We start from the raw sequence: 121,689 nt of genomic DNA on the forward strand, positions 1-121,689 counted from the left end.
AACTTCAGTAACCCTACAAACGTCAGTACGGTTTAATGTTTTTTTCTTCATTTATAATGGAAGTGATAGCAGAGCTGTACGTTTTAAATCCCTCGGTCAGAGCATTATATATTATGCTTGGGTGGAAACTAGCGAGCTAAATCCCTGCTAATTTCAAACTCCATATAACTTCATAAATTGTGTTTTTATGAATGCCTGGACGTTAAACTGAATTGTTACACCTGGTAGAGCAGCCACACTGATCATTTTATTAAAGATGGAAGATTTAGACAGTTATTAACTCTCAGTGATGTCCCAGCGTTCCTTAAACCTTGTGACCTGAAGCAGAGTTTGGACCCAGAAACCACTAATAGAATCAGACTTAAAGACCGGATATGCTCTTAAGTGTCAAAACAGCTGTGGAAGTGTGCACCTGTGATCAACAGTTATGTTAAAATACATATTACTTTAATTAAAAAAGGAACTTTCTATTCTGTTCTGCTGTTTCTGTTTTTCAGAAGCGGTGCACTACGCAGTTTACGCTGTTGTCCCTGTGGTTTTACTAATATGTGTCCTAGTTATTATTTATAAGTACAAATGTTACAACGTGAGAGGTATGCTATAGTTTATATTTACACACATATTCAGACAAAATACTCAAATGTGCATGCAAAAAGAGCTTAAAAAATTCTTACACTGAGTTTTCAGAAACTGAAGCTGTCATGAACAGAAATACACCGAAAGCAGAAGATGTGGTAGATGCAGAAGAAGGCGAAGTAAGTCCAAAGCATGAATACACACACACACACACACACACACACACACACACACACACACACGTGTTTTATAGAGTGACACAACTTAAATTTTTTGAATGTTATATTTTATATTCTTGTCACAGTGAACACAGTAGCAAGCTGATGTTTGAATAGCTAAAACTGGAATTGGAAATTGTGTTCATTTCTTTGAAAATATGTCTGAAATCTTTAAGCAGTCTGAACTTTCGAACAAGATTATTGGTATTAAACTGAGACATCGACCAGCTAACTGGTTATTAGTCTAATTTGGTTTGGACTAATAAACTTGTTATCTCAGGGACGCCTGAGGAGAGCTTGCACAGAAGGAGTCTTTTAAACTGAAAATGACTTAGTGATCAAAATAAATGTTATAGAGTGGTGTCGACGACTGTGATGTTTAGAACAGAAAAGTGAAAATTTAACAGAAAAGCTCACTCAGCCTGTTTTATGCTTCTTTAGCATAATGTGGCAATAACTGCAAATTAATGGATTTTATAGTCGTGCTGATGTGTGGGAGTCATCCAGTTTTACAATTTGTAACTTCTGTAGTTCAGTCAATATTTGTCATATGTAAAACATCTGCATTTAAAATATTTTTATTATAATTGTTGTAATAAAAGTAGATATTATTATATGAGCCTGTGTATAACCATATACAGCAACCAGATTCTCTGCAGCGTGTGTGGTTCCTTAGTCTCTGATTATTTTCCTTGATTCTTTAGATTTATGGAAATCAAGAATTTGTGGTGACCTTCAAACAGCAAAGCGCCTTGAACCACTTTGATGATCCAGGCGGAGATGAACCAGATTACAAAAATTTTACAACTGAAGAACTATACAGCAATGAAAATTACCATAAAGCTAACAAAAGATAAATATGCACATGTACTTAAACTGTGGGTCTTAAGTGAATACAGATTATCCTGTTTGATTCATCTTTAACACAACATTCACATCAATGTACCGCTGTTGCTCAACATTTTCACTGTCTTGTGATCCAGACTTCTTTATTATTGTTTACACAAAAAAATACTTTGTGCATATTTATTGATTAAAAAATAGAATTAAATGTTTGTTTGTTTTTTGTTATTTTCTTATATTTTTTTCATATATATATAAAATTGATTTAAATAACCAAGTAAGAATAGTGTTGTTGTTTTTGTCCCCCCCGACACACACACACAAACTCCTTTGCCTTATGAAACAATAAAATACAGAGTGTGAACATATTTCAACATGACATGTAGTGTAATGTGACATGTATATTTAGTGATTTGGGTCAGTTTTAGACTTTCAGGTGTGCTTTTAGTTAGTCCCCTTTTTGTGTTGGATTATGTGCCAGGCTGATAAGTTGATAATAAATCTGTCACGTTAAGGTGATCGCACTCTACTATGTGACTGCATGAATGAGGAAATACAGACAGCTGCTTCAGGTGAAGCAGGAGGGCAGGAGTCATAGAGAGTCAAGAGTCTGTTACCCCAATAACTGAATCAGAGTTATTGAAATAACAGATTCTTTCTGTAATTGAAAACCCTCATCTCTGGGTTAACAAACTCAGAATTTGCACTACATTGTCTTTCTAAAACAGCTCTCTGGTCACCGATTCAAACCGGACTACCTGTTTCTAATTTCCAGTAAACTGAAAGTTAGTTTACTGAAAGTAAGAGTTGAAAAAAGGAAAACACTCCTTTCAGTGTCACTCGTTATCTCACACTGAGCCCTCTGCTGGAGATGTTTCAGTGTAACACTGAATTCTGCTGGAGTTTTTCAAATAAATATGTTGGACAAACGATGAGAATGCATCCACTACTAATGGGTATTAATACATTTATAAATGCAGGGTTGTAAATCTTTAGTTTATATGTTACTTGATTTTTTATTTTTGTGTCATCAAATATTTGACTTTAACAAGCTTTTCATAATAACTAATGACCTGACAGGATTGTGTGTGTGTGTGTGTGTGTGTGCTTTCCCCTTGGTCTTTGTTAGTTTGTCTGCGTGTCATCATTCTTATTTGTCCAGCTTTTTTTTTTTGCATATTTGTTTTTCCCTTCTGTTCTGCTTGTTCCAGATTTTTGTTTTTCTTGCACTTTAGTTGAACATTTTCTTGATCTGCACAGAGAGAACAATGATTTAAAAATGCATTCTTATGATTCTGTAGGGAGTGTCTTCAGGATAAGGTCATCTGATTGTTGGAGTTTTCTCTTTATTATAGTATTTATTGAAAATTTAAATGTAATTAAGAAATTATCAAACAAAAAGAGATCTCAGGTTTCTGTACTACATGTCAGAACAAAATCCAAAGTGTCATTAAAGGATAAAAGTGGTGGGTATGTTGTAACAGTGGTAGTAATAAATTAAAAGCAATGTTGAGTCTGTTTTTTTCAGCATCTACATCAATGTTCAAATAAGCCACTATGATAATTTTATCTCAACTAAACGCTAAAGCACATTAAAGTCTGCAGATATAAATTCTCTCTGTCATGGCTCTCACCATGGTTTTCTAAAACCTTAAAAATTTCTTTCTAACCCTTTCCAGACTTATGGATGTCAGTTACTGTGTTTCTAACTGTTTCATTAGAATGAAAATTAAAATTCCATTAAAGTCAACAGAATTAAAGGGACTTCACATCTGCGGTGATCTATACATTTACTCTCATGTTTATTACTTACTGTTCATAAAAATATCTGCTCTGCTTTTAAAACATTGTGAAAAAACTAAATTATATTTTTAAATATTGCACAAAAATGTAGCAGCAGATTTTATTTTTTATATTTACTTTTATATTAATGAATGAGTAATAATAATAACATCTAAAACTCCCATGGGTCATGTTTCTGCTCTGAAAGATTGAACTTACAATTCTTTGAGTACAGTTTCCTAAATATACTTAAATACTTTTACTCACCCTTTTACTACAAAACTTTTAATTATATGCTGTGCTGTTTATGCAAAGCTTCTAAAAACGTCTTTCACCACTAGATGGCATGTTTCAGCTATTTTATAAATATAAAAAAACCAATGTTTTTATTGGAAGGGCCATCTAAGAATGGGCCATCCCCTCTGTGGTTATAGTTAAGCTATGACTTGGGTTTCACATTGCTATGACATGAAATAGCCCGTAATTCTTGCATAATTTTTTTCAGTACTGAAAATATTTTTCCCTCTGATCTCCATATCTTCATTCTATGGATGCTGGAAATTAGTTTTTTCTTTATTCAGTTTAAATAAATCGGCAAAATTCAATTTTACATAGAAAGTGAGCAATTCATGAAGACAAAAGTTGAAATTAAAAAATTGACTTTCACTGAAAATGTATATAAATTCCCCTCTTGCCTCTGCAGATGGTCTATCCTGCAAACTTGAATCCTCTACTAGAGGCCTGGGAGCTTGAGTGTCCTGCGCAATTATCTTTGTCCTGGAACTGCACTCTTCTAGACAAAGATCTCTTATGTTGTTCCTGGGATCTGCTGGAGCCACTCACCTCGCTTGGGGGTAACTGCACCGAGTGCTTTAATTACCACTGTGAACACTGTTAACTTCACCCACCACATGTTCTCGAGCACAGGATCTTAGCTTGTCCATTCTCCACCACCCTAGGTGGTGTCCAAGCTAAGATCCTGTGGGACTCCCAGATACAGTTGGACAATATGGTGGCGACTAACTAACCGAATATAGTGGTGGTAGACAAGTAGAAGAAGACGTCCGTAGTGATAGATGTAGAGATATTGAATGATAGCAACATCAGGTAGAAGGAACACGAAAAGAAGTACTTGAGAAGTACTAAGGGATTAGAGAAGAGCTGGAAATGATGTGGAGGGTGAAGGTAACAGTGGTCCCAGTTGTAATCGGAGCACTAGGTGCAGTGACTCCCAAGCTAGGCAAGTGGCTCCAGCAGATCCCAGGAATAACATCCAAGATCTCTGTCCACAAGACCACAGTCCTTGGAACAGCTAAGATACTGCGCAGGACCCTCCAGCTCCCAGGCCTCTGGTAGAGGACCCGAGCTTAAAGGATAGACTGCCCACAGGTGTGAAATCAGCTGGATAGCATAGTGGTGACACTACACGCTTTCAGGTCGGTTCGATTCCCGACCACTGCATCTGTATTCATTAGGGGGTATAGGCTATAATAGGGTGCTAACAGAGAAACTGTGGTACTGCATGAGGAAATCAGGAGTGGCAGAGACGTATGTGCACATGGTTGAAGACGTGTGAGGACAGTGAAACAGTGGTGGGGTTTGCAGTAGCAGTGACATTGGGAGTGGGATCACATTAGCGGTTGGCTCTGAGCCCCGTCTTGTTTGCAATGGTGATGAACAGGATGACAGATGAGGTCAGGCAGGAATATCTGTGGACTAAGATGTTTGCAGATGACTTTGTGATCTGTAATGAAAGCAGGGAGCCAACGGAAGACAGTCTGCAAAAGTCAAGGCAGGCTCCCGAAAAAAGACAAATGAAAGACAGTCGAAGCAAAACAGGATGTGTGTGAAAACAAGAGTGAGAGAGTTGTAACAGTGGAGCTGCAAGGACCAGAGGTAGTGTGGGTAGATGAATTTAAATACCTGCAATCAACCATCCAAAGCAAAGGACAGTCCACAGGAGAGGTGACGGGGAGAGTTCAGACAGGGTCGAGTTGGGGGACATGAATGTTAGTGATATGATACATGCAAACAACTATAGACAACATGTAAATGCCAGTGCAGTTTCTCACTTTTCACAGCATTACAATATCATTAAAGCAACAACACATTTACCACTATACTAGCACCATATCTGTGTTCTGTGATCTGACATTTGATAAACAATAACGAAACTGCCTAGCATTCACACTTAGCATTTCAGCTCGGCTTTCAATACCATCATCCCAGACATTCTTATAACCTAGCTGGTAAACTTGGACTTCTCCCCCCCGCCACATGTGCATGGATCAAAAACTTTCTCACAAGCCGTTCACAATCAGTCAAGGTTGTGATCATCCACCCTGTCAATCAGCACTGGCTCACCTCAGAGATGTGTGCTGACTCCACTCCTATACACCATCTGCAGTGACTGCACCCCCTCGCATCCCTGCAACACCATCATCAAATTTGAAAAAGGTTCAGATCCATCAGGTGCAAAACCAATAGACTAAAAACAGCTTCTTCGTGTGGGCTGTCAGAACTCTTAATGCAAACTAAGAGTGTGAACAGACTTCTTCCATACAATCAAATACAACACTGCTATTGATTAACAATGTTGCTGCCATCCCATGTGCCATTTCTGTCTTTCCTTGTTCTGTGCAATATTTTGGTCTTTGTGCAGTCTTCTTGTCTCAGTGGAATTACCATTCCCATCCGAAATGACCATAGCCCCCCACCCTTATTCATTTATTATATTATATAACTGCCCTTCTATACAGCCCCACAATGTTACTGTTTCAATGTTTCTACATATACATCATGTATATAGTTTACTCACATACATGTATGTATATACACATATTTATTGCTTTTTCTTTTTTTATATTGTTTGCTTTACTTTTGCACCTTTGTGGTCCTGCTATCCAATTTCACTGTGCAAGAAACTGCACAAAGTTTTAAGTTCTAAGATGTACCCAAAATAAGAGTTCTGCTAACTGCAACACATTTGCTGCTAACTGCAACACATTTGCTGCCAACTGCGACACATTTCCTGCAAATTGCAACACATTTTGCATTTATGCTTGACTTTATGCTATGCTTCCTCTGGAACTCTGCCATATTATAATCACTCTTTTATATATTCTGCTGCGTTTTGTAGCTTTTTTTATCTTGTATTTTGCCTATTTGTTAGATTATCTAGGTTTATCTGGAAATGCAAAAAATTCAGACTTGACAGTAAAATTCAAATAAGTTATGGAACACCTTGTCTTTGTAGTTTCTGGTACTGATGGGTCAACTTAGGTTTGTCAGAAAGATGCTATGAGTCAAGCCTATGATTTGACCAGGTCAAAGTTTGATCAGATTTTCAGAGAGCCAAGGCAATTATAAAAGACCACCTCCACCCTAACCACCACCTCTTCAACATCCTGCCCTCTGGAAAAAGGTTCAGATCCATCAGGTGCAAAACCAATAGACTAAAAAACAGCTTCTTCATGTGGGCTGTCAGAACTCTTAATGCAAACTAAGACTATGTTCACACTACAAGTCTAAAAATAAATAAATAAATAATAATAATAATAGATTATATTTATATAGCGCTTTTCGAGACCCTCAAAGCACTTTACAATGCTTAATGCTTGATCAAATCTGATTTTTTTGTCTGCTCTTTCACACTACAAATAAAATGTGACAGCAAACGCGCTAGTGTGAACGCTCAAAGAGGCCCGCATGCGCAAAAGAAGACGTCACACACAACGCGCTCGGTTTAGACCCAGACCAAACAGTAATGTTTGACTGATGGCCCTTAATATAAAGACTTGTTTCGGACTTTACGTTTCCCAATTTTGCTTTAAGTTATAAAGTTATTTTGTTATTTACATATGGCCTAATAATTATACTTATTGCTGTTTTAGAGAGGAGCGGTGCTTCAAAGGATAGTTGCAGATTTCTGTCAGAATCTGCAGATTATACAGTACAAATAAAATGTTCACGTTTCTCCAACGTTGTCTTCCCAACAGTTTCACTAACATCTACACTGGATGGCTTTACTTTTGCACCTTTGTGGTCCTGCTACCCAATTTTGCTGTGCAAGAAAGTGCACAATGCCAATAAAAGTTCTAAATTTTAACCCTCCTGCCATCCTTTAAAAAACTCACACCCATCACCCTAGGGACCATTCTCAGCCACGCCATAAAAAGACCATATATCCATATTTTATTCTACTTTAAATTAGCCAACCTTGTAAAACTACTTCTCCCTGAAATATTCATGTAAAGTTTTAATTATATTTTCGTTGTTTTAACCCTTCAAATCCCAGTGTTATTACATGAGCGCCCTGTGTTATAAGCCCCAAAAACCAAAAAACGAAACTAAATATTTCCACAAAAAACCAGTTGAAGTAATATGTGATTGTCATTATAAGTAGGCCTTTAGATGGACCAAAGATTGGCACCAACATACATTTTGACCTGCCATTATTTTTTTTGCATTTTTTTTGCAATTTAAAAATTAAAACTTCAAGGCCCTGAGTCTTCATTGACATCCAAGAAAAGAAGAAAAAATAAAATCATATGATGATAATTTGGGGTTGAAAAATAGCGTTTATAATGGAAGTCAATGGGCAGAAAATGGTCCCCAGGGTGATGGGTGTGGGGATTTCTGCTGCTCAGCCATTTTAGGCTGATTTAAGGAATTCACACTGGAATATTAACATTGACAGGTAAAAACTATCCTGTGGCAAGTTTGGCTATATTCCACTGAACACAGTGGAAATGGCAGCCATTTAACACATAGCAGTGGCACAAAAAGGTCCCAAGAAGGCAGGAAGGTTAAGTTCTAAGATGTACCCAAAATAAGGCTACGTCCACACTAATTCGTTTCTGTTTGAAAACACATAGATTTCTCTCCGTTTTGGCCTCCCGTCCACACTGAGACGCCGTTTTCCTCAAGGAAAAACGCAACGTTTTGAAAACAGTCCCGAAAACGCATACATTTCAAAACGATGACGCATTTTAGTCATGTGATGTAGTCATGTGACCAATTAAACAAAGATAGCGGAGTGCATTATACAGTAGTTGTTTTGATTGCTCTCAATTTTGACATACCTAAAAAAGATTAATATCAGTTTGTACATGCTCCAGATAGTTTTTCTTCCAATTTTTAAACTCTCACTTGCTTTTGCGCATGCGCAGTACTGAACGTAAGCGTTTTTGGCTCTTTCAATGTGGACGCACAACTCTGTGAAAACGACTGAAAACACTAGTGTGGATGCGGAGCGTTTTCAGACAAAAACGCTGTTTCCAAATCTACGTTCACATGTACCCAGGTATTTTTGAAAACGCAGATTTTTCTATGCGTTTGCACCTTTCGTCCACACGTAAACTGCGTTTTCAGTCACTGAAAACAGAGATTTTTAAAAACGCCTGCCAGGGTGGATATTTGATCACTGATGTGTTTAAATGCTTACATATACACACACAGTTACTGTCCCTTCACACAGGACTCCTTTCTGCTCCTATGCGCCTATGTTTACGCTTTCCCACCCAGGCTTCTAGACTTCTGATTGGCCAACATTTCTACACGGTTAGGAATATATCGCCACCTGTTGCTTTGGCATGTTCCTAGCAGCGTTTTCCTTCATTTTTGCGTTTACATGTGGACGGGATTTTTTTCAAAAACAAAACGGAAAATCTCCTTTTTCAAAAATACCCGTGTACGTGTGGACACCGAACGCGATAGAGGCGGCCAGAGCGTCAGGTTTACATGTAAAGTCAATGGAAAGGCGCGATGACCCGCGATTGCGGCTCCCGCGAAAATTCGGAAGCAGATTTGCGTCGCAAAAATATGGCAAGCCATTAGTGCCAAAATTCGCCACTTTCCTAACCCGTTTGGTTAAGAAATGGCGTAAAAAACGCCGTTTAATTTTTCAAAACGCCGAAAAAAACGGCGTTCTGTTCCGACAAACGCCGCTTTTTCCGCCGCTCGGATGGCGCCCTGAACGCACCATCCGAGTGACGTAAAAAGCGGCGTTCAAAGACAGACGGAAACGCCGTTTTTTACGCTACTCGGCACAAAACGCCGTTTTTATGCATCTTTGAACGGCGTTTTTTACGGCGTTCTCTGCCAGCTGTAACGGCGTTTAAAACGGCGTTTTATTGAAATTATGCAGGGCACGCCCCATGGTTCCCTCATCCAATTACTTTCAACTCATTTCACCCAATCAAAGAAGAGGAAGTGCAGACCACACTAATGCATCACCGATTCACCTTGCTGCTAAGTGATTGCCTATTCAGTACCAGTGCTTGTCACAGTATTCACTTGTATTATAATCCCACTATGCATTTTGATGTGTTTAAGGCATGATCGAGCAAACAAACGACAGAATACTTTTTCTGAAACCTTAACTGTGTTACCTGTTATGGCAGCTAACAGGTAATGAGCAGAGCTAGCTCTGCTCATTTCTGAGCTTCTTTCTTATTTTCCTCTTTACTTCTCTTAACCTTTAACTTATGTTTTAGCAATCAGATCCTGCCATCTTGCATTACCGCTTCGTGCTAGTTATGTTGACTTTTCTCTTCTTTTGTCTCCACTTTTTTCACCCGTGTTTGGACACTCGGCGCATGGCTCCTTTGTTTACATTAGGGATCAGCTGTTAGCGCTGCGCCCTGCAGCTGCGCTACCGGCAGACAGACCCTACATCCCCAGTGAGGGAAGAAACGGGGGTGATGTCTCCCGAGGACACCTCACACACCATCTCTCCTTCCTGTAATCACTTTAAATGTGAGATCGCTCCCTGATATGATTGAGGAGCTAATGACGCTAACCCGGTCACAGTGGCAGTATCCCGGCACTGCCCGGTACTCCCTCTGTGAGTAGGCTGCCCGGCTTCCAGCTGCTGCGGGCGGACAAGACGAGAGACAGCGGTGAGAGGAAAGGAGGGGGGCTGGCAGTGTTTGTTAAAGACGGTTGTGGTATCTCTGGGCACATCGCTGTGAAAGAACAACTCTGCAACACAGACATTGCGCTATTAGCCGTTAGCATCCGTGGAGGTAGCCTGTGACTCTCTGTGGTCCGCAGACTGCAAACGCAATCTCCGAGAGCTCTTCTTCTAATATCAGGGGACTTTAATCATGTCTCGCTGGACTCCACACTGCCCACCTTCACCCAGTATGTGACCTGCCCCCACCGTAGGCAATAAAACATTGTACTTAATGTATGCCAATGAAAAAGTGGCATACAGTTCATCACCTCCCCCTCCCCCAGGGAAGATCCGATCGTAACCGAGTGCGTCTTGTCCCTGTGTGTGCAGCCCTTACTGTGCAGGGAGCCACTAATCACCCACGCAGTGCAGAGATGGTCCGCGGAGGGCATATAAATAAATAATAAAAGCAAGTAAATGACAGTATGCTCTTTCTGAAACAAACGGAGACCTTAACTTTTATCAAAATACCGTTTTACTCAGTTTAAAGTAATACCACTTTTTTCTTTTCGAAATAAGTGGAGACATTAACTTTGATCAAAATTCTTTCCCCCGCCATCTCCCTCCTAAGTGGTTAAACTGTCACACTGCTAGACTGCAACTGCACTCTTTGGTATCAACTTCTGTAATCCTGTAATTTCTGTGTAAAAGAATTAGATTGTGTATTATATTGTTAGTTTATACACCTGTGTGCGTGTGTATTTATGTATGTCCATACACATATATGGATTGTGTTTTACTTTTTTGTGCTTGAAAGACGCCCTCAAATGGAACCAAATTCCTTGTATGTGTTTGCGCATATACTTTTCCAATAAATGCGATTCTGATTGAGATATTTCCCTCTGTATGGCACACACGAGTAAATTAAGTAGAAAAAATGTCATGTGTATAGCCTCTTTTAAAATTGTTTTTAGGCTTGTAGAGATGACAGTAGGCAAGCAGACAAGTTTCCTGAGGTTGGGCTGAATGAACCTATAACACAGAGATAAACCTAAACAAGCAGAAGGAACTTTAGCTAAATATATTTTCATGTACAGCCAAATGACTGTAATAAAGTAGGTAAGCCGTGACCATAGAAAAAGCAAAGCAATCACTGGATATACTGTCCAAATTGCTACACACTTTTTAAGCATCGTTCACCAACAAACTGAGTCTAACAAATCATTTTCTTTACTTTGGTAATTACAGTTATTGCCTTATGTATAAAATATAATTTTAATACCAGTGTTCATTATCTTGACGTGATTCTTTTTTTTTTTTACAAAAAAGCTTTACAGCCTCTTACATAATTCTACCACAATTACATAATTGATTTTTAACCAGGTTATAGTGAAAGGCCAGGTGTCAATCTCAGAGTTAACGCCGGAGCTTAAAGTCAGTTTGTTAAAACTGCTTTGTTCTCGAAACCAGTAAAATTAATTCGTAACTTTTAATTCTGAGTTGAGATTGATTCTTCAGTTCTTGGTTTGAGAACAGATGAGGGTAAATTCATTTAACCTTTTACCTTGACTTAAGCACATAATTGTACTACATAGCCCTCGTCAATGGAACCCAATACCAGTATTTGACAGTAACAGGTAAGCCTCAAATTTAATTTTTAAATAGACAAGACACCATGAGAACTGACATTACAATATTTTATTTTACAAAAGTCAGTGTCTTTTAGTTCAAAGTTTGTCTGGCATCTCTTGTACATCTTGAAAATAAAAAACAAAAACCACTCTATGCAGTGTACTATAATTGAACATAAACAACAATATTTCAAAAGAATATTTCTAGATGAATTGTCATTTGAACTATTTCCTGGAAACTTTCTGAACACCACTTATTTTGCATAGCTTGATGCATGAATACCCTAGTTGTCTTAACTGGACTATAAATATAACTATATACACAATGAACAGTCATTTGTAAAAACACTTTTAAAATGTAAAATCTTTAAGAAGCCTGAGTGCCAGGAGCAATCCCCTTTAAGAACATTTACAATAAGAACTTCATCCCAAAAGCCCACATGTTTTAACCACAGCTTCCCAGCATCAGTTCATGTATGCAGCTACACCTTTCCAAATCCCAGGGATCCTTTTAAGGCATCATTCATAAGATCTTTGAATTGATCTTCATCTGCAACACCTCTTGGGAGATACAGGGATAAGCTGCACGTTGATGTGTACGGGATACGCCGCATCCCTGACTCCTGATCGTAGAAGTCGATGTTGCAGGACTGTGGGAACCCCAGTGGTGGAAGTAAGTCAGCCCCAGTTATAAAGACGAGGAGCTCTTCAAATGTGTGGTCCACCTCTCGCTCTGTTAAAATACATACAAGTGTTAAATAAGGTGCAATGTGTAGATTTATAATCAGTTACACTGACTGCATAGTAGAACAGTTGCGTTAATGACTATTTTGGAGTCAAAAACAGGTTGTTAGGCAAAACAATTATTGCAAAGCATTGCATTAAAAATAAAAAATAAAAATTACTCAAAGCAATCCTGCCCTGCTAAGACAGGAAATTAATTTTGTCCTCCGAGTCAGACCTATATGTCAAGGACTGTTTATGCAATGTGTATTTTTTTTTTTAAAGAAGTTATTCATTCTGTCCTTGCAAGAGTACATTGGCTTTCTAGTGATGTCACATTTGCGTGGGTGTTGTCATTGCACCACTCGATTACTCTAAGACACTAATATACAGGAGGTTTCGTTATAGTCAACGTAATACCTGAAGGTTCTAGTTAGGCAGTGCATCTAATTAACAAATGACCTTTGTCTCAAAGGGAGACAAGTTTCAAATTGTGTTATTCTATCTTAAACACTGCAAAAACACTGGGGGTGATCGTGGCTCAAGAGTCTTGAGTCTTGTAATCGGAAGGTTGCCGGTTCGAGCCCCGGCTCGGACAGTCTCGGTCGTTGTGTCCTTGGGCGAGACACTTCACCCGTTGCCTACTGGTGGTGGTCAGAGGGCCCGGTGGCGCCAGTGCCCGGCAGCCTCACCTCTGTCAGTGTGGCTGTGGCTACAATGTAGCTGCCATCACCAGTGTGTGAATGTGTGGATGACTGCTTTAGTAAAGCGCTATACAAATACAGGCCATTTACCATTTACTTAATTCTCAGATGTGCTAATACAATTGAATCATAAATTTTACCATATTTTAAATACAAGTATGTAATATAACTATTTAATATTTTAGTGTTAGAAGTTTTCGGTCATGTAATAAAATTAATGTTTTACCAGAAATCACAATGAAAATCAAATTACATCCTATCAGTCTAAACAAGCAAGATCTGGTAGAGATGACAGAGGATAAAAGAAATAATCTTCCAAAAATATTTGTTGTAGGTGGTTTCCTTTCAAATACCTCACCTAAAAAGGTAAAATAATCAAAAACTTCCTCATATGCTCTAAGAAGGGGTGGATTTTGCAAAGTTCTAAGGTTTTATTGCACCCAAGTGTTGTTTCGATTTAGTTGTCTGTATTTTGTATTGTGGACACTGTATTTAACATGAAATGCCTGAAGCAATTCAAACAGAAACAAGACATGTGTTGTATTCTATGTACTCACCCTGAATGGCCATAAGCCACCATTCCCACTGAAAGATGGTTGCTTCCTCTTCTTCACGTCTGTTACTTCCAGCTGGACTCCATCCAATGGTGAAGAGATCCTGGAAGCTGTTCCTTGTAAGTTTATTTCCTGCATTTGTAAATACAGGAAGGAACTGCTTCCAGCATCTCTTCACCATTTGCCAGAACCGACCACATGAGTCCATACCGGCAACAAACTGCTGAATCATGCTGGCAACCCTGTTGACCACAGATTGTACTCTCAATTCATACAACATAGCAAAATTGTGAAACAAAACAAAAAGTTTTGTCAATTTAAACACCACCTTAACTGCAATACAGATATAAACTCAGCAGATTGATGATTTGTTTAAGTGTTAACTATTAGGGGGGAACACAATGGGAAGACGAGCACTGACCAGGAAAGTACTTTGTAATTTTCTAACAAATTCTCACCTGTGAAACGCAAAATGAGATACAATCTCGCCCCTTATCCTCTTAACATCAAGTAGTGTGGCAGTGTAGATGTCAGGGATACCACAGCCTGCAATCCAGTCCCCAAGGTGACTTTTCAAGTCTGCCAGGTCTTCTGGGGTGCTGCAGCTGGAAACCTTGAAAATTAGGCACCTCCATAAATACATACGTTTAAAGCATTCACTAAGTGTACTTACATTTTGAGACGTTCCACTGATGAGTTAAGCTATGCATTGTGTTTCACTGAATTTAATTACACCTCAGCATGCACACAGTTTTACCTTTTCTATGTTCTGTTTGACGTCTTCGTCCATGAAGACCTCTACATCGAAGTCATCAAGAGATGTCTTCTGGCCACACATCATACAGAACAGGTGTCTGTTGATACACCGTGGCCCTGGCCCATTGTGTGCTATCGACCAAGCAATCAGTTTACCAGCCGTATAAAACTTGTTGCTTGACAGCAACTGCTGGCTATAGCTGAACAACAGACTGCCAGGCTTCCCCTCAAAAATCCCTAGGGAATTCTGAGTTTCGACCATAAGTAATCTGCAGGAAAAGATAGTAAAAAATAAAAAAAAAATTGAGTCAAATTGTGATTTCATCTTTGCAACAAAAAAAAAAACAAAAAAAAACACATTCATGCATTCTATTATTGTGTGGGAGAGATGGGAATGGGTTACCGAAAAAATTCCCGCCTTGGGCCTCCATAATCATCGGCCATTTCACCAACAAATTCAATATTTGGCAATTTATGCCAGGCAAAATATGACTTGGAAAGTGCCATGCAGGCACTATGTAGGATTTTCCTACGTCGGGCTATTATTGCACAATAATTGCTGGTGTCAAGATGCGTTTCCTGGAAATCTTTCATCACAGTCGCAAGGTCCATCTCGTCCTGAAGAGGGGGGGGGGGGGGGGGGGGGGGGGGGAAGAGAGAGAAGGGTCATGACTACATGAAACACATACACAGCAGTTCTGGCAGTGTTGTTCATGAGACATACATGCGAGTCATTTTGTTCAGGGGAAGCCAGGACAGCCTCATCCAGGTCTGATACTTCTGACTCTGCAGAGTCGATGTAAAACTCTTCCCTAAACAGAACAAATGCATTTGATTTTTTTAATATCATGTATACATACTGAAATGGAATGACTCATCTGATAAAAGAATCTGATTTCACATTATTTGGTCCTTGATTGCATCTGTTGGAGCCATTTGGATTTAAACAAATTTCAAAATATTAAAATATAAAGTTTGTTGTTAGTTTACTTCCATTTCTGGGTTAATCATTTTTTTATTTGTAGGTTAATGCTCACTTCATTGTTTTGTTGTTTATCTTATCAAGTCAGCCAGGAAGAATTTCAGGGCTATTTTTGATAACTTAAGAGACTGGTATAAGACCAGCATGCACTGAGATGGGCCTTTTGTTTTGTTTGTTTTTTAATTTGAGAGACAAGCAGCATGAAGGAACAAAAATGGATCTTGTTATTGGTTGCCAAAATGGATCAATAAACTATAAAATGCAACTTTCAAGTTTTGACAGTGCAGTTTTCCTGCGCACAAAAGATTATCACAGGCCAGCAGTGTCTTCTTTTCCTTTTTTTGTGAAACATAAGGAACTGCCCATTTACTGGGAATAGTTTGGGTGATTTGTAGTTCCAAGTGTCTGAATGGTCAGGCTGACTAAAGTGTTATCGATGCATTTTCAGCAATTAAAAATACCTATATCATGACATCAACAAATCTGAAAAACATGAAAAAGCAAAACAGAAACCGAATGAGGCAATTAAACCATTGGTCTATATTCAGAGCACATAAATGTTATCAGTTCAATACATGCAACCTTTCAAATTTTAATATTCGCTGGTCTCACCCCGTATATTGTACTTATTGAGTGTCTATTTACCTATAGTGTGTGCTTTATAAGTTCCAGTTTACACTTAAGTTTTGGCATGTTATTCAACAACTACCACTTGCCTGTTAACCTCTGGTTCCTGGAGACCATGCCTACTAGAATGAGCTGTATGTGTCATGGTCTACGGTGGGTGGCTGGAGTTTCCATTAGGCTCCTGAACTGACCTGGGATCCGCCCCTGGGCAGGGCCAACTCCAGCTCCTGCACACCTGGAGCCTATTGCAGGCTATCAAGCCAGAGGGATTTAAACCACACATCGATGTTCACTCACTGCCAGTTCGTCATCAACCCATGTTGGTAACAGGTCTTGTGTTTCAAGTTCTCGCTGTGCTTCATCTTACTAACTAAGACTCTTTTGTGCTACAGTCGCTGTACCCACCCTGGCTCACTCCACCTCCGGACTCGGAATACCTAGTGATCATTTTGGAAATCACTCTGTGCCTCACCTGCCTGCCCTCCTGCCATCACACTCCATCTGGAGCCCCGGATCTCAGGTCAGCCTTTCCACGCCACTCAGCCTCCCCTGGATCTTCATCATCCCCCTCTCAAACACTCCAGGTCCCTAACTGCAAAGTAAGAATTGCTGCTCTTATACTGGCCACTTCTGAGCTGCCTTCACTACCTGCCTAACTTCTATATCCTCTCCCCTCAGTGTGACTGTTCCCCACTCAGCTCCGTTCCACTTCTCAGGCCTCGTTCCCTCGCCCTAGCCACGTTCCCCTGGGCACGCCACACCAAGGCTCCACGTCTCGTCATTTTCTGTCTTTGCCACGTTTCCCTTTTTTTTGTTCCCCTTGCACTTAACCGTAATAAACTATTAAATCATCTACCGTCTCCGCTCTGGGTTCCTGCACCTGGGTCCTATTCAGTACCGGCCATCCGTCGCCGTGACAGTATGGTTTTCATGCAGACCACTGCAAAGGAATAGCAGAAATATTTCATAGCAGGAAGAGGACCCCAATGCAGATATTTATTGATCTAGACTACACAAAATGATCCAAGTTATAATAATGATATAATTAGTTTGTACCAAACTAGTTTTTACCAAAAAAAATAAATGAAATTGTGCAATAGTTTAAGATTAAAATTCCAACTCATAAACAAACAGAGTGCCATTTACCTGATAACCTCTGGCTCCTGTACATTGTGCCTGCTATGGTCAGGTGTCTCGGTGTCATGCAGCACACTGCAATATGGTAAATATTGTTGATGAGAGGGTGTAATGCATTTACAGTGCTACAGTCCAAAGGCAGTTGTCAAAGACTTACATTGCCATCTCAGACTGCACAACTTCTCCACCAGTTGAGTCCTCATTGGCCTCTGTAATCTAAAACACCAGATTATTAAAATATAAAAGAAATGGAACAACAAATGACAAACAAGAACAGAGGACAACGCGCCAACTGGCAGGGAAACACACAAGGCTTAAATACATACTGAGGTGATTAGGGAATGTGAAACAGGAGGAGAGCACAGCTGGGACTCATCAGACATGACGAGGCAAAACTCAACACATTGACATAGTACACAGACTTTCAAAGTAAAACAGGAAACTGAACAGACGTGGACTAACCTAGGGGATACGGTGACAGAACAAGAGACACACTGACAGAGACGACTGTATACTAACAGAACACAGAACCACGACCTAAGAAGGAGAACACAAGAAATGCCCAGGACCTAGGAAGTTAGGAATACTAGCGACAGAAATCAAACCCAAGAGAATCAAAACACATCATGAAATCAAAGCTAACTAATACAAACAGAAAAACACCGAGTCCACAGACTCAGGACCGTGACACTTTGGGTAGGTAGAACTTAGGATAACTGAGGGGGAAAAAAATAAATAAATAAATAAAGGTTAAGGACATTAACAAAAAACAATGAAAAAGCCAGAACCCAGGAAACTAAGATTACAAGAACAAAATGACCCTAACATACTGTTAGACCACAGTTGAAGCTTGCTCTACTGCATTTCTGTTATTAACAGTGAATCAATTGGCGGGGCATTATTTAAGCATAGCCATCTGGCATAGTGATCAGATGAATGTCTCAAATCCTTTGGGGAAAATCACAGCATTTATTATTCTGAGCAGTAACATGTTAAAGATGTCTTATACAATACTAGGGTGACTGGAGCGCCACTGAGTTACAGTAATAGTGACAATTATGCCATATCAGCCACCCGAGTGGAACATTTGAATACCTTTGGACGGATATAAAGATTGGAGCGACCCAGTAGGTTTCTTGCTCTAATTTCTTGGGGCGTCTCCTCTTCAAGAGGAAGAATGAGCCGCTGTCCATTCACTTTGCATAGATCGAACTGCAAGGGTATGTCTGCAATATTGTCCCGTAGTGCCTGCCTGAATTCAGCTGCATTTAGGTTTACAGGAACGACCACACGAGTAGCAGGAGTGGCATCTGTAATCAAATTTAAACCAAATTAGCTTTCCCTAAAAACGGAAAAGGGTAAATTGTCACATTGTAGTGTCTCAACATCAACTTATTGGTGCAAGGAAATAAAGATTACAAAGGTGCTAAAAATCTAATGCCAAATTCTACAATTTGTAAACAACTGACACCATGATGTAATTCTCATTTTTCAAACCCATCACTCCAAATAATTAATATTAATATAAATATTGATTACCCCTATGAGATCGGTAGTGTGTCAGTGTGGGATTCCTTAGTACTGACACCTTAAACGTTAACTGGCGATGTCTGGTTCTCCCGCCTCTTGGTCTGCGCACTGGCCCACCTCCGTGCTGTTGGCGGAAAACTCCAAAGCTATCATTAGACCATGAGATAATTTTAGTGAAACTAATCACACAGAGACACCCCCCCCCCCCCCCAAGAAAAAAAAGAAAAGAAAAAAAAACCACCCAACACACTCAGAGTAAGGAATGAGTGTTCAATCGGTGTTTATTGCATGCATTTTTCGATTGTCTCGCAAATTAAATGCTCCCTGAAAATATGGGATATGCTACATTTATAAACTAAAATCTTTATGCATAAATGCACATAACAGGGATTAAAATGACTGTCATTTGAAGTCGTCAATCTAGGATAGACATTTATGATTACAGAATTTGTTGTTGAATTGTAACAGATAATTAGTAAACGAGCCATTTATTATTTAAAAATGTAAAAGTTATTTCCTTTTGCAAAAACAAAAAAGGCGCAAAGCTAAAAGCTTGCCAATAGAGTAACCACCACCAAAGCATTTCACCTTTGTAGAAGAGATGTCCCCTCTTCACTGTCATCTTGATTCAGTAGCCGGTTAAATTGGGCATTCATTCTGTCTCTGATATCAGTGACTCTCCGTCGAAATGCAGCGCTCCGTTCGGACATGACTGTTCCCAAAAAGTCCGCCAAAAGGCTGGGCAGAAATATATATATAGCATCCCTAAAATTCAAAGTACGGCGGGAGAAGGTACATTGTTTATGATTGGATAAGCAAGACTGAAGGTTGTGTTTTTTTTTTAATCCACCCCTTACCACAACCTGTGATCAGAATTTGTGTTAACCAATCACAGTCAACCTCATATTTGTGTTGTCTCAATCAAGCTATGTGCGACAAACTACATACAGATGAATGCATGCGAAATCTCTGCGCCAACAAAAAACACCGTAAGTACCCTAGTTAATCTCAATTATTGTTCGTCTTTGCTAACTAAAAGCTAAGCGATGATTCAAAAACATTGCTTTGTCCTTTTAAGCACATGTTATATGTTAGCTTTGTATTGTAGTAAGCGAAAAAAAAGTCATGCTGAGAACCTTCACAGACAAGTCATGCTAACCTTTGTCCGTTAGGAATGTTGCCAACATGCCATTTTAGGTGAGGCATGTTAATAAGGTCTTTAATATGGTACTCCGTTTAGCCACTTTATATTATTTAAAATACGGTTTTATATCACTTGTTACATTAGCCGGATTAGGCTACACGGTACTGCACTGCCATCCCAGATAGCAAGACGACATTGAATTGATGTTGATTTTTTTTCTATAAAGTACCGGAGAAAGTAGATTGAATGTTCTTTTGTTATCACTGATTTATGGTCTAGTTACAGTTCACTAGCTATGTCGACGTGCAATTTAGGTATATCTGACCGGTAAATTAAAGCAGCGATCACCTGGACTGTTCCGTATCACCCCTCTCACAGTGGTACATCCCTCCAGGTAACCATTCACAAGTCTTGTACAGTAGAGCGGGAATTAATCTCAGCGGAATTGAGAGGAGAAAGTGGATGCAAGCTGCCGTTAAACTTGACTGAAGAAGAAGAAGAGAGGAGAAAGTAAAGAAATGAATAAAGAACAGTCAGTATATGCAGAAAATAAATAATAAAGTTAAAAGACAGCATGGTCTTCATGAACCCAGGGTACAATACAAAAATGTCGTTTTATTTAAGTGAGCAAAACAATGTAGACCATGTTCATTTTGGTAATTAGTTGGAAAAAAAAAACTAATGACAGCATTTAAAATAAACAAAGATGAATAACATGGATGGGAACATTTGACAATGGAATCGGAACATTATCAAAAATGATTTTTCAGATATGCTGAGTAGAAGATGCGGAGATTCAAATTTTTAACTTGGGTGTGTGTTTGAAATATGAAAATATTGGTTGACATCGTTGACATACTGCTATTAAAGATAGGAATATGTATGAAACGTAGATTCAAAAGCTCTATTAACAGAACTATAACCTGTTAGAATGTGACATTTATTTCAGATGCATTCTGTAACTGTTCACAGTCCCAATACTTAGTGATGACAGAGTGTTTCCAAAAGTGCTCAGTCACAATTTTCAGAAGACTAACATGAAATTTTTTGATTTATTTAAATATATAAACCTGTTGAAAGCAATAATTTAAATTTTTGTCTTTGTAGAATCACAGTACAAAGTATGGCCTGGAGGATTTTCATCTCAAGGTGCAAGAACATTCATAATGACTGTACATGGCGGCTGCTGATGGACGATGTTGGGCCAGATGTGCTACAGTTAGCGTTAAGGAGGTATGATGAAAGCATGATGGAAAACATTTAACATTTTAACTTGCATAAAATGTTTAAGGGGAATATGGCCTGAAAATATAACATGAATTAAGAAGTAATTTTTTGATGTCTTTGAGGTTGGAGACAATGCAGAGAAGCCTTCGGTGGGCAAGAGGAAGACTGATCAGTGTAACTGCAGCAGATCAACTTCTGCGTGACTTGGCTGAATTGATTCAGGAGGTCGAACTGTCTACTCAGCATGGCCAACAAGGTAAGCACATATTGTGTCGATTCCTTGACTGATCAAAAGTGTGAAATAAATTATGACTCTGTCTTAACCTATTTTCCAAATACACCAAACGCTTATATATTTTCAGGCTCTTTTGGATACCAGGCACCAGTGGTTTTCAACAGAGGTAGAGGCAGATCCCTTTACCTTATCACTCGGGAACAGCTTTCATTCCTGAAGTCATGTGGATTCACTGCACCTCAGATGGCTGATATTTTGAATGTTTCACTTCGTACAATTCGAAGACGTCTGCGGTCAGTGACTTTTGAAACCAGTGTGACTTTCAGTTCTTTTGTGACACACACCCACTGTTTATTCAAATTAAATGGTATTGTGAAATTGTAAAAATTAGTATATTTGAATGTGCACTAACTAGTCAAGTAATGATGTGTGTTGTTATGGCAGTGATAAAATACTCGTGTTCTTTTTGTCTGATTTCAGACAGTATAATTTCACCCGTGCATCAATGTATGCGGAACTGACTGACAGTGCGCTGGATGAACATGTGCAGGACATTGTCGCTGGCAATGAACAAATTGGTCCTGAGGCTGTCAGAGCCTCCCTGCAAGTACGTGGACTACGTGTACAGCGAAGGAGGGTTCGAGCAAGCATGCTACGGATAAATCCTGGAGCAGCTGCCATAAGAGCAGTTTTGCGGAGACCAGAACGAAGAACATATCAGGTTGCAGGTCCAAACTCATTGTGGCACATTGATGGAAATCACAAGCTGATAAGGTAACCAAGCACACTGATTTGTTGAACACCTATTTTGACCAAAGTGAAATTCAGCATTACATCAAATATAACTGTTGAACAGTAAGGCACATCCAATAGAGCCAGGCCCTGTGATGGGCAGTCCTCTAACACAACTGGTTATGTTTAAAGGGGAAAATGAGAGAACACAGACATCGCAAGCAACGTACAGACAAACTTGACATGCAATAGTGCCATGTAAATCAATTAAGAGTGTGTGTTTCCATTGTTTCAATAACAAAGCAGAAATAAGATTTTTCTTCTTATGGACCACTGTTTTAGGTGGAGGATAGTCATTCATGGGGCTATTGATGGATACAGTCGTCTTGTGGTCTTCCTTCATGCCTCAAACAACAACCGTAGCAGTACTGTTTTATCAAGTTTCATCAGAGCCGTGGTATCCTATGGTGTACCCTCGAGGGTCCGGACAGACAGAGGAGGGGAAAACAATGCTGTCTGCCTGATGATGAACATTTTCAGAGGCTTTGATCGTGGAAGTGCCCTAAGAGGAAGGAGTACCCATAATCAGAGAATTGAGAGGCTCTGGGGTGATCTGTGGCGAGGAATGACCAATGTGTACTGTGATTTATTTCACCACCTGGAGGAGGAAGGCATCATTGACATTGACAATGAAATGCACCTTTGGGCTCTCCATTACATCTATCTCCCAAGGATCAATAGAGATTTGAAAGACTTCACTCAACAGTGGAACAATCATGGCTTGCGGACAGAGAGACACTTGAGCCCATTACAGATTTTTGTCCGAGGCAGCCTCCAGCAACAGGGCCGAGCCTCAACTGCCATGCAGGACATCTTTCAGACCAGAGCAGCTGCTGCTGATGGGACTATTGGTGGGACAGCTGATGGTGGTGTGACAGCCACTGAGAGTGAGACGACTGCTGCTCAGGGCTCAGGTGCAGATTCTGGTGGTGGTGCTGCTGCTCATGGTACAGATGAGCTGGGATTGCTGGTCGACTGGCCTGAGAGGATTACTGTGCCAGACATTGAATTTACTCTGGACGGAATGGTGATGGAGCAAGTGGTAGAACTGTTTAATCCACTAAGTGGCACCAGAGGGAGTCATGGTATTGAGCTCATCACTGGCTTAATATACTTTCTGGACTCCACATATCACTGAGACAGTTCAATTAATGACTGAAACATAATAGCAGCAAGTGGAAAGACTTCAAAATATCTAGGTGACTGGATACATATAATGTGAAAAGTTATGATACGTGTTTACTATGTACCATTGAGTAGTGGTGTAAATGCTGTTAAAATGTTCTGTGTGGATTTCATGATGTAGATGACTGATTTATAATAAGTTACATAATATCATGAATATATATATAGTTTGTGTTGAAATGTCTTTATTTGAAATGTACATGTGTAAGAGCTAGTGTCTCGTGAGAATACCCTTAACGAGAGTACACGAGACTTTGCATGGACTGCGAGGGAGCAGATGTCTCTCATGAAGCGATTTTAAGTTAAAAGTTTACTAAAAGAAAAAGCAACACAAGGACTTAAGGACCTCTTTTCAGGACAAGCAGCCAACGAGGTATTTGTCATTTGAGAAATGTTGTTATTTGTGTTTGGACTTAATATGTGTACTCTAAAGTTGCTAATTGATTTGTACTGTTCGCTTGTGACCAGTTCTCATGGTGTATCGGCGTACTGGTGATGGTGAAGCCAAGGAGAGAAGGCCCAAGTAATAAACGCCCGTTTCAAAGAACCGACCTGTGTCTGTGTTGTTGTGAATTCTGTCATGGAAATCAGTGCATTTCCTGAAAGAAATCTCTCCTTCCGGGTCATCCGTGGATCGAGTTTCCTTCGAGATGTGGGCAGCGATAAGCAGAGTTTTGTATAAGATTAATTATTCAAAGTAAGCTCAGGTATGCCGTTCAGCGGGTTAGTTACAGCGCCGGGAGTAGCCTGGGAGAACAAAATGATACAGAGACTGCTTCAGGTTGCTTTCCCAAAATCAACTCAAAGTTTATTCTTCTGTGCAGGGTTTTTATAGGCAGAAGGGTAAAAGTGTGTCAACAAGTTTCAAGTTACAAGTTACAACCATATAAGGAAGTTCCCCCTAGCTCTGAAAGGGGCCTTCTATAATCTCAACATACAGGTCCATTAAACACTAGACAGTTAGAATCCTTTAGTGATATAAGTTTGCACATGGTAGAATACTGCATGTAGTTATTTGCATTAGGAAATTTTTAACCATATATACCTAAAGGCACATAATCAATGGTGTGTGATCTTTAGCAGGCTGCAAACTTGATGTGCACTCGAGGAATGCACTGTCCCACTATACCACAGCAGGATCAACGCAGCTATGTCTGTTCCAGTTTAAGTGCCTTCTTTACATATAGATGAACTGTTGGATTTTCCAGACCAGCAGGCCAAAGGAAGTTGCCCGTGGGGTCGCAGCAAGAGGAGATGAAGTTCAAACAAAGGGCATTGCAGAAACAGGGTCCTTTGTATAATATCATCAAAAAAGGTATTCAGTACATGCTCCCAAAATACTAAAATATCTAACATTTCCTGTATCCTTTGGGGCAACAGACCTGAGTCACACTTTTAGAGAAGTACCTGGTGAGGTGGATTGAGAGGAATATCCATGATGCATGGCAGTTTGTTCACTCACTTCCTCTCCACCACAGCTTCCGAAGTGCAGCCAATCACAGAGCTTGCTCTCCTGATCCAAGAAGAACACATCAAAGTGCGCTGCACAAGCTTGCTCACAAAAAATAGCCTGCCCATACACTGCTTGTGTACAGCTTCTGTTTTGATCTTCCAGTTCAGCAAATGTATATATGTGGGTGTCCAGGTATTTGTGCTCCTCCACCACATCATATCAGTGGGTTCAGTATCTTATACTTTTGTCAAGATAATGCACACTGCAGCCGACAGTTATCAGAAAGAAGCCATTACCAAGTTACATGGATTCTTTTTTTTTTTTTATAACTTCATGTCATATAAACTAGTTATGTTATGTGCAACACTGTCATGTGCCACTCTGGTTTTATGTTTCAAATTCGTGTAAGACATCCACAGTACTCTGATGACATTGACAAGGACATCTCCAGTTTACGTGGGAAACTATTATTTCAGGTTCTTGAGATTACTTATTTACGTCAATTTTGAGAAAACGTACATACAGGTCTGATTCAAAACTGTATATCTATTTTTTTAATGCATGTTGAAAGGGCAAAAATATTCCTGAGATACTGTTAACATTATTAAATTTGAAGGCTATTATACAGTGGTATTACTTTAAACTGAGTAAAACGGTATTTTGATAAAAGTTAAGGTCTCCGTTTGTTTCAGAAAGAGCATACTGTCATTTACTTGCTTTTATTATTTATTTATATGCCCTCCGCGGACCATCTCTGCACTGCGTGGGTGATTAGTGGCTCCCTGCACAGTAAGGGCTGCACACACAGGGACAAGACGCACTCGGTTACGATCGGATCTTCCCTGGGGGAGGGGGAGGTGATGAACTGTATGCCACTTTTTCATTGGCATACATTAAGTACAATGTTTTATTGCCTACGGTGGGGGCAGGTCACATACTGGGTGAAGGTGGGCAGTGTGGAGTCCAGCGAGACATGATTAAAGTCCCCTGGTATTAGAAGAAGAGCTCTCGGAGATTGCGTTTGCAGTCTGCGGACCACAGAGAGTCACAGGCTACCTCCACGGATGCTAACGGCTAATAGCGCAATGTCTGTGTTGCAGAGTTGTTCTTTCACAGCGATGTGCCCAGAGATACCACAACCGTCTTTAACAAACACTGCCAGCCCCCCTCCTTTCCTCTCACCGCTGTCTCTCGTCTTGTCCGCCCGCAGCAGCTGGAAGCCGGGCAGCCTACTCACAGAGGGAGTACCGGGCAGTGCCGGGATACTGCCACTGTGACCGGGTTAGCGTCATTAGCTCCTCAATCATATCAGGGAGCGATCTCACATTTAAAGTGATTACAGGAAGGAGAGATGGTGTGTGAGGTGTCCTCGGGAGACATCACCCCCGTTTCTTCCCTCACTGGGGATGTAGGGTCTGTCTGCCGGTAGCGCAGCTGCAGGGCGCAGCGCTAACAGCTGATCCCTAATGTAAACAAAGGAGCCATGCGCCGAGTGTCCAAACACGGGTGAAAAAAGTGGAGACAAAAGAAGAGAAAAGTCAACATAACTAGCACGAAGCGGTAATGCAAGATGGCAGGATCTGATTGCTAAAACATAAGTTAAAGGTTAAGAGAAGTAAAGAGGAAAATAAGAAAGAAGCTCAGAAATGAGCAGAGCTAGCTCTGCTCATTACCTGTTAGCTGCCATAACAGGTAACACAGTTAAGGTTTCAGAAAAAGTATTCTGTCGTTTGTTTGCTCGATCATGCCTTAAACACATCAAAATGCATAGTGGGATTATAATACAAGTGAATACTGTGACAAGCACTGGTACTGAATAGGCAATCACTTAGCAGCAAGGTGAATCGGTGATGCATTAGTGTGGTCTGCACTTCCTCTTCTTTGATTGGGTGAAATGAGTTGAAAGTAATTGGATGAGGGAACCATGGGGCGTGCCCTGCATAATTTCAATAAAACGCCGTTTTAAACGCCGTTACAGCTGGCAGAGAACGCCGTAAAAAACGCCGTTCAAAGATGCATAAAAACGGCGTTTTGTGCCGAGTAGCGTAAAAAACGGCGTTTCCGTCTGTCTTTGAACGCCGCTTTTTACGTCACTCGGATGGTGCGTTCAGGGCGCCATCCGAGCGGCGGAAAAAGCGGCGTTTGTCGGAACAGAACGCCGTTTTTTTCGGCGTTTTGAAAAATTAAACGGCGTTTTTTACGCCATTTCTTAACCAAACGGGTTAGGAAAGTGGCGAATTTTGGCACTAATGGCTTGCCATACTTTCCATTGACTTTACATGTAAACCTGACGCTCCGCCTGCCTCTATCGCGTTCGGTGTGAACACAAGAGTCCTGAGAGCAAAATGTGTTGCTGCTATCAGAAAGATGCTATGAGTCAGGCCTATGATTTGACCAAGTCAAGGTTTGATCAGATTTCCAGATAAGCACAGTGTGAGTGCAGGTCAGCAGGGAAGTGGTTATTTTCATGCTCAGGTGTGAAATAAGGTAGCAGGACATAGTGTGAGTACGGCCTTAAAGTCATATACTGTTACACACAATTTGGAGAATGATCCTGCAGATATATAACATGTTTATCTTGTGTGTCTCATTAATTGAAATCCTGCAGCTAGGATAGCTAGGAAACAACTATTATAATACAGGTTAAAGGCATCCAGCTCATTTGGGGGAAGACAGAGACATTCCCAGCCAGTCAAGATATAATGTCTCCAGTGAATCTTGGGTGTGCTCTGGGGCCTCCATCCTGTAGGACAAGCCCAAAACAATTTGCCTAGAAGGCGTCCTTTAGGCATCCTAACCACATGCCCCAAATACCTCATCTAATAAGGCATGGAGGAGCAGTGGCTGTTCTCCAAATCCCTCTCAAATGAGCAAACTCCTCACCCTTTCTCTAAAGGAGAGCCCATCCACCCTTTAAAGAAAACTAATCTGCATTCCTTGTGTCTAAAACACATACAAAAGTAGATTGAACATAAATTGAACATAAATTGGCAGCTTTGCTTTTACATTCAACTATCTGGTTACCACAACAGATATGTACAATGTCTGCCCTCCTCTTTCTATCTCACGCTCCTCCTCCGCTTGGGCCAGTAACTCGCCCCTGACTCAGAAAGAGCACTCCACCCTTTTCCAGCAAAAATATGTAATCTCCATCTTGGAAGTTCTGATTCTCATTCCTGCTTCACGCTGCTCCAGTGCAAGGAGGTCATGACCTAATGAATCCAACAGAAGCACATCATCTACAGAAAGCAAAGATGAAATCCTGAGGCCACCTCTGTGAATCACCACCTTATAACATCGGAGGGGTTTGTGATTATAAGAGATGTGTTGTCTCTCAATATGCTCAAGGTAGGTTCTCCCAAGGCAAACCGGTCCTGGGCAAAAGACCAGACAAATTCTGACAACCCCTATGACAACAACACACACAAAAAACAAATCAAAGGTCCATTTCATTTCCATTTCCCTGACTCCTGGCATTTGGCCTGCATTCCTGTCATGGCTGGTGATGACCACAGCCTGTCATTAAGCAATTTGGTTTCTAGCAGGTTGGACCCCAGAAAACAGTTTTTCCCTCTGTTGTTACAAGCCGACCCTGCTGCTGTCTTGTTGTTATCTTGTTGCTGTTTTGTCGACTTGTATTGTTTGGTTATTCTTTGTGGTTTACATTGTCTTGTGCTGCCTTGTTTCGTGTTAACTTTTTGTTTTATTTTAATCGTGCCGCAGGTGTGTGTGTGTGTGTGTGTGTGTGTGTGTGTGTGTGTGTGTGTGTGCGTGCATGCTTGTGTGTGTGTGTGTGTGTGTGTGTGTGCGTGCACTCCTTTTTTTGTTTTTGTTTTTTGTATATTATTTACAGAGTTGTTACTTGTTCCTTATTGCTTCATTTATATGTTTATTTTGCTCTGTCTTGTGAATAATGAGCCTGTGTGCCTTTGTAACTGTTAAAACATTTGCACATATTTCCTGAAGTGTAACTCCACCCCTGGTGGTGTAATCAGTACCATTTAGTTAGAAAATATATGTGTCAGTGTAAAAAATAGCAAGAAAATAAAATACTATATTAAATTTACCAACTAAATTACTAGGAACTCTTTTTAGTTTAAACATCAGAATGATGGGTACGCTCAATTCATCATAAAAAAAAACAATTTCTTCAGTACCAGCCTAATAAATTTTAATGACCTTAAAGATATAATTTCTATATTGAAAATACAAATATGCAAAATTAACCCTTTAAAGCCGGTCGGAGTGGACACGCTCCATTTTGCGTAACTATTTTTAAATCCCAGTAGCACTGCAACCACGTAAGCTAGCGCAATAATTTTTTTTGCATATGAAACCGGAGGAGTTGTACTTACATCTTATGCCATCAGCTTGTCCTCGGTCACAGTTTCCTTCCACATATAGCTTTGCAAAAACTGCATAAAAAGCACTTGCAGCAACAAAAACATAATATTCCAGAAACACGCTTTGCCGATCCGATCAGCTGTTTGTAACACTTCCTACGTCCATCAGCGTGAACTGTCGCATGTCCGCCATGACCTGCCCGAAACCGGAAGTGACGTAATTTTGCGGAAATGTAGTTTTTTACGATTGGGGCCTTATGAGCCTACACTTGTGTTTTTAAAAGTTATGTTTGAGTTTATGATTTTCTGTGTTGTTTCTGGGATGCTTACGACTCATATTGCACTGCTGGAAATAGTTTATTTTGATGCATATGCTGTTATTTTGCATATTTGCACTATAATATTTATTTTCGTTTTTCCTGCAGTGTATGAAAATTGGTGTATTTCAAAAATAAAACTATGAAGACACTTAAAATAAATTTCTTGTGGTGGGAAACTAGTTTGTCCAACTTTTTTGTATTTACAGTTTTGAGGGATAAGCCTCTTAAATTTCTCTAACTAGAAATATATGTTAAAAAAACAAAAACGATTTTCAATATTTTTGTAGTTTATTGCACTTTTTTGCAATTTATGTAATTACAATGCACCTAATGCAGACATATTATTAAAGTTTGGGCTATAATGGTTGTATTGATGTATAGCAACTTGAAATGCTCCCAAAAATGGCTCCACAGCATGTAAAAATATAATATAAGCTCTGGCGAACTTGGTTCTATGGTAGGTCTTAAAGGGTTAAATGAATTGTGATCTAAATGCAGAAGTAAAAGGCTTAAACATTACCTAGATGTGAATATACAAATTGTGGGCGTCACATTTTCAGTTTATTTCCTGTCAAATTTCTACTTCTACGAAGCAAAGCAAAGATGTGGAGCCTTCAAAACCTGCTGTTTACCATCTGTAGTAAGTTGTTTTAATGACTAAATAAGTAAATAGATGAAGATTAAAGGTAAATCTAGATTAAACGTATAACTATTTATTTGCAGTGCCACACCTTTTGTTGATTTTGGTATTTTCATTAGTAATAGCAATGCTAGTATGAGTGCTGAAATGACAAAATAAATGAAATATTTTTTATACTGTCTTTTCTTTACAGTTGCTCTGAGATGTGTGCCCAGTGCAGAAGAGGTGATCCATGTGACTGGATATGTGGGGAGAGAGGTTAACGTTTCCTGCTCCTATGATGAGGGTTACGAGTCTTATGAGAAGTATCTGTGTAAGAACGATTGTGGCAGCGATGATGATGTTCTTATTAAAACATCTGAATCACGGAAAAACAAATACAGGATCAGTGATGAGAAAACAGCACGAATCGTCACAGCAACCATCTATGATCTTCGTTCTGTGGATGCTGGGAAATACTGGTGTGGCGTGAGCAGAACTGGAATAGATAGCTACACCGAAGTCGAGCTGAAATTAGTCCAAGGTAAATAAACCTTTCCCAATATTGAATTATATGTTGAATTGAGGTAAAATCATATGTATAAACCCGTTGTTATTGTATAGGTTACAATGTAACAACAGACAAAAACATAACTGATAAAACATTACTTAAATTAAATGCTATAAATATGACCTGCACCTCAGTTTTAGCCATTATAAATGTTTCAGTTTAGTTCAGGTTTTCTTAAGATCCATTACATATAATTTTGTTACAGCAAGCTAAATAAATAAAACGTCATATCTCTATTCTATGACTGTAGCGTGTCTTCTAATGCTGTTGATCTTTTTGACAGACAGCTGCTGTAACAGTGTGACAAAAATTGAAAGTTATGCAGGATATTCAGTGTCCTTCAGTTGTCCGTATCAGTCCCAGTACCAGAACAACCTGAAGTACATCTGCAGAGGAACACGGCCCTCCATGTGTCTGCAACAGGCGCTAATCACCTCTAAAAAAAAAAAAATTGGACGATTCAGTATGTTAACACAATTCACAACAAAGATTAGCAGTTTGACCCAAAGTGATTCAGGGCGTTACCTTTGTGGTATCCAAAGAAACTCTGACCTGCATCTTTTCTATGCTTTTGAGCTGAAAGTTAAAGGTGAGCATTCATAGTAACGTCTCATTATATCAGCTGACAGAAAACACTGCTTTCTGTAAAATTAATACATTTGTCTTTTTGACAGACCGCTGCTGTGATACTGTGACCAATATTGAAAGTTATGAGGGATACTCTGAGTCCATCAATTGTCCTTATGAGAATCAGTACCAGAACAGCCTGAAGTACATCTGCAGAGGAAACCAGCCCTCCACATGTCTGCAGGATGCACTAATCACCTCTAACAACACAGAAAATGGTCACTTCAGACTTAATGATGTAAAAATGTCAAGAATATTCACAGTGACAATTAGCAGCTTGACTCAAAGTGATTCAGGGCATTACCTTTGTGGTGTTCAAACAAACTCTGACCATGATGTTTTCTCTGCTGTTGAGCTAAGAGTCAAAGGTGAGAGGTCATAGTAATATCTCATTATACCAACCAGAGGAAAACAGCTTCTGCTAAAAGACTCTTTAAAAAAGTTGAATATTTTATGAGTCTTTAATAGTTTTTCTCTTTCATTCTGACAGTGTGGTGCTGTGTCACATCAACTGAAATAACAGGTACTGTGGGACAGCCACTAACTCTGCAGTGCCCTTATCCTTCACAACATCGGGATAACAGGAAGTTCCTCTGTAAGGGAGACTACCGCAACAGCTGCAGAGACATGGTGACGAGTAAAAGCAGATTCGCACTACAAGGCGGTATTTATTCCAACTCTTTCTCAGTGACGATCACAAAGTTAGAAGAAGAAGATGCTGGGACATACTGGTGTGGGTCAGACTCACAGTGGAGAGTTGGAAACTACACCAAGATTCAGCTGTCAGTCGGTGAGATGAACACATTTAAATTAAGGAAAAATGGACAGAGCTATGAGTTACTACTATTTAAGCATAACTACAGCTGGTGATTCAGTTATTTCTAGTGTGATAGAATTATAACAACTCTGCCTTCATAGTGTTTCACACAAAGCACATAATATATGCCAAACAGAACTAGAGGCCAGTTTTTTGTGGGGGTTTTTTTTTTTACATCTTCTTTACTGGCTGGTTTTTCTACATTAATTAAGTAATTAATTAATTAACAGTTTAATTTCAGTTGTGTGAATAATTTAAGATTCTTGGGGTATCAGTCAGGACCCTCTGCACTAGTCATTCTACTAAAATGTGATTCTTGTGTTAAAATAAAGTTTCTAAGAGAACTAAGAGGGTTTTTTTTTCCTCCAACAGTCTTTCTGCAGCATACCAGCACTGTACCTTCTACAGTAAAAACTCCTGGAAAAACTGTACCTTCTACAGTAAAAACTCCTGGAAAAACTGTACCTTCTACAGTAGAAAGTCTTGTAAAAACTTCTACAATGAAAACTCTTGGAAAAGCTCAAACACAAACTCCTGGTCAACCTGTTAAAGGTACAGTATATACAATATGTGTTTTTCATTTCATTAATGTTGTGAGGTCAAGTATGTTATCACTCCATAAGCTTTGGTTACTTTTGTTTTTTCATGGCTACAGTTACAGTAAGTCCCTTGGGGGTGAATGTACGTCACACCAAAATGACCCTAAGTGCAAAAACAGCTATGGTTGTGTGCACCAGTAGTCAACAGCTGCAACTATTAATAAAATATAATCTAAACCCACAGTTCTGCTAAGTGTCTTTAAGAAAACCATAAAAAGGAAGTTTGTATTTTTACTGCATTCTGCTTTTCAGATTCAGCACTTTATGTTCCTTTCACCGTTCCCCTTGTGCTGCTGCTATTGATGGGCATCTTTGTGGTTGTAGTTTACAAGTGGAAACATTACAAAGTAAAAGGTATATTTTACATTCATACACATGCAGAAAGTCATCCACTCAAATGTGCATGCGAAAAGAGTATAACCGTGTTTTCTGCTGTGTGTTTTCAGAAGATGAAGCCCCTGTGGACAGAAATGCACCCAAGGCAGAAGGTTTAGAGGAAGTGATTGGTGCAATGGAAAATGATGTAAGAAAACTAAAGTACAAATTGTGTCATATCTATAACATGTCTCACCATAAACTTACAGGATAAAACGAATTGATTCTTAGTTGTGTTTAATACAATACAGTGCAAAAGTCTCGAGTCATTTTGTTTAAAAAGGCCCAGACTTGTAATTTTTTAAAATTGCCCTTAAGCCACAGTTCTCCGGGAATTCTGAAGGTCTTTCAGAGTTATTCATTGGGTGTGTTTTTTTTTTCCATTCAGTTTCAGTCCGGTCCTTGTGTCTGACGTATTCTAACTCAAGATGTTTGGTTCTGAAGCAAAGTATTGAACAGAGGCATTGATAACTGTCAGTCCATTTTGTTTATGGGTTTTCTCTCTAACCTCATTATTCTTGAGAGCATTATATCTCAGAGATCCCTGGAGGAAATTACCTACAGAATCTTAGCTAAATGCTCCCAAAACCGTTCAACAACCACCAAACACAGTCAAGACAGCAAAAGATGTAAACACAAAGCACGGATTGTTCAACATACACAGATATGCTGTTAAGTGCTGAAAGCAGACATCTCAAAGATTCCGAAACTGTAACTGCCCAACCAAAATTCACTGAAGCAGCAGCAAAAGACCAAAACTACACTTCACATTTGGAAAAACATTGTAATGAATTCCCTGTAACTTTTGGTATGTTTCTTCAACCACGATAGAATCGCACTTGCTGCAGAGCTCTCTGTGTAGTTCGAGAACAGTTTCCCATCAAAAGTCTCTATTTTGTGCCTTTTCCCTTGCTTATTACATACCAATCTACTGTTATGTACAATGTTGTCGGTTGCGGATTTTTAATTATTTTAATTAAATGACCTCTGACAAAGCCTTATTTCTGCTATTCAATGCTGAAGAAATTAAAACTTTCACAGATTAGGCCAAATTCTGCCAAACTACAAAACCTTCAGCTATGTCCCTAATAAAACCTCTGTAACTCTGATATTGCTGAGGTGAAGCAGAGCAATCTTTGCCCAGGTAATGTCCATATATTGATTTGTGGGTTCCTTCAGTTTTTAATCTACTGCAGCATATTTTTAGCGGGTTATATGCTATAGAAGACCAGGCCAGGAAAAACTTCTGTATAGTTTTTACCTTTCTTTTGATACCAAGATTGTTTACAGAGTTTGTATTTGCAGAGAAATGGTCAATTCACCATTGGAATGTGATTTTTAAACAGGAACCTCAGAAACATCCCTGGGGCTTAACAGACTAACTCAAGAATAAAAAACTCTAATTATGTGAATAGTCAACCAAAATAATGGAAAAACCTTTAAAATTAAAGACAAATTAAAATCAGTGAGCACTGACATATCATATGCCATAAAACTTTTCTAACCATTTCTCAATACCGTAAATCAAGAACAAGTGAAACCACTTTTAGTCAGTCATTTAAACTTATTTAAATCAGTGACTGCAACACTGGGTAGTGACTGAAAGAATGACATCACAAGTAAATGTGGTGGAAAATGAAGTCTTGCAGCCTTCTCCTTTAGAGGTATGTGCGGAGTTCAGTAATTCGAGTTGGGCTCGGAGCAATCCTGCTACACCTCAACAATGAAAAATGTCTGGCACCATGCAACTTATTTGCACTAATTTCAATTCAGTTTATTATAAAACAAAATCACAAAAGTAGTCACACCTCAAGGCACTTGAGTAAATGTAAGTTGAGATTTATAAGCTTGCCTGTGTGTGTGTAATCATGAGCGTATAGCCATTGTTATACTCATTGGTGGAAACTTGCATTAAAAAGGCAACTTTAGTTTGAATGCAGGAAAATACTTTTTAAAATCTTTGCTTCATAATAGATTCCAAAATACATAACTAACATTGCGTGTGTTAATTGGTGTCTGAATAGATTTATGGAAACCAAGAAGTTGTGATGTACTCGAAGAAGCAGACCTCCAAACAACAGAGTGCCTGTGCCCAATATGAAGATGAAGAACAAGACTATGAAAACTTCACAATATCTGAAGACATCTACTGTAATGAAAATTTCCACAAAGCCAATAGAAAATAAACAGTCTAAGGAGTTTGGAAAGAAACATGTCTGGACTTTAGAGAATTCCACCAATTGCTCTTAGAACTGAAGACGCTTCTCGGATGAGAGATAAAACATGTTCAAGAAACTTCCAGATGCTTTTCTTTCCAGCTCCTTAGACTGCGAAGACCTGGATGAACCTTCACAGACATAAAATAAACAGAGTGTTAATTTGAGGTCAAACCGTTGGTCTTACCTGTATAGAGATTAATCTACTTGATTGATCATTAACAGTTACACAACAAATCTTAACATACAGTGATCCAGCCGTCTTATTTTCTCAGTGAAACTTTGTTGTGTTTTCTGTTTTATTATCACTTCTTACTCTTTTGCTATTAGCTTTAACTTTTATTGCTTAGTGTTAACAGCAATCTGCAGTCTTTTCATGAAATTGAACTCAAATGCAAACGACTAACACAAGTGCAAAGTAAATAAATAAGCAAAGCAAAATGAATTCCAATGTTGGACCATTTAGTAATACATTTTATAGCACAGTCATTTTTAAATCTTTTGTTTATTTTTGCCCTATTTTAATGTAAATTGCTACATTGTCAGAGTCCTTCAGTTCCAGATATTTGGGCAGAAATCGAGCAGTGAAATGTTATGTTTACTAATTGCAATTTTCATGTAATTTTTTTTTCTGTTTGTTGCAACTGAAAATTACCAGGTGCAGTGCTTTTATTTCATTAACATGGTAATGCTGTATTTAGCTTAAATTTATAATAACATTATTATATTTTTATTATTATTGTACATTTATTATTACTTCATATCATTAGTTGACATAAATTAGCCTTTTGCCTTAGTAAACAAGAGCATAGCACTATATTCCCGAGATATGTAAAGTAAAAATAAAATACACTGAAAGAAAAGGAACAGAAAAATCCACAAAACTCTTGACCTGATCAGTTACTCAAACTAATCCAACCTTTTCAGATTTGTAGAGAATTTGTTGCTGCTTGACTAACATCATGAACTTTATTTTTTTCCACCTCCTCTGAAGAAAATTAAACATTTTTTTTCAAAAGTTACACTTTCAGTGTCACTTGTTAATGTGTCACTGTGAGCACTGTGCTGGTGCTGTTTTATCACTTCAAATACCCTCTTCTCTTGGATATTAGCATATATCACTGGTGAGACTGCTTAAATCTATTTGTGAGTGAAGAAGTAATCTCTGAATTTGTGGAAATGTTGACACAAGTTGTTGTAGCATTCAGTCCTTCACTCTGACAAGTTATCAGCCAACATTAACGAGTTTGCTCAGCATACTACATCCCAAAACTGCAAGGTTGCAGCTCACAGTCACACCTACCTGCTAATCACAGAGTAAAAAATGTTTAATTTTACTCAACAGACCTTGAGTACAGACGTCTTGTACTAGTTGTGCTACATAGCAAAATGTGCTGAAGAGGTCTGTTTTGAAAGAAACAGCTGATGAATTGTCAAAAAAAAAGTCTGAAAAAATATGTAGAAAAGTTACCAAAAGTTACTTTCTGTGTGGAGTTTGAATGCTGTTTCCAACCTTGTATGGGTTCTCTCTGGATTCTTCCCACAGTTCAAAGACACGCTATGGTTTACCCTGCCCTTTGGCCTATGACATCTAGGATACATTCCAGACCCTGAACTGGATAAGAAAATGGATGGATGGATTTTTTCCCCCTAGTTATTTAAAGACTATGGCACTACATGGTGAGGAGCTAATGAGCTTTAAACTATGTAAACTGGCAAACTCTGATAACACTAACAATAATGAACCTGATCCTGGCTAGATATAGTTCAGCTCATTTCAACACACAGCTTGAGCTCTTGAACCAGTCTCTAGGAGAGGGCCTGAATTCTGTTCAAATCTGGAGTTGCCCTTTGTGAGAGGCGGCAGGCAACAGCTGACAGTTCAGAATACCCAGACCTCTTGAATTTACTTTGTGTGGGGACTCTGTCATCTTACAAGGAGACATTAACTCTCACATGAACAATTAAGAAAACCTGGAGGGGCATGAAAGAGACAGACTCCCTGATCTAAACCTGAGCAGTGTGCTGTTATTGGACTTCTGTGCAATAAATAAAAGTTAGCTGAAACCATATTTTTCCTATAACTAATTTCATGCTGAAAACATAAGAGTGTCCACAAGTGCATGTGGAACGAGTAAAACCTAGGCTGCAAGTCGACCTGAATTTACAAAACTTTGGAATACAAGGTATGTTTTTTGTTTTTTCACAGAGAGTTTTACAGACAAGAAGCTTGCCTTAAAAAATAAATGCACTGAAAAGGAGACAAATGGAAGTGAGTAGAGGCAAGAGAGAACGCGTGAATGATAATGAGACAGGTGTAATGGTCACTTTTAAGACTGTTTTCTGAATATTAACAAACCAGGAAATTAATGAACTGAGAACACAGCACAATAATCTTCAAACACAAATGTTTCTCAGATATACAAAATTAATTTCATGCAATGTAGCTGTTTCACTTTTTTTAACAGTGATGTTTATGTAAAACGTTTGAATACTTCCTCTACCATAAGAGGATATGTGTCAGCTGTTTCAAAAATGACTGCTACTTACTTTTAGGGAAAGCCCAAGTAAGAATGCTCTACCTCCTCTGTGTTAAAGGTCGAATTCCACCCCTCCTTTCAAACTCCTGTGGCAAGAAGGGACTCCTATTGTGTGCATAATATTGTGTGCAACGCAAAGATGTGGAGCCTTCAAAACCTGCTTTTCATCCTCTGCAGTAAGTCCTTTAAATGAGTAAATATATAAAGATTAACAACAGATGTAGTTTGAATGGTACATTTTACTTTTTTAGTATTGAGGAGCTGTATGACACACCCGGTATTGTTCTTGGTAATGTCTTTATACAACAATAGCATTGCTATCACGACAGCTGACATGACAAAATTTAAATTATTTTTTTGTTTTCACATTATCTTTCTAGTTTCTCTGAGATGTGCGACCAGTGCAGTAGGGGTGCTCAATGTCACTGGATATCTGAGAAGAGAGGTTAACATTTCCTGCTCTTATGATCCGGGTTATGAATCATATGAGAAGTACCTCTGTAAGAACAGTTGTGGCAGGGGTGATGTTCTTATTACAACAACAAACCCAGTGAAATATAAATACATGATACATGATGACAAAATAGCACGAATCTTCACAACGACCATCTCTGATCTTCGTTCCATGGATGCCGGGAAATACTGGTGTGGAGTGAAAAGATTTTTGAAAGATGTCTACACTGAAGTCGAGCTGAAACTAGTAAAAGGTAAACAAAAACTTGGTCAAATTCTGTTGCACACTGAAAGCGAGTTACAGGGATTCAGGAGTTACAGTTAAAGATAAGGAATTCATAGATAGTTTCTGTTTGTTCAGCATTATCTGTTTCTCTGCTGTAAAATTTAAACCACTATATGAGCATCAAATGATGGAAAGCAGTCACAAGTTTAGAAATATAAACTTCCGCATTGAGTTGAATATAAAATCCTTAAGTTTTATATACAGCTGTTTGTGTAACATGTCTTCTGATGCTTTTACCCCTGTTGACAGACCGCTGCTGTGATACTATGACCAAAATTCTGAATTATCAGGGATATTCAGAATCCATTAGTTGTCCGTATGAGCGTCAGTACCAGAACAGCCTGAAGTACATCTGCAGAGGAAACCGGCCCTCCACATGTCTTCAGCAGGCACTAATCACCTCTTACAACAAGGAAAATGGACGATTCAGACTTGATGATGATAAAATGTTAAAAGAATTTACAGTGAACATCACCAGTTTGAGCCAAGAGGATTCAGGGTATTACCTTTGTGGTGTCCAAAGAAACTTTGACTTGGATGTTTTCTCTGCAGTTCTGTTGGAAGTTGAGGGTGAGCAGTCAAAGCTTCTGTGCATTTAATTACATCAGTTGAATATTTGATAATTCTGAAATAATCTTTTTCTTTCATTTATACAGAGTTCTGCTGTGTCAAATCAACTAAACTAAATGGTACTGTGGGGCAGCCACTAACTTTGCAGTGTCCTTATTCTCCACAACACCGGGATAACAGGAAGTTCCTCTGTAAGGGAGATCAGCACAACAGCTGCATGGACATGACCAATCAAAGCAGGTTCACTGTCCATGATAATGTTTCTTCCAGCTCTTTCTTGGTGATGATTGCAGAGCTGGAAGCAGCTGACGCTGGGACATACTGGTGTGGGTCAGATTCACAGTGGAAAATTGGAAACTACACCAAGATGGAGCTATCGGGTGAGTTGGACACTTTTATATGGGATAATGTAATGAATAGATTTGTATGCTATGTTCTTACTTGAGATCAGTTCAGTTGTCGAACCACAAACTTACCGCTGCTGGTAAATCACTCTGAAATAATAATTGTTGGAACAGGTATTCACTGCCACTTGTGAATTAAATTCTTTGCATGTAAATTCAAAATCAGTGCTAAGAACTCAGCAACCATGCATGCAAGAAGTCATCTGTTTGCAGATTCACACAGTTGCAGGTAACTCTGCTTTTGAAGCTGAATCCTGGCTTCTCCAATCAGCTAGCTTTATATAGTTTGAAGAGTGGAGGCCAAAGTATGAGGGATCCTAGTGTGAATGGTCACTTTCAAAGTAGTGATGCCACAGACTCTGTGATGTACTGATTAAGGTTACTGTTCTAAACCCTATGGCAACAACATAAGCGCTGTTTTAAACCATATTTGTTTACAATTACAGAAAATTAGTTTTGCTGAATTAACTATTAACACTTATATTGTTTGCTCTTTAGCAGTCAATTCCTATTCCATATGTTCAAAATTGTAAGTCATTTTTGCTAGTCGTTCATGTCTTTATACAATGAAAAGGCTATCATTGCACTTTTTTTGCCTTTTAATAGCCTTATTTCTTCGTCATTTATAAACTCTCATAACATCTTGAGTACAATCGACAGCTACATTAAATTCACAAGATCACACAAGATTTCAAACTGCAGGAAAATCACTGGAGTTATGAAAGACAGAAAACTACACACACACCACGTGTATGCTATCGCTATGTATTATGGTTTAACCTGTCAAGGACAATAGTGTACAGAAAATTCTGCATCAAGCCTTGTAATTCATAGCTTTCCTACTTTTGTTAAGCCTCAATTGACAGCTTGTGGCATGATGGTTAGTGCTGTTGCCTCAAGCAAGAAGGTTCTGGGTTCAAATCCACAATCTTGCTAGTGTGCAGTTGGTTCCCACTGGGTATTCTGGTTTCCTCCCACAGTTAAAAGTCATGCAGTTATTAGAGATAGATTAATTGGTGATTCTAAATAATCCATAAGCGTGAATGTGAGTGCAAATGATTGTTTGTCTCCATGTGATAGACTAGCAAACTCTCCAGAGTTTACCCTGCCTCTTACCCTATCACTTCCAGGTTATGGCCCAGCCCCCCTGCAATCCAGATAAAGGAAGATAGAAGTTGTTGTAAACCCATTAAATTTTTATGTTAACCAGACTCTAGACTTTGTTGAACATTATGTAATATGAAGACAACATGTAGTATTTAAGTGACCAAGTGAAAATTAATGAATGGGGTGAAAGTTATTGAATAGTGTTGGAATAAAGTGACAAAATTGTGAAAGATTAAAAAATTCCAAGAGCTCAACTTACTTCATCTAAACATGTGTCAGTCATGTTTTATCAACACAATATGCACAGGTTTATTGAATATGAATAAGTTGTGTTGAAAACTGTGTCAACTTTGAGGGTCATATCACTGTGTACTGTACACTTCCTGTACACTTCTCTTTGCTACAGTATCAGGAAAACAATTGTGAAGGACTTTTTGGCACCATGAAATCTAGAACAAAACCTTTGATCTCAGCATCTAGGAGTATAGCAAGGAACCAAAGACGGTATTTCTGGTTGCGTTGCAACAGTAGTGCTGATCTAGACAGTGGTTGTGCCTTTTTCCTATATTTTAATTTTTAGTTCGATTCAGTTGACTGGAACAACAGTTTGGGATTCTTGTAGGATTCAAAATATCCCTTCAGTCGTGCCATGTTGGCATCAACATCATAGGCTGAAACATAGAACAGAGCAATCCCACAGATGTGTGAGTTGCCGTGGTCATTTTTTTTAATTGTTGAAATAAAGTTGCTTTCTCCTACAGTTTTTCTGCAGCACACTCTGGGAACTCTGGAAACAAATAACCCAGGTAAAGCTAAAGATACAGTATATGTGTCTGTTAGTTAGCTGCTAAATGCTATGACAACAGTAATAGCAAAATAAGTACATTTCCACAATATAATTAGGGTTAACATGTGGTTTTGAGTGCATGCTGGGCCTAATTCAAGCTAATGTGAAAAAAAAAATTCTAATTCAAATTAAAAATCAAATGGATGTGTGCATCAATGCAACACTTAAGTTAAAATACACATAACTTTTAATAAAAAGATAACGAAACCATTATGTAAACTAAGCCCACAGTTCTGCTGTTATGCCTGTGAAAATTGAATGCTTTGGAAAATGCTTGCTTTAAAAATGCTTTTACAGTGTTCTGTTTTATTTTTTTTTCCAGCACTCTATGTGGTTTACATTGTAACCCCTGTGCTCCTACTGATGTGTGTCCTGTTTATTCTTTATAAGTACAGACGTTCCACAGTTAAAGGTATCATTTACATTCATATACACAGAGAGATCCTTACATTCAAATATGGAAAAGCACGCAAAAAAGTGTAACCAAATCTAATGCTCTGTTTTTAGGTGATGAAGCCACAAGCAGAAATACCCAAAATAAGCTATAGAGCTCAGAGGAAGCGATGGGGGCAGCAGAAAGTGGAGTAAGAGAAGTTTAAAGCCTTAATAGAGTTTTGTTTCTTTAATACACTTAATTATAAATATAGGGCATAAAATAAATGACAGATTTTTATTTTTAGTTGCATTTAATATGTAAAATGTATTTGTAATGTAGCACAACTGGAATTTCATGAAGTCTCCCATTTGGAGTCATTGCCCATACATTTTTATTTTTGATGCTGAGAAAATAGCAAAGTGATGTATGAATGTTGATGAAGTCCACACTATAGCATGGGTTCAGTCTCGTTCTGTGACAGTGGGCAAACAGCTGAAAGTCACAAAGGTCAGTATAATTGCAATTGGAAACTTGAATTATGTATTCAAGAAAATAACTTATGTACAAGAGAAGTGCTTCCCTGGCCTTGTTTAAGTTCTATGTGGGTTTCTGACATTAATTGTTGATGAATGAGTATATCATAGTGCAGTCTTTTATTGTGACACATAGGGGAGGCTATCGGCCAGCAGCCTGCACTTACACTAGAGAACCATGGATACATAATTTATGTGCTGCTGTTTTGATAATTTCAGTCTTTGTGTTTTAGATTCTGTATTTAAAGAAGTATCAACTGTTTGTACTTTCTTCAGTTTTCTTTAAATATATTACAATTCTGGAGAGACATACGTGTATCTTCCCTCAGTAGTGGAGGTATACACTTGTATGCAATGACATACAATGACAAACATTCTACACTGGCTGTAGTGCTACAATAAAACATTCAAAAATGTTTCCATGAAATCCCAAGTGTCTGTAATACATGTCACTCATAGTTCTGTTTATTGTGTTGTTGTTGTTTTTAATGGAACTCAAGAAGCTGAGATGACTGGTAGCCACTATGAGGATATCGGTGGAGATGAAGTATCTATCAAAACTTTACTAGAAAAAAAAATCTACCGTGATACAAAATTTCAGCAGAAGACTGTTTTGTTTTTTGCTTGATTTTCATAACAAAATCTGCTGTTTTTATAAAATTGTAGAAAAACCAGAATATAAATTATCAACATGAGTGTAAAGAGAATTAATAAGCAAAGCAAAAAAAAGTGCATGGAATTAATTTTAAGTTTAACAGTAGAATTATTTTTGTTTAGCTTAGTATTATATTTTACTGATGCATTCAAAGAAAAAAGAAAGAAAATAAAACACATGTCCACAAAACTGTTTAACTGGTCAGTTTTTCAAAGCACCTCCAGCCCGTTGCAGACGGACATCCTTCAGAGGAGCCAGGAAATTAAACTTCCTTCCTTAGCTTTCAATGTCACTGCTATTGTGTAGCAGTGAATACAGTTATTGTGGTGGAGTATTTAAATAAGTGTATTGGAAAAGAATCCTGTTACTCATGAACTGTTATCAGATTCTCTTCATGTGTGTTAATTTTAAAAGCTAACTTTATAAAATTAATAATAATAACTCCCATTTTAGAGATAGAACATAAATTGCTATTTAGAGAGTAAGTTGTTTAAAATAGTAGGTTTGATTTTCCTGACTAACTATCATGGACTTTCCAGATGACAGAAATATGTGTGTGTGTGTGTGTGTGTGTGTGTGTGTGTGTGTGTGTGTGTGTGTGTGTGTGTGTGTGTGTGTGTGTGCAGTCTCCTGGAGAAGCGGGGTAAAGGTAGCTAAGGTAGTGTGTCAGAGAGGAGGATGCTGGAAAAAAAACTCCTCAGCTTCGGGGACAGTCCATCTCACCGTCTCACCTCATGCATTAATTTTATTCACTGTGTCACTTTCTGCCTATTTGCACTGTGATAGCTTAGTTGGTGTAAAGTGAATCCTGTGACTTTATTTTTAATTGCACTGACTATATAAAAGGCACACCAATTTCCTTTTGGATTAAAAAAGTTCTAATCAAATATTTGATTTACTCTGCTTCTTAAGTGTGTGAATTCAATAGTTTTACAATACATTTGATAAGGATTATGAGAAGTACCTTGAGAGAAATACCTGTGTAAGAATCACTGTGGCAGTGATTATGATTTTATTATAACAGCAAATCTAGTGAAAAACAAATATGCAATTCATCATAACATAACAGTGTCTTCAAAACTCCCACCCCTGATCTTCATTCTACCGATGCTTAGAAATACTGGTGTGGGGTGACCAGAGCTTTGAAAACTATCTACACTGAAATAAAGCTGAAATTGGTACCAGGTAAATAAAAGCAAACTGAAATTCAATTGTACATTGAAAGTGAGTAAAATGAGAAAATACATATGTTGGTTCAGTTGGCTGGAGTGTGATCAGAAGAAAATGACATATTCATTGTTTAACACTAAGAACAGAACAGAATAGGAGCTAAAATGTACTAGAGAAGCGAAATCAGTTGTTGGTCTCTGTTGACCTTCTTGCATAAGGTTATTTGTGTTGTTGCTTATGTTACACACACTGTTCTATGTGATGTCTTCAAATGTCCACTGTGTTTATGAATTAGGAAGAAACAGAACTTGATGCATTGAACTACAATTATCATCATATTCATGTTATTCTTTGAATACACAGATACGCATATCTTTGAATAACAAAACAGCTTGTAAATGGGGGAAATTCTTTGCACATTTGGGTAATGTGCAAAGATCATTGGGATTATTAATGGGAATCATGAGAGTTGCATCATGACAAAGAATGTCTCTCTGTAAACATGTTTACTAACTGAATAGGAGAGCGACCATGCTGCTGTTGACCTGTGACATTACTCTGAACAGAATGCAAGATTTCATGTTTATACAGTAAAGTTAATAACTTCATTAAAACTGTGAAATTATTTTTCAGTTTCGCAAGAAAACCGATGTGTGAGACAGAGTGAGAGGTGTGTGAATCTCTGACTCTGGGTGTGATGGCAGCCCTAACTTCAAACAACACACATGTTAGACAGATGGAGACCCTCAGTTTCAAGAAGTGTGAACCTAAATTTCTATGTGAGGCTGTATCTTGTATGTGCTTATATTTCCCTATTTAGTTATGGTTATTGTTAAATAGTGTATAATTTGATAGTTTCTTATTTGTAATGCCTCATGTTTAGTTTACTTCCCCTCCTGATTCACCGTCTAAAATTACTGTTATCTTCTTGTGTCCACTTTCCCTAGTGACCTTGACCTGCTTGTCCTTTGTCTTTGTTTTCCCAGTGTTATTAATGTCCTCTCTGTGTTTCCAGCCAGTTTTAGATCCTGTTTACTCTTCTGTTTATGGATTTTTTTACCACCCAAAATGAAGGCTCATTTGCATTAGATTTCCATGTGTCTGTATTTGGGTTCTAAACTCTGCAGTGTACATTAGCATTTTATGTAATCAATATCACTCTAGAAACAGAACTGACTGATTCCAGAGACATATGAGTTTGACCATTTAAAGAGTAGCAGTGGGTTTAGCATGTGATAGCTGTTGGTTTGTCGCAAACTGCCTCAGGCTGAAGGTGTTTAAGTATTCCATAGATTTAGTCACATAGGCAAGAGGCAATTTTCCACAGCCTTTAACTCTAAACCATAATGGTATCCAAATAGAAGAAATGTGGGATGAATTACAAAAAAAGGACAACTGTTACTGTATGAGAAAAATGATATAGGCAAAATGACAAATCACTCAAAAACATCCTCTGAAAAATAACAGGGTTTGTCATATAAACAACATAACATCTCAACAAACAGAACAGCAAGTCAACACAAAGCAAAGGGACCCTGGGGTGTAGAGCCTTACGCATATGTATATGTGGAAGACAAAGTGCCAGAGAGGAAAAAAAGAGGAAAAAAGAGAAAAGAAGACAAAAAGAAAACAGAGGGGGAAAAAAAGCTGAAAAAAGATTGACAGAGTAAGAAAGAGCGAGAGCCCTCCTGAACCCTCACTTATGTTGACTGAGGTTCCTTGTACCTTTCCTCCTCCATGAAGTACAACCCATGAATCACATAACTTTCTGGGCATTCTACACAGACCTTATCCACCTTAGTTACAGTCATCTTTGACAGGTTTATGACCAAGGTTATGCCAGCCTTACATACGTGTGTAGGATGTAATTAATTCTACTTGACAAGTTTTTATTAAAAATGGCTTACAACGCCAAAATAAACCATAAATCTAACTAGTTAGGCATTTTTACAACTTTGAACATTTTGTGGTGTCAATTTTATTATTATAAATTATGGCTCTTTTGAGACATAATTTATAACAGTGCCAGTGCTATTAACAGTGCCATTTATTGTGTGTCTTGTGCATTTGTCTTGTCTTCCTCCTCTCACCCCAACCAGTCGCAGTAGGTGGCTGCCTGAATCTGGTTCTACAGAAGGTTTGTTCCTGTTAAAAGGAAGGTTTTCCTTCCTACTATCTGCAAGTGCTTACTCATAGTCTCAGTCTGTCTGCTCTTCCTGGACTACAGCTTGACATTCAACACCATAATGCAGGGGTGTCAAACTCAAATACACAGTGGGCCAAAATTCAAAACTGGAACAAAGTCGCGGGCTAACATTAATATTTATTGAAATATATTTATTCCTCCAGATATAAGAATGAATCTTTTCTTATGAACTCAAACACGTTTTGCTGAAAAACTGAATATGGAACAAGCAAAGCTTAATACTAAACAATATATATATTAGCTGTATAATACCAGTAGGCCAGCTCTAATAGTAATTTGGTATGGCTTCGCGGGCCAAATGTAATTAGGCTGCGGGCCAAATTTGGCCCACGGGCCAGAGTTTGACACCTATGCCATAATGCCAAACTGGACCACCCTCAGATTCTCCCTGTGAAATTCTCCTGGATCAAAGACTTGCTCACCAACTGGCATCAATCAGTCCGATTCAGTGTGCTCTCCTACTCCCTGTGTGTTTGGCACGCAGGGGCCACAACTGAGAACAGGAAGGCACCAGGGGTGGCTGCCCTCTGCCACCCCTGGAGGCCATCACCAACTCCTCCTGTCTCAGGAAAACCAGGACCATCACAGGTGACCCCTTGCAACCTGCATACCACCTGTTTGACCCCCTGCCCTCTGGTTGGAGCTTCAGGTAAATCAGGTCCTACACCTCCAGCTTCTTTGTGCAGCACGCATATGTCAACCAGCATGCAGCCTGTTTCAGTTGCTCCTGCTTTTTTCTTCATACTTTAACTTTTATTAATTTTTGTCTCTGTCTTTTACTTAGCAATAGAGTGGTAGTTTGTTTTAATAGCTTTCTCTTTAAAAAGGGATTCCTGCTGTCTACTATTTATTTTTTATTCCGGCAGGTGTGGAACACACACACAATTTCATTGTACATGTGCAATGACAATACAGGGCTATTCTATTCTATTCTATTCTATTCTATTCTATTCTATTCTATTCTATTCTATGCTATTATGGAAAGCTTGTGAAAACTTCTTTAACCACTAGATGGCATATGTCAGCTATTTCAGAAACCCATCTAAGAATGCTCCATCTGTGTTGATGGTCCAGCTCTACCCCTCCCTTCACATTATTATGGCATTAAATAACGCCTATTGTTCCCATCATTTTTTTTAAACCTGAGAAAATTTCCTGTCAAGACTCTATTTGGACAAACTAAAGCAAAGATGAGGAGACTTCAAAACCTGCTGTTCACCTTTTGCAGTAAGTTGTTTAAACTGGTAAATAACTAAAATATAAAGATCAAAGGCTGATGTAGACCAAGTAGTACATCTATCTCTTCTAGTAATTTAGAAGAACAGTAGGCCAAATGCTTTTTCAGTCTTGGTAATTTCGTTATACAGCATTAACATTGTTAGTATGAAATCTTGCATGATGACCACAAAGAAAATACACACACAAAAACGTTTCACATTCTTTTTCCAGTTGCTCTGAGGTGTGTGACCAGTGCAGTAGGGGTGATCCATGTAACTGGATATGTGGGGAGTGCGGTTAAAGTTTCCTGCTCCTATGATCAGGGTTACGAGTCTTATGAGAAGTACCTGTGTAAGAATGACTGTGGCAGCAATGATGATGTTCTTATTACAACATCAAATCCAGTGACAAGCAAATACAGGATCCATGATGACAAAACAGCACGAATCTTCACAACGAGCATCTCTGACCTTCGTTCTGTGGATACTGGGAAATACTGGTGTGGCGTGAGCAGAACTGGAAAAGATATTTACACTGAAGTCGAGCTGAAATTAGTAAAAGGTAAATAAAGACTTCTTTTGCACACTGAAAGTGAGTTACAGTTAAAGATAAGGAATTCATAGATAGTATCTGTTTGTTCAGCATTATCTGTTTCTCTGCTGTAAAATTTAAACTACTATATGAGCATCAAATGATGGAAAGCAGTCACAAGTTTAGAAATATAAACTTGAGCTCAATATGAAATCCTTAAGTTATATATACAGCTGTTTAATGGGTGTAACATGTCTTCTGATGCTTTTACCCCTGTTGACAGACCACTGCTGTGATACTGTGACCAAAATTCTGAATTATCAGGGATATTCAGAATCCATTAGTTGTCCGTATGAGCATCAGTACCAGAACAGCCTGAAGTACATCTGCAGAGGAAACCGGCCCTCCACATGTCTTCAGCAGGCATTAATCACCTCTGACAACAAGGAAAATGGACGATTCAGACTTGATGATGATAAAATGTTAAAAAAATTTACAGTGAACATCACCAGTTTGAGCCAAGAGGATTCAGGGTATTACCTTTGTGGTGTCCGAAGAAACTTTGCCCATAATGTTTTCTCTGCAGTTCTGTTGGAAGTTGAGGGTGAGCAGTCAAAGCTACAGTGTATTTAATTACATCCGTTGAATATCTGATGATTCTGAAATAACCTTTTTCTTTCATTCATACAGAGTTCTGCTGTGTCAAATCAACTAAAATAAATGGTACTGTGGGACATCCACTAACTTTGCAGTGTCCTTATCCTTCACCACACCGGGATAACAGGAAGTTCCTCTGCAAAGGAGACCAGCACAACAGCTGCACAGATATGCTGAAGAATCAAAGCAGATTCACACTACAAGATGCTTCTTCCAGCACTTTCATTGTGATAATCTCAAAGCTGGAGGCAGCTGATGCTGGGACATACTGGTGTGGATCAGACTCACAGTGGAGAGTTGGAAACTACACCAAGATTCAGTTGTCAGGTATGTTATACACTTTTGTACACACTATGATAATACAATAAATATATTTGTAGGATATGTGTTTGTTTGAGCTCCATTATGGAAATAGAGAGTAGGTGATCATTCAATTGTCTGAGGTTTGATCTAATAAAAACGGTTAGTCCAGTGCTCCCCACCCAAAGAATAAAATAAATAAATAAACAAAAACAAAAAAACAACAACAACTGAGCCTTACTACTGCTGGTAAATCACTACCAAAACTTTTTGCTGCCTCAGGACTGCGCTCTTCTGGACAGAGATCTCCGATGTTATTCCCGGGATCTGCTGGAGCCACTCGCCTAGCTTGGGAGTCACCACACCTAGGGCTCCGATTACCACGGGGACCACCGTTACCTTCACCCTCCACATCCTCTCGAGCTCTTCTCTGAGCCCTTTGTATTTCTCCAGCTTCTCGTGTTCCTTCTTCCTGATATTGCTGTCATTCGGGACCGCTACATCAATCACTACGGCCGTCTTCTTCTGTTTGTCTACCACCACTATGTCCGGTTGGTTAGCCACCACCATTTTGTCCATCTGTATCTGGAAGTCCCACAGGATCTTAGCTCGGTCATTCTCCACCACCCTTGGGGGCATCATTCGTTGTCTCATCCTGGACTGTGGTGCTGACACTCACCAGTCCCCGGCCCCCTTCCTTCCGCTTAGCGTACAGCCTCAGGGTGCTGGACTTGGGGTGAAACCCTCCATGCATGGTAAGGAGCTTTCTTGTCTTTATGTCAGTGGCTTCTATCTCCTCCTTTGGCCAGCCTATTACCCCAGCAGGGTACCTGATCACAGGCAGGGCGTACGTGTTGATGGCCCGGATCTTGTTCTTACCATTCAGCTGACTCCTCAGGACTTGCCTGACCCTCTGCAGGTACTTGGTGGTTGCAGCTTTTCTAGCGGCCTCTTCATGGTTCCCATTCGCCTGCGGGATCCCCAGGTACTTGTAACTGTCCTCTATGTCTGCAATGTTGCCTTCTGGTAGTTCAATCTCCTCAGTTCTGACTACCTTCCCTCTCTTTGTTACCATCCGACTACACTTCTCCAGTCCGAACGACATTCCAATGTCATTGCTGTATATCCTGGTAGTGTGGATCAGTGAATCGATGTCTCGTTCACTCTTGACATACAGCTTGATGTCATCCATGTACAGGAAGTGGCTGACAACTGCTCCGTTCCGTAGTCGGTATCCGTAGCCAGTCTTGTTAATGATCTCACTGAGGGGGTTCAGGCCTATGCAGAACAGCAGTGGGGACAGAGCATCTCCTTGGTAGATCCCGCACTTGATGGTGACTTGTGCTATGGGCTTGGAGTTGGCCTCTAGTGTTGTGCGCCACATCCCCATTGAGTTCCTGATGAAGGCTCTTAGGGTCCCATTGATCTTGTACAATTCTAGGCATTCCAGTATCCAGCTGTGGGGCATTGAGTCATAGGCCTTCTTGTAATCAATCCAGGCAGTGCACAGGTTGGTCAGTCTGGTCTTGCAGTCTCGGCTGACTGTTCTGTCTACCAGTAGCTGGTGTTTTGCGCCTCTGGTATTCTTGCCAATTCCTTTCTGTGCCCCGCCCATGTATTGACCCATGTGCCTGTTCATCTTAGCCGATATGATGCCTGACAGGAGCTTCCATGTGGTACTGAGGCAGGTTATTGGTCGGTAGTTGGAGGGGACCGGTCCCTTCTTGGGGTCCTTGGGGATCAGGACCGTCCGACCTTCGGTTAGCCATTCCGGGTGTCTCTCGTTAACTAGCAGCTGGTTCATTTGTGCTGCCAGACGCTCATGGAGTGCAGTCAGCTTCTTTAGCCAGTAGGTGTGAACCATGTCGGGCCCTGGTGCTGTCCAACTCTTCATACTGGAGACCCTTTCTTGGATATCTGCCACTGTGATGGTTACTGGACCCTGTTCAGGGAGGTCGCTATGGTCTGCCCTCAGATCCACTAGCCACTGGGTTGCGTCCTTCTCCCATATGCTCTTCCAGTATTGCTCCGTCTCCAGCCTTGGTGGTGCTGTTCTCTTATTATTATTGTTCCCTTGCCACTGAGAGTACACCTTTGCTGGTTCTGTGGAGAACAGCTGGTTTATTCTCCTGCCTTCTATCTCTCTGGTGTACCTCCTCAAGCGGCTGGCCAAGGCTGTGAGTCTTATGCACCTTCTTTGTCGCACCTTTCTGCAACTCCATTAGTTGGCTAACCTCCCTCCGTGCTACTTTGATCTTGCTTTCTAGCCTCCTTCTCCATGGAGGGTACGGCCCCTTGTGGCTGTTCAACTTGTAGCCAAGCATCTCACTGATCACTGCTGCCGTATTGTAGATCAGCTTGTTAGTGTCGGTAATCGTGGTTGTAGGTATTGTCCGTAGTGCTGCATTAACATCATCTAGCAGACCTTCTGAGGGTACTTCACGTAATCTTGGTAACCGGCTGTGGGGGATCCAGGTTTTAAGCTTGGCCATGATCCTATTTTTCAGGTCAGTTCCTCTGGCACTCAACGATCCTTCTCCTATCGCACTTGGGGCTATGTACCCACTCTCGGGTGGGGGTGATGATATCTCCCCCCCTGACCTGGCGTCCTGACTCCTCCTGTCGCAAAACAGTTGTCAAGCTCTAAAAAGTACTGAAATAGTTCAGCTGATGCCATTTTGTAAAGGCAGAGAATTCAGAAACACATCATCTCTAAAAATGAGGTTCATACATTCTATAAATTCAAGTTTCATTCTATATATTCAAGTTTCACTCTATATATTCAAGTTTCATTCTATATATACAAGTTTCATTCTATATATTCAACAGATCATTCTATATATTCAAGTTTCATTCTATATATTCAACAGATCATTCTATATATTCAAGTTTCATTCTATATATTCAAGTTTCATTCTATATATTCAAGTTTCATTCTATATATTCAAGTTTCATTCTATATATTCAACAGATCATTCTATATATTCAAGTTTCATTCTATATATTCAAGTTTCATTCTATATATTCAAGTTTCATTCTATATATTCAAAAGATCATTCTATATATTCAAGTTTCATTCTATATATTCAAGTTTCATTCTATATATTCAAAAGATCATTCTATATATTCAAGTTTCATTCTATATATTCAAGTTTCATTCTATATATTCAACAGATCATTCTATATATTCAAGTTTCATTCTATATATTCAACAGATCATTCTATATATTCAAGTTTCATTGTATATATTCAAGTTTCATTGTATATATTCAAGTTTCATTCTATATATTCAAAAGATCATTGTATATATTCAAGTTTCATTGTATATATTCAAGTTTCATTCTATATATTCAAGTTTCATTGTATATATTCAAGTTTCATTCTATATATTCAAAAGATCATTCTATATATTCAAGTTTCATTCTATATATTCAAGTTTCATTCTATATATTCAACAGATCATTCTATATATTCAAGTTTCATTCTATATATTCAACAGATCATTCTATATATTCAAGTTTCATTGTATATATTCAAGTTTCATTGTATATATTCAAGTTTCATTCTATATATTCAAAAGATCATTGTATATATTCAAGTTTCATTGTATATATTCAAGTTTCATTCTATATATGCAGAAGATCATTCTATATATTCAGACTTTGGTTGGAATATATATATATAATATTTTCCTAAAGGGCATTCCATTATATATACTTTGTTAGAGTGTCAGTTTAGGACATTTGGATTGAAAAATAGAGCAGTGAAAAGTAAAAGGGCCATAATACACAGATATGTGTAATGTGTAAACAGCCAAGCACTCGCCTTTGACGGATATCCTTCAGAGAAGCCAAGAAAATCAATTTCCTTCCCTTACCTGCAGTATTGCTGGATAGTCTGTCACAGTGAGCCCCCTGCTGGTGATGTATTAGTGTAACATTGATTATAAGAGTAGGACTAGAAGGTTATCCACATTGTGGTTATTTCCTAACAAACTGTCAGTCACAGGTTGTAAATAAATGAGTGCTCAGAGTCCTTGTTTGCATAAGTAGTTCCTTTGTGTATCTGGTTTAAAAACACCTACATGGCAAAAAACCCTGTGTGATTGGACTTTTTATAGTTTTGTACTACTCTCGCTAAAAAAAATCATGGTAATGACACCATTCACCTCTATGTAGCTGTGTTTTTAAGCAGTTATGCTGAACTGTTAATCAACTAATTAGTGCAGAGGTTGTTCTGTACAATAAGTTTCTTTGACAAACTGCTTTCATTGTATGGGCTTGGTTGGCTCAATAATTGATAGTTTCTGTTTACAGTTTTTCCCAAATGCTAAAACACATTTCACAAACGTTACCACCATGTTCCCCAATGTCCAAACACAACACCCTTCTCTAAAGCTACATAAACACAACCACACCTTCCCACTGCAAAACTCAAACTCCCACACCAAGAGAGCAGCTCGAAGCTGTCAAAACTGTAAACACTATACACAGCATTACACACTACAGCAAAACAATTGAAAACACAATGCTCAATTTGTGAGAAGGTTCTTTGTTTCATAACTGCCAATGCATATTTTAGAAACTATACAGTAACAGATCGTCGTAGATCTCTGCAGAGGATTAGGCATTTAGATTTGTGAGTTTCATATGAGTAGTATAAATCTATAGAAAATCCTGCATGTACGTACACTACTGTAACACAACTCAATGCAAAAACAGAATCTAATGCACACAACAGTAATCTTGAAAACATGAACAGGGTGTGAAGTTTTTTTATTTACGTTATTCACACCACACACACACCACAATCACTGTGCGGCATCATGTCGCTGAGCTGTTGCTCGCATCTCGTCCGTAATGATGGTGCGAGGTTGTCTTGCTCTCCCTCCTGGACCTTCTCCTCTCCCATGTTGGCCTTCTCCTCTTCCTCGTTGGTCGCTCCTCTTCCTCCTCTCATTTGAACTCCTCTTCCTCATTGGCCTGCTCCTCTTCTTCCAGGGCCAGCTCTTCTCCCTCCTCTGCATCAAATTCCTCTTCCCCTGACTCTGCCTTCATCCATTGTGTTTGTTTGGAATCTTCAGCATACTGTGCACTCTGAACTTGCTTTTACATGTGGGTACAGCATTAGCAACAAGTGTCTTCAATTTTGAGTCATTGTGTGTAGTGACTGACGCCAGGTGTGTTCCCTGTGTTCAAAGATTGGTGACTGTGGCAAGCATTTTGCATCACATGGGCTTTCATTTGAGAATATGAGCAGAGTTGTTTTGCAACATGTGTTTTAGCAAGGAAAAATGTGTTTAGATTTATGAGTACAGAGGGTTGTGTTTTGTGAATTGTGTCTTCATGTGACATGTGTTTATGGTACTGGAATATGGTGGCTACATTTAGTAAATGTGTTTAGACTACTGGTCATTTGGGTTACAGGATTGGCTTTTGTGTTTTAGCATTTGAGAAAAACTGTAATGATGAGTAAAGAAAGGTGGCATCAAAAGTAATGAAAAATAGAGTATTTACACCAACAGGATTTGCAAGGTTTTGGGTTATTTATTTATTTACTTTAAACTGTGAGCGAAAAATGTTGCAGACTTCTTTTGCAGTCATTGCTTTTATCCTCACAAGGGCATGTATCTAGTAAGGGTCCCCAGGCTAGATCCCCACATGCTACCTAAGCTTACCTCGGAATATGACACAATTGAATCCATATCCCAAAAAGTTGATTCTGTTCATTTGGATATTGCAGAGGATCAAATAATTATTTTCCCCACTCTATATTTCACATGTTATAAGTAGATTTGACCTGCTACATACTAAAGATAATAATGAAATTCTTTCTACATAATGAGACAGGAAGGAAAGAGTGAGCGGCACGTGATACATTTTTAGTTTATCATCTCCTGCCATTGTATTAAAGTCTGTGTTAAAACAAAGTTGCTAAGAGCACTTATAGTTATTTTCTCTTGCAGTCTTTCCACAGAGCACTCTGGGGAAAAAAAACACAGGTAAATAACTTAAAGATATATTATATATGTATGACTGTCAATGTGTACTTCTGTGTTATGAGAACAATAGTTTTTTGTTTGTTTGTTTTTCAGCACTCTATGTGATACCCCCTGTACTGCTTTTGATATGTATCCTCGTTCTTGTTTATAAGTACAGACGTTCCAGGATTGAAGGTATCTTTTATATTCATATGCACAGAGAGACCCTTACACTCAAATGTGCATGCAAATACAGCATAACCATATTTAATGCTGTGTGTTTTCAGAAGCTGTTCTCTCCCTGCGGAGAAATGCATCTAGGAAAAAGAGTTCAAAGAAGGTGATTGGTGCAGCACAAAGTGAAGTAAGAAAACTAAAGTGTAAAGTCTTAATAGAGAAGTATGTTTGTCTCACACTCAATTATGAATATTTAGGATTAAAAAAATAACTGATTTTTTACTGTTTGTTAGGTTTAATATGCAAGATTAGTTTGGAATGTGGGACAATTGGAATTTAATTGGATCTCCCATTTGGATTTGTTATGTCTACATTCATTTACAGATGAGGACACAATTATTAGCCCCACCCTATGAAAATGAATGTTTTTGTAAAATATTTTCACAGGTGTTTTTTTTTTTTTTTTTTAAACAGAACAAGTGATTTTCAACACAGCATTTCTAAACAAACTAATTTGCACACTTTCACAGAAACATTTGGGGGAAATAATACCAGAATCAATGCAGTGTTTCTGATGTTTATAAGACAACTATAGTGGCAGCCTAACAGAAACTTTCCTGACTTCAGCCAATGTGACCATTGAATTGCTTCTCTGTTCATTATTTATTGTCCCTCTAGTGTCCACTGGGTGGCGACATTTTTCCACACAAGACAGCACCTGTGACTATCACAGTCAGTATAATAAGCCCTATTAAAACTGACCTTTTTCATTCAGCCACAGCACTGCTGCTATGCAAGGATGTGGTTAAAACTTTGGGTTATGTTCCAGTTTACAAACAGTTCAAAAACTTCAGCAAATCTGTTTAAACTTGAGAAAAATACTTTTAGATGTAGAAAGTTATTACAGGATTTTAAAATGTCAAGAACTGGAGTGAAATCAGTAAATTCAATGAAAGTGACACATTATGGAACAAGCCTGGGAGAGGTAGGAAAGAAACAATCTCAAGGACAGACGTGTACATAGGGCTGGGTATCGTCACTGATTTCTAGAATCGATTCGATTCCAATTCCTAAGGTCCTTATTTGATTTGATCCAAGATTCGATTTGAACCACGACTCGATTCGATGGGAAATTTTGCCTCAGACAGTCAGACATATACATATACAATATACAATATACAATAGACATATGCAAATTTTATTTTTATATCTATAAAAATATGGATAAGTGATCACACTTATCCATATTTTTATATCTATAAAAATAAAATTGACACTTGTGAAACTTTATCAAAGGTGTAAGCATCACAGCAGATGCCATATGTGTCAAAGTAACTGAGGATAAAACACAGAAAACCTTGAAGGAGATTTTCCTGGCCTGGCTTTTTATAGCAGATAACCTTAAAAATATTCTGCAGTAGAACAAAAACTGAAGAAAACCATGACTCAACATATGAACATTACCTGATGCTGCTGAAGTGAAGCAGAGCAAAGTTACAGAGGCTCTATTAGAGACACAGCTAAGTATTTTTCAATTTTGCATAATTTGATAAAGTTTACATTTCTTCAGTATTGACCACCAGAAGTGAGGCTTTTTTGTCAGAAGTAATTTAGAAAAATAAATAAATAAAAAAACAGCAGCCGACAGCACTGTACACAACGGTGGGTAATTAGCAAGCAAATAATGCAAAAAGCAGATATTTGAGATGGGAAACTGTTCTTGAAATATACTGAGAGAGAGAGAGAGAGAGCTGTGCTTGAAGTGTGATTTTATCGTGGTGGAGACAAAGTAAGAGGGAATTCATGACGTTCATGTGAAGCGAAAATCTGAAGCCAGTTTGCATCTTGTTTTGCTCCTGGTTCCGTCAATTTTGGTTGGAGAGAGACAAAAACCTGCAGTTTCAGAATGTAGCACAAAAAAAGACATAAACACAAAGCGCAGACCCGACGCATCGGAATCAGTGAGCTGTCGGCTTTCAGCAGCATGTACGTGCCATCGGGTGAGAAAGCCGACATCTCACTGATTCTGATGCGTCGGCGGGTCCTTAACGTCTTTGTGCAGAATCTGTGTACCTGCTCTCATTTACTGTTTTAGCTGTTTGGTGGTTGTCGAAATTTTTCTGAGGTTCAACCTGAGATTCTGGCGTTTCGGGCAAAATAAATTTATACTTAAAAATTGATTCAGGATTTTAATGAATCAATATCGCCTTATTCAAGCTAGAATCGACTTTAATTGGAAAAATTATAATCAAAACCCACCCCTACGTCTACACTACAACTTGACTCACTGTTAAGGTGTACAACCATAAGGAAATACTTCTACTGGCTTTAGTGTAATTGTAGAACATTTCTAAATGTGTCCACAACTCATTTCTCTGCAACACGTGTCATTCATTTGTTCTGTTTAATGTGTCTTGATTCTTTTTTAGATTTATAAAAATCAAGGTGTGGTGACCTCCAATGACCAAAGCACCAGTAACGTCTATGAAGAAGTAGATGTAGAAGTACACTACGAAAACTTGACCGCAAGTGAATAAATCTACTGCAATGAAAATTTCCATAAACCCAACAGAAGATACAGTTCAGTCCACAAATATTTGGACAGAGACAACTATTTTCTCATTTTGGTTCTTCAAATGAAACAACTCAGATGCAGCTGAAGAGACTCAAAAGTAATTGGACAAATTAAATAGGTGAAAATAAAATGTTAATTTCTAATACATGATTGAAACCCTTTGCTGGCAATTACACCCCCAAGTCTTGAACTCATGGACATCACCAGGTGCTGGGTTTCCTTCTTTTAGTCTTTAACAAATAAAATGCACGCCCACTTGGGTTAAGATCAGGTCACCCACTTGGCCATTCAAAAATATTCCACATCTTTGGTTTAATAAACTCCTGGGTTGCTTTGTCTGTATGTTTTGGGTCATTGTCCATTTGTACAAGTCCATCTGCCCAATCAATTTGACTGCATTTGGCCTGATTTGAGCAGACAGTATGTCTGAACACCTCAGAATTCATTTGGCTGCTTCTGTCCTGTGTCACATCATTAATAAACACTAGTGTCCCAGTGCCACTGGCAGTCATGCACGCCCAAGCACACTGCCTCTGCCGTGTTTTACAGAAGATGTGGAATGCTTTGGATCATAAGCCATTCCACGCCAGCGTAGACTTGGATATCGATACACCTACATCCTGGAGAGTGCTGTCACTTGGTTGGCTGTTGTAAAAGGGTTTCTCTTCACCATGAAATGATTCTGCGATCATCTACCAAAGTTGTCTTCCATGGACATCCAGGTCTTCTTGCGTTGCTGAGTTTACCAGCGCTTGCTTTCTTTCTTTCTTTCTTTCTTTCTTTCTTTCTTTCTTTCTTTCTTTCTTTCTTTCTCAGGATGTACCAAACTGTAGATATTATCATTTCAAACATTGAAGCAATTTCTCAGATGGGTTTTTCTGTTTTCTCAGCTTAAGGATGGCTTTTTTCACCTGCATGGAGAACTCCTTTGGATGCATGTTGTTTGTTCACAGCAAAATATTCCAAATGCAAGCATGACACATCAAATCAACTCCAGGCCCTTTATCTGCTTAATTAAGAATGACATAATACAGGAAGTGCCCACACGTGCCCATGAAACAGCCTTTGAGTTGTCCAGTTACTTCTGGTCCCTTTATAAAGCGGTTGGCACATGTTAAGAAGCTGAAACTCCAAAACTCTTTATTCAATTTGACTGTGGATACCCTCAAATGAAAGCTGAGAGTCTACGCATTATGTTCATGTCCACTGTATAACTATAATTAGAATATGTTCTGGCAAAGAGGTATAAAAACAATTATAAACTGGAAGTAGCGCTCGCATCTGTAGTAGCTTTGATTTTAATTGCTTAGTGTTCATAAAAATATCTGCTGTTTTTTTAATGTGAAAATCTAATAATGCAAAATCTCACATGATTTTTAAGTGAACAAATACAAAAGTGGAACACAATCAAATTTGTTTGCATACAGTAATAAAACATTACCTTTTATTCTATTTTATATATTAGTTTTTGGTTTGCTTTATTGTTTTGAACTATTTAAAGAAGTCCCCACTTTGTTAGAGTGTCAGTTTTAGACATTTGGAGTCAAAAATACAGCAGTGAAAAGTAAAACACACACACACACACACACACACACACACATATATATATATATATATATATATATATATATATATATATATATACGTGTGTGTATATATGTATATAGCATTTTTCAAATCTACTAAATGCATTTTATATGTTTAATAAAAATTGCAGTATATTATATAAAATTGCCTCATGATTTCTCAGGATAACAATCTGAGAAAATGTATTATCTGTGTTTGTTATTAATTAAAAATGTACAAAAACAAATAGCTTACTGTAAAGAACTGTGTAACATTAAAAACCACCAGGTTCCTGCTTCCTTCCTTGTCATCATCAGGGGAACAGATTTTGAGGTGGTTGAGTACTACAGACACCCAAGATAATAACGATGAAGGTGTTTTTAAAAAGGGCCAGAGCTGCCTTTGCCTATATCTAATGAGAATTATCATTGTTACGGCCTTTGCAGGTTATCCTGTGAAACAACAACAACACAATAACAACAAACCTCTCTGCTAGGAGCTAGTTAGGAATTAAATCTTTTGCTAGCGAACTGCCATTTATGCATAACCTCATTTTAACAGAAGCAGAAAAAACTGCTGATAAGTCATCAAATACACTCATGGCTAAACACAGACATAACTGAGTGAAATACAACATCAAATTTACGGTCTTATAATCGCACTGTCAGTTGTTCGGCGGCTGTTTTACTCTGAGCTGAAGCTGCGGACATGCACACCTACGGTGCATTCAGTGGTGCATGGGAAATCCCATACACACCCTACCCTTTTGGACATTAAAGAGAGATTGGGCAAAATTCCATTGTATATTGAAAGTTAGTAAAATTAAAAAATATATTTAGTTAAAGACAAAGACTTCAGTTTGCATGTCTTTAAACAGTGGTATAAGATTATCTGTTCTTTCTGCTGCAGAATCAAATAACCGTTTAACTCTAATTTTGAGCTAATTAATAATGGAATAACTGGTTCGTCTTAGTTCAGTCTTTATTAAAGTATCTGTGCAGGCCCCAAGTTGAAGACGATTTTTTTTTTTAACTTGTCGTCATTAGATTCAAGCTTTGGGACTAGAACAAAATCAGACGATTAATGATGCTTTTATATTAATGCATGCTTAATGTCAACAGGATGAAACACAAAACCTCTGAGTTGTTTTTCTGCAGTGAAAGCTTTATAGGTACAATTTCCTAAATCTCCTAACTCTTTTATTGGCAGTGCTGTTCTTAACACTTCTAACTTCTAAATACTTCTTTCACCACTAGATGGCCTATGTCAGCTATTTTACAAATTACTAAAATACATTTAGAGGAAGAGACATCGAAGAAAGCGCCATCCCCTCTGTACTTATAGTTCAGCTCTGCACGTCCCTTCTCATTGCTGTAAAAGACCACAGTGTCTGCTTAACATTTTCAAATCTTAAATTTCAATCAGCCAAAGCAAAGATGTGGAGCCTCCAAAACCTGCTTTTCATCCTCTGCAGTAAGTATTTTAAAAGAATAAATAAATAAACATATAAAGGTCAAAGGCAGATGTAGATTAAACAGTAGATTTATCTGTTTTACTGTTAAGGAGCAGTATGCAGGACCAGTTATGAAAAGTTAGATGGCTGTCCTGGTCATCTGATTTCTTTTTACAGCTCTAACGTTGCTTCAAATAAAACACATTTTCACATTATCTTTACAGTTGCTCTGAAATGTGTGACCAGCGCAGTAGGGGTGATCCATGTGACTGGATATGTGGGGAGTGCGGTTAACGTTTCCTGCTCTTATGATGAGGGTTATGAATCTTATGAAAAGTACCTGTGTAATAATGACTGTGGTAGTGGCGATGTTCTTATTACAACATCAAACTCCTCGAAAAATAAATACAGTATCCATGATGACAAAACAGCACGAATCTTCACAACGACCATCTCTGATCTTCATTCTGTGGATGTTGGGAAATACTGGTGTGGAGTGACCATATTTGGAATAGATATCTACACTGAAATCGAGCTGAAATTAGTACCAGGTAAATAAAGACATGGACAAGTTGAGTTGTCCATTTAAAGTGATTAAAAATTATATAAAGAAAGTTAAACGTACTGCCATTACCAGCTATATCTGCTGTAAAATCAACATACTGTTAAACTGTAGCTTAACTCAATACTCATTGGTTCAGTTTAGTACAATCAATCTTAAGCTCCTATGCTGACATCTCAGTGCTTAAGCCCGATGGATAAACATGTACAGACCAGTAACAATAAGACATAAAACACTCCCGAGTAGATAAAATAATAAATGCAAACAGTAAACGCTCATATAAGTACTGCATGATGCAAAAGACATTAAATCAGTGACTAATGAGGAGATAAAATAATAAATGCAAAAAGTAAATATATTTAAACCCTCATATAAGCATGTATGTGAAGGAAGCGAAAGACCTTAAAACAATGAGTTGAATATAAAACTCTTGTTCTTTATATATAACCATTTTTTGGCTGTAACGCTTCTGGTGCTGTTTACCTTCTTGACAGACAGCTGCTGTGACACTGTGACCAAAGTTCAAAGTTATGAGGGATACTCTGAGTCTGTCAGTTGTCCGTATGAGTCTCAGTATCAGAACAGTCTAAAGTACATCTGCAGAGGAAACCGGCCCTCCACATGTCTGCAGCAGGCACTGATCACCTCTGACACCAAACAAAATGGACGAATTTACGACTGTGCGTAAATCCCCCCTAATATTGGTATGATCCGAGCTCAGACACTTAGGCTACGTTCACACTGCAGGTCTTAATGCTCAATTCCGATTTTTTGATCAAATCCGATTTTTTTGTCTGCGTGTTCACACTACAAATAAAATGCAACAGCAAACGCGCTCTAGTGTTAACGCTCAAAGCGGCCCGCATGCGCAAAAGAAGACTTCACACACAACGCGCTCTGTTTAGACCCAGAGCAAACAGTATTGTTTGATAGATGGCCCTTAATATAAAGAGTTCGGACTTCACGTTTCCCAATTTTTGCTTTAAGTTATTTTGTCATTTACATAATAATGTAAATAACCTAATAATGATCCTTATTGCTGTTTTAGAGAGGAGCGGTGCTTCAAAGGATAGTTGCAGATTTCTGTCAGAATCTGCAGATTATACAGTACAAATAAAATGTTCACGTTTCTCCAACATTGTCTTCCCAACAGTTTCACTGATATCTACACGGGATGGCCAGAGAAGCGTTCGCGATGTCTTCTCTGGCGCTGATAATTGGCGTCTGTCTTGTGTCAGTGACGTAAAAGACGGATTTAATGCGACCTGACCGTTCAAACAGCAGTCGCTTTCTAAAACATCGGATATGTATCGGATTCAGTACCACATACGAAAGTGACCCAGATCGGATTTGAAAATATCGGATTTGTGCCGTTCACACTGTCATACCATGATCGGATATGGGTCGCATAGGGTCAAAAAAATCGGATTTGATGCGCTTTCGCTTGCAGTGTGAACGTAGCCTAAGCGACTGAGCGAGGGGGCAGGGGGAGCTGCTACCTGCGAGTGCGCTGTTGGAGAAGCGCAGCGAGGCAGACAGAGGAGAACTGAAGTTTGACCAGGTACCAAAGCAAATCATTCGTACTGTAAAAATAATGTAAATATGACGGTGTATCACGAAAGATTGATATCAAACTGATCACTTGACCCATATTACATTAGTTGTTCTTCAAGTGAATCAACAAATGGCGAAATGAAAAGCCGAACAACAATGCTGTTTTTTTTAGAGTCTTAGCTTATATGTATGTTTATTTCATATTTTCAGTTGTTACCCTCCACGGCTAAATAAATCGGTTTCAGTAATGATATACAAGAATGGACATAATGGGCTTCTTTCAAAGAAAAAACTCTGGTAGATGTTATTTTATATATTATGCTTTGTATGTTGTTCAGTATAGTTCTATGCAAAACAAGAGGAATTTCAATACACAGCAGTATATTCACAGTTTAAACCAGATATTTACACACACTTTATGCAAAACACTATAAAAAAATTTTTTTACTGTACAACATCAATTTAGAGGAAACTTGTTCTGTCTTGGATAAATAAATATTGAAATATCTTTTGAATTAGTTAAATGTCAGAATAAAGAGAGACAGAGCTGTCTATTTTTTATCGCTTTCATCAAATTTAGGAGTACATATCCACTAAGTTTATTGTTAATTAATAAGAAAACTCCAGACGATTCCATTCTGAGCTGAAGAAGCTTCTGATAGGTTAGTAGAGTCCATGTGAGTAAATTGGTGGCACAGCTGTGGATGCATATAAGGCAAAACACAGAGCCTGTTTCTTTGAAATTGGAAAATCAAGAATTGTCAACCAAAACACCAGGAAAAGAATTGTGGAGCTCCATAAGTGTGGCTCAATTTTGAATACAATTTGGTGCTATTTACAGTTAAGAAATACAGAGTTTCTCTCTTTACTCTTAAAGTTAACGAATGTTTTTTATATTTATCAACCTAAAAAATTTAGTCTGATTTGATGTTACAATTAAAAAAGTGTTTGTGTTTTTATTAAAAATATATATATAAGTGTAGTGCAGGTCTATGATGATTTTTAGTGCTGCTATCATCTAGTTCTGATTCTGGTTCTGGCTTGGTTAAATCCTAAGTAGTCCTGATTTTGAACTGTTGTAGTCCTGTTTTAATTCCGGATCAGATCTGTGTCATGAATCGCTGTGTGGCAGGCATGAGTTGGACCCAAGATGCAGGCACTCAGACTCGAGGGATGAACTCAAAAAACTCAGCTTTATTTGCTGACAGGGGAAAAGCATACTAAACTAAACTAAACTAAACTAAAACTAAAAAAAATATAAACTCACACTTTGCAGAGAGGCACACGAGGAAACACACAGCTTGAGGGACAACACTGACTCAGAGAAACACAGGGTTTAAATACACTGGGAAGTAATGAGGGGAATGAGACACAGAAGGAGGGCACAGCTGGGAGAAATCAGGACTGACGAGACAAGGAAGCAAAGCAGGACACATTCACATAAGACACGGACCTTCAAAGTAAAACAGGAAGTATGACACAGACTTACACAGAACCGAGGAGACACAGAAACATGAAGGGCAAGGGATCAAAACTAGAAACCATAGAATAACTCACACAAAAACCACAAAGAACTAAACACGCTGGGTCAGGAGACCCAGGACCCTGACAATCTGGGTCTGGTTGAATTGGGGTTTAGTCCTCGTGTCTTGATACAGACCTGATTTTGTTCTGCCTTGCTGCTTAATTAAAAAACTAGTTTAAGGTGTCCTGCATATGTGATATATATTTTTCCCTATATGAAGTCATTCTTTTTTGAACAAAACTCAAAACAGAGCCAATTAATCTTTCAGTCATTTCCATAAATAAATAAATAAATTTCATACCATGAATTATGGTTAACATTTGGTTTTGGTTATGGCTTCATGGTTACATGAAGTAAATGTAAGTCAAGCCAATATGTTAAAACATCTGTGGGTGTGTGCACCAGTAACCACAGTTAAGTTATAAACGTAACTTATAAACCGAAAATTATGAAACCATTACGCAAGTCCACGGGTCTTCTGTTAGGTGCATGAAAGATTGTTATTGAAAGTGTGCAATTTTACTGTGTTCTGTTTTGGTTTCTATTTTTCAGATGCAGCACTCTATGTGGTTTACACCAGCGGTCCCCAACCCCCGGGCCTCGGACCGGTACCGGTCCGTGAGTCGTTTGGTATCGGGCCGCGAGAGTTGAGGCTCAGGTGTGAAATGTATGGTTTTGAGGGTTTTTATCGGTTTTCAGCATTATTTTGTTTTCGTTTTTATCGTTAACTTGGTTTTCCTGGGTCTTTTCACGTGTGTTATGAATAAATCTTCTTTTTTTCGGTACCGGTACTAGTTTTATTTTGTTGTATTTTCCTGCGACACCTTAAAGGCCGGTCCGTGAAAATATTGTCGAGCATAAACCGGTCCATGGCGCAAAAGAGGTTGGAGACCGCTGGTTTACACAGTACCCATTGCGCTGCTGATAATGTGCGTTCTAGTAATTGTTTATAAGTACAGATGTCTCAAAGGTATTGTTACATTCATATACACACAGAGACCCTTAAACTCAGATGTGCATGAAAAACTAGCATAACCACATCTAATGCTGTGTATTTTCTGAAGCTGGGGACACCACGAGCAAACATACACCAAAGGCAAAGAGCTCAAAGGAAGTGATGGGTGCAACAGGAAGCAGAGTAAGTCTTAGAGAAAGAGTATTAATAGAGTTGTGCGTCTATAACACACTCCACTATAAATAATTACAATAAAAGAAATGACTGATTTTACTCATAGTCCAAACAACCTTTAATATGTAAAATTTATTTGGCGATTTAATTAAATAGGAAGATGTAGTCTAACTGTTTTGAACACAAGAGTTAAAAGAGAAGTGCTCCCTTGACCTGTTTTCACTTCTATATCATAGTGTGACATTAACTGTACACTTTTAGGAAGTGTATCATGGTGCATTGTTACATTGTGGCATGAAAGAGTGGCTATTGACCAACAGGCTGCACTTCCAGAACACTGATTATAGAATTTGTGTGCTGTTACATTTATTACCCTTAACTATAATTCCTTAAAAAAAATGTCTACTGAATTTTGGTTATTATAACCCTGGATGGACATAAATTAATACTGCAACCTGACTTGCTGGAGGAAGCATAAGGCTACTTTGGCTGAAATGCCAGTGTATAGACATTTTTTTCCAACAACCCAGGTCTCTGCAACGTGTGTCGTTCATTGTTCTGCTTACTGTGTGCTGATTCTTTTTTAGATTTATGAAAATCAAGAAAGTGTCTTGACCTAAAAAAAGCAACGCACCTGTAGCCACCATGAAGATCCAGGTAGAGATGAAGAGGTCTACGCAAACATGCCCACAACAGAAGAAATCCACTGTAATGAAAGTTTCCATAATAGAAAAACATGAATTGAGTTCACAACTGTGGTTCCATATATTTCATTTCATTAGTATTCCTTAGAGTGTTCATAAAACTTTCTACTCTTTTTAAAATAAAAATGTAGAATTCTCCAAATGTAAATTATCAACATGAGTGTGAACTAACTAAATAAGCAAAGTAAAATAAAGTACAGTCTGGCGAAACATAATAATACATTTAATAGTACACTGATTTATATTCATCTTCATTTATTTTACCTAATTAAACTTTTATTACCACAACTGCTTTTCCAGTTAACAGAGTTTTGTACCCCCCAAAAAAGACAGACATACTTCAGAAGAGCAGGACAATCAACTTCTTTCCTTCCCTTTCAGTGTCTGGATATAACATATATATTCACTGGACTGTAATGGAAAGTATATCACAGAGGTGCAAAGTGTAAAATATAGAAAAACACACAACACAGTTTCACACTACGCCTTGTGAGTCCATATGTTACTTAAAGGAAAAATCATCAGAAGGTTCTCCAAGAACAAATACTTTCTTGTCTTGGTCATGAAAATAATGGAACGCTGAATTTGCCAGGATCTACTAAAGAAAACATGAAGTTCTTTTGTAAATTATGGCCATATGGTAACACGGTGGCGTGGTGGTTAGCACTATTGCCTCACAGCAAGAAGGTCCTGGGTTTGACTCAGCTGACCAGGGCCTTTCTGTGTGGCGTTTGCATGTTCTCCCCATGTTTGCAGGTTCTCTCCAGGTACTCCAGCTTCCTATCACAGTCCAAAGACATGCAGTTATGGGTGTTAGGTTAACTGATGATTCTGGGGATGGAGACAATGGTTGTCTGTCTCTCTGTGTTAGCCCTACGATAGACTGGTGACCTGTCCAGGGTCTACCCTGCCTCGAGCCCTATTAGGCTCCAGCAGGCAAACCCTGACGAGGATAAGCGGAACACAATGGATGGATGACCATTATTAGAGTAACACTAGAAGATTCACTGCAATATGTTTATTTTCTCATGACGTGTAAATCACTGGTTGTTTTCTGTGTAAGAAAAACATGGTAATTATGCCATGAACATGTACAGTTTACATCTGAAAGAGAAGGTACAACCTCTCTAATGACCTAAGGATGTGTGTGTATGCCAGAGCACTCTGGAACACACACAGTCTTTGCAGACTACTTGTAGAGGGAGGGCCCAGTGAACCATGTGTCTCAGAATGAAAGCATAATGGTGAAACAGTAAATATGGAACCCCCAGGCCGCCCGACTTGACTGGTTGATGTAGCCTTTTAAGCTTTATACTAGGACATTACTTGTCAAATTGATGGAAATATTTTGATGGGATTTTTAGCAGGAGTGTTTGTAGTGTTTGTAGTAAGTAATTACATTCTCACCCTTTTGGGCACAGTTCATTTTAATGATGTTAACTTTGCCCAAAAGGGTGAGAAACAAAGGGGACCATCTAATTATGTTGGTTCTGAACTTGTCCAATAGAGGTTCAAAATTAGCCTGAAACATGTTAGATATCAAAGGGGGGAATGTAATGCCCAAGTATTTAATACCAGTCTGAAGCCAGCTGAAATCATCTGGCTGGAACAGGGTTTGGGGGCAGTAGGCAGTCAGAGGGAGCGCTTCGGACTTTGACCAATTTCATACTTGAACTTTTATTAATTTTTTCTGTGTGTCTTTTACTTAGCAGTAAAGTGGTAGTTTGTTTTAATAGCTCTCTCTTTAAAAAGGGATTCCTGCTGTCTACTATTTATATTTTATGCCGGCATGGTTGGTGTGGCACACACACAATTTTACAATTTCATTGTACATGCACTGTTAAAAAAAACCATCCTGAAACAACGGTAATATTCCGGCAGCTGGGGCGCCAAAATACGACCGTGAAATAACAGAAAATAACTCCCCATAAAAATACGGTTATTTCCAGTAATGAAAATACAATTAGTTGCGCTAATTTGACATGGGATCTTGCCTTTTTCAAGTGCCGCTAAACATTAAATCAGGAACATGTTAATGTGATTAAACAATGAAATCATCTATAAATAGGGGGAAAAAAACATCTTAAAAAAACGGTAATATTCCGGCAGCTGGGGCGCCAAAATACGACCGTAAAATAACAGAAAATAACTGTCCCATAAAAATACAGTTATTTTCAGTAATGAAAATAGAGTTTGTTGCGCTAATTTGACATGGGATTTGACATTCAAAATGTGAAGTCAAAGTCTATTTACGTAACTTTAATGATATTCTAGAAGAACAGAAGATTACTGTAAAATGCACAGTAAAATACCTTCATATTAGGGTTTTTTCCTATGGTCGCAGCCATACCCGCAACCTTGTTGTTGTTAGTTCACATTCATTGGCCAATGCTTAGCGTCATGTTATTTATAATAATTACAATTCCTACCTCTACATTTCTTTTTCAAAATATATCATTAGCATAGCGTATCCGTGCAATGTTTTACATTGTGGCATGCAGAGAAATCTTAACAAAGAAGCTCACAGAAAGAGATTGAGCTTGTTATTTAACCCCTAGCTGGTAGGGGGAGCTCTTTATTATAACACTTGCCGGTGCTACAATATGCCTCAAGGTTCAGCAACAGCACAACAGAAGTCACTCATGGTACAGCACTCTCTCTACAAAACAACAACTGTCAGTGACGCTGCACCACGGCGTAAACATAACATTCAAGATAACAGTTAAAAGTAACGTAACCATAAACAATAAAACAAGAACATCTGAACAGCAGCACATGTCCCAAGGCATGATGGGAGACATTTCTGGATGTATTTTTACAATCTAAATATGCATATGTACAACAAAATATATTTAACAAACAAGTAAATTGTGTTTTATTACATTTACAGTGATGTTATGTTATTTTACATCTGACGTGTCAGATCACAGTCTACTTATGTAAATGTAATGATATTCTAGAAAAACAGTACACAACTGTAAAATACACAGTAAAATAATTTGACATTACTATTTTTTGGAACAGTGTGTACAATGACAATAAAGGGCTATTCTATTCAATCCTATGCTATTATGGAAAGCTTGTGAAATCTTCTTTAACCACTAGATGGAATGTGTAAGCCCAACTAAGAATGCTCCACCTCATCTGTGTTGATGGTCCAGCTCTACCCCTCCCTTCACATTACTATGGCGTTAAATGACACCTATTGTTGGCATGATTTTTTTTAAACCTGAGAGAATTTCCTGTCAAGGCTCTATATGGACAAACTGAAGCAAAGATGAGGAGACTTCAAAACCTGCTGTTCACCTTTTGCAGTAAGTTGTTTAAACTGGTAAATAACTAAAATATGAAGACCATATAAAGGCTGATGTAGACTAAGTAGTACACATATCTCTTCTAGTAATTTAGGAGCAGTAGGCCAAACGCTTTTTCAGTCTTGGTAATTTCGTTATACAGCACTAACATTGTTAGTATGAAACCTACCATGTTGACTTTTACATTCTTTTTCCAGTTGCTCTGAGGTGTGTGACCAGTGCAGTAGGGGTGATCCATGTAACTGGATATGTGGGGAGTGCGGTTAAAGTTTCCTGCTCCTATGATCAGGGTTACGAGTCTTATGAGAAGTACTTGTGTAAGAATGACTGTGGCAGCAATGATGATGTTCTTATTACAACATCAAATCCAGTGACAAGCAAATACAGGATCCATGATGACAAAACAGCACGAATCTTCACAACGAGCATCTCTGACCTTCGTTCTGTGGATACTGGGAAATACTGGTGTGGAGTGACCATATTTGGAATAGATATCTACACCGAAGTCGAGCTGAAATTAGTCCAAGGTAAATAAACCTTTCCCAAAATCGAATTTTATGTTGAATTGAGGTAAAATCATATGTACAAACCCGTTGTTATTGTATAGGTTCCAATGTAACGACAGACAAAAATATAACTGATAGAACATTACTTGCATTAAATGCTATAAATATGACCTGCACCTCAGTTTTAGCCATTATCAATGTTTCAGTTTAGTTCAGGTTTTTTTAAGATCCATTACATACAATTTTGTTGCAGCAAGCTAATTAAATAAAACATCATATCTGTATTGGCTGTAGCGTGTTTTCTAATGCTGTTGATCTTTTTGACAGACAGCTGCTGTAACAGTGTGAAAGAAGTTGAAAGTTATGCAGGATATTCAGTGTCCTTCAGTTGTCTGTATGAGTCCCAGTACCAGAACAGCCTGAAGTACATCTGCAGAGGAACACGGCCCTCCATGTGTCTGCAACAGGCACTAATCACCTCTTACAACAAACAAAATGGGCGATTCAGATTTGACGAAGAAAATATGTCAACACAACTCACAACAAAGATTAGCAGTTTGACCCAAAGTGATTCAGGGCGTTACCTCTGTGGCATCCAAAGAAACTCTGACCTGCATCTTTTCTGTGCTTTTGAGCTGAAAGTTAAAGGTGAGAGGTCATAGTAACATCTCATTATATCAGCTGACAGAAAACTAATACATTTTACAAACTCTGTAAAATTAATACATTTGTCTTTTTGACAGACCGCTGCTGTGATACTGTGACCAATATTGAAAGTTATGAGGGATACTCTGAGTCCATCAATTGTCCTCATGAGAATCAGTACCAGAACAGCCTGAAGTACATCTGCAGAGGAAACCAGCCCTCCACATGTCTGCAGCGGGCGCTAATAACCTCTAACAACAGAGAAAATGGTCGCTTCAGACTTAATGATGTAAAAATGTCAAGAATATTCACAGTGACAATTAGCAGCTTGACCCAAAGTGATTCAGGGCATTACCTTTGTGGTGTTCAAACAAACTCTGACCATGATGTTTTCTCTGCTGTTGAGCTAAGAGTCAAAGGTGAGAGGTCATAGTAATATCTCATTATACCAACCAAAAGAAAACAGCTTCTTCGAGAAAAAAAAAAAAGTCTTTCTGAAAGTTTAATATTTTTGAATCGTAAATAGTTTTTCTCTTTCCATCTGACAGAGTGGTGCTGTGTCAGGTCAACTAAAATAACAGGTACTGTTGGACAGCCACTAACTCTGCAGTGCCCTTATCCTCAACAACATCAGGATAACAGGAAGTTCCTCTGTAAGGGAGACCACCGCAACAGTTGCAGAGACATGGGGACGAGTCAAAACAGATTTGCACTACAAGATGATATTTATTCCAACTCTTTCTCAGTGACGATCACAAAGATACAAGAGGATGATGCTGGGACATACTGGTGTGGGTCAGACTCACAGTGGAGAGTTGGAAACTACACCAAGATTCAGCTGTCAGTCGGTGAGATGAACACATTTTAATAAAGGAAAAATAGACAGAGCTATGAGTTACATGCTTTTTTTACACTGCTTTTAAAGCATACACTGCGGCTGGTGATTCAGTTGTTTGTAGTGTGATAGAATTATGACAACTCTGCCCTCATAGTGTTTCACACAAAGCACAGAATATATGCCAAACAGAACTAGAGGCCAGTTTTTTTTTTTTATCTTCTTTACTGGATGGTTTGCTACATAAATGACTAAATTAATTAATTATGTCATTAATTAATAATCTAATTTCAGTTGTGTGAATAGTTTAAGATTTTTAGGGTAGGACCCTCTGCACTAGTCATTCTACTAAAACGTGATTCTTGTGTTAAAATAAAGTTTCTAAGAGAACTAAGAGGGTTTTTTCTCCAACAGTCTTTCTGCAGCATACCAGCACTGTACCTTCTACAATAAAAACTCCTGGAAAAACTGTATCTCCTACAGTAGAAAATCTTGTAAAAACTATAACTTCTACATTGCTTTTATCCCCACAAGGGCATGTATCTAGTAAGGGTCCCCAGGCTACCTAAGCCTACCTCGGAATATGACACACAATTGTATCCAGATCCCAAAAAGTTGATTCTGTTCATTTGGATATTGCAGAGGATCAAATAATTATTTTCCACACTCTATATTTCATATTGTTTTCCAGGGGCCAGAGCAGGCAACATTGAGGGAAATGTAAACCTGCCGGCTAAGGGTAAACATAAATACAGTAAAATCATAATATACGTCGGCAGTAATGGCACCCAGTTACGCCAATCGGAGGTCACTAAAGTCAATATTGAATCGGTGTGTAACTTTGCCAAAACAATGTTGGACTCTGTAGTTTTCTCTGGTCCCCTCCCCAATCAGACCAGGAGTGACATGTTTAGCCGCATGTTCTCCTTAAATTGCTGGCTGTCTGAGTGGTGTCCAAGAAACGATGTGGGCTTCATAGATAATTGGCAAACCTTCTGGAGGAAACCTGGTCTTGTTAGGAGAGACGGCATCCATCCCACTTCAGATGGCGCAGCTCTCATTTCTAGAAATATGGACAAATTTATTAAACCCCCCAAAATATGACTATCCAGAGTTGGGACCAGGAAGCAGAGTTGCAGTCTTACACGCCTCTCTGCAGCGTCTCTCCTCCTGCTACCCCCCCAAAAACCCATCTCCATTGAGACTGTGTCAGCTCCCAAACAGACAAAAAAGAAACTAAAAACCAGCAATAAACAACCTTAACGTAAAAAATCACAAAGAAAGAACAATACAGTATCCACATCTGAACCAAAGAGTAAAACAGTGGAATGTGGATTATTAAATATTAGGTCTCTCTCCTCCAAGTCTCTGTTCAGAAGATATCTACACTGATGTCAAGCTGAAATTAGTAAAAGGTAAACAAAGACTTAGTAAAATTCAGTTTGACACTGAGTTACAGTTAATGGGAATTCATAGAAAGTTTCTGCTTGTTCAGGATTATCTGTTTCTGTGCTGTAAAATGTAAAGCACTATATGAGCATCAAATGATGGAAAACTGTCACAAGTTTACAAATATGAAGTTGTTCAATGAGTTAAATATGAAATCCTTAAGTTATATATACAGCTGTTTAATGGGTGTAATATGTCTTCTGATGCTTTTACCCCTGTTGACAGACCACTGCTGTGACACTGTGACTAAAATTCTGAATTATCAGGGATATTCAGTATCCATTAGTTGTCTGTATGAGCCTCAGTACCAGAACAGCCATCTGCAGAGGAAACAGGCACTAATCACCTCTTATAACAAGAAAAATGGACGATTCAGACTTTATGATGATAAAAAGTTAAAAAAAAATTACATACATAAACATCACCAGCTTGAGCTAAGAGGATTCAGGGTATTACCTTTGTGGTGTTCAAAGAAACTCTGATCTGAATGTTTTCATTACATCAGTTGAATATTTGATGATTCTGAAATAACCTTTTTCTTTCATTTATACAGAGTTCTGCTGTGTCAAATCAGCTAAAATAAATGGTACTGTGGGGCATCCACTAACTTTGCAGTGTCCTTATCCTTCACAATACCGGGATAACAGGAAGTTTCTCTGTAAGGGAGACCACCGAAACAACTGCACAGATATGCTGAAGAATCAAAGCAGATTCACACTACAAGATGTTTCTTCCAGCACTTTGATTGTGATAATCTCAAAGCTGGAAGCAGCTGATGCTGGGACATACTGGTGTGGATCAGACTCACAGTGGAGAGTTGGAAACTACACCAAGATTCAGTTGTCAGGTATGTTAAACACTTTTGTACACACTATGATAATACAATAAATGTGTTTGTAGGATATGTGTTTGTTAGAGCTCCATTATGGAAACAGAGTGTAGGTGATCATACAGTTGTCCGAGGTGTGATCAAATAAAAACTGTTAGCCCAGTGCTACCCACCCAAAAAATAAAATAATACAGTTTTTCTCAGTTGCTTTGGTGCATTTCTCACAACAGAATTAAACTTTGCACAACAGTTAGTTCAACCTCCACAACATGTAGTCGTTTTGGCACAACCTTGTGGCGGTTTCATGTTCATTGCGTCCAAAGGCAAATGCCTTTGGACATGAAGCAGTTGAGTAAGTACAAATATCTAAAGAATGGTCACTTTTGACTTGCTATTCATCACTATCTCCTTTCTTTTATCATGAATGTCACAATTATTTATACTTGTACCGGCTGAATAGTCATTGTCCTTACAACTAATAGTCTTCATTTCATTGCTTGTGTCAGTGCACTCAAAATTGTTGAACATCTTGTCAAACACTTTGTACACCCATTTTGAAAACCCTATTTTTAAGGAGTTTCCATGAAACCCCTGCACACGTTTGTATATCTTGACGAAGCGGGATTCAATCTTGCAAAAGGCGTGAACGAAATCACATTGGAGAAATAGCCACCATTGATGTCCCAGGCCAACGAGGAGGAAATATTACAATGTGTGCAGCAATCTCAGAAAATGGCGTTCACACCCATATTCCTCGTATTGGTGCATACAATACACAACACCGGTTGGCTTTTCTGGACGCTCTTTATAGGGACCTAATCCCACAAAATGAAAGGGATGATCCTGGTGACAATCGGACAATGTATGTAGTGGTTTGGGATAATGTTAGCTTCCATCACTCTGCTGTAGTCGGGCAGTGGTTTGCAGCACACGACAGGATACTTATGGAGTTTCTTCCTCCTTACACTCCATTCCTAAATCCAATTGAGGAGTTTTTCTCTTCCTGGAGGTGGAAGGTATATGACAGGCATCCACATACCCAAATGACCCTGCTAGCAGCTATGGATGCAGCTTGTGATGACATCACAGCAGAGTCCTGCAGAGAGTGGAGTTGACACTCCAGAAGATACTTTCCCCGATGCATCGATAGAGCTGACATTCGCTGTGATGTTGATGCAAATATGTGGGCAGACAGACGGGAGCGTCTAGATATCAATGATTGATATGCAGCAGTGTCTGTTTTTCAGTTTTGTTTTTTTGTTTCATAACCACTGGAGTGAGGTTTACTGTCTAAGTGAGTTTATGTTTGCTGTAAAATGTTTGATTTACTGTATTTCCCCAGTTTGCACAATGCTGTGAACAGTTTCAATTAAATATTATCAAGAGTGCATATGGAGTGTCTTGATTTTCCTTTACAATTTATGGTTTTCAACATGCCATGCATGCTGTCCAGACTTGACATGTCATTGGGAAGCACCTACAAAGAAATCCGTCACAATGAGAACATGTTCAAACCATTTGATTTTGTGACCAAAGGTGCTGGTGTAATGACTTGTAATTGTGACAGCCCTGACACTTTGATTGATATAAGTACTTGCTTTTGATGAATGTATTATCTGTTTTGATTAAGGGACTTGCTTTTGAAGCATTGACTACTTATTTTGAACAACTGACTTTTCTTTTTGATGAAGTGACTCACTTTTGCAAGTTATCCACCATGTTTTGCAGTTTGCACTAATTGTTTTGAGAAGAGCCTTAGTAGTGGTGCAGAGATCAATTCTGTTGTGAGAAATGCACCAAAGCAACTGAGAAAAACTGTAACATTCGTAGATACTACAAGAACAGTCCATAGTTTTGTTGGGAGGTATAACTTGTCTGTTAAGAAAATGTAAGCATTGTGGAAATGTGTTCACTGACTGCATATTGGGTGAACACGACATGAAATGTGTGAATGGTATGGCCACAACAGACCGATGCTGTGCTAATTGTGTTTAGAGTTTTGCAAATGTGACAACTGTTTGGACAAACGCTTGTTAGCGACTGTAAAAAACTGTAAATATTATCAAGAGTGCATATGGAGTGTCTTGATTTTCCTTTACAATTTATGGTTTTCAACATGCCATGCATGCTGTCCAGACTTGACATGTCATTGGGAAGCACCTACAAAGAAATCCGTCACAATGAGAACATGTTCAAACCATTTGATTTTGTGACCAAAGGTGCTGGTGTAATGACTTGTAATTGTGACAGCCCTGACACTTTGATTGATATAAGTACTTGCTTTTGATGAATGTATTATCTGTTTTGATTAAGGGACTTGCTTTTGAAGCATTGACTACTTATTTTGAACAACTGACTTTTCTTTTTGATGAAGTGACTCACTTTTGCAAGTTATCCACCATGTTTTGCAGTTTGCACTAATTGTTTTGAGAAGAGCCTTAGTAGTGGTGCAGAGATCAATTCTGTTGTGAGAAATGCACCAAAGCAACTGAGAAAAACTGTAAAATACACAAAACAATAACTGAGCCCTACTTAGTACTGCTGGTAAATCACGACTATATATATATATATACATGTATGTATGTATGTATACAGACAGACAGACAGACAGACAGACAGACAGACAGACAGATAGATAGATAGATAGATAGATAGATAGATAGATAGATAGATAGATAGATAGATAGATAGATAGACAGACAGACAGACAGACAGACAGACAGACAGACAGACAGACAGACAGACAGACAGACAGACAGATAGATAGATAGATAGATAGATAGATAGATAGATAGATAGATAGATAGATAGATAGATAGATAGATAGATAGATAGATAGATAGATAGATAGATAAAATTTAAGATTTTGTATTATGTTTATTCAGATCTTTAGTTAAATTTCCAAACCTTTGACTTAGTCTTTTTAGAATTTTTGGTTAATACTCCGTCTCTGTCCATTAAAATGAATCTACAATTAAACAACTGGAGAGGAACAAATAATTATTTCCCACTTTGTTAGGGTGTCAGTTTAAGACATTTGGATTGAAAAATAGAGCAGTGAAAAGTAAAATGTCCATGATACACAGAAATCTTTTGAAAACAGCCCAGCACTCGCCTTTGGCGGATATCCTTCAGATAAGCCGAGAAAATCAATTTCCTTCCCTTGCCTGCAGTATTACTACACTACACACTACGCAGTATTAGTACACAGTGAGCCCCCTGCTGGTGATGTATTAGTGTAACACTGATTATAAGAGTAGGAATAGAGAATTATCCACAGTGTGTTTATTTCCTAACAAACTGTCAGTCACATGTTGTTAATAAATGAGTGCTCAGAGTCCTTGTTTGCATAATTAGTTCCTTTGTGTATCTGGTTTAAAAACACCTACATGGCAAAAAAAAAAAAAAACAACCCTGTGTGATTGGACTTTTTATAGTTTTGGACTACTCCCTTTAAGAAAATCATGGCGATGACACCATTCACCTGTGTGCAGCTGTGTTTTTAAGCAGTTATGCTGAACTGTTAGTCAACTAATTAGTGCAGAGGTCTTATTTTGTTGTTCTGTACAATAAGTTTCTTTGACAAACTGCTTTCATTTTATGGGCTTGGTTGGCTCAATAATTGATAGTTTCTGTTTAATGATGAGTAAAGAAAGGTAGGATCAAAAGTAATGAAAACTAGAGTATTTACAGCAACAGGATTTGCAAGGTTTGGGGTTTTGTTTTAAATGTGAGATAAAAATGTTGCAGACTTCTTTTGCAGTCATTGCTTTTATCCCAACAAGGGCATGTATCAATAAGGGTCCCCAGGCTACCTAAGCCTACCTCAGAATATGACACAATTGTATCCAGATCCCAAAAGGTTGATTCTGTTCATTTGGATATTTGAGAGGATCAAATAATTATTTTCTCCACTCTACACTGTAAAAAAAACAAAATCCTAAAAAAAACCAGGAATATTTCGGCAGCTGGGGCGCCAAAATAATACCAGAAAATAACAGAAAATAACTTTGAGTAATGACAATACAGTTTGTTGCCCTAATTTTACATGGGATTTTGCCTTTATCAAGTGCTTTTAAACATTAAATTAGGAACATTTTAATGTGATTAAACAATGAAATTACCTATAAACAAGGTCAATGAATGCGGCAATATGAATAATAATACTTAAATGTACAGAAATATACAGTTAACAGTTGGTTTAAATAATAATGGATTGCAGTTATATAGCACTTTTCGAGACCCTCAAAGCGCTTTACAATTCCACTATTCATTCACTCTCACATTCACACACTGGTGGAGGCAAGCTACAGTTGTAGCCACAGCTGCCCTGGGACAGACTGACAGAGGCGAGGCTGCCATATCGCGCCATCAGCCCCTCTGGCCATCACCAGTAGGTGAAGTGTCTTGCCCAAGGATGAAACGAGAGAGACTGTTGAACCGGCAACCTTCTAATTACAAGGCAAACTGCCAACTCTTGAGCCAACTCTTGAGCTACGATCGCCCTAAATAACAATGATAATAATAATCATTTGATGTAAAAAAAGTTTATAAGAATCATTTTATATATTTTTCCATAGCATTACATTTGAATTAAACAGTTCAATCTTTCAAATAAAGGACAAATATTTGTGAAATTATGATACATTTGTGAATGTATTTTAACAATCTAAATATGCATATGTACAGACAAATACATTTACAAAACAAGAAAATTATGTTTTATTACATTTACAGTGATTTTACGTTAATTTACATTTGAAATGTAAAATCACAGTCTATTTATGTAAATTTAATCATATTCTAGAAAAACAGTACAAAACTGTAAAATACACAGTAAAATACTTTTATATTACAATTTTTTTTTACAGTGTATATTTCATATGTTACAAGTAGATTTGACCTGCTACATACTAAAGATAAGAATGAAATTCTTTCTACATAATGAGACAGGAAGGAAAGAGTGAGCGGCATGCGATAAATTTTTAGTTTATCATCTCCTGTCATTGTATTACAGTCTGTGTTAATATAACGTTGCTAAGAGCACTTATAGTTATTTTCACTTGCAGTCTTTCCACAGAGCACTCTGGGAAAAAAGAACCCAGGTAAATAACTTAAAGATATATTATATATGTATGACTGTCAATGTGTACTTCTGTGTTATGAGAACAATAGTTTTTTGTTTGTTTGTTTTTCAGCACTCTATGTGATACCCCCTGTACTGCTTTTGATATGTATCCTCGTTCTTGTTTATAAGTACAGACATTCCAGGATTGAAGGTATCTTTTATTATCATATGCACAGAGAGACCCTTACACTCAAATGTGCATGCAAATACAGCATAACCATATTTAATGCTGTGTGTTTTCAGAAGCTGTTCTCTCCCTGCGGAGAAATGCATCTAGGAAAAAGAGTTCAAAGAAGGTGATTGGTGCAGCACAAAGTGAAGTAAGAAAACTAAAGTGTAAAGTCTTAATAGAGAAGTATGTTTGTCTCACACTCAATTATGAATATTTAGGATTAAAAAAAACTGACTTTTTACTGTTTGTTGGGTTTAATATGCAAGATTAGTTTGGAATGTGGGACAACTGGAATTTAATTGGATCTCCCATTTGGATTTGTTATGTCTACATTCATTTACAGATGAGGACACAATTATTAGCCCCACCCTGTGAAACCCATAGGGTGGGGCTGTTTTTTTTTTTTTTAACAGAACAAGTGAATTTAACACAGCATTTCTAAACAAACTAATTTGCACACTTTCACAGAAACATTTGGGGGAAATAATACCAGAATCAATGCAGTGTTTCTGGTGTTTATAAGACGACTATAGTGGCAGCCTAACAGAAACTTTCCTGACTTCAGCCCACAGATACATGTGACCATTGAATTGCTTCTCTGTTCATTATTTTCTGTCCCTCTAGTGTCCACTGGGTGGCGTATTTTTCCACACAAGACAACAATTGTGACTATCATAGTCAGTATAATAAGCCCTATTAAAAACTGACCTTTTTCATTCAGCCATAGAACTGCTGCTATGCAAGGATGTGGTTAAAACTCTGGGTTATGTTCCAGTTTACAAACAGTTCAAAAACTTCAGCAAATCTGTTTAGATTTGAGAAAAATACTTTTAGATGTAGAAAGTTATTACAGGATTTCAAAATGTCAAGAACTGGAGTGAAATCAGTAAATTCAATGAAAGTGACACGTTTTGGAACAAGCCTGGGAGAGGTAGGAAAGAAACGATCTCAAAGACTCTGGAAAGAAAACTTTGTGATTATGCTGTAGGGATGCTCCAGTGCATCTGGAACTGGGAAACTTGTGAAAGTGGAAGGAATCGTAAAGATATAAAGATATGTGAATATTATGAAAGACAACCTCAAGCAGTTAGTAGCACATCTAGGTCTGGGTCACTACAGTGACTCAAAAGATACCTCACTCTTGGTGAAGAATGACCTCCAGAAGACCAAAGTGAACATCTCTGACTGACTTGCTGAAAGCCCTGACTTTAATTCTATTTCAAATGTGTGGGGTGAACGAAAGACCAAGGTCCATGCCAGAAGACCATCAAACCTGGAGGAACTTAAAAGATGCAACAAAGACAAATGGGCCAGGATTGCCCAGGAGATATGTGTGGGATTTGTTGAAAACTATAAAAAAAAAATGACTGCAGTCTGTTGTCTAGCAAAAAGGATACACAATGGACCTAAATCAAGAAGGCTAATCGTTTTTGATGCTTATAGTTTTTGGTTTTTGTGAAATAATTTTAAATCTGTGTGCAAAGTAAATAAATTAAGCATCCAAATTAAAACTAGGCCGTTTGGAAAAGCTGTGTTAAAAGTTCCTTTTTTCATGTGTTAGAATCTGTATCTAGAATCAGTATTTTGATGGCAGTGCAGTGTATGCATATTTTTATATTTATAAAAAGAAAGTTGACTTGTGAGACTTTATCAAAGGTGTAAGCATAACAGCAGATGCCTTTGTGTCAAAGTAACTGAGGATAAAGCACAAAAAAACATGAAGGAGATTTTCCTGGCCTGGCTTTTTATAGCAGATAACCTTATAAATAATTAGCAGTAGAAAAAAAACGAACAAAAACATGAATCAACATATGAATATTATCTGATGCTGCTAAAGTGGAGCAGAGCAAAGTTATAGAGGCTTTATTAGAGCCAAGCATTTTTTAATTTTGCAGAATTTTTAAAAAGTTTACATGTCTTCAGTATTGAACACCAGGAATAAGGTTTTTTTGTCAGAAGTCATTTAAGTTAAAACTAAATAAATAAATTAAAAAAAACAGTGGCCGAGAGCACATTACGGTAGACTGGTGGGTAATAAGCAAGCAAATAATGCAAAAAAAAAAAAAAAGATTTGAGATGGGAAACTTTTCTTGAAGTACACTGAGAGAGAGAGAGAGAGAGAGAGAGAGAGAGAGAGAGAGAGAGAGCTGTGCATGAAGTGTGATTTTATCGTGGTGGAGACAAAGTAAGAGGGAATTCATGACGATGTTTATGTGAAGCAAAATGTGAAGCCTAGTTTGCATCTTCTTTTGCTGCTGGTTCACTCAATTTTGGTTGGAGAGAGACAAAAACCTGCAGCTTCTGAATGTAGCACAAAAAAAAAATAAAGCGCGGACCCAACGCATCGGAAACAGTGAGATGTCGGCTTTCAGCGTGTACGTGTACATGCCGTCAGGTGAGAAAGCCAACATCTCACTGACTCTGATGCGTCGGCGGGTCCTTGTGTCTTTGTGCAGAATCGGTTTACCTGCTGTTTAACCTGAGATTCTGGTGTTCAGGGCAAAATAAATTTATACTTAAAAATTGTTAAAAAAACTCAGGATTTTAATGAATCAATATCGCGTTATTCAAGCTAGAATCGATTCTAATCGGAAAAATTATAATCAAAACCCACCCCTACGTCTACACTACAACTTGACTCACTGTTAAGGTGTACAACCATAAGGAAATACTTCTACTGGCTTTAGTGTAATTGTAGAACATTTCTAAATGTGTCCACAACTCATTTCTCTGCAACACGTGTCATTCATTTGTTCTGTTTAATGTGTCTTGATTCTTTTTTAGATTTATAAAAATCAAGGTGTGGTGACCTCCAATGACCAAAGCACCAGTAACGTCTATGAAGAAGTAGATGTAGAAGTACACTACGAAAACTTGACCGCAAGTGAATAAATCTACTGCAATGAAAATTTCCATAAACCCAACAGAAGATACAGTTCAGTCCATAAATATTTGGACAGAGACAACTATTTTCTCATTTTGGTTCTTCAAATGAAACAACTCAGATGCAGCTGAAGAGACTCAAAAGTAATTGGACAAATTAAATAGGTGAAAATAAAATGTTAATTTCTAATACATGATTGAAACCCTTTGCTGGCAATTACACCCCCAAGTCTTGAACTCATGGACATCACCGGTTACTATGTTTCCTTCTTTTAAATCTTCAACAAATGAAATGCACGCCCACTTGGGTTAAGATCAGGTCACCCACTTGGCCATTCAAAAATATTCCACATCTTTGGTTTAATAAACTCCTGGGTTGCTTTGTCTGTATGTTTTGGGTCATTGTCCATCTGTACAAGTCCATCTGCCCAATCAATTTGACTGCATTTGGCCTGATTTGAGCAGACAGTATGTCTGAACACCTCAGAATTCCATTGGCTGCTTCTGTCCTGTGTCACATCATTAATAAACACTAGTGTCCCAGTGCCACTGGCAGTCATGCACGCCCAAGCACACTGCCTCTGCCGTGTTTTACAGAAGATGTGGAATGCTTTGGATCATAAGCCATTCCACGCCAGCGTAGACTTGGATATCGATACACCTACGTCCTGGAGAGTGCTGTCACTTGGTTGGCTGTTGTAAACGGGTTTCTCTTCACCATGAAATGATTCTGCGATCATCTACCAAAGTTGTCTTCCATGAACATCCAAGTCTTCTTGCGTTGCTGAGTTTACCAGTGCTTGCTTTCTTTCTTTCTTTCTTTCTTTCTTTCTTTCTTTCTTTCTTTCTTTCTTTCTTTCTTTCTTTCTCAGGATGTACCAAACTGTAGATATTATCATTTCAAACATTGAAGCAATTTCTCAGATGGGTTTTTCTGTTTTCTCAGCTTAAGGATGGCTTTTTTCACCTGCATGGAGAACTCCTTTGGATGCATGTTGTCTGTTCACAGCAAAATATTCCAAATGCAAGCATGACGCATCAAATCAACTCCAGGCCCTTTATCTGCTTAATTAATAATGACATAATACAGGAAGTGCCCACACGTGCCCATGAAACAGCCTTTGAGTTGTCCAGTTACTTCTGGTCCCTTTATAAAGCGGTTGGCACATGTTAAGAAGCTGAAACTCCAAAACTCTTTATTCAATTTGACTGTGGATACCCTCAAATGAAAGCTGAGAGTCTACGCATTATGTCCATGTCCACTGTATAACTATAATTAGAATATGTTCTGGCAAAGAGGTATAAAAACAATTATAAATGGACCTAACTGGAAGTAGCACTTGCATCTGTAGTTACTAGCTTTGATTTTAATTGCTTAGTGTTCATAAAAATATCTGCTGTTTTTTTAATGTGAAAATCTAATAATGCAAAATTTCACATGATTTTTAAGTGAACAAATACAAAAGTGGAACACAATCAAATGTGTTTACATACAGTAATAAAACATTACATTTATTCAATTTTATATATTCGTTTTTGTTTGGTTTATTGTTTTGAACTATTTAAAGAAGTCCCCACTTTGCTGAAAATGTCAGTTTTAGACATTTGGAGTCAAAAATACAGCAGTGAAAGGTAAAATGTTCATGATACACAGAAACATCTACAAAACTTTCAACTTGAACATTTGACAAAACTTTCATATTGTATAAATTATCTTCCTTTACGTGCAATATTACTGGTTAGTGTTTCACAGTGAGCCCCCTGCTGGTGATGTATTTGTTTAACACTGATTATTAGAGTAGGAATAGAAGATTACCTACGATATGCATATATCCTAATGACCTGTTAGTCACAGGTTGTTAACAAATGAGTGCTTGTTTGCATAACTAGTCCCTTTGTCTATCTGCTTTCTAAACACCAAGATGGCAAAAAAAACTCCGTGTTATTGGGCTGTTTACTAATTTGTACCACTGTGTCTTTTTCATGTTAACATCAGTCCTACATAAGAAAATCATGGTAATGACACAATGCACCTGTTCTGTTTGAGCAATGATGCTGAACTGTTTATTAATTAATATAAAGCTCTCCAGGCTTTTGGCTGTCTTATTTTGTTGTTCTGTAAAATAAGCTTCTCTGTGTAAGCTTATTGGCTCAATTAGCTCTTTCAAAACTTTTTGATATACCACATTTTTCAAATCTACTAAATGCATTTTATTTGCAAGCAGCTTAGTGTATGTTTAATAAAAATTGCAGTATATTATATAAAATTGCCTCATGATTTCTCAGGATAAGAGTCTGAGAAAATGTATTATCTGTGTTTGTTATTAATTAAAAATGTACAAAAACAACTAGCGTACTGTAAAGAAATGTGTAACATAAAAATAAAAAAGCAGCAGGTTCCTGCTTCCTTCCTTGTCATCATCAAGGGAACAGATTTTGAGGTGGATGAGTACTACAGACACCCAAGATAATAACGATGAAGGTGTTTTTAAAAAGGGCCAGAGCTGCCTTTGCCTATATCTAATGACAGTTATCATTGTTACGGCCTTTGCAGGTTATCCTGTGAAACTGACCTTGTGTGGGTTTGTCCTGCTGTCTTCCTGCCTTAGTTGCCACCCTTTTGTACAGCTGACTCTAATCAGCAATTAGGAGTACTTAAGGCCAGGGAAAGGTGTGCTCTAATGCCAGAGAGCCTTGTTGGTTTTGTAGCTAGTGAGCTGTGAATGCATATGTGGTGAAGGTGACAGCTGAAACTAACAGCTGACAGTAAATATGGCCGAAAGCACAGCACCCAACCGAGTAAGGCGAGGAAACAACTTACCTGGCAGAAAATATAAGTTCTGGGAATAGCACAAACCTGTGTAACTATACTAAGCAATAAGTATCGAAAGAGAGCAGTGGCAGCAAAAACACGCCAGCGTTCAGTCCCTCAAAAGACCTGCTCCCTTAACTATGATCTCCAATCTATGGATGTTGGGAAATACTGGTGTCCAGTGACCAGAACATTTGATGATATGTAGACTGAAGTCGAGCTGAAAGTAGTACAAAGTAAATGTTTTTTAAGGTTTCATGAAATCTGAGTTGACAGCAATCGCTTCAATGTGTCAGGTCAGAACACTTATAAATGTTCAGATGAGAGTGGCAGACTCCAAGAATTAGGTTGTTATACGTGTGTGTGTGTGTTTTCTGTAGACAATGCAAAGCAAACAAATATCAGAAACCGAATTACATTGCATTACCTTAATTACATAGTTAAAGGCAAGGACTTCAGTTTGCATGTCTATAAACAGTGGTACAAGTGGTACAAGTAACTGTTTAACTCTAATTCTGAGCTAATTAATAATGGAATAACTGGTCCGTTAGTCTTTATTAGAAGTATCTGTGCAAGCCCCAAAATGAAGATGATTTTTTTTAACTTGTCATCATAAGACTATAAATTCTCCCCATTTTGAATTAGGTTCAAGCTTTGGGACTGACACAAAATCAGGGGATTAATGATGCTTTTATATTAATGAATGCTTAATGTTAACAGGATGAAACACAAAGCCTCCGAGTTGGTTTTCTACAATGCAAGCTTTATAAGTAAAATTTCCTAAATCTCTTAACTCTTGTATTGGCAGTGCTGTTCTTAACACTTCTAACTTCTGAATACTTCTTTCACCACTAGATGGCCTATGTCAGCTATTTTACAAATTACTAAAATACACTTAGAGGAAGAGACATCGAAGAAAGCGCCATCCCCTCTGTACTTATAGTTCAGCTCTGCACGTCCCTTCTCATTGCTGTAAAAGACCACAGTGTCTGCATAACATTTTCAAATCTTACATTTCAATCAGCCAAAGCAAAGATGTGGAGCCTCCAAAACCTGCTTTTCATCCTCTGCAGTAAGTATTTTAAAAGAATAAATAAATAAACATATAAAGGTCAAAGGCAGATGTAGATTAAACAGTAGATTTATCTGTTTTACTGTTAAGGAGCAGTATGCAGGACCAGTTATGAAAAGTTAGATGGCTGTCCTGGTCATCTGATTTTTTTTTTTACAGCTCTAACGTTGCTTCAAATAAAACATAATATTTTCAAAATGTCTTTACAGTTACTCTGAGATGTGTGACCTGTGAAGCAGGGGTGATCCATGTGACTGGATATGTGGGTAGAGAGGTTAACGTTTCCTGCTCTTATGATGAGGGTTATGAATCTTATGAAAAGTACCTGTGTAACAATGACTGTGGTGACAGTGATCTTCTTATTACCACATCACACTCCTCGAAAAATAAATACAGGATCCATGATGACAAAACATCACGAATCTTCACAACGACCATCTCTGATCTTCATTCTGTGGATGCTGGGAAATACTGGTGTGGAGTGACCATATTTGGAATAGATATCTACACTGAAATCGAGCTGAAATTAGTACCAGGTAAATAAAGACATGGACAGGATGAATTGTACATTTAAAGTGATTAAAAATTATATAAAGAAAGTTAAACGTACTGCCATTACCAGCTATATCTGCTGTAAAATCAACATACTGTTAAACTGTAGCTTAACTCAATACTCATTGGTTCAGTTTAGTACAATCAATCTTAAGCTCCTATGCTGACATCTCAGTGCTTAAGCCCGATGGATAAACATGTACAGACCAGTAACAAAAAGACATAAAACACTCCCGAGTAGATAAAATAATAAATGCAAACAGTAAACGCTCATATAAGCACTGCATGGTGGAAAAAAGTCACAACTTTATAAATGTATGTGAAACAAGCAAAAGACATTAAATCAGTGACTAATGAGGAGATAAAATAATAAATGCAAACAGTAAATATATTTAAACCCTCATATAAGCATGTATGTGAAGCAAGTGAAAGACTTTAAAACAATGAGTTGAATATAAAACTCTTGTTCTTTATATATAACCATTTTTTGGCTGTAACGCTTCTGGTGTTGTTTACCTTCTTGACAGACAGCTGCTGTGACACTGTGACCAAAGTTCAAAGTTATGAGGGATACTCTGAGTCTGTCAGTTGTCCGTATGAGTCTCAGTACCACAACAGCCTGAAGTACATCTGCAGAGGAAACCGGCCCTCCACATGTCTGCAGCAGGCACTGATCACCTCTGACACCAAACAAAATGGGCGATTCAGACTTGATGATGACAAAATGTCAGGAACATTCACAGTGACCATTAACAGTTTGACTCAAAATGATTCAGGATCATACCTCTGTGGTGTCCAAAGAAACTCTGACGTGGATGTTTTCTCTGCTGTTGAGCTGGAAGTTGAAGGTGAGAGTTCATAGTTATACTTAATTACAGCAGCCTGAATATATCAATGATTTCTCCTCAATAAGCTCCAAACAAGCTGAATATCTGGTGATTCTAAAATACCTTTTCTCTTTCAATCTGACAGAGTGGTGCTGTGTCAAATCAACTACAATAAATGGTACTGCAGGATATCCACTAACTTTGCAGTGTCCTTATCCTCGACAATATCGGCATAACAGCCAGTTCCTCTGTAAGGGAGAACACCGCAACAATTGCACAAAGATGGCGGTGAGTCAAAGGAGGTTCACACTGCAAGATAATGCTACTTCCAGTTCTTTCATGATGAAGATCACAGCACTGGAAGCAGATGATGCTGGGACATACTGGTGTGGGACAGACTCACAGTGGAGAGTTGGAAACTACACCAAGATTGAGCTGTCAGGTATGCTATGAACAATTTTGTATATATAATGCAACTAATAGATGTGTAAGCTGTGTGCTTGTTTGGGCTCAGTTCAGCTGTCTGAGGTGTGAACAAATGAAAAAAGAAAACTGTCTGCATGAAGCTCACAGTGAGCACAACAAATAGCACCACCGAAATAGAACTACTGACAACCTCACCTACTCGTTACTTATCAGATGAACATTTATCTGAAATCTGTTTTGGGGTTTGTTTTGTTTTGCTGTATGTAAGAATTTGTTAAGTTATACAAGCTTATGTGCTATGTGCTCGCATGTATTAACTACAAATATAAAATAGGAATCAAGCAAACCTTGAAAGTGTAACTATCACCTGAGTATTAATACTGTGAAAACTGATACCATGGAATATATAACAATAGCTTCATTTATGTAGCACTTTTAAAAACACAGAGTTAAAAAATGTTTCGTCAGGCTGAAGATAGGGTGGATTGAAGATTGAGTCAGCCAAGCTGACTGACTGGGGACGTCTGTTTCACAGTTTGTGCGCTACAACCTCAAAAGCACAATCACCTTTGGTTTTAAAAACAGATTGACAAACATGACCAATTTAATGTCTATGAAACTCCATGAAATACAGTAACAGAAATAAGCACTGGTTTCTTGGTTGATTTATCTGTTTCCTGGTAATTCAATGGAGAAAACGTGAAAAAGTGTTTTGGTACAAACATTTGGTCAAATGACCCAGTGTTTTTGACTTTTTTGACTATAATCTGTCTCTGAAATATAGTTGCTGAGAGCACTAAGAGTTTTTTTTTTCTCTTACAGTCTTTCTGCAGCACACCAGCACTGTAACTCCAGGCACCACAGTGGGAACAAGAATCCCAGGTAAAACTTTTACAGATACAGGAAACACGTGTGTGTTTGTTACTGTGTACTTCAGCTGATAGGTGTTGTGACAAGAAATACATTTTACACCATGAATTATGGTTAACATTTGGTTTTGGTCAAGCCAATATGTTAAAACATCTGTGGGTGTGTGCACCAGTAACCACAGTTAAGTTGCACACATAACGTATAAACCAAAGATCATGAAACCATTACGTAAGTCCACGGGTCTGCTGTTAGGTCCATGAAAGATTGTTATTGAAACTGCAGTTTTACTGTGTTCTCTTTTGGTTTCTATTTTTCAGATGCAGCACTCTATGTGGTTTACACAGTACCCGTTGCGCTGCTGCTAATGTGTGTTCTAGTAATTGTTTATAAGTACAGATGTCACAAAGGTATTGTTACATTCATATACACACAGAGACCCTTAAACTCAGATGTGCATGAAAAACTAGCATAACCACATCTAATGCTGTGTATTTTCTGAAGCTGGTGACACCACGAGCAAACATACACCCAAGACAAAGAGCTCAAAGGAAGTGATGGGTGCAACAGGAAGCAGAGTAAGTCTTAGAGAAAGAGTATTAATAGAGTTGTGCGTCTATAACACACTCCACTATAAATAATTACAATAAAAGAAATGACTGATTTTACTCATAGTCCAAACAACCTTTAATATGTAAAATTTATTTGGCGATTTAATTAAATAGGAAGATGTAGTCTAATTGTTTTGAACACAAGAGTTAAAAGAGAAGTGCTCCCTTGACCTGTTTTCACTTCTATATCATAGTGTGACATTAACTGTACACTTTTAGTAAGTGTATCATGGTGCATTGTTACATTGTGGCATGAAAGAGTGGCTATTGACCACCTAAGGATCCAGCTTGGGAGTAAATTAGTTCTAAGACAGGGATGGGCAACTCCAGGCCTCGAGGGCTGGTGTCCCGCAGGTTTTAGATAATACCCTGGGTCAACACACCTGAATCACACGATTAGTTTGTTACCAGGCCTCTGGAGAACTTCAGGACATGTTGAGGAGATCATTTAGCCAGCTGTGTTGGTTCAAGGACACATCTAAAACCTGCAGGACACCGACCCTCGAGGCCTGGAGTTGCCCACCCCTGTTCTAAGATATAGTTGGGGACCACCAACTCCCAAGGCCATAAAAGTAAGAACCAGGATTTGAAATAATACAATATGGAGATAAAGCACCTGAATTTCAGTTACTGACATGAAAGAGTGACTATTGACCAACAGGCTGCACTTCCAGAACACTGAGAATTTGTGTGCTGTTACATTTATTACCCTTAACTATAATTCCTTAAAAAAAAATGTTTACTAAATTTTGGTTATTATAACCCTGGATGAACATAAATTAATACTGCAACTTGACTTGCTGGAGGAAGCATAAGGCTACTTTGGCTGAAATGCCAGTGTATAGACATTTTTTTCAAAATGTTTCCAACAACCCAGGTCTCTGCAACGTGTGTCGTTCATTGTTCTGCTTACTGTGTGCTGATTCTTTTTTAGATTTATGAAAATCAAGAAAGTGTCTTGACCTACAAAAAGCAACGCACCTGTAGCCACCATGAAGATCCAGGTAGAGATGAAGAGGTCTACACAAACATGCCCACAACAGAAGAAATCCACTGTAATGAAAGTTTCCATAATAGAAAAACATGAATTGAGTTCACAGCTGTGGTTCCATATATTTCATTTCATTAGTATTCCTTAGAGTGTTCATAAAACTTTCTACTCTTTTTAAAATAAAAATGTAGAATTCTCCAAATGTAAATTATCAACATGAGTGTGAACTAACTAAATAAGCAAAGTAAAATAAAATAAAATACAGTTTGGCGAAACATAATAATACATTTAATAGTACATTGATTTCTATTCATCTTCATTTATTTTAACTAAATTAACTATAATCACCACAACTGCTTTTCCGATTACATCTGTTACTTTCATTTACTTTTTTAAATAGATAGGTTGGGAAGCGTATCTGTAACCAGAAGGTCGCCGGTTCGATCCCCGGGCTCTCTGTCCTGGTCGTTGTTTCCTTGGGCAAGACACTTTACCCTACCGCCTACTGGTGTTGACCAGAGGGGCCGATGGCGCGATATGGCAGCCTCGCCTCTGTCAGTCTGTAGCTGCCTCCACCAGTGTGTGAATGGGAGAGTGAATGAATAGTGGAATTGTAAAGCGCTTTGGGTGCCTTGAAAAGCGCTATATAAATGCAATCCATTATTATTATTATTATTATTATTATTATTATTATGAGGACTGGGATCTGTTAAGGTCTGTCACTATGTGTTGGCAGTTTGCAAGAGCAGCAGAGTGAAGGCAGCCAATGCCAAAGGAGTCGGTGAACTGAACTTTAGACTCCAGTTGAGTTGTCTGAGAGGAGAATTTGGAAGAAGCTCCTCGATCTCACAGACAGTCTATCCTATCCATGCATAGAAGAATCTGTGCAGGTCCCGAGGTGCAGATTATTTTTTCCCTACATGTCGGCATTGGCCTCTATAAATTCTCCCCATTTTGAATTCATGCTTTGGAACTGAAACAAAATCAGGAGATTAATGATGCTTTTATATTAAAGCATGCTTACCCATATGGAAAAGATATATGTAAATCTTATAAAGTTTTTATCTGTCTTGTATGAAACTTGTATGAAAAGCATACAAGAGTGAAAACACATATAAGATCCCTTGAAAAATTATATAATGAAACTTGTATGTTTTGTATACTTACTAAAAAAATATATGAAAGTAATGAGAAAGTGGCCACTTTCATGAGTAAATCATGTAATCCTTATATGATTTATATATGATTTACTCATGAAAGTGGCCACTTTCATGAGTAAATCATATATGTTTTTACTATTTCTTTTCCATATGGGTAATGTCAACAGGTTAAAAGACAAAACCTCTGAGGTTTACTTTTCTGCAGTGAAAGCTTGGACTTTCAAATCTGTAGGTACAATTTCCTAGATGTTATAACTTTTTTTTTTTTTGGCAGCGTTGTTCTTAACACTTCTAACTTCTGAATACTTCTTTCACCACCAGATGGCCTATGTCAGCTATTTTATAAATTACTGAAATACATTTAGAGGAAGGGCCATGGAAGAAAGCGCCATCCCCTCTGTACTGATAGTTCAGCTCTGCACGTCCCTTCTCATTGCTGTAAAAGACCACAGTGTCTTCTTAACATTTTCAAATCTTACATTTCAATCAGCCAAAGCAAAGATGTGGAGCCTCCAAAACCTGCTTTTCATCCTCTGCAGTAAGTATTTTAAAAGAATAAATAAATAAACATATAAAGGTCAAAGGCAGATGTAGATTAAACAGTATATTTATCTGTTTTACTGTTAAGGAGCAGTATGCAGGACCAGTTATGAAAAGTTAGATGGCTGTCCTGGTCATCTGATTTTTTTTTACAGCTCTAACGTTGCTTCAAATAAAATATAATATTTTCAAAATGTCTTTACAGTTACTCTGAGATGTGTGACCTGTGAAGCAGGGGTGATCTATGTGACTGGATATGTGGGGAGAGAGGTTAATGTTTCCTGCTCTTATGATGAGGGTTATGAATCTTATGAAAAGTACCTGTGTAAGAACGACTGTGGTGACAGTGATCTTCTTATTACAACATCAAACTCCGTGAAAAACAAATACAGGATCCATGATGACAAAACAGCACAAATCTTCACAACAACCATCGCTGATCTTCAATCCACGGATGCTGGGAAATACTGGTGTGGAGTGACCAGAACTGGAAAAGATATCTACACTGAAGTCGAGCTGAAATTAGTACCAGGTAAATAAAGACATGGATTTGTACATTTAAAGTGATTAAAAATTATATAAAGAAAGTTAAACGTACTGCCATTACCAGCTATATCTGCAGTAAAATCAACATACTGTTTAACTGTAGTTTAACTCAACAGTCACTGGTTGGGTTTAGTTGAATCTTTAATTAAGATCACATTCATTCATCCCACTGATTTAGCCTGATAGATAAACATCTACAGACCAGTAGCAACAACACTTAAAAAACTGATGAGGAGATAAAATAATAAATGCAAATAGTAAATATATTTAAACCGTCATACAAGCACTGCAGGATAGAAAAAAGTCACAACTTTATAAATCTATGTGAAGCATTTGTGAGTAGAATAAAACAATGATTAGAATAGAATGTGCTTAGGTTTACTTACATAATACGGTGTGACTGTAGATTAGAAGAACGGGAAATGATTCATAACTGTGTTTTGTTGGGATGACTTTGTCAACCCCTGTTCAGAGGACTATAGTGGACTTTTGTTGTCAACTAGCTATATGTTCTGGTGTGTAACTGTGTAGAATAAGGAATTTATTGACAGTGGGGGTCTGCCTGTTGAAAATGAGGAGTAAAAGCTGACTGAACAATAGAATTAGTGGAAAACTACTGAAGAGGGGTGGCACAGGGCAGCCCCTCCACTTACTCTATAAAGGTGTGTATGAGGGGTGCTCCTCAGATCCACTTGGTGCTTGCTGTGGCTGCATGTAGGGGGATCTCCCAGTGTGCATTGTTAATAAAGCTTTGATGAAAAATACTCCAGCCTCATCTGACCCTTCTTCTCCAGCTGGGATATCAAACAGATCAATGAGGTCAAGAAGAAGTAAACCTCAACAAAACCAAAAAACATTAAAACAATGAGTTGAAATATGAAAATTTTATTCCTTATATATAGCCATTTATGGGTGTAACACTTCTTCTGGTGTTGTTTACCTTCTTGACAGACAGCTGCTGTGACACTGTGACCAAAGTTCAAAGTTATGAGGGATACTCTGAGTCTGTCAGTTGTCCGTATGAGTCTCGGTACCACAACAGCCTGAAGTACATCTGCAGAGGAAACCGGCCCTCCACATGTCTGCAGCAGGCACTGATCACCTCTGACACCAAACAAAATGGGCGATTCAGACTTGATGATGACAAAGTGTCAGGAACATTCACAGTGACCATTAACAGCTTGACTCGTAATGATTCAGGATCGTACCTCTGTGGTGTTCAAGGAAACTCTGACGTGGATGTTTTCTCTGCTGTTGAGCTGGAAGTTGAAGGTGAGAGTTCATAGTAATAGCTCTTTACACCAGCGCCAAGAAGACATTGTTTGCAGTCAAATAGTTTTGTGAAATTTGAATACTTCATGATTAAATAATACCATTTCTTTTTTGATCTGACAGAGTGGTGCTGTGTCAAAGCAAAACACATAAATGGTATTGTAGGAAATCTACTACTTTTGCAGTGTCCTTATCCTCCACAACACCGAAATAACAGCAAGTTCCTCTGTAAGGGAGACCAACGCAACAAATGCACAGACATCTCGATGGATCAAAGGGTCACACTGCAAGATGATGCTGCCTCCAGCTCCTTCACAGTGAGGATCAGATACTCAGATGTACATGATACTGGGACATACTGGTGTGGGTCAGACCCACAGTGGAGAGTTGGAAATTACACCAAGATTGAGCTGTCAGTGGGTAAGATGAACATTTTTTGATGCAAATGAAATTAATTGAGTTCCTTCTTTTGGTCCCCACTGTAGAAACAAAGGCTGTGGCTTGTTGTTTAGTTGTGTGCAGTTAGATCAGAAAAAAAATTAGCAATACCATATTTTACACTAAGCACAGACTGTACCAGTCATCTAATTTCTTTTTACAGCTCTAACATTGCTTCAAATAAAACATAATATTTTCACATTGTCTTTATAGTTACTGTGAGATGTGTGACCTGTGATATAGGGGTGAGTAGTAACATATATGCACTTTTTTCAGACCTAAAATCATAAGACCGTCTGACCACTAAATAAATAAATGGTAGGTTAGCGTGTGTGTGTGTGTGTGTTAATTAAGACCTTGTGGTTTTCATTTTTTACAGAGGACACGCAGTTGAGTTTTTCTACGCAGACCACTATGACAAGATAATGAAGAGACTATGAACGCCACGGCTCATCCCTGCCATCCGACTCTTACTCTGGTCATACAACATCTGGAAGGCTAAGAATGATCCCACATGCATTGTGATGTCTGTTCTTCATGACCTTAAACCATCATTAAACATAGAACTAGCCATCGATGATGTGCTCGACCACATACTGGATTATGATGATACTGTTAAACTGAGACTGGTCCGCATGATCATGAATTACTCATAGGGAAGCGTAAGATTTAATGTATGCTGTTCAGTATTCATTGTGAATGTGAATTAAATAAAAAGATGTCTTAACATCAACATCTGCGTCATTTGTGCCTCAAACAGATCATGAAAAACACCTTGTATAAAATATATCATGATCCAGCCCATTCTGCAGGGCTGGGTGGTGTAAATAAGCTACGTATAGCAGCAGGAGAGGCAACAGGTGTAACGCCACCACTATTGCAGGTGACACGTTATTTAGAAGGAGATGACACTTACACTCTTCATAAAACTGTGAGGATACACTTTCCCAGAAATAGATTATTGGTGAATGAGATCGACAGACAGTTTCAAGCCGACCTGGTTGATATGCCTGAATATTCAGCAGATAATGATAATGTGAGATACCTGACAACATGTATAGATGTATTCTCAAAGTATGCATGGGTTAGATGTCTCACAAACAAGACAGGGCAGCTGTAGGATATGCTTACTGCGGGAAGGATCCCTATGAAACTACAAACCAGTAAAGGCTTTTATAATACAACCTTTAAACAGCTGATGAAGCAATATAATATCAAGCATTTCTCAACAGCTAGCAGGGTTAAATCTAGCGTTATGGAGAGATTTACCCGAAGCTTCGAGGGTAGAATGTGGAAGTACTTAACATCTGCCAAGTCCCGGAGATACGTAGATGTCATCCTTGATCTCACACAAGCATATAACAAGTCTTATCATAGGTCTATTCAAATGGCACCAGCAGAGGTGAATAACGATAATGAGAAATTGGTCTTTAACATGCTCTACAAGACGAAGCCTCAGAAGAAAACATGCTTTAAATTTAATTTTCGTGACACTGTACGAATATCAAAACTGAGAGTCGTGTTTCGAAAAGGGTATGAGCAGACCTACACCGATGAGATCTTTACCGTGAAGGAACGCATAGGGAGACAGCCACCAGTGTACAGACTAGCGGACCTTGCAGGAGAGGTATTGAAAGGAACATTTTATGAGCCTGAGATACAATGTGTGATTATTGATAAAAACAGAGTGTGAAAAAAAAGTGGGGCAGAAAAAGCTGGTGCTAGTGAAATGGTTAGGATGGTCCCCCTGCTTTAATTCGTGGATTCCATAAAAAGACATCATCGGTGTGTGATTAGCCCAGATGACCTGTCTCTGCATACTTTTATTCCCCGCTGGGCAGAGACAGAGGAAGAAAGGGTGAATAAAAAGAACAACATCGCCGGCTTTTATGTGACCCTCTTCTTGAATGCTTTGGGACATGTTTATCCAGGCAACAAGATATCTAATTTTAGAACAAAGCTAGCAAAACCTATTGTTTTGAATGAGCCATATGAGGTGGGCGTTATAGAGTTTCAGTGCCCTATCACGACCACATTCAAACTTGTTGTGGGTATTGTTTGTTGTATACAAATGTTTACCTTTCTTTAACAGTGTCTCGTCGTATGGCTTGTGGGATAGTCTTGAACGAGCAGAGCCGCTACTGTTCTACGTGACTGACAATAAACTCTAATTCATCATCACCGATAGATTCATCATTCTGCATCATTTGAGCTATTTCATCAAGAAACAGATCTGTATTGTACTCATCTTCAGCATTTAAAACAGGCTGTACATCAGAAGCCAGGGATGGGCTTCTCAAAACGACGTTCAAAACACTGCCCGGTTGAGACCCAGACACAGCCCTGTCTATTACATTGGCTAAGAAATCTCTTACTCTGCCCAGTGCCAGTTCTGGATTAGTAACACTTATGTCTCTAAAATCAATATTCTCATGCAATTCTCAGGCGTTAAAATCAGGTATCAGGTACATTTGGTTATTATTTCAGTCCACTGATTAAATGCCTCAAAGTCAAACCATCTAACAGGCCTAGTGGTACCATTATTGTGTTTGAATAATTTATTAGGTAGGGCTTTAAAAGTCAGACATTCAAAATTCTGGTACAGATGTTACAGTCCATATTCTGGAGTGATTTAGCCTTGCCTAAAATCCAGGTATTTTATAGCAAAGGACATTAAGAAAGGATTGCCTGCATCCAAATTCAGCCAATACTGTCGACAATTACCTGCATTGGAGTTAGGCATGCAATGTAGGCAGTGGCTAAAAAGACAGCTATGGCTGGACATTGTGATCTGTAGTGAGAGTAGGGGCCAGGTGGATGGAAGAAAGCCTAGAGAGGTGTAGGTATACTCTGAGGAGAAAAATACATGTGCATGAAGGAGCTGGAGATATATATGACAGTAAAAATGCAAAGTGTAGGGGCAGTGATAGTAGATCAGTTTAAGAACATGGAGTGAACCATACAAAGCAAGAAAGTCCAAAAGAGAGGTGAAGTTACAGTATAGGCAGGATGGAGTGGCTGCACACGTGTCAAGTGTGATTTGTGACAGAAGAACAGCAGCTATAATGAATATTAAGGTTCACAACACAGTGAGGCATGCTGTGATGTAAGACTTGGAGACGTGGCACTGACAAAAAGACGAAGTGACCACAATGGAAAGGATTGGAAATGAGTAGGTCAAAGGGACAATTCAGGCTGAGGAGTCTAATGGATAGAGGTAGACAGGCAAGGCTGGCATTGCTTGAACAGAAGAGCAGAAAAGGTGCAGAAGTGCAGAAGAGGGATGGTGGATATATTGGATAAAGGATGTGGAAACTGGAGCTACCAAACATTAAGTGTTTTTATTGAAAATCTGAAAACACCCTGGGAAATGTGTGCAGCAATAATAATTGTTTTATTAGTCTTTCTATAGTCACCTGAATACATTATACCTAATACAAAAATCAACATTACATGTGTTAACAGATTTTGTATTTATAAGAAAATGTTATTAAAACAACACCTTTCTCAACACATTTATGTTGTTTTACCTTAAGTAATGCACCGTGAAGCAGAATTCTAAACATTTAGTATCACAAGTAGCAGCTGAACGTCATAAAATATATTGTAAGCATATTGCTTACTTTATTTAAATAAATGTTATGTGTTTATTTTTACGTGTGTATATGTGACAACCATTTTTATTTTATTTTATTTTTTATTTTTTTGTATAATGCATAGCAGTAATTTACTTGTTTTGTTTTCAATACAAACTTTATCAGCTTGAAAATCATTTTTGTTATTGGTAGACGTTATGAAATCTACCAATAATGAACTGCAGTTTGACCCTCCATCAAGTCTTTTATGCAAATATCGACATGTGTGTTATTCACAGAAACCTCAGAATCTCAGCTAAAAGCTAATATAAACCAACACGATGAATGTACGCTGACAGTCTGAGGAAGTTTTTGGACATTTGCAAACTAAAAGACATTTTTCAAATTGAAAATAAAATAAAACTGAATTCTATGGTGGTTCTGAGTGTAAGCATTGTTTTGTATGGTAATGTAGTGTTTCATGTTCTTTTTTAATTCAAGTTTAGTGAAAATAACTCAGCTTGTCTCCATTTTATATGCTCAGATGATGCCTATGCTCTCCAAAGATTGATTGTACATATCATTGTATAATTTTCAATAAGAAATGGAGAAAAGTTATTATCACTGTATTAATTTTATAGGTAATATAAAAAGTCAGTTGAATAGTCAAATGTCTATTATGCAGAAAATTACTTAAGCAGTACTTACTTAGCTACGATACTTAAAATTATTTAAAGTACAATTTGGGTCTCTTGTTGAGGATTCTTTTCTTCTGAGACAAAAGTGGGATGTTGCCTTAATTCAATCTTTAAGTATTTATTTGCCTCAAGCAGTTTTCCCTCAGTCAAAAAAACATAGTTTGTAAGCAGTTAGCTGTACCCAGCTTCCTGAAAGACAATGAGCCTAATTTATCATTACACCGGATTATATATTGAATTGTGCTTCAATGTAATTCATCAAAACTGCTGGAGAGAGGCCTTGGTTTAGACTTGGCGTTCCCTCGTTCGTGGACAGGCTGGTCACAACCTCTTCTCACTCCTCTTTCCACTGGTCAGACAAGGTCACATCTGGATTAGGAACCTGCCTCTCCTATTTCTTTATAATGACTTTTACCCTATTTATGTGTCCCCATCTCTGCACTCAATCCAACCTTCACCCTGATTTCACTTCTTCACATCTGTGGTCAAGCCAACCTTCACCCTTGTTTCAATTCCCCATCTCTGAGCTGGTCTTCGCTCTGGTCTGCACAAACAACATCTAAATATACTCTGGCATGGTGGTGATCAGATGTATTTATGCTAGCCTTTGTTTTCTAATACACTTTAGTCTTTAATCTTGTTGTCTGCAAACTGCATGCAAGTATAGGGTACTTGCGTCTTAATGGCTGGTTTTACATCATAAATGTTTCACTGTTTCCTGCAAAAACCTGACTTGTTGCCCGCAAAATGCACGTAAGTACAGGGTACTTGAGCCTTATTCAGGGGTCGTGTTATGAGGTGTTATCGTTTCCACTAGAGCAATGGCAAAAAAACAAAATGTCCTCCACATTTAGATCATCTTGGCTGCTAGATCTAGTTGCTCTAAGAAAACAGCAATGTGACCAGGCTGGAACTGTGTGCTGTGCTTGCCCAGTTCACAATAATACTGCAGAGAGTTGACTAAGAATATCTGTAATATCATCTGGTTGGGTTATTGTGAGAAAGACCCTGCTGTCTTGGCCCTACTTTCCTGCAAAAATCCCCTGAATTCTGGCCCACGCTGCCCACAACAAGAGACAGAGTATTCTATTAAAGAAAACCCACTGCTATAAACATTTTTGTTTTAAAAAAAAGTTGGTAAGAGAAACAAAAAGTAACAAAAGTGTTGTGAGAACAAGTATATTTCCACAATAGGAGTTAGAATAAATATTTGGCTTTGGTTATAGTAATGGCTTTATGGTTACTTTAACTAAAAGTAAATGTAAGCCAATATGTCAAAACATGTTTTGCTGTTATGTCCTTGAAAGTTTGTTATGTTCATTTTTTTGGGGGAAGTGTCCACTGTTTTCTGTTTTGGTTTCTATTTTTCAGATTCAACACTGTGTGTGGTTTACACAATACCCTCTGTGCTGCTACTGATGAGTGTTAGTTATTTATTCTTTATAAGTTCTATAAACAACTTATAATGTTCCAGGGTTAAAGGTATCATATATACTCACAGACCTTTACACAATAATGTGTAAGTTAAAATAACCACATGTATTTTTGTATGTTTTCAGCAACTGAGGTCACTGTGAGCAAATTAACCCCAAGTCAAACACCTCAGAGTAGGTGATGGGTGCAGCAAGAAGTGGAAGAAAACTGAAGTCCTAAGTCTTAATAGGGTAGTGGGCCTACAACACATTTAATTATGAATATATGGGATACAAGAAAACTTGATTTGCTGTTAGTTGTGTTTAATATGCAAATTTTGTTCAGCATGTGGCACAGCTGGATGCTCATTATATCTCCTATTTTTATTAAATATCTGCACATTTTTCTTTTTAACACTGAGGAATGAAACTCCAACTTGACTCACTGGCAGAGGTTTGCAACTGTAAGTCAATAATCCTACTTTGCCTGCAGTGATATGTAGGGGAGGGAAATCCAAAATGTGTCCATCAGTAATCAAGGTCCCTGCAGCATGCACTGTTCATTGGTCTGTGTTTTCTTTGTTGAGCAGTTATATGCAGTTATTCAAACCCATCCAGCCCTTTCCTCTAAAACAACTTCCTTCCTTTTTACTGGATATTGTGTCACAGTGAGCCTCCTGCTGGTGTTAGTGCAACACTGAATACAGTGTTTATAGTGCAATATTTGAAATAAATGTAGACTTCAGATTGCATCACCCAATAATTGGTATTGTGTTGGTTTCTTATATGTTAATTATAAAGCTTGTTATTAAATTTACTAACTTTATGAAATGATGACGTAAATGACGGAGGATGGAGTATACCAAAGAAATTGTAGGTATATTAGTAAGAGTAATTTTCTGGGATGAACATTTATTGACTTCCGGATGACAAAAAAAAGATGTAGATAAAAGACAAAGGATGTTCCCCTTTTTAATAAATAAGTATAGACAAATATTATAGATATCTCTATTAAATTTGAAAAATGACTTTAGTTGAAAACATAGACCCTAAAATATATAAAATTACCTAGCACAGTGTTTACACTAATTCTTAACTGTCAGCATGTTACTTTAATAGAAAGTCAATCAATAAAACGTATCTAATTGTGACAAAAAAGATTGCAGATTTTCCTCAGTGCTGCAACATTTGAATATAATTGACTCTTATTTTTTTGTCCACCAAAGGGTATGAATATGTAATCCTTTTTCATTTTTATGTTTGCTTGTTTGTCCATATGTCTTGTTTTTTAACATATCATATTCAAATTTTGCATGATGGTAGATACCAATAAACACGCAACTTTTTTCATTCAAATTTTTGCACAATATTTCTGGACATCAGGTGATTAAATGTCAATAATTGAATGTTGGATGGGTGTGAGGGCAGATGTCATCTCAGAAGATCTAACACCCAGAAAGAGAGGGGGAGAGAGTGGGAGAACGGATGACCAGGTGATAAATGTTTTATGGAGAGCAGAAAAGTGGTTCTCCCCTTTGTCTTCTGCAAGGTGAGTAGTGTGGAAGATTTTTACTTCTTCACTCTAGATACTGTAGTTGCTGTGAAAAAGAGCCTCAAATCAGAAGTACTTGACTCCCTGGTATAACTCTCAAATGTGCACCTTAAAACAGATAACTCATAAGCTGGAGAGGAAATGCGGTCTCACTGGTGGATGAAAGAGTGAAAAAGTGTGCCATCCTATGATATGATATTATCACAATACTCCACTCATGATATATTATTCCAATTTTTAACATTTTCTGATATGCTGAGCAGCCTCCCTGTTCTGTATTCTCCCTGTATTCTGATGACCAGAATACACCCAGCTGGCAAGCAAGTTAGTCAAGTCTCCTCAAATTGTGCACACTGACAAAGACTCATTTTCACTGCTAGAAACACGCTGGCAATCTGTCTGAATTTATAGTATTTGTTGCATTTTTTAGAGAGTGAAAATCTCTCTAAAAGTCATTGCAACCAGTCCAAGTTAGTTGTGCGTCTCTGTCAGAAGATCTGTCCAATCACCTTGTAAGAAAAAGTGGCGATCCACTGGACAACCATTTCATCACCACAACTTGCAATCGGTTGGAGAATAGGAAAAAATTTAGTACAGTCACAAGCCAGACACAATTTTTGTTGTTTTTTTTGTTTTATTTTTTTGTCCTTCAGGTGAAAGGAGATTCGGGGCCTAGTTTTACTTCAGTGTGACAGAGCAATAGCCTGCTTTGAATTAGGAGGTAAGTTTGGAAATACAAGTGTGTTGGATGCCTTTTTGGTTGAGCTGACATAATCAATATAATCAATATAAGTTTGCTCGCCAAACATTATTTCAGGAGGTGCATGAGATAAGCCCTCTTGTTTTCATTATTCCAAGAGAATTTTTAATTAAAAAAAAAATATATATATATATATATCGGTATTTGGTGTCCCTGTATCAATATAATATCACCACAGAAAATATCACAATATTATACTGTATAAAAATTTCCCCACCCCTACTAAATATAGTTAAATACTATTATTTAACTCTTTTGATTCAAGACTTTTCATTTATAGCACTTCTTTCACCACTAGATGTCATATGTCAGCTATTTTACAAATTATTAAAATACCGTTATATGAACTTCCATCTAAGAATGTTGATGTCCTGATAGTCTAGCTCCACCCCTCCCCTCATATTGCTATGACATGAAATGACCCTAGTGTCTGCACAAGCTTTTCAGTACTGACAATATTTCCTGTTACGTTTCTATTTCGATGAACAAAGATGTGGAGCATTCAAAATCTGCTGTTCATCTTCTGCAGTAAGTAATTTAAATAAGTAAACAGATAAAGATTAAAGTCAGCTGTATACTAACAAATAAATGTATGTTTTAGTATTAAGCAACAGTAAGTGAAGCTCTGTATTGGTCATATTTCTTTAAACAGCACTAAATTAGTTAGTAAGAAAGCTGACCTGACAAAGTAAAACATGATCTTTTCACATTATATTTTGTCTTCTTAGTTTCTCTGAGATGTCTGACCAGTGCAGTGGGGATGATCCATGTGACTGGATATGTGGGGAGAGAGGTTAATGTCTCTTGCTCCTATGATCAGAGTTATGAGTCTCATGAGAAGTACCTATGTAAGGACGGCTGTGGCAGCGATGATGTTCTTATTACAACATCACAAGCAAGAAAAACCAAATACTCAATTTATGATGACAACAGCGCACGAATCTTCACAACAACTGTGTTTGATCTTCAATCTACGGATGCTGGAAAATACTGGTGTGGGGTGACGATAACTGGAACAGACATCTACACTGAAGTCGAGCTGAAATTAGTACAAGGTAAAAAGAAAAGAAAAAAAAAAAGTGGCTTTGCAAAAGTCAATTATAGATTGATAGTGAGAAGATACCATAACAAATAAAATTAAAGGTAAGGACTTCAGTTTCAGGCTAATAAAAGTTTGTATTTCTTTAAATATACGGATATACAGACACAGCAGTGTAGTGTACTTTAATGGTCCGGCATTTCACTACATGTCGTACTGTCTACGATTATGTGTGTGACAAATAAAATTTGAATTTCTTTAAACAGTGGTATGTGAGTGCAGGACTATCTGGAATTTTTGCTGCAAAATTGACCTTCTGTAAAACTGCACTTTAACTTGGAAAAAACACTTAAGTCTTATATGTAATAGTTTTGTGGCTGTAACGTATCTTCTGGTGTTGTTTATTGTTTACCTTCTTGACAGACAGATGCTGTGACACTGAGACCAAAGTTCAAAGTTATGAGGGATACTCTGAGTCTGTCAGTTGTCCGTATGAGTCTCAGTATCAGAACAGCCTGAAGTACATCTGCAGAGGAAACCAGCCCTCCACATGTCTGCAGCAGGCACTGATCACCTCTGACACCAAACAAAATGGGCGATTCAGACTTGATGATGACAAAATGTTAGGAACATTCACAGTGACCATTAACAGTTTGACTCGTAATGATTCAGGGTCATACCTCTATGGTGTTCAAAGACACTCTGAGCTGGATGTTTTCTCTGCTGTTGAGCTGGAAGTTGAAGGTAAAAAAATCACAGTAATAGCTCTTTACACCAGCACCAAGAAGACATTATTTGCTGTCAAATAGTCTCTAAGAAACTTAAATATTTGATTATTCGAAAATAATGTTTCTCTTTCAATCTGACAGAGTGGTGCTGTGTCAACTCAACTAAAATGAATGGTACTGCAGGAAATCCACTAACTTTGCAGTGTCCTTATCCTCCACAACACTGGGATAACAGGAAGTTCCTATGTAAGGGAGACCACCGCAACAAATGCACAGACATGGTGACGAGTCGAAGCAGGTTCACACTGCAAGATGATGCTGCTTCCAGCTCTTTCACAGTGAGGGTCACAGAACTGGAAGCAGCTGATGCTGGGACATACTGGTGTGGGTCAGACTCACAGTGGAGAGTTGGAAACTACACCAAGATTGAGCTGTCAGGTATGCTGGACACTTTTGTATAAGATAATACAATTTAAGCCACGCGTTTGTTTTATGTCAGTTCATGTTTTAGGTCAGTTCCGCTATCTGAAGAGTGCAGTAAAACTAAAACTGTCAATATGATGTTTACACTCACCACAAAAAATAGCGGCACAAAAAATAGAACTACTGGGAGGCTCACTTACCACAGGTGGTCTGAGTCTACAAAAGTATTTTTGTCCTTCTAAGCAGTCATATTCTAACTTCCACTATACAATCAATCCTCGCATTTGTAATAAAACTTAGTTGTAACAACCCCATAAATGGCTTATTTCATGTAAATTTCGTTCAAATCTGAACAATTTGCATATTTAAGTGAAAACGCTACATCCAGATGAACAGAATCAACTTTTGGAGATTTACTTTCCTGGATGATTGAGAATGCATCAAGACGATCTAACTGTATTCTATTACAGTTACCATTTAAATGGATGGTAATCAGAATACAGTTACTTTGTTGAAATAAATAGAATACACGGCAGTCATTTCCTGTGTCATATGTTAGGCTAGCCCCTCTCTATGCCTTCTCCAAATTTGGTGACTAAATGCAGTCGGGGGTAGGTTTAACTCAGTTGGCTAAGCATGTAGTCATACATTGCATGGCTGAGAACAGGTGGCCTGGGTTTGAGTACGACCCACGCCTCTTTTCTTTTTAAAAATTTAAGCTCAATTTCCATCGGGGATTAATACAGTTTCTCTGATTCGGATTGCTGGAAACCCAAACAAAACACCCAATAAGAGGCTCTAAATTAAGCATCCTGTTAATGTTGGTGGTGTAAGTTACACAATGGACCCAGAGCCAGCAGTGCATGGGCAGGAATGCACTTCCAACACCACTACATAAGAAGAATGGGATGGGCAAAACTTCAGTACCGTCGATGTGCTATGCTGTGTGATTTTTATTACTATTAATGAAGGGTACTCGCCACCAAGCTAACATTGTTAGCTGAGGTTAGTTCATAGACTGCAGACTGTTAGGAAGCTTCTCAAAGTTAAGCACTTTGGCAAAATTCGCTGTTTCTGTCACGGTTTGTGGGGCAAGCTGTGTTGAGGTATGAATGAAGGACCCAAAGTGCAGGCACTGGCTGAGATGTGAGTGAGCTTTATTTAAGGAGACTGACATACAACCAAAAGAAAGGGCGCGAGAAAGAGAACTAAGAAATAATCTAAACTGGGAAAGCTAAGAACTAAACAACAAACCTCAATACGAGGGTATGGAGAGCAGAGGTAACACGAAGAACGACAAGGAGGGAGAACAGCATGGAGGGACACAGAGTGACTCAGGGAAACAACACAGATGGACCAGAAACAAGCACAAGAGGACACACACTATAAATACACGTGGGGAAACAAGGAAACTGCACAAAGGAGGGAGACACAGCTGAACCTAATTGACATGACGAGACAGGAAGGACGCAAACTAAATACACTGACACCAAATAAGGGCCTTCAAAGTAAAACAGGAAACATACACTGACAGAACTCAGAGACATGAAACTGACAGAGCAGAGGGAACACACAAGCAGGGATGACTGAACACTAAACCAAGGAAGTACAGAAACCAAAACCAAAAAAAGAAAGTCTCAAACAGAATACCTAATAATAATAAGAAGAAACACAAAACGCTGCCTCAAAAGACCCAGGACCATGACAGTTTCATAATGTCTAATAAGCTTCATACAGTTAAGCGCAATCACTACATGACAGAAACACAATCTAATCTCTCTTAAATCAGGTTCGATGCTTGGCTGCATGCCAAATATCCTTGGACAAGATACTGAACCCCAAATTGCTCTCCGATGCATGCATTGGTGTGTGAATGTGTGCTGGTATTAAATAGAAAGCATTTAATCATAGAAAACAGTGCTGGTGTGAATGGGTGAGTAGAAAAGGCCAACGCCTCCTTACCCAGACAATATGGAACAGACTGCACACAGCCAGTATCTTGTCTCATAGTGTTGTTTGCGCTGGTGGCAGCAAAATGTGCACTTGAACCTTAACATGTGGAGGAACATCATCTTCATCAATCAGTGCGGATTCCACTTTCAGGACTCGGATCATATGGTTAAGCTATGGAGAAGATATAGAGAACATTATAGTAATTGCTGCACCCTTAGGGTAAAAAGTTTTGATGGAGGCAGTGTGATGGTGTGTGGAGACTTCTGTCATCATTGGAGGAGAATATAATCCACATGCTATAACTTGTTTTGACTAGCCACATATTAAAGACAGTAAAGCATTCTTTTTATATAAAAGAATATATAACATTTGTTTTGTTGAAATTATTTTAATCAGTAAGTCATATCTGATGAAATGTCATTTTTTACTAGCCATTCTGTTAAAAAAATAGAAAAAACAAAGTCTGTCTTGAAATGAATGTGGTAACAACACTAAGAGTGTTTTTCTCTTACAGTCTTTTTGCAGCACACCAGAAAAATCCCAGGTAAAGCTATTATAGAAAATATAAACTGCATATGTGTTTCTGTTAGTGTGCATGCCAGCTGAGAAATGTTGTGAGAACAAGTACCTTTTCACATTTAAGGTTAACAATTGGTTTTGTTTATGGTTATGGTTTCATGGTTACAGTACATGAAGTAAGTCTATGTCACACCGATATGTTAAAACATCTGTGGGTTTGTGTTATGTTAAAATACACATAACTATTAACGAAAAGAAAAGTGAACATGAAAGCATAGTGAAGGGCCACATTTCTGCTCTTAAGTTATTATCGTATTTTTCGGACCATAAGGCACACCGGATTATAACAGTCAGATAAGTCAAACTTTACTCAACTCATTTTTTGTACTTTCTCGGTAAAGCAGCAACACTGCTTTACTTCTTCTTTATTACAGAAGAATTTAGACAGATTTTGACTCTCAGTGATGCCGCAGTGTTCGTTTGACTTTTGGACCTGAAGTGGAGTTTAGTCCCGGATTACTCCGCGAAGCTCCTAACTACGGTGTCCGTAAAGTTCAGATAATCCATCAAGTGGTGCGGCTTCGTAGCTTACGAAAGTCGTACTACAACATTTTTTGACAGATTTTTGAGCGCTGTGTACCACATAAAATTGGTTCAAGGTCAGTAAGCACAACCAAAATTCATACATAAAGCGCACCAGATTATTAAGCGATTTTTGAGAAAATTAAAGGATTTTAAGTGCGCCTTACAGCCTGAAAAATATGGTAAGTGTTTTGGAAAGTGTTTCTTTTTATTGTCTTCTCTTTTGGTTTCTGTTTTTCAGATGCAGCACTCTATGTGGTTTACACTGTACCTCCTGTCCTGCTACTGATGTGTCTCCTAGTTACGATTTATAAGAACAGATGCTCAAGAGTTAATGGTATCTTTTACAGTCATGTACACATGGACATGCTTACACTCAAATATAGATGCAAATATAGATGCAAATGAAGTACAACCACTATGTATACTATGTATTTTCAGAAGCCGATGACACCATGAGCAGAAATACACCCAAGGGAAAAAACATAGAGGAAGTGATGGGGGCTGCAGAAAGTGGAGTAAGAAAACTAAAGTGTAAAGCATTATCAGAGTTTTATGCATAAAATATAAAAATATAAAAGAATTTGGCACAATTGGAATTTGTAATTATGTGTACATTTTTATTTTTGATGCTGAGACAATGATAGCAATTTGACATCGGAATGCAGATAAAGGTCCTGCTACAGCTATGAACAGCCTCACACAGGCTGTAGTGTGGCTACAATGGTGGAATAACTCAAGGGCAGTGAGATGACTAAGATTGCAATTGGAAATTGAATCATTTCTTTGAATGGAGTTTCTTCATTTTTCTCAATTTTTTTTATTTGCTTTACGACTTTTATATTATGCGCATATTATGCCACCATCTAACACAAATGACTAACAGAAAAAAATATGTTATATGCTGTAACTCAGCAGCAGAATAAACTGTTGCAATCTGTCACAGCTTAGGTGATTGTATAGATCAAGGTTTCTCTGAGCTTTCATGGCTGGGTGCTAATTAACCAAGTGATTGAGAACCATGCAGCTAATTCACACAACAAAAGAGAAGTGCTCCCTTTGCCTGTTTTTAATGTGGCTTTGACTGGTGATAAATAAGTGTATTACACTGGGGCACTTAAGAGTGGCTCTTAAAAAACGTACTATATTATGTGCCGTTACATTCATTATCCTTAATTGTAATTCCTTCAGAATGGTTTCTATATTATGGTTATTATAAATCTGGACATGAATGCATACTGCAATGAGTCTCACTGTCAGAGATACACAACAGAAAGCAGCTACTCTGCCTATAGTGTTAGAGTAGAAAAAACACTTTTCCAACATATGTCCATCATAACCCAGATCTGTGCAGCTTGTGGGGTGACTAAACTCATGTATTGGCTGGACTTAAACAACCAAAGATATAGAATTCATGTGGTGCTGATAATGTAAGTATTCATGTTTTAGAATCTGTTTCTTTGCAACATCTCTATTTTTAATATTGTTGTTTTGTTCTCCCAGTCTTCTAAACAAATGACATTTATAACTTGTAGTTGTATTTTCTTCAGTTTTCATATGTCTGGAGTCTGGACAGGCACATATGTACACTGCAACTTGTCTCACTGGTGAAAGCATGAGGCTATTTTGGCTACAGAGCCAGTGTAGACAACATTTTTTTCAAAATGTTTCCATAACAACACAGATTTCTGCAACATGTGTCATTAATTGTTCTGTTTATTGTGTGTTGATTCATCTTTAGATTTATAAAAATCAAGAAGTTGTGATGACATACGTACAGCAAAAAGTCTGCAAAGATGGAGGTGGAGAGGAAGGCGTCTATGAAATCATGACCGCAAACGCAACAGAAGACATCTACTGTAATGAAAATTTCCATAAAGCCAACAGAAGATAAAAGAGTTTGTATCTGTGATCCATATCTTTTCTTTCATTAATATTGCTTAAAGTGTTCATAAAAACATTTGCTCTTTTTCTATAAACTGTGGAAACCCCTAAATTTAAATGATCAACATGAGTGTAACGTGAAAAAAATCTATTTCTGGTCACAATATGTCAGTTTTTGGTTGGTTGGTTTGTTTGTTCGTTCGTATGGTAATGCTGTTTACTTAAGATGTGCAAAAAAACGTACTGATCAAATGTGTTTTTCATTAGAACATACGTTTTTGCCGTAATCAGCAAACTCATGGCAATATACAGTGGGGCAAAAAAGTATTTAGTCAGCCACCGATTGTGCAAGTTCCCCCACTTAAAATGATGACAGAGTTCAGTAATTTGCACCAGAGGTACACTTCAACTGTGAGAGACAGAATGTGAAAAAAAAATCCATGAATTCACATGGTAGGATTTGTAAAGAATTTATTCGTAAATCAGGGTGGAAAATAAGTATTTGGTCAATAACAAAAATACAACTCAATACTTTGTAACATAACCTTTGTTGGCAATAACAGAGGTCAAACGTTTACTATAGGTCTTTACCAGGTTTGCACACACAGTAGCTGGTATTTTGGCCCATTCCTCCATGCAGATCTTCTCGAGAGCAGTGATGTTTTGGGGCTGTCGCCGAGCAACACGGACTTTTAACTCCCGCCACAGATTTTCTATGGGGTTGAGGTCTGGAGACTGGCTAGGCCACTCCAGGACTTTCAAATGCTTCTTACGGAGCCACTCCTTTGTTGCCCGGGCGGTGTGTTTTAGATCATTGTCATGTTGGAAGACCCAGCCTCGTTTCATCTTCAAAGTTCTCACTGATGGAAGGAGGTTTTGGCTCAAAATCTCACCATACATGGCCCCATTCATTCTGTCCTTAACACGGATCAGTCGTCCTGTCCCCTTGGCAGAAAAACAGCCCCATAGCATGATGTTTCCACCCCCATGCTTCACAGTAGGTATGGTGTTCTTGGGATGCAACTCGTATTCTTCTTCCTCCAAACACGACGAGTTGAGTTTATACCAAAAAGTTCTACTTTGGTTTCATCTGACCACATGACATTCTCCCAATCCTCTGCTGTATCATCCATGTGCTCTCTGGCAAACTTCAGACGGGCCTGGACATGCACTGGCTTCAGCAGCGGAACACGTCTGGCACTGCGGGATTTGATTCCCTGCCGTTGTAGTGTGTTACTGATGGTGACCTTTGTTACTTTGGTCCCAGCTCTCTGCAGGTCATTCACCAGGTCCCCCCGTGTGGTTCTGGGATCTTTGCTCACCGTTCTCATGATCATTTTGACCCCACGGGATGAGATCTTGCGTGGAGCCCCAGATCGAGGGAGATTATCAGTGGTCTTGTATGTCTTCCATTTTCTGATGATTGCTCCCACAGTTGATTTTTTCACACCAAGCTGCTTGCCTATTGTAGATTCACTCTTCCCAGTCTGGTGCAGGTCTACAATACTTTTCCTGGTGTCCTTCGAAAGTTCTTTGGTCTTGGCCATGGCGGAGTTTGGAGTCTGACTGTTTGAGGCTGTGGACAGGTGTCTTTTATACAGATGAGTTCAAACAGGTGCCATTCATACAGGTAACGAGTGGGGGACAGAAAAGCTCCTTACAGAAGACGTTACAGGTCTGTGAGAGCCAGAGATTTTCCTTGTTTGAGGTGACCAAATACTTATTTTCCACCCTAATTTACGAATAAATTCTTTACAAATCCTACCATGTGCATTCATGGATTTTTTTTTCACATTCTGTCTCTCACAGTTGAAGTGTACCTCTGGTGCAAATTACTGACCTCTGTCATCATTTTAAGTGGGGGAACTTGCACAATCGGTGGCTGACTAAATACTTTTTTGCCCCACTGTATTCTTGAGATATTCAAAAAGAAAATAAAACATTTCAAAAGAAAAAAACACAGAAACATCCGCAAAACTGCTGACTCGGTCGGTTATTCAAACCAGCCCAGTCTTTTCTATTGAAGCATGATGACAGGAGCTTTGATCTTCTTCTGAGGAGACCAGATTTTTGTCCTCCTTCAAAAGTTATACAGTTCTTTGAGTGTGGCACTGACCCCTGCAGGTGATGTGTTAGTGTAACTCTGAATACAGTAGTTATGGTGCATAGATATACTGGACAAGACATCAGATTGTATCACTCATTAATTTGAAATGGACTGGTCTTCATGTATGTTAATTGCAAAACTTTTTTAATTTACTATTTTATACTGTTTTTCATACTGTCAATGTTTTGTATACCTATGATATGACAGAGGATGGAGTGTGGGAGAGAAGTTATAAATATTTTAATAAGAACATGTACAACATAAATTGTTGTTTAGAAAGAAAATTGTTTAAAGTTTCTATTTTTCAGGATAACCATTTTTGACTTTCCAGATGTATGCTTATTTTCTTAACGACCTGTCACGGGTTGTTAACAAAAGAAAAAACAGTCACTGTCCACACTTAGTGCCTTTGTTTCTCTTATTAAATGAACAAAACTGTGAACAAGTTTTGGGATGTTTAAAAATTAAAGGAACGCTTTGAAAATTCATCAGATTGACTTATTTTATTTAAAAGAAAATCCATTTTAAAATAAAATACTGTGTAGTCTGTAGCTCAGAAAGTGGATCAGGTCATCTAGTAATCGAATGTTTGGTGTGCCTCAATCCCTGGTTGCCCTAGTCTGCATGCCAAATATTCTTAGGCAAGATATTAACCCTAAGTTGCTCTCTGGTGCACTTACCTAAAAAACAAACATAGAAAAAAGTGCTTGTATGAATGCACTCGAGCGCAAAGCACAAGGCTCGAGTGTAGCGAAAAAAAGTGCGAGAGAGAGGGTGAGAGAAAGAAAAAAAAACACGGCTCCCAATCCAGTCGTTAAGTGATGACATGACGAATCCTACTTCCGGGCCTAAAGTAGTCTGCGTTTAATATGGCTTTTGTGTTGTTAACATGTCTAATGTTTTGTATTTTCTTCTATTTAATCTCAAAAAGCAACAACAGTCAGTGATCACTGTTGACCTCCCTCGGCTTTTATTACCGCTAATCATTTATTTAAGCTCAGTTTTTAAAACCTTAGGATGTAACTACAGCCCAACCCATGCAGCAGTATATGAATAACTAACCTCGTATCGTGGATGGATTATCTCAGTTGTTCTCCTGGCTGAAGTTTGGTCCTTTTACAGCATCCTGCCATGTGATTACATTTGTTCCTGACCACCGAGAACACTCACGTTAACTTTTATCCAGTGGAAAAAAAGTTAGCTTGTTTACATTATGCTAACATAGCTGTGTCACTAGCGGTCACGTAGCACATCATTATATACCAGCTAGCCAAACTTCAGTAACCCTACAAACGTCACTGCTGTTTAGTTTTCTGTCTTCATTTATGTTGGAGGTGATAACAGAGGTGTACGTTTTAATTTGTTTCCAAAACCCCGCAGTCAGGACATGCTATATTGTATTTAGATAGAAGCTAGCGAGCTAACTTCCTGCTAACTTCTAACTGTCATAAATTCCGTTTTCATGGATGCCTGGATGTTAAACTCAATTGTTACACCTGGTAGAGCAGAACGCTGATCATTTTATTAAAGATGAAAGACCTTAGACAGTTTTTCAACTCTCAGTAATGCCATAGTGATCGTTTGATATATGGACCTGCAGTGGAGTTTAGGCCCAGACACGGCTAGTGACGTCAGACTTAACGACCGGATATATTAGGGGTGGGACTCAATTAAAGAAATTAATGAGGCTTTGTAAGTAATTCATCTTGATTAATTGCAGTCATTAAATCGCACAAGAAAATTTGCCCCAAAGCACAAATGTCTTTTTTTAATTTAAAAGGGTTTTAGTGGGTGACAGAATCAAATAATGGACATGAATATTGTAAACTCAAGAACTTTCAATTTATGGGGAAAAAGGATTTAAACTGCATTTCAATGCAAAACAGAGAAGAAAAAAAATAATATCCCTGGCCAAAATTGGGCAGACTTAAAAATAAAGTGTTATCTTAAGTAGTTTAAGTACATTTTCAAAATGGTATTATCTTTAAATAATAATAATAAATATTTCAACGTAAATTGCAGTTTTTCCTTTTTAAAAAAATAAGGCAGAAACAGAAAAGATTATTTGGCCAGCTTCACCTTTAAACTGTGAGTAACCTTAGTCAAAATTATTTTGCACAGTACATCGAAGATTTTAGTGCAAAACGTAAAAACCCCATTGGAGTGACAATACCTCCATGCTTTTTTACTGTCTGTCTCTTTCAGCTACTCAGTTACTTAGGCAAACTAGCCTGTTCACATTTTCAGAGCTCAAGGCAGCTCTCTTTTTTGTTACTATGTGACGTGCAAGTGAGAACAGTCTCTCACATGGGACAGAAGTGGAAGGACGAATCAAATACTTGCAGGCCAGAACAGGACCACCACTGCAGCGGGCAGTCTGTCTCGCTGATTCATAACCGTCCGATTGGGTGGCTGCCGGTGGCTGCTTGTCAGGGCCTGGCGCCTGTGGATCGGTCAGGCCCCTTCGGGTGGTGGGGTGCCCTTGGCCTCTGGGCCTGGGGCTCAGTCCACTCTGGCACACCAGGCTGCCATTGGAGCTCATGTGCACGACACTGCAACCCCCTCTGGCTTCTGCTCCACGGCTGCTGGGTGACCCCTCATCTGGGGCTCTCCTCAGCTCTTTCCGGGAGAGTGGCACGGTTGCCCCTCCATTGGTCTTTCTTGGTCTCTTGTGCTCTGAGGGTCTCTGGATGTCTGGATCGCCTCCATACCTGCTTCATGCTCTGGAGGACGGGGCTATGGCTCCCCACACCCTCTAGCGGATCGTTACATGAAGGAACCTTTTGAATACAAGTGCACTCATGCTCACAGGTGTACACACGGGTGCTCACAGATACAAATTACACCCTTTTTGGCTCCTACCTCAAAGCACACTGTGCGCTGTCAATCGCACACTGTGCGCTGTCAATCGTACAGGCTGCACAATAATATTCAATGTTATGGCCTGGCCTGTATTTATATAGCGCTTTACTAGTCCCTAAGGACCCCAAAGCACTTTACATATCCAGTCATCCATCCATACACACACACACATATTCACACACTGGTGATGGCAAGCTACATTGTAGCCACAGCCACCCTGGGGCGCACTGACAGAGGCGAGGCTGCCGGACACTGGCGCCACCGGGCCCTCTGACCACCACCAGTAGGCAACGGGTGAAGTGTCTTGCCCAAGGACACAACGACCGAGACTGTCCGAGCCGGGGCTCGATCGGCAACCTTCCGATTACAAGGCGAACTCCCAACTCTTGAGCCACGATCGCCCAAATATTAAGTATTTACTGTTATATTCAAATAGATTGTCATGATGATGTTGTTTATTATATTGCTCTCTGTTTTTTGTTTGTCTTCTCTCCTTTTTTTTTCTCTCTCAGCAGGTGATATATATATATATATATATATATATATATATATATATATATATATATATATATATATGTATATATATATATATATATATATATATATATATACATACATATATATTAGGGGTGCAACGATACACAAAATTCACGGTTCGGTTCGGTTCGATACTTTGGTGTCACGGTTCGATATTTTTTCGATACAAAAAAAATGTTCATGCCTTTTTAATTTGTCATTTATTAAAATTATAAATATATATTTTAACTCAAAAGTACAGTTTTTAAATTTAACCCTAACCCTTGTGCGTGTTTTTTATTTTGACAGCGAATGCGCACCTGCGGACCACTTATGTGCAGCCCTGGTTATTTAGCTCATCATATTGCAGCCACAGAAATTCTTTTGTCCATGAAACCATAAAGCTGCACTTTCTTTTTGCCTTATAGTCTGATTTGTCATAACTTCTCCGTTTTGTGGTAAGCTTTTCTTTGGCTGTCACTTCTTCACCCTGACCTGTCTTATTTGGCTCAGCAGTACTGAAATATATATCCTGCTGCTTTTACACACGCACTCACATAAGCTCAGCGATTCTCTGCGCGATCAACCTCTCACATGTTTAAGCTTGCTGCGGGAGATTTCACTTGTCATGTTTGCATAGTAAGCTAACGAGAGGAATTGGTGCGCAAATTATCATCACTCACAGATCAGTGCTGTCGCTCTCTATACACAGTTCGCACGATTGCAAAGTGAAAGCAAAAAAACAAGCGCAAATTCAAACGCGATTTCAATATGTCACATATTGACAGTGGCTCACCGATGCCAATGACATAATTACCCAGTTACATTTCTGAAAGAATGCAAAAGCATTGACATATATTTTTCCTTCCTACAATAGCCCAACGGGCAGGGAAGAGATAGATTTTGGTAGCCCGACTGAAAAAATCGCTAGCCCCGGGACGTCGGGCTAGCGATATTGCAAGCCATGTATCTGATTGAGGAATCACTCATCTTTGGAAAAGAGAGTTTATTACAGAGAAATGGCTCTTTCCAAAATAAAAGCTATACTATCCGCTTCTTCTGGGCTATATTCTCAGCAGCATAAGGAGAATCATGTGCTAACAGCTGTCTAAATGACTCGGCTAAAGTTAGTAGCATGCTTGCTTGTTTTTGTCTGCTTCCACTTGTCTTTGCACTAGGATGATGTCGGCGTAAATGTGCAGTCATATTCGTTGTGTTCCCACTAGTGCTTTCAGGTTAATCTCATTGAAATGACCTTAACGCCACAACACGGCAAATCTCTGTTAACGAGCCACCGCCGATCGCCCGTGCATGGGGCTAGACGGCCAACACGTTAACGTGCTAACTGCGCTAACACACTAGTTCCCACCCATGTAATTGAGCATTGCATGGCACATCCAATATACTGTTTTACTTTAGTCCATGACGCGCTTACCTTCAGGGTCATACGTCACATGAAAACCAAAATAATTCCAAACGCCAGATCTGAATGAGGGCGGGGGAGGTCCATGTTGCAAGGAGAGCTTAACTTCTGTCTCGCTAGCTTGCCCTGCACTCTTCCTTCTGACGATGCTGTCTGTGTTGAGCGCTCAGTGGATCTGCGCTCGACAGTGCAGCCTAGGCGGAATAGTCGAACGCAGATTCACTGATGTGCGTTGGTCAACTGTCTGAGCAACATCTCCTGAGAGAGCAACTGGAGGAGCTTCTAGAGAGACACTGAGCTACAGCTACAGCGCTCAACACAGACAGCATCGTCAGAAGGAAAGTTGATAAAATAAATTACAAATTTTGTATTGTTCGATACATATGCGTACCGAACCGAAAGCACTGTATCGAACGGTTCAATATCGATACGAATATCGTTGCACCCCTAATATATATATATATATATACACACATATTTTTTGTCCCCCCACCTCTTTTTTGTTTTGTGCTCTTTATCACCGTTCCTCTTCCCCGCTGTTTTTCTTTCCCTCCCTCTCTTTCTTTCTCCCTTCCCTTTCCCCCAGTCATGTCTGTCCCCTATGTCAGTGGTCCCCAACCCCCGGGCCTCAGACCGGTACCGGTCCGTGAGTCGTTTGGTACCGGACCGCGAGAGTTGAGGCTCAGGTGTGTATGGTTTTGAGGGTTTTTATCGGTTTTCAGGGTTATTTTGTTATCGTTTTTATCGTTAACTCGGTTTTCCTGGGTCTTTTCACGTGTGTTATGAATAAATCTTCTTTTTTTCGGTACCGGTACTAGTTTTATTTTGTTGTATTTATCCACGACACCTTAAAGGCCGGTCCGTGAAAATATTGTCGAGCATAAACTGGTCCGTGGCGCAAAAAAGGTTGGGGACCTCTGCCCTATGTAACAACTGAAAATAAAATAAAATAAACAATAAAAACAAAGGTCAATCAAATGGGCCAATATAGCAAGGCCGGGATGGTCCACTTGGTAAAGTGAATCCTTTGGGCATCTTTCTTGGCCTTTAGACAATAATTCTGATGGCAAAAGATCCAAGGTCAAGGTCAAATTTATTTATATAGCACATTTCAAACAGCCGATGCTGCACAAAGTTCTTAACAATATAAAAATGGCATTAAAAAGCAACAATGTAATACAATAATAACAATAAAAAACAATAATAGGACAATAAAATAATTAAAACAATAACTAAACTAATTCAAATAAGACCAAAATGCTTGGGTCATAGTGTGTTAAAAGCCAGGGCATAGAAATGTGTCTTTAGTAATGATTTAAATTGCTCAAGTGTTTGTGCAGATCCCAGACTATTCCAAAGTCTGGGACCTGCCACAGAGAAGGAAATATCACCACGGGATTTGAGATTAGTCCGTGGGATGGACAGCATTAGTTTTGAGCTAGACCTCGTGGTTTTTCCTGGAGCATAGGCAGAGAGGAGCTCCAAACGGGACAGGCGGGGGGAAAAAAGAAAAGAAAGAAAATTAAACTTTTCATTTTGACAAAAGATGATTTAGAATCTTTCTGTGAAATTGTGAAATGACTGTAGCAGAAAGCATGTCACAGCATGTAACTATAAAATATAAAAAATTACGTAGCAGATATTTCACACTAGCCATAGTGCTAAACTTTTTGCTAACATTTTAGGCATTAAACACCAGAGAGTCTGTTTTGAAGCTTTGAAGATGTGTAGAGGAGCCACAGTATCCAGAGTTTTACAAAGTGATGCATTTACTTGACGTCCACACAAAATCAGATAAAAGAATAACTATTCAGATAGAACATTTAAGTAAAAGCCACGAGAATGATAGATTCTAAACATAAAGCTGGTTTTTGAGTTTTCAGTTAGAGCGTACAAGGCTAAGTGTCAGCCTTTCATCCCTTAGTAATAGTAGTATCACCTTGTCACATAGTTATATACATATAGGAAAGCTTCACATCTGTGTTTCCACACACAGTGAGACCTTCCACACACAGTGTGAGTAGGCCAGAGACATCCAGGGTGTTGGATAGATAGGCATTGGGTGCCTGGTGTTCGTCTCTGTGAGGTAGGGAGGTGACAGCATGGTCGTAATTCTCCTGGTTTCAAGGATGAACTGAGCTAAACGTATATGCATGTGAGATAATGTGATGGCAACATGTAAGAGTTGTGGAATATCTTTTTCTGTGTGTTGTACATAAGAGATCAGTGTGGCATCCATTTTCAGAGACCACTTTGGCATTTGACCAGAGTGCAATCTCCATGTTGCAACGTGTGATTAAACCCATTCAAAAAATACCCTCACCAGGTGTTTGTAGTTTATTTTAAAATTGTCACACCACCTCCCCAGCCCTGTGCTTCAACGATTCTGAAAATTAGTGCGACTCATGGCTGTTCTTTCAATCTAATATAGTCCTCCTGCTTTAAACAGGCTTCTGTAAGGGAGAATAAACCAATATGGTGATCAATTATTAAAACATTTCCAAAGCACAATTAGCAGATTAATATTGCTTTCGTATTAATACATGATAAGATAAGATAAAACTTTATTAATTCCTCAGGTGGGTTCCTCTAGGAAATTCGGTATGAGTAATAATAAAAAGAAATTATAAACCTCAAATGGGTCATTTTTCTGTACTGAAGGTGTTGGATTTTCAATTCTTTAAGTATAGTTTCCAAAATATACTTAAATAATTTTTGTGAATTTTTCATTGTGGTGTTTATGTAATACTTCTAAATACTTTCACCACTAGATGGCATATGTCAGCTATTAGACAAATAATTGAAACGCCTTTAAAGGAAGGGCCATCTAAAATGTTCCATCCCCTATGTGCTGACAGTCTAGTTCTGCCTGAAATGACCACTGTGTGCGCATAATTCTATTTAGATGAGCCAAAGGAAAGATGTGGAGCCTTCATAACCTGCTGTTTACCCTCTGCAGTAAGTTGTTTAAATGACTAGATAAGTGAACATACAAAGATTAAAGGCAGGTGTAGATTAAATAGTACATTTATCTGTTTTAGAATTATGGAGCACACTCCGCCACACACTCTGTTGGGTTTGTTTATTTCTTATAAAAAAGCACTTACTTTACTCGTATGAAAGCTGACAAAGCATAATGTTTTCACATTATTTCTACAGTTGCTCTGAGATGTGTGACCACCGCAGTGGAGGTGATCCATGTGACTGGATATTTGGGCAGTATGGTTAAAGTTTTCTGCTCCTATGATGAGGGTTATGAATCATATGAAAAGTACCTGTGCAAGAATGACTGTGGCAGTTATGATGTTCTTATTACAACATCAAATCCAGTGATAAACAAATACAGGATCCATGATGACAAAACCACACGAATCTTCACAGCAACCATCTCTGATCTTCATTCTGTGGATGCTGGGCAATACTGGTGTGGGGTGACCAGAACTGGAAGCGATATCTACACTGAAGTCAAGCTGGAATTAGTCCGAGGTAAATAAAGGCTTGACAAAATTTAATTGTACATTGAATGTGAATACAATTCATAATGAATGAAGTTGAAAGTAATGACAACAGTTTCAGGATAATAGTATTAGTAGATAAAGAAGTCTTAAATAGAAATGTGACCGTTGACATCATTGGGAGGGGGGGTCAAATGTCAATGTCAGAACAGCAGAGGTGGGAAGTAGCTGTACTTAAGTACAATAAGGTGCACTTAAATAAGTTGAATCTGCACTTCAACTTTTACTGGAGTATTTTTCAACACTAGTTGACACTCTTTACTTTTACCACCTCTGAAGAACAGTAACAACACTGTAAATACGCCTACACGACATATACATACAAATACATTTACAAATACAAATAAATTTAAACTGTCATAGAAGCATAGTAACTGTTGGGGGAAAAAAATGCAACTTTATAAAACATCTTACAAAGTTTTATAATGTGATTGCACTGAAAATGATTTAAGAATTTAAAGTCTGAAAACTGTAAATTCAGGATAGAAAGGGTGATGGCTGAGAGCATACCTATATGTAAAAAGAGTCTGAATGACGTGAAAATACAAACCTGTCTCTTCTAGCTATTCTGTAGCAGTAGCACATCTTCTGATATTCTTTACTTTCTCGACAGACAACTGCTGTGACACTGTGACCAAAATCCAAAGTTATGAGGGTCATGAGTCCATCAGTTGTCCGTATGAGTCTCAGTACCAGAACAGCCTGAAGTACATCTGCAGAGGAACACGGCCCTCCACATGTCTGCAGCAGGCACTGATCACCTCTGACACCAAATCAAATGGACGATTCACACTTGATGATGACAAAGTGTTAGGAACATTCACAGTGACCATTAACAATTTGACTCAAAATGATTCAGGGTCATACCTCTGTGGTATCCACAGAAACTCTGAGCTGGACATTTTCACTTTGGTTGAGCTGGAAGTCCAAGGTGAGAGGTCTTAGTTATACCTCATTACATCAGCCCTAAGATGGCACTGGTTTCTGTCAAACATTCTCCAAGAAAGTTTAATATTTTTTGAGTATTGAATATCTTTTGTTTTTCAATCTGACAGAGTGCTGCTGTCTCAACTCAATTAAAATAAATGGCACAGTAGGACATCCACTAACTCTGCGGTGTCCTTATCCTGCACAAAACTGGGATTACAAGAAGCTTTTCTGTAAGGGAGACCATCGCAACAATTGCACAAACGTAACCAGTCAAAGGAGGTTCACATTGCAAGATGATGCTTATTCCAACTCTTTCTTGGTGAGGATTACAGAGCTGGAAGCAGCTGATGCTGGGACATACTGGTGTGGATCAGACTCACAGTGGAGAGTTGGAAACTACACAAAGATTCAACTGTCAGTGGGTAAGATGAACATGTGTAGATGTGGACAAAGTGAATTGAGCTGTAAATTCCTCCTTTTGGTCCCCTCTGTACAAACACGGGCTGTTGTTGGCAGTTCTAATGTCATTAGAAAATAAAAAAAACTATTATAATGGGTTTCACGCTACGAATAGAATAGGTGCACAGAATAGTGACAAAACAATACTACACAGAGCAAGAAATGTTGGGCCCTGTTGGTTTCCTGACTAGTTATTGATCTCTTTCTTTGATTAGTTAAACTAATCAAACTTCTATAGAACTGTAATCTGTGGCTATTTTGCCTTTGTTAAAATATCTATCTGCTAGATAAGCAGGCATAACAGGCATAAGATGT

The 121,689-nt window shown here is 38.3% G+C and overlaps 7 protein-coding genes and 3 long non-coding RNA genes across 13 annotated transcripts; 9 read left to right on the plus strand and 1 right to left on the minus strand.

Annotated features, from left to right (window-relative positions):
- Nucleotides 1–11,950: 11,950 nt before the first annotated feature.
- On the minus strand, nucleotides 11,951–15,558 carry LOC143419203 (G2/M phase-specific E3 ubiquitin-protein ligase-like). Its single transcript, XM_076885482.1, has 6 exons — nucleotides 15,410–15,558; nucleotides 15,089–15,303; nucleotides 14,687–14,954; nucleotides 14,388–14,542; nucleotides 13,933–14,171; nucleotides 11,951–12,681 (listed from the first exon to the last, which is right to left on the minus strand). The coding sequence occupies exons 1-6, from the start codon at nucleotides 15,533–15,535 to the stop codon at nucleotides 12,431–12,433; spliced, it is 1,254 nt and encodes a 417-aa protein (XP_076741597.1). The 5' UTR covers nucleotides 15,536–15,558; the 3' UTR covers nucleotides 11,951–12,430.
- An 882-nt stretch (nucleotides 15,559–16,440) lies between these two features.
- Nucleotides 16,441–17,207, plus strand: LOC143419204 (uncharacterized). The gene is made up of 3 exons (XR_013099183.1): nucleotides 16,441–16,613; nucleotides 16,687–16,893; nucleotides 16,973–17,207. It is a non-coding gene; the product is annotated as an uncharacterized LOC143419204 (long non-coding RNA).
- A 4,083-nt stretch (nucleotides 17,208–21,290) lies between these two features.
- On the plus strand, nucleotides 21,291–21,982 carry LOC143419205 (uncharacterized). Its single transcript, XR_013099184.1, has 3 exons — nucleotides 21,291–21,338; nucleotides 21,455–21,588; nucleotides 21,695–21,982. It is a non-coding gene; the product is annotated as an uncharacterized LOC143419205 (long non-coding RNA).
- Nucleotides 21,983–38,122: 16,140 nt separating this feature from the next.
- On the plus strand, nucleotides 38,123–44,142 carry LOC101476652 (polymeric immunoglobulin receptor-like). Of its 2 annotated transcripts, XM_076885115.1 has the most exons (8): nucleotides 38,123–38,200; nucleotides 38,405–38,731; nucleotides 39,013–39,333; nucleotides 39,420–39,713; nucleotides 41,606–41,650; nucleotides 42,014–42,103; nucleotides 42,199–42,275; nucleotides 43,882–44,142. In XM_076885115.1, exons 1-7 carry the CDS (start codon nucleotides 38,164–38,166, stop codon nucleotides 42,237–42,239), a joined length of 1,155 nt encoding a protein of 384 aa, XP_076741230.1. In that variant the 5' UTR covers nucleotides 38,123–38,163; the 3' UTR covers nucleotides 42,240–42,275; nucleotides 43,882–44,142. The 2 variants fall into 2 exon arrangements, with proteins under 2 accessions (XP_076741230.1, XP_004539123.3); XM_004539066.3 differs by lacking the exon at nucleotides 43,882–44,142 and having other exon boundaries at nucleotides 42,199–43,027.
- Nucleotides 44,143–47,569: 3,427 nt separating this feature from the next.
- On the plus strand, nucleotides 47,570–59,526 carry LOC143419041 (polymeric immunoglobulin receptor-like). Of its 3 annotated transcripts, none has more exons than XM_076885112.1 (8): nucleotides 47,570–47,858; nucleotides 48,081–48,410; nucleotides 48,664–48,984; nucleotides 49,071–49,364; nucleotides 55,303–55,338; nucleotides 55,432–55,512; nucleotides 55,605–55,681; nucleotides 57,924–59,526. In XM_076885112.1, the coding sequence occupies exons 1-8, from the start codon at nucleotides 47,822–47,824 to the stop codon at nucleotides 58,029–58,031; spliced, it is 1,284 nt and encodes a 427-aa protein (XP_076741227.1). In that variant the 5' UTR covers nucleotides 47,570–47,821; the 3' UTR covers nucleotides 58,032–59,526. The 3 variants fall into 3 exon arrangements, with proteins under 3 accessions (XP_076741227.1, XP_076741228.1, XP_076741229.1); XM_076885113.1 differs by having other exon boundaries at nucleotides 55,608–55,681; XM_076885114.1 differs by lacking the exons at nucleotides 55,303–55,338; nucleotides 55,432–55,512; nucleotides 55,605–55,681; nucleotides 57,924–59,526 and adding an exon at nucleotides 49,620–52,061.
- A 1,473-nt stretch (nucleotides 59,527–60,999) lies between these two features.
- Nucleotides 61,000–66,761, plus strand: LOC143419042 (uncharacterized). Its single transcript, XR_013099009.1, has 3 exons — nucleotides 61,000–61,108; nucleotides 65,794–65,867; nucleotides 66,446–66,761. It is a non-coding gene; the product is annotated as an uncharacterized LOC143419042 (long non-coding RNA).
- Nucleotides 66,762–69,797: 3,036 nt separating this feature from the next.
- LOC101477127 (polymeric immunoglobulin receptor) lies at nucleotides 69,798–84,671 on the plus strand. Its single transcript, XM_024802936.2, has 10 exons — nucleotides 69,798–69,876; nucleotides 70,074–70,403; nucleotides 70,710–71,030; nucleotides 71,126–71,446; nucleotides 71,576–71,875; nucleotides 73,865–74,158; nucleotides 79,210–79,245; nucleotides 79,339–79,419; nucleotides 79,512–79,588; nucleotides 82,225–84,671. The coding sequence occupies exons 1-10, from the start codon at nucleotides 69,840–69,842 to the stop codon at nucleotides 82,330–82,332; spliced, it is 1,905 nt and encodes a 634-aa protein (XP_024658704.2). The 5' UTR covers nucleotides 69,798–69,839; the 3' UTR covers nucleotides 82,333–84,671.
- A 1,446-nt stretch (nucleotides 84,672–86,117) lies between these two features.
- On the plus strand, nucleotides 86,118–89,354 carry LOC112434982 (polymeric immunoglobulin receptor-like). Its single transcript, XM_024802815.2, has 6 exons — nucleotides 86,118–86,207; nucleotides 86,417–86,743; nucleotides 87,287–87,607; nucleotides 87,732–88,028; nucleotides 88,835–88,894; nucleotides 89,200–89,354. Exons 1-6 carry the CDS (start codon nucleotides 86,171–86,173, stop codon nucleotides 89,352–89,354), a joined length of 1,197 nt encoding a protein of 398 aa, XP_024658583.2. The 5' UTR covers nucleotides 86,118–86,170.
- A 2,711-nt stretch (nucleotides 89,355–92,065) lies between these two features.
- LOC112429998 (polymeric immunoglobulin receptor) lies at nucleotides 92,066–95,170 on the plus strand. The gene is made up of 6 exons (XM_024802907.2): nucleotides 92,066–92,179; nucleotides 92,387–92,713; nucleotides 93,679–93,999; nucleotides 94,123–94,419; nucleotides 94,651–94,682; nucleotides 94,817–95,170. Exons 1-6 carry the CDS (start codon nucleotides 92,143–92,145, stop codon nucleotides 94,829–94,831), a joined length of 1,029 nt encoding a protein of 342 aa, XP_024658675.2. The 5' UTR covers nucleotides 92,066–92,142; the 3' UTR covers nucleotides 94,832–95,170.
- A 7,756-nt stretch (nucleotides 95,171–102,926) lies between these two features.
- On the plus strand, nucleotides 102,927–109,865 carry LOC101480301 (polymeric immunoglobulin receptor). The gene is made up of 8 exons (XM_024802816.2): nucleotides 102,927–102,962; nucleotides 103,163–103,489; nucleotides 103,897–104,217; nucleotides 104,343–104,639; nucleotides 107,092–107,121; nucleotides 107,920–108,015; nucleotides 108,120–108,196; nucleotides 109,420–109,865. Exons 2-8 carry the CDS (start codon nucleotides 103,195–103,197, stop codon nucleotides 109,570–109,572), a joined length of 1,269 nt encoding a protein of 422 aa, XP_024658584.2. The 5' UTR covers nucleotides 102,927–102,962; nucleotides 103,163–103,194; the 3' UTR covers nucleotides 109,573–109,865.
- Nucleotides 109,866–121,689: the final 11,824 nt, after the last annotated feature.

Source organism: Maylandia zebra, linkage group LG6 (assembly GCF_041146795.1).
Source record: "Maylandia zebra isolate NMK-2024a linkage group LG6, Mzebra_GT3a, whole genome shotgun sequence".
NCBI classification, from domain to species: Eukaryota; Metazoa; Chordata; class Actinopteri; order Cichliformes; family Cichlidae; genus Maylandia; species Maylandia zebra.

What these genes read in the sequence shown, in the direction of transcription:
- LOC112434982 (XM_024802815.2), top strand. Translation starts at nt 86,171, where the DNA reads ATGTGGAGCCTCCAAAACCTGCTTTTCATCCTCTGCA. An exon ending in CGAGCTGAAATTAGTACCAG is followed by an intron (nt 86,744 to 87,286) that starts GTAAATAAAGAC and finishes CCTTCTTGACAG; the next exon opens with ACAGCTGCTGTGACACTGTG. An exon ending in AGTGGGAACAAGAATCCCAG is followed by an intron (nt 88,895 to 89,199) that starts GTAAAACTTTTA and finishes TCTATTTTTCAG; the next exon opens with ATGCAGCACTCTATGTGGTT.
- LOC143419203 (XM_076885482.1), bottom strand. Translation starts at nt 15,535, where the DNA reads ATGATATTAAAAAAATCAAATGCATTTGTTCTGTTTAGGGAAGAGTTT. An exon ending in CTGAACAAAATGACTCGCAT is followed by an intron (nt 15,304 to 15,409) that starts GTATGTCTCATG and finishes CCCCCTCTTCAG; the next exon opens with GACGAGATGGACCTTGCGAC. An exon ending in TCTCATTTTGCGTTTCACAG is followed by an intron (nt 14,172 to 14,387) that starts GTGAGAATTTGT and finishes TGTGGTCAACAG; the next exon opens with GGTTGCCAGCATGATTCAGC.
- LOC112429998 (XM_024802907.2), top strand. Translation starts at nt 92,143, where the DNA reads ATGTGGAGCCTCCAAAACCTGCTTTTCATCCTCTGCA. An exon ending in TGTTGAGCTGGAAGTTGAAG is followed by an intron (nt 94,000 to 94,122) that starts GTGAGAGTTCAT and finishes TTGATCTGACAG; the next exon opens with AGTGGTGCTGTGTCAAAGCA. An exon ending in CAAGATTGAGCTGTCAGTGG is followed by an intron (nt 94,420 to 94,650) that starts GTAAGATGAACA and finishes TTGTCTTTATAG; the next exon opens with TTACTGTGAGATGTGTGACC.
- LOC143419041 (XM_076885112.1), top strand. Translation starts at nt 47,822, where the DNA reads ATGAGGAGACTTCAAAACCTGCTGTTCACCTTTTGCA. An exon ending in AGTTCTGTTGGAAGTTGAGG is followed by an intron (nt 48,985 to 49,070) that starts GTGAGCAGTCAA and finishes TCATTCATACAG; the next exon opens with AGTTCTGCTGTGTCAAATCA. An exon ending in TTGGTGCAGCACAAAGTGAA is followed by an intron (nt 55,682 to 57,923) that starts GTAAGAAAACTA and finishes ATTCTTTTTTAG; the next exon opens with ATTTATAAAAATCAAGGTGT.
- LOC101476652 (XM_076885115.1), top strand. Translation starts at nt 38,164, where the DNA reads ATGTGGAGCCTTCAAAACCTGCTTTTCATCCTCTGCA. An exon ending in TCTGGAAACAAATAACCCAG is followed by an intron (nt 41,651 to 42,013) that starts GTAAAGCTAAAG and finishes TTTTTTTTCCAG; the next exon opens with CACTCTATGTGGTTTACATT. An exon ending in CAGACGTTCCACAGTTAAAG is followed by an intron (nt 42,104 to 42,198) that starts GTATCATTTACA and finishes CTCTGTTTTTAG; the next exon opens with GTGATGAAGCCACAAGCAGA.
- LOC101480301 (XM_024802816.2), top strand. Translation starts at nt 103,195, where the DNA reads ATGATCCATGTGACTGGATATGTGGGGAGAGAGGTTAATGTCTCTTGC. An exon ending in CGAGCTGAAATTAGTACAAG is followed by an intron (nt 103,490 to 103,896) that starts GTAAAAAGAAAA and finishes CCTTCTTGACAG; the next exon opens with ACAGATGCTGTGACACTGAG. An exon ending in TGTTGAGCTGGAAGTTGAAG is followed by an intron (nt 104,218 to 104,342) that starts GTAAAAAAATCA and finishes TCAATCTGACAG; the next exon opens with AGTGGTGCTGTGTCAACTCA.
- LOC101477127 (XM_024802936.2), top strand. Translation starts at nt 69,840, where the DNA reads ATGAGGAGACTTCAAAACCTGCTGTTCACCTTTTGCA. An exon ending in CACCAAGATTCAGTTGTCAG is followed by an intron (nt 74,159 to 79,209) that starts GTATGTTAAACA and finishes TTTCACTTGCAG; the next exon opens with TCTTTCCACAGAGCACTCTG. An exon ending in TCTGGGAAAAAAGAACCCAG is followed by an intron (nt 79,246 to 79,338) that starts GTAAATAACTTA and finishes TTTGTTTTTCAG; the next exon opens with CACTCTATGTGATACCCCCT.